A 102500-nucleotide genomic window follows, 5' to 3' on the forward strand; every position below is an offset into this window, starting at 1 on the left:
TACAGTTATTTTTGCTTAATGTTTTTCTAATTTTCATGTTTTTTTTATGTTAATATACTTTTCATGTTGATTTTTGTGCTTTTTCATACATAGAAAAGACCTCTTTTGATACTGAAATGAAGGTACACAATTGTTCTCATAAAAAAGGTACGTAAGTGTTGGACCACTCCTTCAGTACAATATCTATAAAAATAAATATAACTGGAAAGGCAAAGAGATTTTATAAATAATTTCCATATTAAAACATGAATCATTTAAAAGCATGAGTTTAAAGAAACTCATAAATATTCATTAATAAGTTGTATTATACAACACAACTGGTAAAACAAAACTATTGTAAACTAAACATTTAAGGCATTATAAATAAACATTTGTTTAGCATTTTCTGATAAATAAAATGTCACTATTGATATCCGCACCTTTTGGAGTTTGCTTTTCACTGCGCAAGTGAGCTGGGAAAAGTCCTGCATATGCAAAGTGTCCATGCAGACTTTTTTGTATTGCAAAACTAATAAAACATTGTGCATATCTCACTACAATACTTTTGCATAATTCTATTTCTATTTTAAAATCAAGTAAATTAAATGAACTTATAAGTGATTACAACGGTATTGTGTGAAAATTGGAAGAAAAAAAAGTGTCGTATGGGAGAATGTGTTTCTGTAACATTTTTAACATGAAATGTTTAGCAATGTTTGATTTACGTTAAAGTATTTTTTATTCTGTATTGTAAATGGAAAAGGTGCATTTTAACAACAACAAAAAAACTAAAAAAAAAACATTGTTTAAAAATGTATTTGATGTTTTATATTTACTGAAAATAAATTGACGCATTTTGGATAAAGCAAATGCCTATTAATACTTCTTGAAGAAACTCATTTAACACTGTTATTGTATAAAGTGTCTTGTCACAGTAGTGGCACCTTCACAAATCAAATTTGTACCCTTAATAAAGGTACACTATTGTATATGCAGGTTTTAAAAACCAAAGGTACATTTTGGTTTCCCATGGTACAAATCATATCCTTAAAGATCTGTTCCATAAAAAGGTACTGACCTAGTGACAAGGGTTTGTACCTTCTTTGGTACACGATTTTTTTTTTCTTTTTTTTTTTTGAGAGTGTACATCCAACCTTATTATTTAACATTAAATTTAGGTTGACAATATTTATGGCTTTAATTTTAGTTGTAGAAAAAAATAAAATAACCACATAAATCTTTAATCTTTAATATTTCCCAAATGATTTTTAACAGAGCGAGGAATTTCCTATAATATTTTTTTCTTCTGGAGAAAGTCTTATTTGTTTTGTTTCCGCTAGAATAAAAGCAGTTATTATTATTATTTTCAAGGGCAATTTTATTAGCCCCCTTAAGCAATATTTTTTTAAACCACTGTTGTACAATGACTTGCATAATTACCCAAACTTGCCAAATTAAGCCTTTAAATGTCACTGTAAACTGAACACTAGCAACTGGAAAAATATCTAAAATATTATTCACTGTCATAATGGCAAAGATAAAAGAAATCAATTATTAGAAATGAGTTATTAAAACTATTATGTTCAGAAATGTAAAACTTATTTGCGTTAAAGAGAAATTGGGGGAAAAAAATAGACAGGGGGGCTAATAATTTGGGAATTCAACTGTATATTGAAACCACAACTGACAAAACTTGAAGAAGAAAAATAGTGATGAAAATCCAAAAGAGAGAGTCTGCTTATTGTAAAAAAAAAAAAAAAAAAAAAGTATGAGCGATCTCGAACCGAAAGCAATTAAATAGCCGTTACGGGGGTCTGGTGACATGTGTTCGGTGTTGGTGAAACGCATAGCCCTTCATAAGCCTGAATAATATGTGGAAACGCTGCGGCATTTGTTGTGCTGTCGGCCTGCCATCTGATAGACACTATCCTCTTACACAGACGAGCCTCTCCGTCGCTGGACGCATTCACAACTGCTGCCAGGGCCCAATAAATCAGACACTATCAAAGAGGCCATGTAACGCTTGCCGGATTGCGGCATATGTGGAATCGGGGCCTGTCTGTCAGCGCTGGTTGAGCCAGTCAGGGGCGCGGGGTGGAGTTCAGCGGGACGTCCCGGCTCTAATGCCGACCATGTGTGGACTGCCGCACGGGGCGCTACCTGCTTTCATCCAACTGTCGGCTGTCCCGAATATGAGGGGAGCCTATATCACTTTCGAAAGGGATTTGATAAAGAGGGATGAGTTTTTAAACGCTCACATAAACAACAGGCCAAAGCGGTGGAAATTTAACATGATGATATTTTAAAAAAATAAGCATGTTTTGTCCTTTTCGACAGCAATTGTAGTGTATATTGACATACAATTCATTATTGGAAATCAATATCAAGTTGTTGATATCCAAGATTTTTAATATTTACATTTAAAACAAAATGCTGCTTGTTCAAACTACTTATTAAAAATAAGCTGGGGGCAATTTGATTGTTTTATGCTCACTCCACTTAAATTTGTAAAAACAATTAATTGAACATAATAGATTTTGAAATAGTGTGGAACCCAGCGTTTTTACGGTGTAGTCTGAAAGAACAAAAGTTATCCTGTGATTTTATTTATTTATTTATTTTTTTTTAATATATTTTCCGATCACTGATTTTTTTCAACACATTTTATAGTTTTATGAATAATTTCTTTTCTCTTTGTTATGACGGAATTACATATTTTCCTTTTTCTTTCTCAAGACACTATTGAGCTTCAAGTGCATTTTAAAGGCTTAACTACACTCAAAAATATTTGTTTGCTGTTTGTTTAAACTACTTATTATAAATGAGCTAAACAACATAATTCTTCAGTTTTTCTGGAGACAAATTAATAGTTTTTTTGTTCAACCCACTTAAATTATTAGTCATATATAAGTCATAAGTTAACTTAATTCCATAATGTTGTCCAAACACAAACTGATTGCATGGAACCCAGCATTTTTTAATTTTGTTATTTATTTGGCAGTATATATATATATATATATATATATATATATATATATATATATATATATATATATATATATATATATATATATGAGACAGAATTATTAGCCCCCCTATTATTTTTTTATTTCTTTTTTTAAATATTTCCTAAATGATGTTTAACAGAGCAAGGAAATTTTCACAGTATATTATTTTTTTCTGTTTCGGCTAGAATAAAAGCAGTTTTAAATTTTTTTAAAACATTCTAAGGACAAAATTATTCGCCCCTTTAAGCTATTTTTCTTCGATAGTCTACAGAACAAACCATCATCATACAATAACTTGCCTAATTCCCCTAACCTGCCTAGTTAACCTAATTAACCTAGTTAATCCATTAAATGTCACTTTAAGCTGTATAGAAGTGTCTTGAAAAATATCTAGTAAAATATTTTTTACTGTCATCATGGCAAAGATAAAATAAATCAGTTATTAGAGATGAGTTATTAAAACTATTATGTTTAGAAAAGTGTTAAAAAATCTCTCTGTTAAACAGAAATTGGGGAAAAAATAAACAGGGGGGCTAATTATTCTGACTATATATATATATATATATATATATATATATATATATATATATATATATATATATATATATATATATATATATATATATATATATATATACTGGCATAAGGTTAATTATGGCAAGATATTGGGCTACTGTGTTTCAGCCAATTGAAATATATATATATATTATTTTATTTATTTATTTTTTTTATTCCAGACAATCTAAAATAAATATTTTTGTTTTATTTTGAAGAAAAAAAATATTGTAGTAATCACTGAAGATTTCCTTATAAAAAGTCAAATTAACAGGAGGGCAAATAATTGTGCCTTCAGTTTTATATATTTTTTTCTTACAATATAATATTTTTAACTTTTCAGTACTTTTCTAATTTTCAATATTTTGTATACTTTTCATCTTTCTTTTTTGTTCTTTTTCATACATACTCTACAACCTTGTTATATCATTACATTCATTACACCCATGTCATTATACAGATTTGTGTCCTGATATGTCACAAAAACACTAAACACAAACACACACACATTTATATGTTACTCAGAAAACTTGTTTCTAAAGGTGCCGCTGACTTGAAATTTTCACCGGATGTTAGTAACAACCAAAGAAATCTATTGATGCAAAATAACCTAATTGTTTACAAATTAAGCTATGTGTAATAAAATTAAATGACAGAGGGAACATGTGAAGAAAGGGAGGTGTATAAGGCATGGAAAACCCAGACAGCCGCTGAAATCTCTCGGTAGTTATTCAGCAACATATTTTAGATAGCACATTAGTGAGGTTATATTTATAGAGTAAATCGTTGTATTTTTTTCTTATTTATGAGCCGTCATCAGCAGTTAATGCAGTCTCAGATGTACTAGTTGTTGAAATGCTCATTTGTATGAAGTGAGACACACATTTGACCATGTCAGAAAGTTTGAGACGACCCTCGCTGTCAGCTGCGGTTTTAATTTCCTCAGAAACCTACTCTAGCATTGCAGACTCTCTCATCTCTCTATCTCTCTCTCTCTCTCTCTCTCTCTCTCCTGCTGCTTTGTATTTAAGCTTTGCGATCCTTCTTTCCTCTCTATGAAGCTTCAGAAATGGGTTTCAGCAACTGTGTTTCTGTTCAAGAATAATAACAACAATAATAATAAAATAATAATAATAACAACAATAGTAGTAGTAGTAGTAGTATAATAGTAATAATAATAGTATAAATATTAATAATATTAATGAGAATAATAATAATAACTGTGTTATTAGTGTTTTTAGATTACTTTAACCAGTTACAGTACATTAGCTGCATTTTTGCAATAAAATACTCAATAATAATAATAATGAAAATAATAATAATAACAATAATGCAATAATAATAGTATTAATAATAATAACAATAGTAGTAGTATTACTAATAATAATAATAATAATTATATCAATAACTGTGTTATTGATGTTAGATTACTTTTATTGATATTAGATTACTTTTACCAATTGGATTAGCTTCATTTTGCAAAAAAGTACTCAATAATAATAATAATAATAATAATAATAACTGTGTTATTAGTGTTATTAGATTACTTTAACCAGTTATATAGCTGCATTTTTGCATTAAAATACCCAATAATAATAGTAATAATAATAGTAATAGTAGTAGTAGTAGTAGTATTTATAATAGTAGTAGTAGTAATAATAATAGTAGTAGTAGTAGTAGTATTAATAATAATAATAATTATATTTATAGTAATTACTGTGTTATTATTGTTATTAAATTAATTCAACCAGTTACATTAGCTGTATTTTGCATTAAAATACTTAATAATGATAATAATAATATTATTATTATGACTATTATTATTATTCTTAAGTATTTCAAAGCACAAACGTAGCTAATGTAAATAGTTAAATTAAAAAAAAGTGAATAATAAAACATTTGCTATTCTTAGTTAATTACAACAATAATATTTTTATATAATTTAATATTAATGTAACTCAGGGGTGACCAACCATGTTCCTGGAGATCCTGCAGGTTTCAGCTGCAACCCATATCAAACACACCTGCCTGTAATTATCAAGTGCTGTTCAGATCCTAATTAATTGGTTCAGGTGTGTTTGATCAGGGTTGGAGCTGAACTCTCCAGGAAGGTAGATCTCCAGGAACAGGGTTGAGCACCCCTGATGTAACCGAACTAAAAATGAAAACCAACAAGGACTGGTAAAATACAATCTGTACCTACAAAACAGCGAGACACTCTGATATTTCACTTAGTTCGAGAACTGATATAGAACAGTATGCTAATGCTCATGACAAGTGACCGCTATTATCCAGCCTGTGTGCTGTGTTATTTGTGCAGATGCGTGTCTGTGTCCTCCGTCCAGCTGAAGGTGACAGAGACTCCAGCTCATCGATCGCTGTCTGGCCTCCTCTCTGTTATCAAAAACTAACATCATTATCTGCTGACCTCTGACCTTTTCTGACGGACACAGGTGACAGCAGTGCTTACATCAGCGCCGCGAGGTGAGAGGGTCATTATTATCACATTATTCTCATCCTCTATCAGCTGCTGCGCTCTGTGTCTGATCAAACTCGTATCTCTGGAAAACAAAAAACAGAGAACCAAACTGAGCTCTTGTTTTGTTAGAGAGAAGAGAATTTGTGGCTCTTGTTGCTGTGAGATTTACATAATAATAATAATTTAGGGATAAAAATTTAAGAATGAAGCCCATACAGGAAGTTGATATCACAGATTAAAGTAATTTAGCTGTTGTATAAGACTGAAGGGCTTTATCCCGCTCATTAAACTGTATACTTGCGACGAAATATAAACACTAGACACTAAACATAGTTCTGAGCTGAAATATTTAATTAAGGGTGCTTTCACACACAGGGCCAGAGCAAGCTGAACTGCCACTCTAGGCAAAGGACGGTCACGCCATCCTCAACCCTTTAGTGAAAACCGGGGGGGTTGGGGGCATCGCGGTCGCCGCCCTCTCTATTCTGCTGCCATAGACGCGGATATAACTGAGGGCGCGGGTGGTGAGGGTAGTGTCGGGGACACCGCTCTCTCTATTCTGCTGCGCTAGACGTGGATATAACTGAGGGCGCAGGTGGTGAGGGTAGTGTCAGGGATGCCACTTTCTCTATTCTGCCGCCCCAGACGCGGAAATAACTGAGGGCGCGGGTGGTGAGGGTAGTGTCAGGGACAACGCTCTCTCTATTCTGCCGCACTAGACGTGGATATAATTGAGGGCGCAGGTGGTGAGGGTAGTGTCAGGGACGCCGCTCTCTCTATTCTGCCACCCCAGATGCGGATATAACTGACGGCCCGGGTGGTGAGGGTAATGTCGGGAACGCCGCTCTCTCTATTCTGCCACCCCAGACGCGGATATAACTGAGGGCGTGGGTGGTGAGGGTAGTGTCGGGGACGCCGCTCTCTCTATTCTGCTGCACTAGACGCAGATATAACTGAGGGCCCGGGTGGTGAGGGTAGTGTCGGGGACACCGCTCTCTCTATTCTGCCGCACTAGACGTGGATATAATTGAGGGCCCGGGTGGTGAGGGTGGTGTCGGGGACATCGCTCTCTCTATTCTGCCGCACCAGACGTGGATATAATTGAGGGCCCGGGTGGTGAGGGTAGTGTCGGGGACGCCGCTCTCTCTATTCTGCTGCCCCAGACGCGGATATAATTGAGGGCGCGGGTGGTGAGGGTAGTGTCTGGGATGCCGCTCTCTCTATTCTGCCGCACCAGACACAGATATAACTGAGGGCGCAGTTGGTGAGGCTATTGTCGGGGACACCGCTCGTTCTATTCTGCTCACTAGACGCGGATATAACTGAGGACCCGGGTGGTGAGGGTAGTGTTGGGGACGCCGCCCTCTCTATTCTGTCGCCCTAGGCAGCCGCCTAGGTCACCTCTATGGATGGCTATATATTTCATAGCAATATTCTAGCAACCACTCAAACTATTGGCCAGCACCACCCTGGAATCTCAGCAACATATTGTAAGTTGCATGAGTAAAAATAAATGCTTTCCTGGGAATAGATTTTTTTTATGGTAGCTTTTAGTCACCACCAAAATTCTATAATTAACTTTTAGCATTTACCCAAACAATTGCATGGCAACACCCTGGCAACTATAGAGGTTCCATAACAAACCTTGACATTCACCCTAAAATTTCTGTCACACCACGTTAGCAACCATCCTTGGGTGTTTTCACAAGCTTTGGAGACGTAACGCAAATTCCGCCTTTTAAATAATAGGTCACCTGAGCCACGCCATGCGTTCAAAATTGCCTAAATGATTTCAAAGTTAGGAAGGGAACACAATCGTCAATCGCAGATTGCTAAAGCTAAGCTGTAGAAATACTTTGAAACTAAATTGCAAGTAAGAGAGATGACTTTAATGTTTTTTTCTTTAATCATTACAAGTTTAAATGTTGGAATGTTTGAAAAGAATAGACATACATATAACTGGGAACAGAACACAGCCAGGAACTATACTTATAACTACAGTTCTAGAGGTGTAGTTGCAAGCCTACAAGTTTACAATGCAGTTTGAGAAATGAACAAACTATGTTAGTAACAACGCAACTTGCAACCTTAGTTGGCTAACCATTGTTTTCAGAAACACACCCCTGAAAGGTCCATAGCAATACACCCTAGATTTGTCATAGCAATACCCTGGCAACCACACAAACAATTGCCCAGCAACACCCTGGCAACCAACCTAAAAACTCAGCAACAAACCTTATGTCGCATGAGTAAAAATGAATGCTTCCCAGGAATGCATTATTACCAGACCAATTTGACGAGTAAACATAACTATTTCACGTTTTGTCAGTTTAGTGGCTACAACTCTAGTTCAGTCAAAGAAAGTGTGGCACTCAACTCAGCCCCTAAACCCAACCATCATTGGGGGATGAACAAATTGTACTAAATGAGATCATACAAATTCATAGAATTAGTCACTAAATAAATCAAAAAGTAATGAATTCCCGTGAGAAATAAATTAAAAAGTTACCAATTCCCATGAGATTGTGTTGCTATCTCTGGTAAAAAAAAAACAAAAAAAGATTTTTTTAAACGTATTTATTGTTTACTGCAATCCGTTTAACTCTTTGTCGCATCATGATCACAGTCATTTAGTGACTAATACAGTCGTACAAATATGTATGATTTTAAAAAAATAGGCATGGCACCCTACCCAGCCCCTAAACCCAACCGTCATTGGGAGATAAACAAATTGTACTAAATTGTACGAATGAGATTGTACGAATTCATACGATTTAGCCACAAAATAAATCAAAAAGTTACAAATTCCTGTGAGATCGTGTTGTTATTTCCGGTAAAAAATAAATGAAATTAAACATTTATTGTTTACCACAGTTCATTTACCTCTTTGTCACATCATGATCGCAGTGATTTAGTGGCTAATTCTTACAAAATCATACGAGTTCAGTCATACAAAAATTAATGATTTTAATAAAAGGAGGCGTGGCACCCAACCCCGCCTCTAAACAAATTGTACTAAATTGTATGACTGGGATCATACGAATTCATAAAAATTAGCCACTAAATAAATAAAAAATTAACGAATTCCCGTGACAAATAATTAAAAAGTTACAAATACCCGTGAGATTGTGTTGTTATTTCTGGTAAAAAAAAAAAAAAAAAAAGATTTTTTTGAAACGTATTTATTGTTTACTGCAGTCCGTTTAACTCTTTGTCGCATCTTGATCACAGTCATTTAGTGGCTAATACAGTCCTACAAAAATGTGTGAATTTAAAAAAGTAGGCATGGCACCGTACCCAGCCCCTAAACCCAACTGTCATTGGGAGATGAACAAATGGTATTAAATTGTATGAATGAGATTGTACGAATTCATACGAAGTAGACACATAATAAATCAAAAAGTTACAAATTCCTGTGAGATCGTGTTGTTATTTCCGGTAAAAAATAAATTAAACATATTTATTGTTTACCGCAGTTCGTTTACCTCTTTGTTGCATCGTGATCAAAGTGATTTAGTGGCTAATTCTTACAAATTCGTTCAATCGTACAAAAATTTTGATTTTAAAAAAGGAGGCGTGGCACTCAACCCCGCCCCTAAACAAATTGTACTAAATTGTATGAATGAGATCGTACAAATTCATACAAATTAGCCACTAAATAAATCAAAAAGTAACGAAGTCCTATGAGATTGTGTTGTTATTTTAGGTAAAAAAATAAATAAATAAAAGTATTTATTGTTTACTGCAGTCCGTTTACCTTTTTGCCACATCATGATCGCAGTACAATTGAAACATCTGAGAGGACAAAGGAGTAAATAATTAGTAAATGGACTAAACATATAAATAAATAAACGGCCCTCTTCACGCTGCAGCTGCACTAAATTGCCAGATTGATTAAGTTCTTTGTTGTCCGGAGTGAATGAAAGTGTTCTCTCAGGGGAAAGGCTTACAAGACAACATGTCAAAGGCAAGCTTTCGCCTCTCACACACAAACACACACACAGACACACTCCAGAAATGCAGAACAGCTCCGGGCCGTGATTCCTCGAGGGTCTTGGCGTTTCAGCTCTGGGTTATTGGCTCTCTGCTCCACTTCATGTAAATGACTCGTGGTGTAATTGAAAAAAGAAACTCTCAGGCGTGTTTGCCCACTTAATCCTTTTAAGATCATTATGAGCGTAGTCAATTGGCTTGACCCAGCTGCAGCGGGACGGGGAACAATGGGGTTTGTCTTCGGAGCGGGTCGATCTCCAGACCCAGCGGGCCAGAGGTTAATGAATGATTATTTCTCACTTTGTAATCTAGCTGGATCCGTGTCTGACTGCAGGGCTCTCAGTCCCTGGAGGACGTTTTGGGGGGAACGGAACAAGCACAGTCAGGCGTATGGGGACACATTAGACACACACACTGGTGATTACAGTTTTACGTGTGTTTGGGCTTACACTAGTGTAGGAACATTTGCGGTCAGTAAGTTTTCTTTTAAAAAGGAGTCGCTTATTCAGTGTCAAAGTATTGGCACAAAATGTTTCTATATGAAATAAAAAGCTGTACGTTTGATTCATGTTTTAACATTGATCTCTTTTCAGTTTTATGCAGACTGATAAGACTCCTAAAGGACTTCAATACATCATTGAATATTGAGCTAGACATTTGACAACCTAGGCTCATTCTGGAAACGTAGTCCCGCGGACGTTTCTGGAGACCGTGAAATACATCCTGGGACGTACGTATTTATGCAGTTTGTACGTATTTGTGCAGGCTCCTGTGCGCACTTTTTCTCGTCTTGATTACCTCACGCGAGCACGCCCGTGCTGTTCTTGCGCAAAAAACCGCTGGAGGCCGCTGTCGAGCGACCGTCTGTCCGACTTGCTGAATGACTGAACGATTGACTGGGCGGCAGGCCAATCGGTCGACCCGGCCACCCTCCTCCTCATTCTTCCCTAAACCCAAGCGACGATTTATAAAAGCAGAAAAAGAAAATTCAGTAAAAGAAAAGCCCTCGTCCGATTTTGAACGCATTTTCGGATTTCACCGCAGTCTCACCCCGTAACGAATTTGTTCGCTTTATTTTTTGGATTCTGTTTTTTATCTTACGTGATTTCTGAAACCACTCTTCCCCGGACTTGAACCCGGTCGTCGAACGCAGCCTGCTCTTCCGGGCCTCCGCTCCGCCGACGTAACACGACAAGCTAACCGGACAAACTGGTTGCGGCAAGAAAGCCCTCCACACAGAGGAGGTGAGCCGTCAGCCCAGCCGGCTTGCGCGAAGAAGAGCGCTGTATCACTGCCCCATAGCGTTCGCTTGAAAAAACGATGCGGCCATACATACCTCCGGCCATGTAAATCGCGGCCTCCAGAAACGTCCGCGGGGCTACGTTTTCAGAATGGGTTGACATTTGATCCATTTGAATATATCAGAGCTTGTTAATAACTTATTTGAAACAGTGCCAGTAGAATAATTTAGATTGTATCACTTTATTTAAACTACCTACTTAAAAAAACTTTATATATGTATACAGCAGGGGGAAACAAGTATGGAACACGTTGCACTTTTCTCAGAAAACATTTTTCTAAAGGTGCTGTTGACTTAAAAATTTCCCCAGATGTTGATAGCAACCAAAAAAATCACATATGCAAAGAAAACAAATCTAGTTACAGTAGTTTACAATGTTTGAAAGGAATAGGCCATAGGGGGGATAACTGGGAATAGAACACAGCCAGGAACTATGCTTCTAACTATAGAGGTGTAGTTGCAAGCGTACAAGTTTGTGATGAAGTTTGCGAATTTAAGCTGTAACGATGGATTTGGAGTCTGGCAAATTAACAAACTATGTTTGTAATGAGGCTACTTGCGACCTTAGTTGGTTGACAATGGTTTTCTAAAACGCACCCCTGAAAGGTCTATAGCAACACCCTGATAAGACTCCTAAAAGACTTCAATATATTAGGCAAGACATTTGATCCACTTTAATATGTTACAACATTTTAATAACTTATTTAAAACATTACCAGTAGGATAATTTTGGTTTTATCACTTCATTTAATTTACTTACTTAATAAAACTTTATATACAGGTATTGACAAGTATTGAACACGTCGCCATTTTCTCAGAACACATTTTTTTTAAGGGGCTGTTGACTTAAAAATGTCCCCAGATGTTGATAGCAACCAATCATAAATGCAAAGAAAACAAATCTAATTAGTTTACAATGTTTGAAAGGAATAGGGCACAGGGGGGACAACTTGGAATAGAACACAACCTGGAACTATGCTTCGAACTGTAGAGGTGTAGTTGCAAGCGTACAAGTTTGTGATGCAGTTTGTGAATTTTCGTTGGAACGATGGATTTGAGAAATGGCAAATCAACTTGCAACCTTAGTTGGCTGACGGTTGTTTTCTAAAACGCACCCCTAGAAGGTCCATAGCAACACCCTGATAAGACTCCTAAAAGACAGGCTAGACATTTGATCCATTTTAATATATAACAACATGTTAATTACTTATGTGAAACAGTACCAGTAGAATTATTTTGATATCACTTTATTTAATTTACCTACTTAAAAAAAAAAAACTTTATATACAGGTATTGACAAGTATTGAACATGTCGCCATTTTCTCAGAAAACATCTTTCTAAAGGTGCTTTTGACTTAAAAATTTCCCCAAAGTTGTGCTTGGTGCCAAGGGAAACCACATTAACCATAGACCATATTTCCTATATTTTCTGTTTGTTTTTAATAAAGAGACTGATTGATTATATATTGTGCAAAAGATGTAGGTCAACAAAGTGCTAGGATTTTTGAACAGGGCACACTTTTGTGGTTTCCCAAATATGTAGCCCTGGACACATATTCCAAATGAGCCTGTGTTGAAAATATCTTAAATTGGGATCTGAAGATAAATGCAGGTTCTCAAGGAATTGTAATAATAGAGTGAGTAATTAATAACATAATTTTAATTTCTGTGTGAACTAACCCTCTAAGAGCAGCAAGTGTTTTAACTAATCCTGCAGACGTGGAAGTGCATGTTCTGAGACTGGAGAGAGCTTGTGATTCACAGCCAGAGATGAGGAAATCAGACTTCCAGAAGTGTCAGGAATATCTCCATCTGAAATAACATTGACGCATTGTGTCTGCTAGGCGCTCAATGACTAATATCTTCCGAGGTTATTGCGTGCAGCACTTTCTTCTCCAGAAAGCGCTGCAGAATAGAGCGTCCCGGGCCATTGTTTGGCGCTGCGCTGTTTGATGTTGCAGGGGCTTCCTGGACACTTCCTGTATGAGCGTTTTGTTTGGCTGCTAAAGAACTTGTGAGATGAAAGAGGGCCGCTGCGTCCCGCTCACACAATGGGTTCAGGACGGCTGGTGAATGATTGGACTGTGGACAAGGCTAATGCCTTCCGCTCGCCTGATGAATATCAGTGTGTACAGATTTATGCCCTCAAAACTATAAACAAACACTGAGGGTCCAGAAAAAAAATGCCTGCATTGAAACCTATATTGAAATATGATTAAATAAATGAATAAATTATATATATATAAATATAAATATATATATATATATATATATATATATATATATATATATATATATATATATATATATATATATATATATATATATATATATATATATATATTTATATGTGTGTGTGTATATATATATATATATATATATATATATATATATATATATATATATATATATATATATATATATATATATATATATAATGTGTGTGTGTGTGTGTGTCCGTGTGTGTGTCCGTGTTTGTTTCTATTATTAATATTTGTTATTATATTTGTGCATACACAATACATTAGATTAATCAGTACCTAAGTAACTAACAATAACACTCCAATAATTAGTAGCCTACATACTGTACACATGTTAGGAAAAAAATATTAAATATAAATTTAAAATTAGATAAATTTGTGGTTTTTAAATGAATTTACACATACTATCTTTCTATTTTTAAAGATGTTCGGTGACTAAAATATTATTTTATTAAATATATATATATATATATATATATATATATATATATATATATATATAACATTTGTATATATGAAGAAAACAATAATAATTAATTTATGTTATAATGATTATGATAATGTTAAAAATTATCGTTTGAACTGTTGCTTCCAGTATTAATTTGTAATATTGGTTACAACATTTATGTAGTTTGTAAATAGTAATATTAGTTGTTACAGAAAATAATATTAGTAGTAGTATTTCATATATCAAAACAATTAGTGCTAAAAATATATCAAAATGCCTTGTATGACATTATTAGTTTGGAAATACTAATGCATATATTACATATACATACATAAAATAATAATACATTTTTTTATTATTATAAATAATAATAATTATTATTATTATTATTAGTATGATTACTGTTGCTATTGACAATAGCTTTTCATGACTATATTATTAAAATGCTATTTCGTAATTAATTTACTTCATAAATAAGTTTTGTAGGTATTTTTATTTGTATGGTCCAATAATATTAATAATAATAACAATAATAATAATAATAATTAAATACTATAAAAAACATTTAAATAGATAATTATAATACATTTATAATAATAAATAATAATAATAATTCTATCATTGTTTATTATAATTGTATTATAATTATTTATTTGAATGTTTATTAAAATATTATTATATTTGTGCTCATACAATACATATATTATATAATACATAATATTTAATTGTTACTATTACTATTATTATTATTGATAATTTTGGAAATCTTTCCAGTAATTGACTTGTCAACTGACAGACAGAAAACTGACACTGACCCGTGCACCATCACAGCCCCACATAAACACTTGTTGATTTATCGATCTGCTCTCTTCACCCAGAAAGAGTCGCCGTCTCCTGTCTTTATTTTCACACTTTCATTCTGTCATACTCCTCCACAAAGTCTCCTCCTCTGCTTCAGGTGTCTTTGCGAACTCTCTTAAGCCAAAATAACTCTTCATTTCTGTCCATTGGTGGAGTATTGGTCATTTGCCACATGCCTCTTAGTTTACAGTCAATCACAATTCAACAATCACAATGATACTGAATCAGACTCAAACCTCATTGAACTACAACAAAACAAGCACTCTGTGGAAGCGAATGTACAGTTGAAGTCAAATGATTAGCCTTCCTGTTAATTGCTTTTACTTTTTCAAATATGTCCCAAATGGTTTAACAGAGCAAAGAATTAATATTAAAATAATATATAAATTATTATTTTTTCTTCTGGAGAAAGTCTTATTTGCTTTATTTTGGCTAGAATAAAAGAAGTTTTTAATTTTTTAAAACTATTTTAGGTCAAAATTATTCCCGATTGTCAACAGAACAAACCATTGTTATATGATTTGGCTAATTTCCATAACCTGACTAGTTAACCAAATTATGCCTTTAAATGTCACTTTAAGCTTTATACTACAAAGAACGACAATGAAATGAATTATTAGAAATGAGTTATTAAATGCTGTTTAAAATATGTTGAAAAAAATCTTGTCTCTGTCAAACAACACTTGGGAAATATTTTTTTAAAAATAATGAAAAGTTCTAAAAATTCTAATCATTTTTCTTCCCCGATTATCGCCTGTTTTCTATCTAAATCTGCTTTGACAAAGTTTGCATTGCTTAAAGGACTCAAGAAATCAAAATATAAACCATCTTCACGTTTCTCCCATGGATTTTTTGCCCACAGTATCTGTACCAAATTATTCGGCCATTAAATGTTAACATAAACCAAACACATGACTGAAAAAAAAAGCGAGCTGAAAGTCAGTTTTCTGCTAGATTAAGTTGGGTTATGTGCAGTAGTTTCATGCAGAACACAAAACATCTGAAAGACTTTAAAGTGATTGACAAAGCGTGTAAAATTCAGTCCCATGCAGCAGAAGCCAAGCCTGCCAAACTCTTCAGATTGAGTCTTAAACGTCTTCTTCAGCGAGCGTATACTGTACTCTACTGTACTGTACGTCTGACACTGAGATGATCTAATCATGAGAACTACTTACAGCAGAAGAATTATCGGCATTGTTTTGAGAATAACAAGCCATGTGAGTGCAGCAGGAAACACTATAAATCTTTAAAATAATAAAATAATAAAATATTTATAATTAATAACTACAGTATATTATTTTGCATGATGCTAATTTATTGACAATTTTTTTATTTATTCTTCTAATTTCTTATTTTCTTCTTTCTCACAATTTTAGATAATGATACTTGTATGGATATAATTATTACTATTAATTATTATTATTATTAAAATATAAACTGCATGACTAGATTATTATGTTATATGCTGAATTAGTTTGTTTCTAGATGTTATTAAACTCTTACTAATTTTAATGACATCATTATTAAAGTACTAAGATACTAGCATATATAACTTTATTACCAAGGATGAATGTTAAGTCACATTTCATTTTTTTTATTATATTCTTTACATTTCTTATTTTCTTATATATATATATATATATATACAATTAGAAATATATAAAAATGTATATTGAAAAATTTATTAAAAGTAAATAAATATGTAAAATAAAGATTGCATGACTAGGAATTTATTATACAGTTATTTATATTATTATTATATTATTATTAATAAATATTTTATTGATTTAATTTTGACTATATTTTGTTACATGTTGAATTTACTGAGTATTGTTTTCATTTCTTTGTTTTTAGTAGTTATTATACGACATAATTATTAGCCCCCCTGAATTATTCGCCCCCGTTTAATTTTTTCCCCAATTTCTGTTTAACGGAGAGCAATTTTTTCAACACATTTCTAAACATAACAGTTTTAATAACTCATCATCTCTAATAACTGATTTATTTTTTCTTTGCCATGATGACAGTAAATAATATTTGACTAGATATTTTTCAAGACACTTCAATACAGCTTAAAGTGACATTTAAAGGCTTAACTAGGTTAATTAGGTTAACTAGGCATGTTAGGGGAATTAGGCAAGTCGTTGCTCTGTTAAACATCAAGGAAATATTAAAAAAAGAAAAAAACTAATTTAAAGGGGGGCTAATAATTCTGAATTCAACTGTATATATATATATATATATATATATATATATATATATATATATATATATATATATATATATATATATAGTTTTCAAATAAAAATTATTGATTTACTTAATTACTATGAATTAATAATAATAATAAGTGTTTTAAAATATAATTTGATATCATTTAATCTTCTTCCAATAAAGTCTTATAAGTGAATGAACACTTTTTTTGTAAATAAAAAGATTACTATTAATAATAATAGTACTAAAAATATTTATACTTTTACTTAAATTAATAACATTGTTAATAAAGTATGTAGAAATGCAACATTTAATTGCATCATTATTTTATTTACTTTTCAGTAAACTTAATTTCTTTGAATGAATTTTATTGCAATTTTTTATATTTATATAATTATTTTTTTCAAACGTCTTTGTATTTTTTAATAACATGATTACTATTAATAATAATAATACTATGTTAAAAAAAACTATTTGAGATCATTTGAGTCTTAACAAAGTCTTGTCAGCGCATGTACTATACATCAGACATATTGATCCGATCAAATCAAAAGTACTTTAAAGCAGCAGAATTATCGCCGTTGTGTTTTGCAGATAGCAGGCGGTGTGTGTGTGTGTGTGTGTGTGTGTGTGTGTGTGTGTGATCATCTGACTGCAGCAGGAAACAGTATAAATCCTGCTTTCGCCGCTGCACTACTGTAATAGAGCAGCATTTAGGAAAAGCGGCGTCTGCTTGGCAACTCCAGCAACTCTCTCACGCTAAAGGATGTGCTGAGAGCCAGATCCTGTGTCTTTACTAATCACAGAAAAAGCATTTCACGCTCTGTCATTTCCTCTGCTGGAGCTTCTCTCGCCGGACCCCCGAGTAAATATAACCCGTCTGACAGAAATCCAGCGGCTGGAGAAATGATGTGTGCTCGTGCGATTCGGATAAATCTGCTCACCGTCACATCAATCTGTCCGGTGCAGCGCAAAGGCCTATTTCTGAGATCCTGCCTGACAAACACAGGCTGGGCTCTTTTATTCGTTGATATACAAGTGTTATGAAAATACATTAATGAATACTGGATGCTGATTGGCCAATCGTGGCATTCTGTGATCATGTATTATTCTGACGTTATCCATAATAGACACAAATACTGTATATTTGGTAAATATTTTTTGAACATCTGTGATGGCTTGGTGGACATTTAATGTTAGTTTAATTAATTATTTTATCTATCTATCTATCTATCTATCTATCTATCTATCTATCTATCTATCTATCTATCTATCTATCTATCTATCTATCTATCTATCTATCTATCCATCCATCCATCCATCCATCCATCCATCCATCCATCCATCCATCCATCCATCCATCCATCTATAGGCATTATTAGCATTATATATCACATCATTGTGTACCTCAATTTAAATTCTATTATTTGCAGTGATTTAATTAATTAAATATTTTTTTAATTAATTTTTTATTTAAAAGTATTATTACAATTTTATCATTCTCATAGTTATAAAATTATTAATTGTTATTATTACTATTATTTTATTATGATTATTGTGATTATGAATACAATTATTACTATTAATAACACTGTACTTTATCTTATTACTATTTTAATATTATTCATATATTTGTTTGTTTTCAGTTATACTGTTATTTATATAATAACATTATTAAACTACATTCAGAATTAGATTTTATTATTATTATTATTGAGAAAAAAAATTTGCTAATGAATGATAACTATGGTACTTTGCATGATGATTATGCTAATTTAATAAAATATATATTTATTCAAATTTCTTGTTTCATTATTATATATATATATATATATATATATATATATATATATATATATATATATATATATACACACACACAACAGTTCTGTCTGGTTCTCGAATCTGATTGGCTGATAGCCGTGATATATTTAAGTAATATCAGCACCCATACAGCCTCTTTACCCTTTGTGTATTACTCCGCCCACATACAGCCAGCAAAAAGCAAACAATACAGATCTTAAGTTTAAAAGATGCTTGCACAGCTGTTTAACTGTTAGCTTATGATTTGAATCTAATGCGGAAGAAAGTAGTTTCTCATACAAAAGGGTTTTTGTGACACTGCTATGTTTGATTTTGTTTTTATATACACAACTATGCCGTCAAATTGTTGTATTAACGCAATATCACACTCGTAGCAGGCCTGTGGCCTCGTGCCAACTCATGCCTCCCACCAGTGCCGATATACAGCCATCTCTTGTGATATTGCTCATATATATATATATATATATATATATATATATATATATATATATATATATATATATATATATATATATGTGTGTGTGTGTGTGTGTGTGTGTGTATATATATATATACACACATACATACATATATACTGTATATATATATATATATATATATATATATATATATATATATATATATATATATATATATATATATATGAGCAATATCACACGAGATGGCTGTATATAGGCTATATATATATATATATATATATATATATATATATATATATATATATTCTTCTGGAGAAACTTTTTTTTATTTCGGCTAGAATAAAATTAGTTTTTAATCTTTTAAACACCATTTTAGGGACAAAATTATTAGCCCTTTTAAGCTGTATTTTTTTTACAGATCAAACCATCATTATACAATAACTTACCTAATCACCCTAACCTGCCTAGTTACCCTAATTAATGTCACTTTAAGCTGTACAGAAGTGTCTTGAAAATATTATTTACAGTCATCATGACAAAGATAAAATAAATCCATTTTTAAAAATGAGATATTAAAACTAATATACATTCTTCTCTCCAGTTTGTCTGTATGTCTAATAATATTTTTTCTTCTGGAGAAAGTCTTATTTGTTTTATTTCGACTAGAATAAAAGCAGTTTTTTTTTTTAAAAAAACATTTTAATGTCAAAATTATTAGCCCCTTTAAGCCCATTTTTTCTTTTATAGTCTACAGAACAAACCATCATTATACAATAACTTCCCTAATTACCCTAGTTAACCTGATTAACCCAGTTAAGCCTTTACTTTAAACTTTAAAAATCTTCTTTCTGTTAAACAGAAATAGGGGAAAAAATAAACAGGGGGGCTAATAATTCTAATTGTATTTTTATGTATTATTATTATACTATGATGGTTTATAATAATATTATTAATAAAATGTAAAATATATATATATATATATATATATATATATATATATATATATATATATATATATATATATATATATATATCCTTACTGATTTTGCAATTAATAATTCAAAATTTCGTTCTTATTTTTTTAAATTCTATAAATAAATGAATTACTATTGCTAATAATACTATTTTTTAAATATAAGTTATAAACTATATTGTTACATGCTAAATTTGTTATTTGTTTGTCTTTACACTGTAAAAAAATCGTGTTTCCTTAATTTTTTAAGCTGAATCAAATTAACCTTATGAGTCCAATGAACGTATATTATGTGTAACTGACTTAAAAATGATTCCATACCTTATAAAATTAAGTTAGAACATGTTTAACTTAGTTTAATAAGCTACAATGAACTAAAACAGAATAGCATTTGCTAAAGTTACTTCTATTAAATAAAAATTTAAATTACTCATAAAAGCACACTGCAAATATCCATTTACTCATTTTCCTTCGTCTTAGTCACTTTATTCATCAGGGGTCGCTACAGAGGAATGAACCACTAACTTATCCAGCATGTGTTTTACACAGCGGATGCCCTTTCAGCTGCAACCCAATACTGGGAAACACCCATCCACTCTCGCATTCAAACACACACATACACACTACATGTGTTTGGACCGTGGGGAAACTGGAGCACCCGGAGGAAACCCAAACCAACATGAGGAGAACATGCAAATCCACACAGAAATGCCAACTGGCCCAGCTGGGACTTAAACCAGCAACCTTCTTGCTGTGAGGCTACAGTGCTAACTACTGTGTTGCCTACACTGCAAATAAGCATTATTCATTTTTTTAGATATGTGTGACTATTTCCAGAGTGCAGCGAGTGTAAATTTAGCCATTCTCAGACGCTTCAGTCTATTCTGTTATTGGTCTGAGGAGCCGCAGAGGAAGAGCAAACGTGTCTCTCAACACCACACAGGAAGTCCCGGCTCCTCTGACGTCAATCAGGGACACTCTCAATGCCGATTGGCTGAACCTTACTCTCCAGGGTGCCAGGGGCCGATGCTGATGCCAGCGGGACGGGAAGCTGCAGTAGGTGGAGTGTTGAAGTTGCCCAAAGCTGACGGGCACCACGCACTCAAGGCCAACAAACGTGCCCGTGTTCCAGAGCCTACATCCGGTCTGGAAACAAACGCTACCTTTCTCAGCCACTTCCTCCTTTTTACATGCCATTAATATTTTCAGTGGGAAAAGGTAAATAAAAGCCCTTTTTGAATCCCTGGCTTTTGAGGATGTTAGTCATTCACACTGATGCAAATAGAGCTGAAAAATCACACTCAAGTAAAAGTATTATATGACAAAATAATGTAGTGCAAGTAGATAAAATAACTGTTCTAAATGCTACTGAAAGTATGATTAATCAGTACCTTTTACCTGAAAATAGTATCAAATTAAAAATGATAAAATATGTAGTTTTTTTTTATTTTATTTTAAAGGAACACTCCACCTTTTTTTTTAAAGCTTCCCTATAGGTAAACGTTTGAGTTTTACCATCTCTGGCAGGAGCACTTTTAGCTTAGCTTAGCATAAATCATTAAATCGGATTGGACCATTAGCAATTCTGTAACAGCGAAGTGACGCTGACAGGGGAGTTGAGGATCTAACCGCATGTTTGTTTAGCAGAGAGATGGTCAGGTAAGCAATGGCCAACACAGGGGCAAACAGATGTACACAGGCAATCCAGAGTCAAAGTCAAATAAACAGGCAGATGATCAAAAGGCAGGCAGCAGGCAACGTAAACAAACAAAACAAAGCAAGGTTCAAAAACACAGAAGGCAAACTCCACACAGAAATGCCAACTGGCCCAGCTACGACTCGAACCAGCAACCTTCTTGGTTTGAGGCGACAGTGCTAACCACTTAGCCACTGTTTCATCTACACTGCAAATAAGCATTATTAATTTTTCAGATATGTGACTATTTCCACAGTGCAGTGAGTGTAAACAGTTTTTAAAGCTTCCCTATAGGTAAACGTTTGAGTTTTACCATTTTGAATCTATTCAGCCGATCTCTGGTGGGAGCACTTTTAGCTTAGCTTAGCATAAATCATGAAATCAGACCATTAGCATCTTTGTAGCAGTGAAGTGACGCTGACAAGGGAGTTGAGGATGTAAACGCAGGTTTATTTAGCAGAGAGATGGTCAGGCAAGCAATGGTCAACACAGGGGCAAACAGATGTACTCAGGCAATCCAGAGTCAAAGTCAACCAAACAATGATTTATGCTAAGCTAAGCTTAAAGTGGTCCCACCAGACCCAGGAATTGGTATTACTTGCCAAAAAAAAATGTAGTGCGAGTAAAATATCTGTTCTAAACACTAGACAAAGTATGATTAAAAAGTATCTTTTAAAAGTACTCAAGATTAGTTTTACAATGTAGGACTGCAAAATATACAGTACCGTTTCAGCTTCAATATCGCAATGTGATCATTCACAATAGGATTTGCGATGTTGAAAACATACATTAATTCATTTCCTTTTCCGCTTAGTCCCTTTAGTAATCCAGGGTCGCCAATGAACCGCCAACTTATCCATCACATGTTTTAAGCAGTGGATGCTATTGACTCTTTTAATATCATTTGGAGGTGTCCATGTCGCTGAGCAACGTGTGTGAAAAAATGAAAAGACTCGTGCAGCCGCCTTTGCTTCTCTCCTGAACTTGAAAATATGATTGACAGGATGGTAGAAATGCTGGATTATTATCGTCTAGGAGGTCAAATCGAGATTTTTACGATTAATCGTGCAGCTCTAATCTATATACACTCATTCACACACATACACTACCGTCAATTTTAGCATACCCAATTCCCCTAAAGCGCAGGTCTTTCAACTTGTGGGGGAAACGTAAAACCAGGGAAAACATGCAAACTCCACACAGAAATGCCAACTGACCCAGCCAAGGCTCGAACCAGTAACCTTCTTGCTGTGAGGCGACAGCACTTCCTACTACGCCATCGCATCACCCTGATGTTGAAAACAAACCTTTTGCAATTAATAATGATTGATTTTCTTTAATTATTTTAACAACGAAGACTACGCAGTATTATTTTGCATTTGAATATTTAATTACTGTTTAATTATATTTAAAAAGAATATTTAATTACTGCTATTAAACTTATAGAAAACAATAAAACATTGTGTATTTAATTTGTGTTTATTTCTTTATTGCATTTTTTCTATGCTTGTAGATTGTTTACTATAACTTAAACAATCTAAAACGATAAATTATTTCCAAGTAGAGATGTTCAAGTCAACTGGTGAAATTGTATTCATATCGCCTGGTAAATGCATTAAAAATGGCAAAACTTAACTTAACTTGTTGCCTCATATATATAGTCCCACCTGGACCAAAAAGCTAAGTGTGAACACACCAAACGGACAACAGAAGCCTGAAACTAGAACGTTTTGTAGATTCTGTGCCTGTTTGAGAGAATTTATCTTTTCACACATGCAGGTGACAGTTTCTGTATTACCATTGCAGAAAGGGAAAGCAGAACTAGTGCTGCACACATAACAAACCTTAAACAAAGCAGCGTTTACAGTGTATCCGGAAAGTATTCATAGCGCTTGACTTTTTCTACATTTTTTTAATGTTACAGCCTTATTCCAAAATGGATTAAATTCATTTATGTCATACCTTTACCCATGTAGCATAAGGGTAACATATCTAAATTGCACAGCATGTTAGCTTGCAAATTTTGCTTGTTTCCCCATCAGACCCCCAGGCTCTCCATCCCCTCCTCATCACTGCCAACATGCCCGTCTACGTCACTGCTGTGTCTATGTGTGCGTGTGTGGTGGGCAAGGGTTCGAGAGGGGATGTAGAGAGTCATGTTGGTCCTTCAGATGTGCTGGTGTCCCGGGGCTCACACCAGGTGTTCACACTGGCGCTAATGAAAGAGAAAAGAGCAAGCGAGACGGAGGGAGCGCAGCCAAACTCAATGAGCGCCGTCTCTGCTTCGGCATTAACATCTCTATTAAACGCTAGCCAACATCTGCTACCGCTGAACAGGCAAACACTGTTCACTTACTCAGCCTGCCCTGCAGTGAGCGATCTGCCATGTGTGTGTGTTGGTGTGTTGCTATTGACTGAAAGGCAACCCGTGAGCCATTTGTCTCTTTTGCCTGCAAGAAAAAGATAGGGAATTTGAAAGAATGGCAGTGCATGATGGGATTGCCTACTACATTTTATTATAGTATATTGTAAACAAATATATGTTAATGAACAATTTCTGTATTTTGTGATTCACAAGAGTTGTGAATTACATTATGACAGCTTGATCTCTGCTTTGTCGACCTTTAATGTTGAAAATTCAACTCTACACTTTAACAAAGAGACTTTTATTCATATTTTATTAATTTGAAATAATAATATAAGCAATAATATATAGAGAAACAAGTCTGTAAAATTAGAGAAAATGTCATTTTAAGGTTCTCGTAGCGTAATATACAACACCAACTCAGACAATGTATCACTTTAAATGACTAAAAATGTTAATAAAAGTCACTTTTTTTTAAGTTTTCAAGGTTAAATGCTGTTGTAAAAAAGATCAAGGTACCATAATACAATTCAAAAGCATAAATAAATGGGAAAAATGAAAACATGAATCACAAAATATGGAAAACTGCTAATTTACGGATATTTTTTACACTGAATGTACACAATAAATCTATTTTTTATTAACTTTCTTAAGTTCTTTATTAAAGCCTAATTCTAATGGCTTTTCTGCTCCCATTTTAGAAGAGAAGCACACTTAATTGCACTGAATGTGTGAATAAAGTTAATATAATTAAAAAACAAACCTTTAACAGGTTGTACACTATTATTAAAGCAATTAAAATGAGCATACCTTCATAGCAAATCATGAAAGTATTTTTTATAATTATTACTTAGAAGTAGCCTACATTGTAAAGATAATAAATGTTTTAGCAATATGTTGTGCTTTAAAGAAGTGAACCAATTTTAATATGTTAATATGATTAGTAATTAAAGGGTTAAATTTTTTAAATTTATTTTAAAAATTAAAACCTGCATTTGGATCCTACCTTCTGTTGTGAGTGTCATCTCCCCGGCGTTACAGTACCACATGTCTTTGAAATTGTGGGGGAAACCTGAGCACCCGGAGGAAACCCACTCAAATGCAGGGAGAACATGCAAACTCCACACAGAAACGCCAACTGAGCCAGCCGAGGCTTAACCCAGCAACCTTCTTGCTGTCAGGCGACAGTACTACCTACTGCGCCACTGCGTCGCCTCATTTTATTATAGTGTTTTTTTATATGTGGTTTGCCAAATTAAAATAGCTTGCCAGGTTGTTTCTTTATGGCCATTTCAGACATAATAATCTACTATTTGTAAAAACCTCAGCTGATGAATGACGTCACCCAGTGAGTGCCTAATTAATACGAGAATACCACTCATTTAACATGGTTTTTTATTACTGTCGTGCAGGAAAAGTTTGCAAATTAAGATGCAGGATCGGTGCCCTCATTAGGACGCTCTTCGTCGCATAAGCAGTTGAGCATGAGTGCGTGAGCGCGAGTAAGAGAGACAGAGAAAGATGACGGAAGAGAGCATCCCAGACTGGGACTTCATCCATCATTGGAATCAGCATGTGCTGTAATTACTGTGTCAAATAGATGGGAAGATGCCTTTGAGGAGGATGGTGTGCGTGTGTGTTCATGTGTGTGTGTGCATCTCCCTCCTGATCATTTTCCTCTCCCGAGTCACTTCCTCCTGCACTGTCATCTGTCATGCCTACATATGCTGTCACTGAGTGCTGGCAGCTCTGGCCAATCCCTCCACTGCAGAACCAGCGGGAGTTCATACGCGCCGAAGGTTATATATCACATCAGTCGATGAGAAGGCTATACGTTAGGGAAGACTGATGCGATTAGGTTGGGACAGCTATTCCACAACACAGCTGTAACCTTTTATCGGCACACAAATATTGTCAGTGCACACTGCGCTGAGCTGAGATCTGAAGCAAACAGTGGAAGTTGTTTAAAAGTGTTAGTCAGAACTGTCGCCTACTGGATAGAACACCACTTTCATACTCACTGAGCCAAAATGTGGTCCGATACGGCCTTAGGCTTGACCTGAAGTTGATGGAACTTTTATGTCAGTATGTTGATGTATTTTTAATTGAAACTGATCATTGAGTAAGGGGTGGGGCTTTCTATCTGTGCATCATTCCCTTTTAGCAAACTAACGGTAAGTGGGGTATGCGCTGTAAATATATCTGTTAATTCACAGTTTTTAAATTAGCAGTTTTTATATTTTGTTTTAAAACTAGATTTGAACCATCTAGAAATTGCTAGCAAATAAACAGTAACATAAAAACTACACTAGCAACTATCCAGAACAACACAGCCCTACTGAAAACAATCAGCCTAAACCAGCCTAGGCTGGTTGGCTGGTTTTAGCTGGTCGACCAGGCTAGTTTTAGAGGGGTTTTGGCCATTTCCAGGCTGGTTTCCAGCCATTTTCAGCCTGGTCTTAGCTGGTCAGCTTGACCAGCCTGGTTTAAGCTGGACATAGCTGGTTTTGGCTGGGCTCCCAGCCTGGCTAGGCTAATCAAGCTGGTTTTAGCTGGATTTAGCTGGTCATTTTCCAGCCTGACCAGCTAAGCCCAGGCTGGAAATGGCTGGAAACCAGCCTGGAAATGGCCAAAACCCCTCTAAAACCAGCCTGGTCGATCAGCTAAAACCAGCCAACCAGCCTAGGCTGGTTTAAGCTGGATTTTTCAGCAGGGAGCAACATGCTAAAATTGGCAATAGTGCAACAGCATGCTAAAACTAACCATCTGGAATACACTTGTAACAGCACAGCGACTTGCCAAAAGTACTGTACATTAGCAATTCTCTAAAACACTCTAGCAACGACATACCAGGATACTGGAACTACACTAGCAACAATCCAGAACAGCATAGCAACATTCTAAATTTAGATTTGCAACCATAATGACATGCTAAAATTAGACTTGCATCCATCTACTGTAAAGTAGAACACCCTAGCAACATGCTAAAATTAACAACAGTGCAACTTGCTAAAACAAACACTCTAGAACACCCAACTTGCTAAAATGGCATTAGTAATTCTCTAAAACACTCTATAACAGTATAGCAACATGCTAAAATTAGCAACAGTACAATTTGCTACAATAATCTAGAATACACAACCTGCTAATATGGCATATGTAATTGTCTAAAACACTCTAAAACACCATGGCAACATGCTAAAATTAGATTAACACCCCACTAGAACACCCTAGCAACATGCTAAAATTAGCAACGGTACAACTTGCTAAAACAAACAATCTAGAACACCCTTGTAACAGCACTGCAACTGGCTAAATGACATTAGTAATTGTCTAAAGTACTCTTAAATATCATAGCAACATGTTAAAATTAGAGTTGCACCCATCTAGAACACCATAGCAACATGCTAAAATTAGCAACTGTGCAGCTTTCTATAACAAACAATCTAGAACACCCTTGCAACTTGCTAAAATGGCATTAGTAATTGTCTAAAACACTCTAGAACACAAGAGCGGCATTCTAAAATTAGTTTAGCACCCATCTAGAACACCCTAGCTACATGCTAAAATTAGCAGCAGTACAACAGCACTGCAACTTGCTAAATGACACTACTGTCAAAAACACTGTAGAACACCATAGCAACATGCTATAATTAGACATACACCGATCAAGAACCAACTAGCAACATGCTAAAATTAGCAACAGTACAACTTGCTAAAGCTAATAATCTAGAACACCCCGGCAGCAGCTCTGCAATAGGCTAAAGTTGCATTAGTAATTGTTTAAAACACTCTAGAACACATTAGCAACATGCTATAATTAGACATACGCTAATCAAGAACCCACTAGCAACATGCTAAAGTTAGCAACAGTACAACTTGCTAAAGCTAATAATCTAGAACACCCCTGCAGCAGCTCTGCAATAGGCTAAAGTTGCATTAGTAATTGTTTAAAACACTCTAGAACACATTAGCAACATGCTAAAATTAGCAACAGTACAGCTTGCTCAAACAAACAATCTAGAATATCCTTGCAACTTGCTAAAATGGCATTAGTAATTCTCTAAATCACTCTAGAACACCATAGCAACATGCTAAAATTAGATTAACACCCATCTAGAACGCCCTAGCAACATGCTAAAATTAGCAACAGTACAACTTGCTAAAGTTAATAATCTAGAGCACACCTGCAGCAGCCCTGCAACATGATAAATGACATTAGTAATTGTCTAAAACACTCTAGAATACCATAGCAACATGCTAAAATTAGATTAGCACCCATCTAGAACGCCCTAGCAACATGCAAAACTTAGCAACAGTACAACTTGCTAAAGCTTATAATCTAAAACACCCTTGCAGCAGCTCTGCAATAGACTAAAATTGCATTATTAATTGTTTAAAACACTCTAAAACATCATAGCAACATGCTAAAATTAGATTATCACCTATCTAGAACGCCCTAGCAACATGCTAAAATTAGCAACAGTGCAACTTGCTGAAACTAATAATCTAGAGCAGTAGTTCTCAAACTTTTTTCATCAAGTACCACCTCAGGAAAAAATTGTCTCTCCAAGTACCACCAAAATGAGCAGTATTGAAATACAGTCGCGTAGTAGGCCGATTACCTCAGATTTTTACCGATTTCTGGCAGATTACCTCAGAAATATAGGCTATGTCATATATGGCATATTATATACATCATTTTTGATAAATTGTGAAATGTGTGTAGCATGTACATGACATATTTAATTTCTCCGCGTACCACTAGAAGGAAGCCTGCGTACCACTAGTGGTACACGTACCACAGTTTGAGAACCACTGATCTAGAGCACACCTGCAGCAGCCCTGCAACATGATAAATGGCATTAGTAATTTTCTAACACTCTAGAACATAATAGCAACATGGTAAAGTTAGATTAGCACTCATCTAGAACACCATAGCAACATTCTAAAATGATCAACAGTACAACTGGCTAAAACTAACAATCTAGAACAGGGGTGTCCAAACTCATTCCTACAGGGCCGATGTCCTACAGACTTTAGCTCCAACTTGCCTCAACACACCTGCAAGGATATTTCTAAAAAGCCTAGTAAGAGCTTGTTTAGCTAGCCAAGATCTGTCTGATCGGGGTTTGAACTTGAAACTAAGCTTTGTAGGACACCGGCCTTCCAGGACCGAGTTTGAGGACCCCTGATCTAGAACACACATGCAGCAGCACTGCAACTTCCTAAAATGACAGTAGTAACTGTCTAAAATGAAATTAGTAATTGTGTAAAACTTTTCTATATTTTCTTTTCATAAAATATTAGTTTAATAAAAGTCCCTTTTACGGTGTTTACATACAGTAAAATCCATAAAAGTAAGTGGCATTGGTGTTGATTCCCCATCCTCAACAGATCCAGGAACTCATGTGTTCACGGAGTGTATAAAAGCGCTGATGTGTGTAAGACATGTTTGTCCTCCCTCACAGGAGCCGAACGGAGAGATGAGGAGAGTCCCGGGGCCATATGGCTCAGCTGGAGGTACCACGAGTGCCCAGGCAGAACCATGAGGTGGAAACGCTTTACTCGCTCTACTGGTTCAGCATGCTATCAAAGAGCCGCTGAACCTGTAAAACTCCCCCAACCCCGTCATCGGCTAAGGTACTGGAGCTGCCTGTGGGACTGGAAAAAAAAATGGCAAAAGCATTTGACCCAGCGCTGGCCACTGTATCCTCCATCCGGATGAGGAGGACGTCTAGTAAAAATACAACAAAGAAGGCTGAGAGACAGCAAGGGGGAACACTGAGGTGGTTTGTGTGGGTTCATGAAAAAGTAAAAAATGGGCTGCATGTAATCAAGAGACGTCAATGTTTGTGAGGATCAATACATCTTTGGCTGGGTCTGATGGGTGTCGGATGATGGGACAGGTAAAAGAAAAGAGCAAGGTTGCTTTTTAAATATATTCTTTTGCATGAAAAAGTGTATGAAATTATCAGTTTTAAAGTCTGCATGAACCAGAAGCTGCAACTTTTTTTGTGGTATTGTGATGCTGTTGCTAAAGAAACTAAATATAATCGAAGAGAATTAAATATGACAGCTGTTGGCATGGGTCATTTATTTTTTTTGGTAACACTTTATTTTGATGATCCATTTGAGTATTAGCAGACTGTCTGCTTAATATCTGTTGATACTGCTATAAGAACTGACTATAGAAAACTTTGCAAGTACATATATGTCCCATAAATGACAAAACACATATGTCCCATATATGCCAGAACCATATATATCCACATATATGCCAGACACATATATGTCCACATATATGCCAGAAACCAATATGTCCACTTATATGCCAGAAACCTATATGTCCACATATATGCCAGAAACCAATATGTCCACATATATGCCAGAAACCTTTATGTCCCATATATGCCAGACACATACATGTCCACATATGTCTTACACATATATGCTACACATATATGTCCACATATATGCCAGAAACCTATATGTCCACATATATGCCAGAAACCTATATGTCCAAATATATGCCAGAGACCTATATGTCCACATATATGCCAGAAACACGTCCACATATATGCCAGAAACCTATGTCCACATAAATGCCAGAAACCTATATGTCCACATATATGCCAGAAACCTATATGTCCAAATATATGCCACAGACCTATATGTCCACATATATGCCAGAGACCTATATGTCCAAATATATGCCAGAGACCTATATGTCCACATATATGCCAGAAACATATATGTCCAAATATATGCCAGAGACCTATATGTCCACATATATGCCAGAAACCTATATGTCCACATATATGCCAGAAACCTATATGTCCACATTTATGCCAGAAACATATATGTCCACATATATGCCAGAAACACGTCCACATATATGCCAGAAACCTATGTCCACATAAATGCCAGAAACCTATATGTCCACATTTATGCCAGAAACATAAATGTCCACATATATGCCAGAAACATGTCCACATATATGCCAGAAACCTATATGTCCTCATATATGCCAGAAACATATATGTCCACATATATGCCAGAAACCTATATGTCCTCATATATGCCAGAAACCTATATGTCCACATATATGCCAAAAACATATATACCCCCTGGCTGTACAAGACTGATCTTGGTAAGTCAGTAAATACAACTTTAGGAAAAAAGAAGTATACTTAAGTAAAGGTCAAATATAAAAGTTTACTTTATTTGCTAAGTAATTAAGCCCAAGATACACTGCAGAGACAAAAGCTACACACTTTGTGGATAAAAAAGATAAAGATAAAAGAAAAATAAATGTTCATTATTAGCTTGTACAGTTGTAAAGTTTAAATAATTATTGTTTCTTACTGTCATTAAAAGAAACAAATTAACACCATGACTCCTTGTGTTGGTGTCAGTCTTAACATGGTAGATGCGGCTCATTGTGGATACGTACCTATCTACATATTTGGAGATTGCAAAATATTCACCCCAGAGGTATGTCTGGCTCCATTTCATCTGTAAACAAAAGCTATGGGATGGTATTATGCTGCTGACAGCTTCTGTTCCTTTTTGCGCAACTGCTGACCGCTTACCTCCATATGGAAGACTATTTCGGTGTTCCCATTTTCCCAGCGACGAGATGATCCCAAGGTTTCCATATCCTGGACCAGGCCGTATCCTGAGCAGCTGCTTTGGTGGTCATGGAGGAGTGGAGAGCATGAGACTGATGCTCCAGGGACAGACGAGTCTTCGTTGAGGCCAGCTTCCAGCTTCCGCTGCTGAGACTGCAGCTCTGCACAAGACTTTTGGTCAGCGGAAAAACTTAAATGGTCGTGTTCAAATGGGTATGGTTTCTCTCAAGGTTTTTTTTCTTCACTTTCGCCAATCGGTGAAGTTTTTTTCCCTCTCCGCTGTCACCTCTAGCTTGCATGGTTTGGGATGGGTAAACCACACTGAACTGAGCTAAACTGAACTGAACATGAACACTAAAAATACTGAACTACACTGTTCCAATTTACTATGACCATTTATGTGAAGCTGCTTAGACACAATCCACATTGTGAAAGCGCTATACAAATAAAGGTGAACTGAATTGATCTTCTGTTTGACATCCCTTACAAACTTATGAGACAAAAAGAGCTGGATCTCAGTGAATATTTGCCTCACAGACATGAGAAATGCATGCATCTGCATAAAGCTAGAAATATTGAAAACGAGCCAACTCTATTTGCCAACAAGCGTTGTGGTGTTTTGCAAACTATATAAAATAGAGTTAAGCTCTTTCCCGTCTGTCCTCATTATCTCTAACCAGGTGGTTGTTTTGGAATTTGTTGCAAGTGTGACACGGTCTAATAGTTGAGACCAGCAAATGGCCATCTAAAACCAGCTAGCAAAACAGCTCCAAGATTGTAGTCCTTTAAAATGCGTTTCATAATTTTCCATTCACGAACACATAATCTCATGCGATCGCGTTTAGGTGAGCTACACTAACAGGTTTTGTGCTTTGAGCGCTGTTGCAGCCGCAGGTCTATTAGGAAGTGGCAGCTCTCATGGGCTATTAGGAGTGTGTAACATTCTGTGCCATATGCTAGCTGGTTGTTTAGGAACAGAAAACGAGCCGCTGTGTGGCTGAATGTAACAAACATTTTGGCAGTTAATTACCACCTTGACATCCATAACCGAGCCTGGACGCCAAAGACAAAGAGACGAGACAAGCCCTTGTGAGACCAATAAAGACAGAAAAAAATTATAGTTTTGCATTTTGCCTGAAATTTATAACCTTTACCATATTTGTTTCAAAAAATTCTAATTATAAACAAAAATCTCCTATTCATTGCAAATAAGGTTGGGTCTCGTTTGGAGTTATTCCGATACCAGTGCTAAATCGCAACTTTTAAAACGTTGCCAAAACAGTGCCTGAACTCCTTTTGAGCCACAAAATTATGGTGGATGACTCTAGAAAAATCTTTTATTTTTAATGAATAATGGTTGTTTTTGTAAATGTTACTTTTATGAATCAAATCAAACTAAATAGAAATGTTTCTATATTTGGTCCCACTTTATATTAAGTGGTCTTAAATGTGTTACTTAATGTGTTCATAATTTATTGCAGAACCCTACTTTTGCTCTAGAGGTGAGATAGGGTAGGGTTCGAGACAGATTTGGTTGTATGGGGAGGTTTAAGTGTAGGTTAAGGTGTTAATTAAAGATGTAATATGCAGGTACTTTTGTATAATGTCATTTGTATAATGTAAAACACATGCTTGCGCCATAAGTATATTGTAACAAATGATTATTTCAGTGTAAGTGTAATGTTCACAGATTCCAAGGAAATTATTTCCATTTCTTATTTCCTGTTTTTACCAGGAATGAACATGCATTTTCAAAGAGATCAGATCACAGATTTACATTTTATGTTAGCATGTGTTCAGTAGTCATGGAAGTTTCGGATAATTTTACTGACTCGGATCTTTGAGTCTCGTTCATCGAGATGAATGAATCTTTTTTCGAATCATTTAGTTCAATTTGCCAAAATATTATTAAAATGTTACGAATTGCTTCCAAACACATCTACAACTAGCCCATAAGGTTGATCACACGACAAATAAGTCATAAATAGAATACTATAAGATGGAGAAAATAATAATTCAATGTCCAATTCTTTTGTCTATGAAGGTATTATTATCTCTTTGCTCAGCTCAGCTCTTCATGTCTTCAAATGTCAGTGGTTCGTTCACGTTACACTAAGTCACATATAAACTTAACCAATGTACACAGTCTGAGTCGATAGGAGCCATGATAATTAGTTCACCTTTCGAGTCTTCTAGTTCTTAAGTCGTTCGTTCATCATGTGACAGAATAACTCAAACCCGAGGACTCGAGAGATGAATAGTTAAATTCTTTTTCTTTTCTTTTTTTTTAAATGACTCAAAAGACTTGAAATGAACGATACCATCTGCACAAATGTGCGCACGCGAGAGGACTTGTAGTTCCCGACTTGAGTCATATTGAAGATTCGTTCAAAATGAACGAATTGTTCATGAACGACCCATCAATAGTGTTCAGGTGAGTCGCCCTCATGAGACCAATAAAGGTAAAATGTTTCAAATTTTGCTTAAATTTTACAACATTTACCATATATTGATAAAAAAAAGAAAAATAAAATCTGTTAATTCTGATGCATTTTCCATTGAAATAAGTGGCATGCATGAAAGTGCACAGCTATTCTGATCACAGCACCAATTCCACTCAGGTAATTGGTTTGCGCGCTCAGTTTCCAAACCTGAACTGTACGCTTGGAGTAACGCCTCAGGTCAGATCTTTATTACGAGAGCAGAATGAAACGTGCCTTTCTTCCCTTCCTCCACTGCAGACACACAAAGCTCAGAGAAGGCGGAGGGTTATTTTAAGCAGCCTCTGGCGGAGTGGCGTGCGGCGGGTAATCAGCATGCAGGGAGAGGTAATTTAAAGATGTCTCGTCGCTGACAAGAATTAAATTGTATTTTGATTTTCTCATTAGCCTAATCTCAAGTGGGCCTCGTTATTGTGTAATTTCCCGGCGTTGACACGACATCTTGTTTTGGGAGCTGACAGCCGTATGCTGTCGGTGGAGGCGGAGGGGTGTTCAGGACACTGATTGGTCCCTCCCTGTGAGCCGATCTGAGCGGAGTTGTTTTATATCGACACCTGGGGCGTGGCTGGGGAGGGGGACGTGACTGGCATGGGCCGCTAAGATGCATCTTTCAATGTCACTTTGTTTTTGAGATGCCATCACTTTTACAACCCAGTAAATTAGCTTTTCAGGGTCCTGGCGTTTCTCTCTGGGAGGCTGTCGGATTTTCCGTCATTTCGCTCACTCTGACACCGGCTTCATATCCCAGTGCTGCCGGTCTCCTGTGTGTCCTTTGAATTTGAGACTGGCGACCTCTAATAGAGCAGATCCGTTCAACCAGTGCTTTTGCCGTCTTCATTATAGTTTTTGTTAACATTGAATCAAAATGCTTGTTTTGTGGTGATATTGCATCGGTCATTTGAAATAATATTAGAATGATTTTTCTGAGTGGCACAGTGGCTTGTTGAGGCACTGTCGCCTCACAGCAAGAAGGTAGCTGGTTCAAGTCCCAGCTGGGCTGGTTGGCATTTCATTGTGGAGTTTGCATGTCCTCCCAGCGTTGGCGTGGGTTTCCTCTGGGTTCTCTGGTTTTCCCCACAGTCCAGACAAGCGCTACAAGTGAATTGGATAAACTAAATTGGCCGTAGTGTATGAGTGTGTGTGTGAATGCTAGAGTGTATGGGTGTTTCCAGTACTGGGTTGCGGCTGGAAGGGCATCTGCTGCTTAAAACATATGCCGGAATAGTTGGCAGTTCATTCCGCTGTGGCAACACTTGATAAATAAAGAACTAAGCCAAAGGAAAATGAATGTATGATATTTTCAGATGATTTACTGGCGTGAGTGAATCTATTAATTAATAGATCCCAATTAATACCCATTGAACAAAAACTACATTTTAAATATTCACTATTTAAATAAAATATTAGTGCAGCAAACATTTCATACTGACTTAAAATATTTATTTTAAATTGTAGTAATACAAAATATTGTGTTTTGTGTAGTAGTTATTTTAATACATAAAATGAACTAAATAAAAACAAATAAAAAAATTAACAAATATAATAATTTAAATAAAATTTAAATAAAAAATAATAATAATAATAAGCCAGAATGAAAGACCCTCGCAATACTGGCCTAGAAATCAGCAACTTTTCATTTTCAGTCAGTTTTAGTGCACAAGAGTCATGCTTTAAATAGGATCATTATCTACACTCTTTGGTCATTTTTGAGTGAGATTCTTATGGTCTTATCCAATTTAACGACTAAGGTAAGCTTAAAAAAAAAAAAAAGCTAAAAGTGCTCTCACCAGACTTTGAGATCGGCTGAATGGATTCAAAAAATAGTAAAAGTTAATTTAAAACTAATTTATTACAAATTGTGTTAAAAAAATAACCAATTGTGTTGTGTATTTACTTTAAGCAAATCAAAGTGTTATGTTACTTTTTAATCTGGGCTGGGCTTGCTTTGTTATAAAAGTACAATGTGAAGTAAATAAACCTCAGGCTGAACAAAACAGCAGAGTTCAGACAATTCTTGTAAAAGTGCTGTTCTCGCATTCACTGGAATTATAGGAATTATTGTTTTTATTGGTTTTAAGGGATACTGAATCTGTCAGTTAATAAATAAGAAAACAAAGTTACTTGCATTACTTTTCTGAAAAAAATTATCTTAGATAATTTATCGGAAATAAAAAAAAATATTTTCCATTAGTTACTTTGAAAAAGTAGTTACTTAAAAAAAGTAATCTGATTATATAACTTGCCTTACTTGTAACACATTAGCTCCAACACTGTTTATGTTGTTCATGTGTTCTAAACACTGTCATTGTTATACACTGAGAAGAATTTTACAATTAATTGTTACTGTTATAGTTATCATGCTTGGTGTGTTACCTTTAGGATAATTCCTAGGATTTTAGAAGTTTCCAAAGTCCTTTTAAGGCAAGTAATTTAACTCGGCGGCTATCTTTGAAACAGCTCTAGGCGTAAGCTTACATTACATATTTGGAATCACCAATAAAATTTAAACAATATCTGTCTCACAAGTTTAGTTTCTTAACGTTCGATTCAAACAAAATCATTGCCTGAGCACTCAAAATGAACGAGATCACAACACTAACCTTATTTATGGCCGTTCTACATATTATAATCCTCAGGATAATGCTTCGTCTGATCACACTGCTCTTCTAAAGTAATCCACTACTTGGTCTTGATGGCGAATCTCCTCCAGAAATGACACCGACTCTTTGTTTACAAGTTTGTGGGCGTTTGAGTAGTTGTTGTCATGTGAGGACGTTTGACAGGACAGACTGTCCCTCGCATTTGTTTCATACAAATTACAAAAGAAAAACTACTTTTGTTTTCAAGTTGGTTTGTTTAAAAAATTTTAAGCTTTATGGGGATATATTTCTTATGTCTGTGAAGCAAGTATTTGCTGAGATTCCAGTGTTTGTTGTCTTCAAAAAATGTCCTAAAAGCACACATCTTGTCCGAGCTTCTCCCCCAGAGAAACGTCAGTCTATATTGATCGTATCGTATTGACCGTTACACTTTTCCCCATTCAAAGCTATACTGTATGAGTGAGATGTCTTGTGTTTTCTATAGTCATTTCCCGTTTCAAGAATCCTGGCTCTGAACTTTTCCACGTAAAAAAAATCCAGCCCAGCATCAACAATTTTTACCTTAACAGAGTAGAAAAAGCGAACTGCACACAATTTAGCAATTACGTTTTTAAAAATACAATTTAGAATTTTTATGAAACAAGGCCCATCAGCATTTCTGCTCAAATCGGAGTGTATCTATTGCATAGTTTCACCCAGAATTATCTCTGACGCATTTTTATAGCCTGTCACCTTTTTGACAGCGGAGATAAATCATCTTCCCTAATATCCTGGATTTTCTCCCTGGTTTTGCTTTCTGTTGCCAGTCTTTAGCAAGCCAAATGTGAACAATGTGACCCTAAGTCTGCTCCCTACACCTGTTGTGCTGAATCCTGAGCTGAGACAGGTATAATGGGCTTCATTTCAAAGCAAAGACAAAAGATCTGTTACGAAACCTGCCTGTGTAGACAGTGTTTTCTGAAACAACAGAGCAAATGGTAGACAGGAATATTACTCTACCTTCTGTTACATCTTATTTTGTTGAAACTCAAAACGTAAAATAACATGTATCCTTTTTGGATTTAATCCCAGAATGCACTGTTAAAAATATTCCTAAATTAGCAGTTTTCCGTATTTTGTGATTCATGTATTTATTTCTTATTTTTCGCAGATTATTTACGCTTTTGAATTGCATAATGGGACTTTGATCTTTCCTCAAACTGTTTAATCTTGAAAAGATGACTTTTATGAACATTTTTAAGATTAAGGTGATATACTGTCTGGGTTGGTGTTTTATATTACACAACAAAAACCTTGTAATAAACTGCCAGTGTGCTTTCTATTAATTTTGACTTATTTCTCCACATATTACTTCTTGTGTAGGATTTAGTTTAAAAACTATTTTTATTCAGAAATTGCTAGTCAATTATTTACAAAGAAAGACGTAATTGCATTACTCAAATTTAAAAGTATACTAAAACTAATTATTGAAATGCATTTTTCTACACTACAGTACACAGTGTGTGTTTTATTTACAACTTTGGAAAAACTTTTCAAATATTTGGAGTCAATAATATTAATTGGTTGGTTTAATTTGGTTTGGTTTGATTTAGTTTGGTTTGATTTGGTTGGTTGGGTTTGGTTTGATTCATGTTGCGTTGATTTGGATTGGTTTGGTTCAGGTTGGTTGGATTGGTTAAGGTTGGTTGGGTTTGGTTAAGGTTGGTTGGGTTAGGTTGGTTTGGTTCAGGTTGGTTGGTTTGGTTTGGGTTTGGTTCATGTTGGTTGGGTTGGGTTGGGTTTGGTTGGTTGGTTTGGTTCAGGTTGGTTGGTTGGTTTATTTCAGGTTGGTTTGGGTTGGGTTTGGTTCAAGTTGGTTTGGGTTAGGTTAAGTTGGTTGGGTTTGGTTTGATTGGGTTGGTTTGGATTAGGTTGATTTGGTTTGGTCTGGCTTGGTTCAGGTTGGTTTGATTTGGTTGAGTTTAATTGGTTGTCTGATTTAAGTGACAACAATATTATTAGCTCCCTTAATTTTGATATATTATTATTGTTTGGCTAAAGCACAAAGTACTGTTGTCCAATGATTTGCCTATTTAACCAAATTTGTCTATTTAACCCTTCAAATGGCATTTTATGCTGAATACTAGTATCTAACCAAATAACTAGTATAAAGTATTATGTACTGTCATCATGACAAAGACAAAAAGAGATTAGTTATTTGAAATATAACTAAAATGTTTAAAATATGTTGAACAAATCTTTTCTCTAATAAACAGTACTTGGGAAATATTTCAAAAAGATTACAAATTTCACAAGAGAACTTTAATTTTGACTTCAACTCTATATATCTACAGTATACATCTTTTTCTGTATCTTGATGTTATTCAATGTTGTTAAAATAAATGCAGCCTTTGTGAGAAGAGAAACTAATTTCTGTGTTTCATCACCATGAAGTGAAGTCAACTACTCTTGGTGAAGAATTATTATATTTAAAGGTAAACCTTCATCCAAACACTTGTAGATTTTCAGCCTGCCCATTTAACCTTTATGTGTTTATCCTGTGTGATAATAATCTACCTTGGAACTGTATAGTGTATTACATAAGATCTTTGTCCTACTCACAGGAAACATTGACTTTGAACACTTTTACGGTTATTGTGTTGCGGTAACTCTGATATAATTTGGAGAGGCACTCTTGAGGTCTATTAGCTCCAGTCAGAATTACGTAAAAGCCTAAAACAAACAAAGGCTCATCAATAAAACAATACCGCTACATAAACAATAGACAGGCTTCAGCGCTCAGACGCAACACTGCATAACCTTGGTTCCCACACCTTAAAACCAGACACGTCATCAAACTATAGGAAAGGGTTTTATGTCGCTCAGTCTTTCGCATCATGACAGCTTCCTGTTTGAATAAGCAAAGGGCTAATTTCCCAGAGTTCCTGCGGTGTCTGTGATTTTTGCGACACACGCACGGACAATCATTTCTTAGCCTCATTTGTCACATTGGCACATCCTGGCCTTTGATTAAGCCAGGTACTCGTTGGTTTGTTTAAGCTAGAGAAGCAGAGGAAATGATGCCTTTTCTTTTACAGTTCTACTGAAAAAAAAAAAAAAACAGTTTTGTGTTAAAAAATCTAATAAAAACACCCAGCAAAACATTTTTTAACTAAATGACTAGAATAAGAAACATCTATAAATAAAAACTAATTTCTGATACTCAAAAGTCTATATTACAGAATTTGTCATGAATGATCATTCATGTAGTAAGAGTTGGTATAACTGAGAAACAAAAGTTATTACAATTGTACATTGTAAAAGTGACTTACAAAAGTGAGTAAACTCAGTGTCTATTAATTATTAGTAAATTAACTTGTTGAACAGTTCTACTGAAAAAAAATTGCATTAAAAAACCCAATAAAAACACCAAGCAAAACATTTTTACCTAAATGATTAAAATAAGAAACATCTATTAATAAAAACCAATTCCTGAGACTCAAGGTCTTTATTACAGAATTTGTCATGAATGATCATTCATGTAGTAAGAGTTGGTATAACTGAAAACCAATAGTTATTACAACTGTACATTGTAAAAGTGACTTACAAAAGTGAGTAAAGTCATTGTCTATTACTTATTAGTAAATTAACTTGTACGTTGTACAGTTCTACTGAACAAAAAACAATGTTTTATCAAAGAAAAATTCTGGATTGGGTTACACTATGGCACCTGTTACAATTAAGTTACTTTTAGGGTGCTTTCACACTTGGGTTACTTGTCTGGTCCGAACCCTAGTTCGATTGTCCCTTGCCATCTTCTCGGCAGGTTGGTGTTCACATTGTCTTTTTTCCTTCTGAACCTGGTACGCTTGTGTCATCAAGCTGCTGTTGTATGTACAGCTGTTGCTAGGTAATGGCCACGAAGGCCAAGGTGCCAAAATGGAGACGCACATCACGGTCATTCTGCTTTTACTGAATCTTTTGGTTTTAATAACATACAGAGAGCCACTTATGTCTATATGTCGCAATAAAATTTAAATTGTTCAGAACATGAAGCCTGGTTTATACCCGAGGCGTCTGCTAGTTCGCTTGAGTGTGCGTGGCGAATGTGACGTCATCGCAGAGTTTACGAAGGTTCACTTTGGGTGCGCGCGACATAATTTCGGCAGGTGAAGCGCATGGTTTTTTAGAGACTTGAGCGAACAGTGTGCATGGCACTGCGTTTGATTTGAGTTGAATATGAATCACTTTAAAGAGATTTTGTTTGGAACAGGTACAACTGCGCAGACATCTTTATGATCCCTGATCATAGAGATAACCAGATGACCAATAATTCTTGGCTAGAAATTGCAACAGCCGTGGCAAAGGAGGAAAGATTTTATTAAAAGGTTTGGAAAAACCTGAGGGATAAGTTTGATAAAGCCAAAAGAGGTCATGGCAAAAGTGGAGACCCAGGTACACAATTACAGAAATTTGTTTTTCCACCATTCATAGGTTGTACACTGATGTATATGTTACAATTTTGAATTTAAAACAATAGTTACAAAACTATAATTAAGGAACAAATTATTATATTGATAACTGGAAAAGGAATAATTGAACCTATTGGTTTACAATATACTCATGGCCTGTTTTTCTAGGCTTTATTGGTGATAATGGTCAGGAATTTTGGAACATTATTGCCTTATAAGCATAAGTAGAGGACAGAAACTAGCTAGTAGGTTAGCTAGATAGTAATGTGTGAATTGTGGAGTTGGCTAAATGTAAAAAAACATCTGTATTTTAAGTAAGTGTACTTTTTTTTTTTGCTTTTATTCTTGCTAAATAAAAACTATAGTTGTGCAGCAACCCATGTTCTCCTGTCATTAATATTTTAATAAACTCTAAAAGGTAGAACTGTCCGAGATATGAACAAAAGCAAGTGATGCATAAAGGTTTAATTTAAAAAAATAAAAAAATCTTGAATTGGTTATAAAAACCCTTAGAATCATTAAAATACTTTATAAAAACAATAAAAATAATTTGTTTAAAAATATTGAATGATATTAATGATATGACAAAGAAATTACTACGTCTCAGTTTATTCTTCTGACTTTACAGTAAATCTTTTTTGACCGACCCCTGTTTAAAGAATAACACAATGGCGTCACAAAGTCAACAGAGGTGCGTGATGCGGCGCCAGGCAAAATATAAATCCAGCTTAACACAATATCCGCAGAAGTCATTTTTGGAGAAAATCATGGTTTGGGGTTGTGTTCAGTATGGGACGTGTGAGAGATCTGCAGAGTGGATGGCAACATCAACAGCCTGAGGTATCAAGACATTTGTGCTGCCCATTACATTACAAACCACAGGAGGGGGCAAATTCTTCAGCAGGATAGCGCTCCTTCTCATACTTCAGCCTCCACATCAAAGTTCCTGAAAGCAAAGAAGGTCAAGGTGCTCCAGGATTGGCCAGCCCAGTCACCGGTTATAAACATTATTGAGCATATCTAGGGTAAGATGAATCCAAAGAATCTTGATGAACTTTGAGAGTCCAGCAGAACGCTTTCTTTGCCAGGTGACTTTATTAATAAGTTAATGAGTCATTGCAGAGATGTATGAATGCAGTCCTCCAAGCTCATAGGAGTCATACACAATATTCATTCTGTTTCTACCCCATCATGACTTTATATTCTGTACTGGACATTATTTCTGTTAAGTGACACGAGTTTTGTCTAAGCAAAGTCAAACCCTACTATCCTAATTAAATAATTAAAATCAAGGCATAATAATATTTTATTTTGGTAAAATAAGCTTAATCTAGAAGCCTTTGCCTTTCATATAAGCCACTCCTGATCCCAAATGATCAACTAGATCTATATTCTGATGTCAAACAAACCTGAGTGCTGACCAAAAGTGCTAGTGTGAAAGAATCCTTAATGAAGGAGAAATAAAAAACATTTGCATGTTTAATTATATTTCAGGATGTCTGCTAGAAGAAAATATAACGTCAAGAGATTGATGCTTTGTCACTGATGAATACAAATGTGTTCTGCGCACAAGTTTAATGGTTTGAATGTCAAATTTGGCACATCCTGGCCTTTGATTATGCCAGCTTTTCATTGGTGTGTTTTAGCAGCAGAGCGGAGGAAATGCTGCCTCGCTGTCTCTTTCTCTCACACTGTCTTTCTTTTACAGTGTCAGAGGGCAGATGACCGGCTCTTTGTTATTATGACAAGTTCAGCAGCTTCTGAAAAAACCCCTCCAGTCGTGTTTCAGCAAGTGATTGAGGTGTCTGTTAAAAATAGCGAGAAAGACCTTGGCCCGACGTCTCTGCTGCTGCTTCGCGGAGATTTGTTTTCCTGCTACCGTTTCATCTGTCTGTTGACATCCATTAGCATAAGAATTAGCCTGCATTTAGGAGACAGGACGGAACATCTGTGTTGATGTGAATTAATTGAAATCCTGAATGCTTGCAGCAGTGCTAATTCGCTGCCTTACTAACAGCATAAGGTAGAAAAAAAACAGTTTTTGCTATTTAGAGATGTCTGTTCTTTTCCGCTAATTAAGAAACAAACAAAGAACGGATGCTGCAGAATTCTTATCGGCTAATTTGCCGCTGCAGTGCTGTGTTGCATATTAAGCATCTTCGTTTGCACACTTGTATCTGCACACTTAGCAATCCTGAAGGTCAAAAAGTCGCCGATCCCATAATGCACTGTAAATGCCAAAGCCGGTGTGTGCCTGAGGTTGGCGTAGCGGTGTGATCTCATTTATATGGGGCTTAATGGGCATGTGGGTGTCAGCTAACGGGATCTGACTCTTACCTACATGTGCATTAGGCAGCCACTGATCTGTAGCGCCTCTCGGTCGGGGTAAACTCTGCTTTACGCTGTGATCTATTGCCACGTTTAACTGCGGTGATCTATCGCACGGAACTGGCAGTAACGGATGAGCCGGCCGAGCTGGAAAAACTCCCTCATTTGTCTCTGTCGCGGCCGCTGAAGGAAAGGAGACGCTAATGCAGGCCGACGGCACAGAGAAGGGATATAATTATGTCTGTGTGCCTCCCCAAGTGCTCGCTGGGTACCCAGCCGTATTAGACGTAATAAAGGCGAGCTTTACCGCGCTGCTCTCCAAATCCCTTCAGGAGCCACAGGAGGCAGACTGTGCTGTGCCTGCATTCCAGATCCTCTCTGGATATAATGCCAAGGGTTAGGATTTCCCTTGTATGCGGGGTTTTAGGAGTCAATTAAAAATGATATTATGTGTTATTAATATATTATATATTATATATATTAGATATTATATTCAATATAAGTAATACATTATTAATATATTCATTCATTCATTCATTCATTTTTTTGTCTTAGTTCCTTTTTTTATTAATCTGGGGTCACCACAGCGGAATGAACCGCCAACCTATCCAGCATGTTTTTACGCAGCGGATGTCCTTCCAGCAGCAACCCATCACTGGGAAACATCCATACAAAATCCATACAATCCTATCCAGTATATGTTGTTACGCAGCGGATGCCCTTCCAGCTGCAACCCATCACTGGGAAACATCCATACAAGCTCAAACACTATGGTCGATTTTAGCCTACCCAATTCACTTGTACCGCATGTCTTTGGACTGTGGGGGAAACTGGAGCACCTGGAGGAAACCCATGTGAACACGGGGAGAACATGCAGACTCCATACAGAAATGCCAACTGAGGCTCGAACCAGCAACCTTTTCGCTATAAGGTGAACGTGCTACCCACTGCGCCACCACGTCTCCTTATTAATATATTATGATTTTTTAAAAATCTTTTATTTTAAGTTGTTGCACTAAAATAACTAAAGCCTACATTTTAACCCTTGCTTATTTTTCAAATGGACTACCCTTTCGTTATGTTTGTGGCTGTTTTTTCATTGAATTTCATTATATGTTCTTCCCATGTTTGCGTGGGGTTTCCTCCGGGTGCTCCGGTTTCCCCCACAAGTTCAAAGACAAGTGCTGTAGGTGAATTGAGTAGGCTAAATTGGCCATAGTGCATGTGTGTGATTGAGTGGTATGGGTGTTTCCCAGTAATGGGTTGCAGCTGGAAGGTTGTACGCTGCATAAAATATATGCTGAATAAGTTGGCGGTTCATTCTGCTGTGGCGGCCCCTGACTAACAAAGCCAAATTTATTAATGGTTTTCTTAATAATAAGGACGTCAATTTGATGTCAAGGTTTAAGATGTTGGCTCGACGTTGGATTTTGGTTACTTTCCAGCACAACCAAAAATCAACCAAATATAAATGTAATTTGACATTTTATTGCAAAGGTAAAATAACATTGTCCATAGATGCCAGCTAGAGATTAAATTTTGGTCATCGGACATCACAACCTAAATCTAACCTAATATTAAGGTCTTATGGCGTTCTGTGCTTTGTGGGATGTGTCAATTCTGACTTTAGATCTCAAAATCTGACTTTATTTCTTGATATTGCTTACATCTCACAATTTTGAGAACAAAGAAAGTTGCAATAACCATATTTTATTATTATATATTTTTTTTTTATTTGGTGGAAACAAGCTTCTTTATTAACAAAATGGGCCTTTTCCCTATGTGATTATTAACGACAAAAGTCCTGCATTGTTCCCCCTACTGCTGAATTTCACCCCACACTCCATATTTTGGTTTAAATGCACATCCGTTTCTGCTTATGAACTTTCCTTTGACTTTATTTGGTAGGACAGCATCTGCCAAGAGCATGGATGCAAATGATGTGTAAATTTAAAACATAATTACCAGAAACCTGAGGGTTAATATTCTCTGACTAGTCCATTGAGAAACGCCATCATATGGTTTATGCGGGATATGAATCAACACACAATTCTCCCTAGTATTGAGGCTGGGAAACGCATGCAGGTCTGTAAATCTGTACACAACAAACACTTGAGCGAGAAGAAGAAAAACACTAGTACACACAAACACTTTTCCTTATGTGATCCTTGAATATTTCACTGTAGAGTCTCTCCAAAAGGCTCCGTTCATCAATATTTTCTAATGCAGTTTTTGTTTTTTACTATTAGCCTTACAAATTAGGTAACTAAACACATTAGAGCAGTGGTTCCCAACCTTTTTCTTAGGGGCCCCCCCCATGAACATATACAAACATTGGAGCACCCCCACCATATAAATACACACGCACGCACACACATATGTACTGTGTATATATATATATATATATATATATATATATATATATATATATATATATTTTAGAGTACTACATGTAGGCTTTGACATACTGTCTAATCTTTTTCTTCACCGCTAAAGAATCATTGCATTTACGTTTCTCTGCCATTTTTGTTTTGATTTTGCCTTTACGAGAAGTTGGACAACCACATTAATTATTTAAAGTTATTTATTTTAATTATTTTTACTATTATGTTGGAATTTTAAGCATGTGTTTTGATTTTTTTTTTTTTTTTGGTACTTAAAAATACATATATAATAGTAGGGCTGCTCGATATTGGGAAAAATCATAATCACAATTATTTTGGTCATAATTGTAATCACGATTATTCAAAACGAGTATCAGAAAAAATACAATAAAATTATTAGCGCTCCTGAGAATTTTTTTTTATAAATATTTCCCAAATTATGTTTAACAGAACAAGGAATTTTAACAGTATTTCCTCTAATATTTTTCTTCTAGGCTTATTTGTTTTATTTTAGCTAGAATAAAATCAAGTTTAAATATTTTGAAAGCTATTTTAAGGTCAATATTATTAGCCCCCTTAAGCAATAAATATTTTTGATGACTTGCCTAATTACCCTAATTAAGCCTTTGAACTGCACTTTAATCTGAATGGTTGTATTTTGAAAAATATCTAGTAAAATATTATGTGCTGTCATCACAGCAAAGATAAAATAAATCAGTAATTAGAAATGATATATCAAAACTATTATGTTCAGAAAAAAAAACTTCTTTCTATGAAACAGAAATTGGGCAGGAAAAGTTAATATTCAGCTAATATTCAGGAGGGCTAATAATTCTGACTTCAAGTGTATACATACAGTTATTTTCCAGCCTGCAAAGGAAAGAGAAATAAATACAATTAAATAAAAATATTAAACAAACTGCTTTAAGCATCTTCACTGTAAGAAAAACACTTTAGCTACAAAAATCCTTCAGAGAAACATTTTCTCGTTATGTTTGATTAATGATAAAACAGGCGGCAGCAGGAATATTTCGCGCTGTCTCTTTAATGGTTTCTCTTTCACGTCTTTTGATTCTCAACTCGTTTGTTTATTACACAAATGGGGGCTAATATAAATAATCACGAAACACCGCGTTTTGACACCTATTTGACCATTAAAGCGCTCACGTTAATGACTTTAGATGTCTGCGCTCCTCTGCTCGTCTCAGTGTGCGAATGAGAGCGAATGCTGACTGGCCGCATGCTTCTGGCTGCGTGTGCGTGCTGCACACACACATTCGCGCTTTTAAGAGCAACGCGTGCACACCTGGAAAGGTGGCGGTATATGATGCATATAATCGTTTATCTTGATTAATGCTTTTTTATAATCGTTTGAAATCGAAATCGGATTTTCGATTAATTGTACAGCCCTATATAATAGTGGAGCATTTTTATGCCTTTTTCTACCTCAATACTTATCCTCTCCCGCGCCCCCCTTGTGAACTCTGGCGCCCCCCTTAGGGGGGCGCGGACCCCAGGTTGGGAACCACTGCATTAGAGAATGTCTTAGTTTACATCTTTTCTATCTGAAATGGATAGTTCACCCTAAAATGTTTCACATTATCATTTTTGTGTAAGTTAAAGAGCAGCAATGCAATGATTCGTGATGGAGAGAAGGTAAAGGATACGGAATGTTCTTTAATTGACTTTTTTTCCTCTTAATATCATACACTTTTCAAAGCTACGTGCCACAAACAATTGAAATAATTAATTGAAAATCAAATGTAGAATTCCATTTATACTTCTTGCATTCATACTGTATAGAACTCACTTTTCTAACAGCTGAGTAGTACGTTTAAATTCAAATTCCGTACCAACTGAGGAGTAGGCGGTATCGGACGCAGCCCAGGTCTACATGCCTAAGTGCATTGAGTTGCTGCCATGTGATTGGCTGATTAGAAGTTTGCATTAACGAGCAGTTGGACATGTGTATATAATAAATAGGCCAGTGAGTGTATAGGGCTTTTATTCCTTTTCAAACATTCCCCACGAAATATTCAACAGACCAAGTAAATGTTTTTTTTTTGTTTGTTTTTTTTTTCTGTATTGTTATTTTTTCTGTTGGAGAAAGTTTTATTTATTTTTGCCCCCTTAAGATTTTTTTTAATTGTCTGCAAAACAAATCACTGTTGTCCAATGACAGGCCTAATTGACCTAACTTGCCTAATTAACCTAGTTAAGCCTTTAAATTACACTGTAAGCTGAACAGAATCTTGCATTATAATAATAATAATTATTATTATTATTATTTTCCCAGAGATGGGTTGCGGCTGGAAGGGCATCCACTGCGCAAAAACTTGCTGGATAAGTTGGCGGTTCATTCCGCTGTGGCGACCCCGGATTAATAAAGGGACTAAGCCGACAAGAAAATGAATGAATAAATGAATAATTATTATTATTCTTATTATTATTCATTCATTTTCTTCCACTTTTTACGCAGCGGATGCCCTTCCAGCTGCAACCCATCTCTGGGAAACATCCACACATACACTCATACACTAGGGACAATTTAGCCTACCCAATTCACCTGTACCGCATGTCTTTGGACTGTGGGGAAAACTGGAGCACCCGGAGGAAACCCACGCGAATGCAGGGAGAACATGCAAACTCCACACAGAAACGCCAACTGAGTCGAGGTTCGAACCAGCGACCTTCTTGCTGTGAGGCAAAAGCACTACCTACTGCGCCACTGCGTCGCCCAATAATAATCACAATAATAATAATAATAATAATAATAATAATAATAATAATAATAATAAAATATGTACTGTCAACATGGAGACAAAATAAATTATTTAACCAAAATATGTTGTTTAAAAATGTGTTGCGAAAAATCTTCTCTCCTTTATAAGTATTTTTTAAATAATAATTTTGCCTTCATCTCTATTTTTTCCAGCAACAAAAATTGTTTTGAAACTTTAAAAGTGTATGGCAACAACACTTGATAAAATGTAACAAATCTAGAATATTAAAACTAAAACCTAAATATAACTAGTTTTATTTAATGCAACGGCCTTAAAATTTATGCTAATATGGAGCAACTTGCATTGAAGACACAAATGTATATCAATTCATGCACTCAGCATTAAAACCATTACATATTGTATTAAGCTTAAGCACACATGGTGTCGTTTACATCATTTTTAGCCCAGTCTCTGTCAGATTCTGGAAATGCTCCAGACCGAGGGTTTGAAACTCTTCAGGATAGCTGCCGTATAGCTGTCGGATCAGAGAAACCCCTTTACAGCCTTCACACAACCAAAGTGACACGGTGGGCTTTGAAGTGTCAGCTGACCACTTGTAGCACGTCTTAACACTTTGCTTTCTTTCACAGCGCAGACCCAGAGACGGAGATGAAGAGCCTGTTATGTCAATTAACCAACCCAGGCTCTCGCGTTTGGCTGCGATTCAAGGTTGCGCAGGAGGATTTGAGCTGCTCGAAGGGAAGGCTATAGTGCTGAACGCCGGAGTTATTCATGTCACCGAGTATTTCCCCAACAACTGCTGCAGACCACATGCGATCGCGCCAGACTGGGAGAGATTATTCCTTCAGTCCTGTAAATGTTGTGATGGATGAAGTCTTCCTGATTTCACATCTTTCTCTTGTGTCTGTGGTCCACTGAACGTCTTGTGCAAATACGATTGGCTATAACGAACAGGAAGACCCCGCTGTTTTATGAGGACCGGCCAGAGCATGAACACACATGTGCTGCGTCTCAATTTGCCTACTTACTGTAGGTCCAATCCTAATTCATTTCTTTTATCCCCTACCCCTTCCCATTGTCTTTTGAAACAGAGAGTGAAATGGAAGGTCTTTACCCCTAAAAAATGGCACACCACACAACAACACTCGCACACGTCATCATATGCGTTGTGAGCTCTTCATGTTTAATTGACTTGATTTTTTCAGTGTGTTCCTCTCATATAAGGTGGAAAGTAGGGCTGGCCGATATGGCAAAAAAATATCAAGATCAATTTTTTATTTTTTCAGTCGATATTGATAATTATCACGATAAATGTCAATCTTTATATCTATAAATTTTTTAAGGGTTTCCAGCCTGCCAATCCCTTTGTGCAGCTGATTTAACACATTTTGCGGAATGTTTTAACTGTCTGACAATATAAATAATAAAATAATAAACAAAATGTAAACAGCAAAGACATTACCTACAAGTTATTGGAAATTATTAGTCAACATCAAAAAAAAAAATAAGTAAAGTTGATTTATAAACTAATTTCGAGAAGAGCACGTGCTTATGATTGCTTATGGTCCCGCATTATTAAATTTACGAATCATCAGTGAGACGATTCTTAAGTCACTAAAAATACCCTAAGTTCCATATCACAGCCATCTTCGTTTTGAAGAACCCCCTTCCACCCCTACTCCTCCTCCTTGCCTAGATGGGTGGCTCGGCAGCCCAGTGGTTAGCACTGTTACCTCACAGCAAAAACGTCACTGGTTCTAGTCCTTACCAAGCCAGCTGACGTTTCTGAGTTCACACATTCTTCCCGTGCTCATGTGGATTTCCCCCGGGTTCTCCGGTTTCCTCCCACTGTCCAAAAACATGCAACTTAAGTTAATTGATTAATCCAAATCGCCACCATAGACATGCTCCTAGTTAGTAGTTATTTTTTAAGAGCAATCACATCTGTTCATTAGCTACTACAGCAGGGGAGTTCTCGAGATCTACCTGAGCTCAAACTTCCCTCTTTGCAAATGGGAGGGAGCCTCAGGCTCGAGTATCTTATGAGCTTAGGGCTCTCTCTCATGGAACAGCATGCCAAAACAATCTTTATAATCAATCTTCAGCTAAGTGTGAACTCTTGAAAACAAGTTTGGAACAAGTAAAAGGTTAGTTAATGGTGATAGGATTTTCAGTTTTGGATGAATTCTCATTTCAATAGTGAATTTAGGGTGAAATATCCTTTAATATATTTTATGTAGGGATGCTAATGATTACTTGATGATCTTTTAATGGTCAAAACTGTTTAATCAATAGACCTTATCGATGACTGATTAAGCATGGACATTTGAAGGTTTAGTTATGCTTTGCACTGTGAGACGTGTTCACGCATTACATAATTAAGTGTGTGCAGGTTACCCTACTTATGGAGTCACCCTTTTGGCATTGCATATTGCAGGATGCATAAAAAACCCTGTGCAGACTCTCATTTTATAAATCGCGCATCACGACGAGGCGTGGGGAGCCTCTCCATTCACTCAACGAGTTTCTGAGTTCTTTCATCCTTCACACCTACAAAGTATGCGGTTCAGGTAGTTGAAAAGGTAGGCTACAAATAAATAATTATTATTTATTTATTTTTATTATTCAAATTGATTTAACTCACCGATGACATAATCCATCGTGATATTTCACATCAGACATCATACAATGTCAAATTGGTCGACATCGCCCAGTCCTAGTGGCCATCTTTGAAATGGATTCAAGCATGCAAGCGCATCTCCTATCATACAATTTTATACAAGACAGTAAAATCCATACAGCTATGGATTTGGACGCTGTATGTAGCATTTACTTAAATTTTTATGTGCAGTGTGTTTTGTAGAATGTGTGCTTAAAAATAAAGCTATTTATTTTAAGCTATGCTATTTGTTATTTATCTGTATGCATTTTGTTTAAAGAAATAAGTCTTGTTATTTGCTGATATTAGCCCTGGTCGGCTAGTACTGGGCAGTAACTTTTGATTGCAAAACAATTAAAACAATTACAAAGAAAGTTTTATTTTCTTGTCCCCAACTGGAAACATTTATTCATTCATTTTTCTTCGGCTAACCATACGTTCACACAAAAAGTGGCAAGAGCGTCAAAGTAGCCAGAAGTCATTCATTTTTTAATGGGAGCCGGTGGCGATAAGCAGCGAAGAGCAGCAAGGCGGTGTGGGCATTGAGGAAAGGTGAAGTCTAGTTAACTTTATGGTAATAAGCTATGACGCGGTTCGGCGGCAAGCAATCAGAATGTAGAAGTCCACCGCTTGAGAGGAGTCCAGAGAACACAGACCTGTGAACTTTGGTTGCGACCACAGTTGTTCCCAAGGGTTTGGTTATTGCGGTCGCCGGTTTTCCAATTATTTGCAATGTTTTCTTACAGAAACATACATTAAAAAGTTACTGGCAAGTTACTGATGTGCATTCATTCATTTTCCCTTTATTAATCTGGGGTCGCCACAGCGGAATGAACTGCAAGTTTTTACGCAGTGGATACCCTTCCAGCCGCAACGCATCCCTGGGAAACATCCACACATACACTACAGGCAATTTACCCTACCCAATTCACCTGTACCGCATGTATTTGGACTGTGGGGGAAACCAGAGCACCCAGAGGAAACCCACGCGAACGCAGGGAGAACATGCAAACACCAACTGAGCCGAGGATCAAACCAGCAACCTTCTTGCTGTGAGGCGAACGTGCTAACCACTGCGCCACTGCATCGCCGACTGATGTGCATTAATGTTATTTATTTATTTTTTCTTTAAAAAAGCGGGAATCTCATGCAACAATATAAGAGTATTTTAGACATATGGACACATTGGATAATTAAATAGAGCACAGCCACACCACATGCAACTTGATCTTCCATTGTTAATTGAATTTGATAAAAAGTGCGCAACATTTTTTTCGCTAGAAAGAATGTTTTAAGCGGGAATGTAACCCTGGAGGAAACCCACGCTAACACGGGTAGAACATCCAAACTCCACACATAAATACCAACTGGCCCAGCCGGGTCTCGAACCAGCAACCTTCTTGCTGTGAGGCGACAGTGCTAACCACAGAGCTACCGTGCTGCCTGACTGGAAACAATTTAATAAAAATTAAAAACATACAAGATGTATGATCCCCATTTTAATTCAACTCATAAATAATCATAAGCTCAATGCTAACTTGTGCACTAAACTTGAAAACATCCCCAGTTTGCATCTCAGAAATCTGGTCACCATTATGAAAGAGCAAATAGTGTTTCAGAGGTCTCTCTTTCAGCTCTTATGATGCAGAAACTGTCTAGAGATGGTTTGCAAAATGAATTACTACGCAAACATACTTTCCAAAAAGTGTCAGGCCTGAGCCAAACTCTGATTAAGCTCCGACCGCAGTGTTACCTCTTCCCTATTCATAACCCTCCTCCCAACCCATTTACCTGGAGAGCGGAGCTGACCTGCAGTGATAAGGACAAGAAGCCTCATCATTAATACAAACAAACCAAGTGAGAATGAACTCGCTCGCACTCTCTTCACTGATGAAGTGCAGTTTTGGTCTGTTCGGCCCATAGGTGTTAAACGTTCACTAATATGTCCAGGATTGTGTCTCCTCAACAGGACAATGTTGCCAAACATGGAAATTACCTGTCATCTTGTGGAGATTAATGTAAGTGGCCTGAGACAAATGCATGTGAGGGGATTACACATATTGTGGATCCTTATAAGAAGCTTTTACAGCCTATAGTTTATTGCAAACTTGCAGTGCAAATACAGTGAGGCTGTCAGCACTTTGTAATAAACTACACAAAAAAGATGTATATAATCATAATAATAGTAGTATATATTTTATACAGGGGCAGGGCCGGAGTGGGACTCCATTTTAGCCCTGGAGTTTCAAGCATTAGACCAGCCCACCTCAGTTCACGACTGACTATATTAAAATAAGGTCATTTCCAATAGACTGATTTCACGCGGCCGCCATTTTCAAAAGCGAAATCGAGGCTGCGGTGGGAAGAAACACGGAAGTATCATTGGGAGTTACATAGGAATGTTGTGTAGCTGGCTATATATCTTATCAGCGAAGATAAAGTGACACAAATTTATCATTTCTCCGCCTTCCGGGTGACCCGAAGGTCCGTTCTGAATGAATGGTGAATGTAAAAAGGGATATCAGAGCTCATTTTCAGCTAAGTTAAGGGAAATGGCACTAGTTAGCTAACGTTTTCTTTCCCAAACACATGTTTTAGATGCTATTTATCAAACTCGAGATAATAAGCTGATTCTTTCATTATATTAGACTTGTCACGATACTAAATTAAAAGAAAAACCGGCAATTTCGCGCTAACATTTAAGGCAATGTTGATGGCTTTCTTAAAACAGCAATGATTTGCCATTGTGTTCACATGTTCAACAGAAATGATTGTGATTGGCCGAGAAGGTCATCAGTTTACCCACTGCTGTATACTAAGCACAAACACAGACGAGCCGAGCCATCCAAGCCGAGTGCTTGATGACTCGATTGTTCTTGACAGCTGCTTCGTGCTCCAGTCCGTGTATCTGTGTTTGCACTGGGTAAAGAGCGGTAAACTGACACGCATACATGAAGACTGAAGCGCGAAGCCGTGAAAATCAGTCTAGTTATCCGCACTCAGCAGTGCTTCCATATTAGCGGGAAATAGCCGGGTTTAAAACTTCAGTACGAGGACAACACTATTACAGACAACACAAGCGTGTGCTGCAGAGGACTGCAGTGTTTTATCATTCACCGGGTTACATGGGCTGAAGCAAGAAAGCATCCTCACGGTGTTTAACTGGTGCCCTGAACTGAAGCCTGGGAGGACACTTAAACGTATCACTAAGATTGTGATCTTGTTTGATGCTAAATTGCTTTTAATTGTTTAAAATAAACTTACTGAATGATATTGAAGCAATGTTTACACCATTTCTGCATTTTGAAATCTCAGCAACAGCTGGAGGTTTGTAGTACACAGCATGTTACTGCAATGTTTAAAGTGCTGGTCCTATACTTCCGGGTTTCTTCCCACCGCAGCCTCGCTTTGGTTCTTTAAAATGGCGGCCGCGTGAAATAAGCGTATTCAGTTTCTAATGACACTATCACGTCTTTTTCAAGAAAACAGCTGCTCTAGAACTTCAAATGTTCAACAACCTTACAGTTGTATATGTCTTAACAATAAAAATGAAAAAAATTTAAATAAAATAATTTCTTAAGTGAGGATTGAACACGGATCGACAACGTCGTAACGCAACGTGCTGACCACTGGACCACAATGGTGATGTTATGATTGTGTTGCCGGAATTATAGTTACATCATCATTACCCTGCAGGCTGCTTTTTGCTCATGGGGCTCATTCATTCATTTTCTTGTCAGCTTAGTCCCTTTATTAATCCGGGGTCGCCACAGTGGAATGAACCGCCAACTTATCCAGCAAGTTTTTACGCAGTGGATGCCCTTCCAGCCGCAACCTATCTCTAGGAGACATTGACACACACATTCACACATATACTACGGACAATTTAGCCTACCCAATTCACCTGTACCGCATGTCTTTGGACTGTGGGGGAAACTGGAGCACCCGGAGGAAACCCACGCGAAGGCAGGAAGAACATCCAAACTCCAAACAGAAACACCAACTGAGCCGAGGTTCGAACCAGCGACCTTCTTGCTGTGAGGCGACAGCACTACCTACTGCGCCACTGCCTTGCCCTGCGGAGCGGAGCTGCAGCAAAATAATGAATAAAAAGAGTGAGGCTATGGTCAAATAAATAAATACATGAAAAAGAAGTGCGACTGCTGAGAGTGCAAGCAGCTAGAAACACCGGCCCTCACGGCCAAAAAACGGACCGGCCCACCGGGAACTCTCCCAGTCCTCCCAATTGGCCAATCCGGGCCTGTACAGGGGTTGGACAATGTAACTGAACCGCCTGGTTAAGATCACAATAATTCAGTATTACAAACTTGTTTAATTTTCTTTCATCTCTTGAACATAAAAGCAGATATTTTGAAGAAAGCTGAAAACCTGTAACCATTGACTTCCATAGTAATTGTTTTACCTACTATGGATGTCAGTGGTTACAGGTTTTTGGCTTTGTTCAAAATATCTTTTTTATATTCAACAGAAGAAAGAAACTCAAGCCGGTTCAAAACAAGTAAATATTGAGTAAACTTTCATTTTTGGGTGAACTATCCCTTTAATGATTGTTACCCAGCCCAGCTGACGCAAAAACATCACTGGCACTACAGAGGCATGAGACAAGAGACGTGTCCACTTGTCCCCTGAAGCAATCGAGTGTTGGTATCTTGGCTGTGGTCTGATCTGGAGCATTTTGGCACATTTCCTCCCCCAGAGATGGTGTTTCTGTGATGGTGTGTGTGTGTGTGAAGGACCTGGCTGGGCTGCCTGTGAGAGAGCTGGAGGCGCTTTACCTTTGTTACCCTCTGCTGGAACACATGAGCGTGTCGTGTGTCATGTTTCATAATTCATGTGTGTCCTTCTCGTTCTCACCGGATGTCCCTCTTTGGCGGATTGCCGTCTTCTGTCTGTATATGACACGGTGACAGATACGAATTACAGACTTACCATGGGATGTCCTCAGTGGTGCATTCCTCACTTAATGTTGAGCTCTCAATGAAACCTCTGCGCAGTCATTCAATATCGTGCTGCGTCATTCATTTCTTAACAGTCTTCTGTGTACTTATCTAGGACCAAATAAGGACAGAAACTATTGCAGGCTCTCAAGAATGTCACATTTAATACTACTTTAGAAATGTATAATGCACTATAGTGTTTTTAAGCCATAATACAACAAATTACTTCAGTTAATTCTTTGTGGTAATTATGTAGATGCTTTGGTAACACAACAACTCTAGTAATACAAACAAAATAACCCAATATAGTAGTTTTCTACAACTATATGGTATTTTATACTGCAATACACCAGTTTACAGTATAAATTAAGTATACTATATTGTGTCCCTGCTGAAAAATCCAGCTTAAACCAGCCTAAGCTGGTTGGCTGGTTTTAGCTGGTCGACCAGGCTGGTTTTAGAGGGGTTTTGGCCACTTCCAGGCTGGTTTCCAGCCATTTCCAGCCTGGTCTTAGCTGGTCAGGCTGGGAGATGACCAGCTAAAACCAGCTTGACCAGCCTAGCCAAGCTGGGAGTCCAGCCAAAACCAGCTATATCCAGCTTAAACCAGGCTGGTCAAGCTGGTTTTAGCTGGATTTGGCTGGTGATTTTCCAGCCTGACCAGCTAAGACCAGGCTGGAAATGGCTGGAAACCAGCCTGGAAATGGCCAAAACCCCTCTAAAACCAGCCTGGTCGACCAGCTAAAACCAGCCAACCAGCCTAGGCTGGTTTAAGCTGGATTTTTTTGTAGGGGTATAACAGGTTGTAGGTTCACTATAGCTAATACAATTATATGCTGTAGCATTCATTAATGAACACTTGTAAATACTATAATAAAACACTTTAGTATAGTATGGTACAAAATCAATACATTTACAATAAATTTTATAGTATTTTTTCATGTGGGTGCTTATGTTCCTGTTAGCATTTAGTAGCATAGACTGTATTAAATTAGCTAAACATTTATAAACTGCCTAACGTCAAGTCACGTCATGAAGTGTATTTCCTTTAAGCTGCTTACTAATAAATATTTAAAGTTCAAGTGCAAGATGAAAAGACATGATTGTACTTTTAATTTTACTTACCAAATTTTGACGTTGGAGTGACCATTTTTTATCTTTCACTTCTCTTGTCGCCATCTTGAGACTGCAAGTTATTGGCGGAAGTTTTTTCCCCTGGTTGTGCTTCGGCGCTGCTTACGCGGATGAATCATCAAGTCAGAGCGGAATCCTCGGCTCGAATCTGAATTGAAATGTCTGTGAAGGCGTATGGGTGGAAATGTCATCTGAACAAGTAAGCAACTTGCACTTATGTTATAAGCAAATGTAATAGTTAATGATTTAACATATAAGTGATGTGTACAGATGATTTCCCAGATCTTATTAAAGAGTTTTTTTTTTCTCGTAGCGCATTATTTACCTCTAAGCCTTCATATTTTGAGAATTCATCATTAGTTAAAGCTGTAACAAATAACAAGCCGTAGATGACTACAAAATAACCTACACAACCGAGTCTTCTTTCTGTTTACAGATGTAACCTCGCAAAGCGGAATGACGTCAAATTGACATTTCCCGCGAAATCGTACCCGTGAGCTGAAATTGCAAATCATTAACTTATACTGAAACACTTGCATATGGTTAGGGATACAGTTTTGAACATTGATGTGTGATGTAGTCCTACTGAATAACAGTTTGTTCATGTTTAAAACAAAAAAGAGTTACTGTATATAGGTATAATGTGTTGTAGCTTAACCAGTTAGACATTTTTAAAGTCAAATGATGGTGAGAAAGTTGTGAAAGTTTGTTCAACATAGCATTTACTTTTCCATGGAAGACTTTTGTTTCAATTGTAGACCAATTTAATGTGGTCATGTCATTAACCCATAAACATTTCCTGTTTGTTATCAAACTATTTCATAACTGTAATAAGAGGCAATAAAATCATAGCCTTATGTTGAAACAGCTATTATAACATTATTTATCATTATGTGGTACTTTATGGATTCTCGGAAGCTATAGAAATTGATAGAAAATGTTTTTCATATTAATGATTTTCAATATTAAATTGAAAGATGCACTCTATTTTGTATTTTTACTGGTATATTTTATATGTTTTGAAAGTAACTTCAAAGTGAAATAATTTGTAATCTGATTACTTTTTACATTAATTAATTAGTAATGTAATCAGATTACAATGTTCCAGTAGTAATCGATTACTTTTTTTAAAGTAACTTACCCTAACACTGCTCTCCAGCACTACTTCTTTTTGTTCACAGCTCATGTGTTGTGATTTGCGATAACCCGTCTCTCTCTTGTTCTTTTTCTTTTTTTCACAGTCATGGCACTTGCTGAAAGCGCTCGGCTTTTCCGTTTCATCTTGGATGATGTGCTCTCTCGTCTCTCCGTGAAGACATTCCTGACGGCCGAGGTAACGCAGATTTACCCTCTGCACCGCAAATGTGTTTAGAAAAGATATGATATACGGGGCCCAGCGTTTTATGACTGGAGCTGTTCATTACATTCCTGAAGTGGCAGCATATCTCAGCCAATACTGGTCTCCTTCACCTCCCAACCTGACCTACGTGTGTCCTCCCAGATCAACAGTCAATTACGCTCTCTCTCGCTCAACTTTCTCCCTCCGAGAAGAAAGGAAGGTTTTCGGTTCGGCCGCGGTGCCACTGCCTGGCTAATTAGAACCAGGGTCTGTTAAAACCAGAGCTTTAGTAAAACATGCAGTAAAACCCTGAAGGCGAACCATAAACTAGCCCATTTCTTTCATTCTTTCTGAGAGGACTCGGCCCGAAACCTGGGCGTAAACTTTTACGAGGACCCCTGGGGTCACCAGTAAACCCGTTAATAGAGATGAGATATGAGGGCTCCCAATGGCCTCCCATTTCGTTAGCTTTTTTCTGTTTTTTTGTGTGTGTGTGTTTTGTATTCTTAAGGAGGGTTAAGTGCTCGGGTTCCAGCTCAGGGTCTCTTCGAGGAGCAGCAGAAAACAAAAACAAAAGAAGCGCAACTCAGACTCTTATTTTACTGCTCCATTTAGAGTATTTAGTTTCGATGTAACAAATTTAGGATTTTGGGTCTCATTTTCTATTGGTTATTATGTTTAAATATTGTGTACTTACATAAAAAAGATTAAATTTTATATATAATATTCTTATTTTGCATAATTTATTGCAAAAAAGAAAAAGTTTGTTGATCCTGAGGTGGGATATTGGTTAAGGTTAAGGACAGGTTTAGTTTAAGGGCTGGTTAAGTCAGTAGTTTTCAAAATTGGGTCCTGGGACTCCCAGGGGGGCACAAGAGAGTGCTGGGGGGTCCTTGGAAATGTTTAGATGAAAGGCAATAAGTATATAAAAATAAAATAAAATAAAACAATAAATAAAAAAATATAAATACAAACAAGGAATATGTAATTGAATTAATACAATAAACCAAAACAGGGGTGAAGCAGTGGCGCAGTTGGTAGTGCTGTTGCCTCACAGCAAGAAGGTCGCTGGGTCGCTGGTTCAATCCTTGGCTCAGTTGGCGTTTCAGCAACCCAAGCTCATTCTGGAAACGTAGCCCCATGGACGTTTCTGGAGGCCACGATTTACGTGGCCAGAGGTACGTATGACCGTGTTTAGTTTTTCTCGAGCGAACGCTGCGGGGCGGTGTGGTGCCGCTCTGCTCCTCCTCTTCGCGCTCGCCGGCTGATGGCTCGCCTCCGAATGGAAGGCTTTCCCGCTGCTACCAGTTTATCTGCTTAGCTCTCAGCGTTACGTCAGCGGAGCGGAGGCCCGGAGGAGGAGGAGCCGGCCGCGGGGACGACCGGGATCGGGTCCGGGGAAGAGCGGTTCCAGAAATCAGGTAAGATGAAAAACAGAATCCAAAAAATAAGGGCGATAATGCGGCGGGATCCGAAAACTCGGTCGAAATCAAAGACGAGGGCTTTTGCTTTTTTTTTTTCATTGAAATAACGCCACAGGTAGTTGGTAGATCTCTTTTTTATATGTTAAGTATCTTTTTTTTTGTTTTACAGTGATCATTCAGAATTCATTTTAGTCTACTGATTCACTGCTCTAGAAAAGAAAAATTGTGCTGAAACTGCTCAAAATAATCATATATATAGTTATAGTTATGTACTTTTGATAGATTTAGTACATTTCATTAAACAGCCAATCAATTAAAACATTATATATTGCTAAATGTGAAATAATTACTAAATGAATAATGACTGAATAATTACTAAATGAATAAACATGAAAATGGCATTAAAGGAACATGTTTTTACATACAAAATATTACATATTAACAAATATACAAGTATTAAAAAATAAAAAATAAAATTGCCAATTTACCAAATGGTTGACCATGTTTTACTGTTTTAAATAATGGCTCACACACACAGCATTGTTGGTTTACAAAAAAATAAAATAAAAATCAAACAAACATCCTGTTGTACTACTACACTTGATATAGTTTTTATTGTAAAAATAACAAGAAAACATGTTAAATGGGAATCTGAAATATTCTTACTTTAAAAAATAAAGGTGATTTAGTATTCAAAAATGTTTTATTTTGAGTATTTTTTAGATTTAGATTTTTCATAAAATGGTAATACTACATTTTTCATGTAGTATATGTATTACGTCTGATACTTTTACCATAAACCAACATATCAACCATTTGGTAGAGGCTGATATTTTAGAAATGATGGAAAGTGTTGAAAAAAAATGCATTGAGTGTGAAATGCAATCCAAATTTAGTAGTTAAAGGGATATATATATATATATATATATATATATATATATATATATATATATATATATATATATATATATATATATATATATATAAAACTAAGGTATTTTAAGTGTTGAATGAATTTGATATATTTTTCAAGAGTATTTATTTAGAACTAATGAGACAGTAATCACAATGGCTAAACGTGTATGTATATATGGCTATATATATATAGTCCTTATAATTTAAATTTATTGTCAGTCCATCTGAGACAAATTTAGCAGTCTTTCCCAGAGCAAATGTTTACAGAGCATCTGATACTTTTTCATTTCTAGATATCATTAAGCAAACATACACGTTTAGCCATTGTGATTAATGTCTCATTAGTTCTAAATAAATACTCTTGAAAAATATATCAAATTCATTCAACACTTAAAATGCCTTAGTTTTATATATATATATATATATATATATATATATATATATATATATATTTTTTTTTTTTTTTTTTTTTTTTTTTTAAATACAGGTTAGTACAATTATCTATTCTTTTTTTTTCTCTATAATTTAAATTTTTTTTTAATTATAGCTAAAAATATGATATATAATAATTAAATTTAGTGGCATGGAAAATCCAAACCTAACTTTATGGAAACTCAAAACATATGTGTTTTAGTAACGTGCAATCTCAAAACCTAAATGGGTTTTGTCATGAAAACTCAAAACTAATTTTTTTAGTAACATGGAATCATAAAACAATTTCGGTAACACTTTACAATAAGGTTCATTAGTTAATGCATTTACTAACACGAACTAATCATTAACATCACATGTACACCATTTATTAATCATAATTGAACATTTACTAATGCATTATTAACATTCAAGTCCATGCTTGTTAACATTAGTTAATGTGCCATGAGTTAACAAACTAACAATGAACTACTGTATTTTCATTACGTAACGTTAACTAACATGAACAAATACAGTAGTAAATGCATTGTTTATTGTTTGTTCATGTTAGTTAATGCATTAGTTAACATTAATTAATGAACCTTATTGTAAAGTGTTACCGCAATTTCAGTGTCATGGAAACTCCAAATATATATTTTTTAGAAACATGAAACTCAAAACCTATTTTTTTGTGTGTCATGGAAAGTCAAAACCTATTTTTTAGCAACATGGACTCTCAAAACTTGTTGTAAAAGCTCATGTTGCTTTAAAAGCAACAGTGTCTTTAGTACTCAATTTGTCTCTAATTTGTATTTGGCTAAATTTTGACAGCACACACACACACACAAACACCCGTTTGGGCCTGAGGGTGAATTTAAGGCCCCGATCGCCCACCCAATCTATTAGCACAGGAATGATGATGCCGTTGAAAAAGCTGACAAAACAATTCGTTAATATTACAAATGATAATGATTTTTCGGCGGTCATGTTGCCCGCGGGCAACAAAAACACACCCGGACGTCACGTCGCAAGGTTTATATGTCAGCGTTAGCATTGTCACAAGGGCAGCGCGCTTCATATTTCGTAACTTTCTCAGGTTACCACGTAGCCTAGCCTTCAGACCACCCTCGATTAATCTTCCCCCTTGTAGCGCCTTTATAATTCGCCATTACAAAAGCCATTAAAGCACAGTCTGATTCAACCCCCGGAGGATATTTTAGCTGAGAGATCGAGAGGCTCCTCGGGGCCCCTGGTGGCCCTTTGCACCTCGGACGAGCCCCGAGTCAAGCGGACAGGTCCTTAAAGCTGGGTGAAAAGATCAGGCAAAAGAAAACAAGCATGATTAATGAGAGAAAACGAGGGCCCTTTGCTTTCTTTCATCTGCTCTGATTCTGGCGAGCCATTAACCCACAGGACAACTGTCCACGGGCCGCAGCGCTGAGAAATGAGCTCCCTGTGCTCGGTTCAGGCAAATGTTTATGCCTCACAAATGAAGGTGGAACTGAGGGACGTTCAAGAGGTGGAAGGTAAAAACAAAGCTCAACTGACCGCTTGGAAGCAGCGCTGTCATTAGTAACGCTCGCGCGGCGGCTAGGCTAATCACTAAATCTCTTTCCACGAGTTCTGAAATGTGAAATGGCTTCATTTGTGGGCCATTTGAAATGAACCGTGAGGTTACAGATCATGTAGTCTACAAAATAATCACAAATCAGTGTTTTTTTAGAAGTAGGGAATCACTCTGAGGGGAGTTCACTGGACAAACTGGAGTGCTGATGTACACTCAGTAAATTGTGTTTGCTGTTTGTTCACTACTTATTGAAAATGAGCTGAAATAAAAAAAAAAATGTTTTGTTTTTTGGGAGGGGCAACTTAATTAAAATAAAAAAACAGGTTCACTTTAGGGCTGCTCGATTATGGGAAAAATCATAATCAAGATTATTTTGGTCATAATTGTAATCGATTATTCAAAATGATTATAAGTTGAAGTCAAAATTATTCATCCTCCTGTGAATTTATTTTTATATATAAATATTTCCCAAATGATGTTTAATAGAGGTTTTTTTTTACAGTATTTCCTATAAATTTTTCTACTTCTGGAGAAAGGCATATTTGTTTTATTTCAGCTAGAATAAAAACAGGTTTGAATATTTTGAAACCTATAATAGCTCGATATTAGTAGCCCCTTTAAGCAATATATATGTTTGATTGTGTGCAGAAGAAATTACTGTTATACAATGACTTATCTATTTACCCAAATTAAGCCTTTGAATGTCACTGAATACTAGTATCTTGAAGAATATCTATAAATATAATGTGTAAAATATAATGTGCTGTCATCATAGCAAAGATAAAAGTAATCAGTTTTTAGAAATGAGTTATTAAATCTGTTATGTTTAAACTGTGCTTTAAGCATCTTCACTGTATTTTTGATTTTATTATTGATTAATAATAAAAACAGTCGGCAGCAGCAGGAATATCGCAAGCTGTCTTTTTAAGAATAGTGCGGCTCTGATATGGTTTCTCTTTCACGTGTCTTTTGATTCTCAACTTGTTTGTTTATTACACAAATGGGGGTTAATATGAATAATCAATAAACTCCGCGCTCTGACACAAATGTGCATGTATTTGACCATTAAATCGCTAACATTAAGATCGCGTTTAGATGTGTGTGTGCTCTGCTGTCCGAGGCCAGACACGGCACGTGCGCACACACAACAGCACGTGCTCTTTTGCGCTTTTAAAATTATGAATGATGCGCATCCCGTGCTGCAAAAGTGACATTACAGCACATGCTTTTAGTCATTTTCATGTGGAACTGAGCTTTGCAGAGGCAAAGAGTTTTCACACGTGTACAACTGGAAAGGGGGCGGTATGTGATGGAATAATCGTTTATCTCGATTAATGGTTTTTCATAATCGTTAAAAGCCAAAATCGAAATCGGATTTTCGATTAATTGCACAGCCCTAGTTAACTTAATTCCTTCATGTTGTCCCAACACAAATCGATTGTGAGGAACCCAGCATTTTTTACAGTGTATTGTACATTCAGAAAAAAACAGAGTTATTCTGCTTGTTCAAACTACTTAATGAGCTGATTCAATGCAATTCTTGAGATTTTTTGAACAACTTGATTGTTTTATGTTCAATCCACTTTAATTGGTACAACAACATCAAGTTTTACCTCAATCTGTTTGTGTTGGGACAACATGAAGGAATTTTGTGCACACAAAAAATAAAACGTTTATATATTTTAAAGTCATGTAATTCACAGAGGCGGTTCATTCCTCTGTGGCGACCCTGGATTAATGAAGGGACTAAGCCGACAAGAAAATGAATGAATGAATTCACAGAACGATGCAGGTAGTTATTAAAATTAAACAACACTTTGAGGGAAAGCATTCCTGCAACACTTCTAGTTTAAAACATTATTATAATATATAATTTTGACACGATTACCAGTGATCGTTCTTCATAAGATCGCTGGATCTCATTCACAATAACCATGGACTACAAATCCGCCATTTCTGGATTACATATTCATACATGCACTCCGTTCACACTTACACATGCTTCCTCATTTAGACTGCTTACACTCGCACCACCTGAGGATTGTCAACGACTGATTACGCACACTATTTAAGCAACACGCTCACTCATTCACATGGCCGAGTCTTGTTATCTGTATAGTAACACTAAAATGCATATATATATATATATATATATATATATATATATATATATATATATATATATATATATTTATATATACTAAAAGACTGTGCAGAAAACAAGTGCAACTGTTTTGGCACTTAAGCTTTTAGCTTAAGCATCATAAATTCCCAAGTTAAAATCCATTTAAAATATCTCCTCTTCTTATTGTTTAAACCCCATGTCGAGGACAGAAATAAAAAGCACACATCGGGGCGTAAATATTGGCTCTGTTCTAAGAGTCTGTGAGTGGGTACGGTTCGCAGCAAGTCCAGCCGTCCGCACCTGGACGGGTGAAAGGGAATATGAGCTGAACTCTGCATCTCTGAAGCTGAAGAGAGAGGAGTTGGGGGTCAGGAGAGAGAGAGAGAAAAGGTCACTCGCACAGACACTTTCACACAGTAATGTGTTTCAAAGCTGTTCCCTCGGCAGGGGTAAGAAACACTCGATCACTTTATATCAGTGGAAATCCTGAGGCCTGGCGCTCACCCTGCACTTTTCACATCGCTGAAAGACGTTATGTAGCGATGGCCCAAATGTGATTTAAAAGAGTCTGACCATTTTATATTTCAGCTTTTGCAAATGTAGCTATGACAAATGGCTCGCTGATCTTAAAAAATGGCCTTCATAAATACGAATTTGGGCTGTCAGGCTCAGCGCAACTTCTTTTTTTTTTTTTCTTGGACCAAACTATGAAATCTTGATTCGATCTACAATGCATCAGAATTCATTAGATCGCATTATATGATATTTTTAAAAATGATACATATATATATATATATATATATATATATATATATATATATATATATATATATATATATATATAAATAATTATTTTTTTTAGATATTCACTGTCACATTTCTTTAGATTAAAATATTAGAGATATTTACTGTAAATGGTGCAGATGTATATTTCATTTACACACACACACACACACACACACACAAAGAAAACACACACATTAGGTTTTTATTTTTCACTGTGACTTCTCGTACTGATTTTTAACAGAATTGTTTGGTCATGCTTTATTTTTTTTTAGAATTTATGCAATTAACAAACCATTAACTAAGACTTTTAACTCAATAATCTAAAAATAATTTGCTGCTAATTAATAATTATTAAGTTAGTATTTGGGTTTAGGTATTGAGTAGGATTAAGGATGGAAAATTAGATCACACTTTATAATAAACAATAAGTTTGTTTGTAATAGGCAGGTAATAAGCCAGTAGTAAATGGTTTGAATCGTTAAACTAAAGTGTTTCATTTTTTACATTTAAAAATATTTAATTCTGTATGATTTATGAATCGTTTTTCTCATGGGGAGTGTTACATTTTCACAAAAATACAAATCTAAAAATACAGGTTACACTTTAATCAAGGTGTCCTTTTTACACATTCAATGTACTTACTATAGTAATTACAGTTAATTATGCACAAGTACATGTAACTAACTATAGTAAGTTCATGTAAATAATTAATATTACTCTGTAGTCAAATAAATAGTAACAATAGTTATACAACCATACAATAAATAGTTATATGTAACAAATACACCTTAAAATGACCCTATGACAACCTTGAATAATTAATAAATCCAAAATAGCAACATATTATGTTTGATCGATATCTCTGGCGGTAAAACTGCTCTAAATAAACAGCAATAAGGTCACAATTCAAGTCAGTGTTGGTTATTGGTGTAACAATGCACTGTTGTATCAAAAAAAAATTATATATAGACTCAAACAATTGCATTTGCTGTTTGCTCGAGCTACTTATTTTAAATGAGCTGAAACAAAGCAATTCTTGCGGATTTAGGTTCAATCCACCTAAATTTGTATTAAATTTCACTAATCAGTGAACTTAATTCCTTCATATTGTCCCAACACAAATCAGTTGTCTGGAACCCAGCGTTTTTTTTACAGTGTTGAAGACCTGATGATGAGTTTCAGTAGCGTAAAACTATTACTCAATAAATCAAATAAAGTCCATTCTCATAAAGCTTAAAACGTCTCCTAAGGGGACACAAGACTTTAAATGCTTGCAAGAGTGAATAAATTGAGAAACAACTGAAAATGGATTGAGGAAATGGATGAGCTAACGAATTTACACCAAAACTAATTTAAATCACCAAATTACACATAGTTTTAGTAGTATGTTTATTTGAATGCTTTTTTGGTATATTAAGAATATAGGAGCTGAAAACCAAAGACTTGGCATTCAAAAAAATAAATAAAAATGTACTTAAAGTTTACAGTCAAAATCAAGTCTCTATCCAAATAATATTACTCTCTAAATCATACTGCACATAATTAATATATATATATATATATATATATATATATATATATATATATATATATATATATAAAGGTATTAGGTACACCTTATTAGTACCGTGTTGGATCTACTTTTGCCTTCAGGGCTGCTTTAATCCTTCATGGCATAGATTTAACAAGGTCCTTGAAATATTCCTCAGATATTTTGCTCCATATTGACATGATAGCATCACGCAGTTGCTGCAGATTTGTCTGCTGCAAATCCATGATGCGAACTCACATCCCAAAGGTGCTCAATTGGATTGAGTCTGGTGACTGTGGAGGCCATTTGAGGACAGTGAACTCATTGTCATGTTTAAGAAACCAGTTTGAGATGATTCATGCTTTATGACATGGTGCGTTATCCTGCTGGAAGTAGCCATCAGAAGATGGCTACACTGTGGTCATAAAGGGATGGACATGGTCAACTGCAATACTCAGGTAGACTGTGGCGTTGACACGATGCTCAATTGGTACAAATGGGCCCAAGAAGTGTGCCAAGAAAATATTTCCCACACCATTACACCACCACCACCAGCCTGAACTATTGATTCAAGGCAGGATAGATCTATGCTTTCATATTGTTGACACCAAATTCTGACCTGACCATTCAAATGTCGCAGCAGAAATTGAGACTCATCAGACCAGGCAACATTTTTCAATCTTCTAATGTCCAATTTTGGTGAGCCTGTGTGAATTGTAGCCTCAATTTCCTGTTCTTAGCTGACAGGTGTGGTCTTCTGCTGCTGTAGCCCATTCTCCTCAAGTTTGGATGTGTTGTGTGTTCAGAGATGCTATTCTGCAGACCTCGGTTGTGACGAGTGGTTATTTGAGTTACTCTTACCTTTCCATAAGTTCCAACCAGTCTGGCCATTCTCTTCTGACCTCTGGCATCAACAAGGCATTTGCGCCCACATCTCCGCTCCTCCTCTTTGCACTCGCCGGCCGACGGCTCGCCTCCTAATGGAGGGCTTTCCCGATGCAACCAGTTTGTCGGGGACGACGACCGGGATCGAGTCCGGGGAACAGCGGTTCCAGAAATCAGGTAAGATGAAAAACAGAATCCGAAAAATAAGGGCGAGAATGCGGCAGGATCCGAAAACGCGGTCGAAATCGAAGACGAAGGCTTTTGCATTATTTTTTCTGGACGGCTTTTGCAAACCGTCGCTTGGGTTTAGGGAAGGAGGAGGAGGAGGAGGAAGAGAAGGACGGCCGGGTTGGCCGATCCGGCGGCTTTTCGCACGAGAACAGCGCAGGCGCGAACGGCGCACGCTCCCGAGAGGCGCCCGAGACGCAAAAAAACGCGCACAAAGGCCTCTCGCGGATCCGCGAAAACAAAAACCGCTCGAATACATACCTCCCGGGACGTATCTCGCGGTCCGCAGAAACGTCCGCGGGGCTACGTTTCCACAATGAGCCTGGGTTGATTTTATGTATTGTCAGAAAAGTGGATAATTGTACAAATTCATACAGTTCAATTCATACAACAACGTATGACTTTTAAAAAGGGGGCATGTCTCCAATCCCCTCTCCTAAACCCATCCGTCATTGGGGGATGATGAAATTATACTGAGATGATCAAATTATAAAATTAATCAGAATTAGCATTACTTTGAAAAGTTAAAAATTGGTGTGAGATTGCTTTGAATATTTCAGTATTGATGCATGTCTAGTCAGTGCTGCAGCTTCAGTTTTGCTTATAACTTCAGTTTTGCTCTTCACCAATAGTCTCAGTGCAGAAAACAAAAATATATATTACCTAATATTAACAGTCTTTTTAATTAGAGCATTATTGACTAACTATTGGGTGTTTTACTGCAAACAGAAGCCCTTTGAGTCTCCAGCGATTGTAACATCAAAACTGAACTGAATCTAGAAAAGAACAGGCAAAAGAAAACAAAACATCTAAATATTGGCAGGCCAGAAAGCCTGGAGATAGCAATACGCACTCAATCATGTTCTCCAAGTGTCCAATAGCACCTCAGTGTAACGTGAACATGAGCATTGAGTGTTCAGCTCGGCCTTTATGGTCCAAATCGATGAAAGCTATTCTCTAACGGGCCGGCGGAGTCAAAAAATCAGCCATTTCCTCCAGGATGTGCTCTCTTTTTTGCACTCTTTCCATTTGGAGGAAATGTCAGGCGGGTGTTTCTGAAGCGGCTGCTAACAGCTCGGCTGGACGACTGCGGTACTGACACACTGCGCCTCTGTCGATGGCATTTGGTTTGTTTTTACACAACACTGACTCTCGCTGAACTACCGGCGCACTCTTTATAATGTCAGCACGAGGCCTGGGGTCAGTCCGTGTTTATAGCTACTGTGAGAGGGCAAGATATAAACTATGTCTGCTCGCCAGACAGAAATGACAACAAAATCAATGGAACAAACAGCAAGAGTGAGATTTTTAACTGCAGCGAAGTTACCATGATGGGTTTTCAGGCTTATTTCTAGTGTAACAGTGTATAAATATGGAAAAGTCTTCACCACAATAGTATGGGGTCCATCAGATCCTTCAGAGGTGCACCAAGCTTGGTGAATTTTTACGAACTCATCCAGGAGCTGCCTCTAGATGAGGGTTGTTACTTGAGCCAGGGGCTGAGCTAGGGGGTAGCCAGGGCTCAAGGCCCCTCACTGGCCACCCTGCTTGCAAATTTCAAATTTTAAAGAGACAAATGTCTCCCAAATTATGAATAATATCTAGGGCTGGGCAATAAAATCGGTATCGATATTTATTGACTGAACACCATTGTTAATATTGATAAAAAAGATTTGCTCTGTAGTTTCGGTATGAATCGCTATAGTTTTATAAAATTTGGGTGCACCGAGATTCATGTAAGTAGAACTGACTGATCTGCTTCACACTTTGTATGGAACTTACACATTTCAGTAATAACAGCAGATTAAGGCCCAATTCCAATTCTATTTTTGTACCCTACCCCTTCCCCTTGGTCCTTAAAACGGAGTGTGAAGAGGAAGGGCTTCAAAATTTACCCCTAAGAAATGGAACAGCACTACATCACCCTCATATGTCATCGCAATCACATGCTTCATATGAGATCAGACGATTTCGCAATCTGCTGTAGGTTTTCCAGTTGTGTTATCTTTTGGTATTTATCTTCAAGAAATCATTGAAGGCATATATTATGCTATCAAAACGATCAAATGCGGCAGTAGGATCATTACTATACTGTGCATTTACACCGTGGCCATATTCATCTATGAAAACACGCCAAAAACAACATTAGTATTATAGCAGACTTCATGTCAGAACACATGCAAAAATGAGTGCCGTATAGCAGTAGTGAAAAGATTGTAAATAAAAAAGTAAAGTAAGTAAAATGTAAGCATGTCACAAGAGTGGCTTTTTGGTTTCTTTTCTTGTGCATCCCAGCCACAGTCTCCCTATCTGATATAATGACTAATATAGTCAACTTCAACTTGTAATGTTGCAGTGTGTATTTGAATGCTGGTTGTTTTCTGTACTTGAAAGCTCAGATTTGATTATAATAGTTTCTTTTATTTACAGAAATTGAGGTTTACTGATTATTATTGACGTATTTACATATTTACGCGTTACCATTGCACACACCTTTGTAACATTTTATTTATCAAGTTTAAGAGTTTCTTTAACACTTGTGTTTATTTTATGAAGAGATCAGATATTTTGTCTAAATATTTTTGTTTTTGACTATTCAAAGTATTTCCCTTGGTAATGTTGGTAAATTAAAATAAAGTGGGTAAATAACCAAAAAAATAATAATCCTAATATTCCTAAATGGATTGTTAAAAATATTCAATAATTATCGAATTATATGAAACATGATATTGTGAATGTTTTTTTTTTTTTTTGTTTTTTTTGCAATGTTGCCTAGCCCTAATCATATCTATACAACAATGTTTTTAACTGTTGTGAAATGCAGTTTTTCAAAACTGAGAGACAAGGAGTGCCCCTGTGACAGCAAGCTTGGCCCCGTTAAATTTAGAAACTTGGAAAAATGAAACAATAAGGGTGCTTTCACACCTGTGAATCGATTCAGTTGTTCCGAAACAGAGATTACAAATGTTACATTGTTGCTCTTTGCTCTTGGAGCGGTTGCTTTCAAACTGCAAAGTTTCTAATCAGACCAAAAGAGCTAAAACAAGTCACATGTTAGTAAACTCTCCTCACATTGGTCAGAGTTTCAGGGTTTATTTTGCAGCGTCCCGCTCAGCTGTCAGGAGAGGTGGTGGTTTGGTGGTGATTGACAAGGTGCGCGCGCGCGACATGTCTGAGGAGAGATGCGGTGGGGAGGGGTGAGAAGGGTGCGCGACGATGAATATTTGAGGACCAGGAGGGAGATGCGAGATTACCGGGAGATCATCACTCGTTTGCGGGTATCTGGAGACTCGCGAAACTTCCCGCCCTACTCATAATTCTCTCTTCATATAGCCGTATGGCTATTATTTATCCATAAAAGACTGTGATATAACCACGCTCGGATCGGTCGCTTTCTCACTGCAATCGAACCGCTCCAGGTTTCGTTTCAATCGAGCCGAGACCACCTCACTCAGAGCGGTCTCGGAGCGATTACTTTGGCGAGGAACAGAGCGCGATTGCCCTGTTCACATATGCCAAACGAACCGCGCTAACTGGGCAAACGAGACACGTTCCGAAACAAAAGTGTAGGTGTGAAAGCACCCTAAAAGTCCTCTGAAGTGCACATTTTTATTTGATGTTTGACATAATCTCAACCAAACACAAAGATAGGGTGGGACATAGTGTAGCTCCTCCCTTTTTTTTAAAAAAGCCAATAGCCTTTTGTTTTATCACCGCACTGACAGTGAGAGTGGTTAAGTTCAAGTGCATCAAATGAAAAGCAAATGAGAAGGAGGCGGAGCTTGTCAGATACTAGAGAACATTTGATTGGTTATGAGTTGACGAAAAACTGAAGTTTGAGGTGACTTAAATTAAACCGTTGATCCATTTTGATCCAAACTGCAAGCTTTACATGTTTGTATCATCATCTTCTAAATTGTTTTGGAGCACACTAGCTTATAGAGATATCTTAAAAACTCACATTTGATATCATGCAATTTTATCAGTCCACAATTAAAGTGACATGCAGAAGGAGCTGCTGAGGTGCAGCTGTGGAGAACAGAGCTGGTTAATTATTCAGGAGTGTGTGATTAAAGGGAGGAACCGCTGGTCTTTTTATTAAAGCAGGGGTAATTACTGCAGAGCCTCGTTTCAGGCCTACAAAGAGCCGTAACATGGTTAGAGACCGTTCCTAAAGCAAATAACCTGACGTGGAAGCATATTTGAGCAAAGACGGTTGGTACTGTACCAGCCTCAGTTGTCATGATGAAGATAAAGACCAGTTGTGATGTATTTGTTTATGTTAAGTTGTCATAACAAACAATGTCATCCTTGCATTTAAAATGACATGAGCAATTTTTAACTGACACTGTTGTCATAAGCATGCATAAAATCTCCTTCACATTCATGACATGTGCCATGTTGTGGTTATAGAGGTCTTTCAAGAGTTCACACTTAGCTGATGATTGAAAATAAAGCGTATTTGGCATGCTGTCCCGGAAGAGAGCCCTGAGCTCAGAATATCCTTGAGCCAGGGGCTCCCTTCCGTTAGAAGGGTGAGAGATAGTCTGAGTTCAGGTAGGACTCGAGAACTCCCCTGCTTGTGAACGTGCTGAGATATAGCTGGCTAAGAGTTTTTCTTAAGATGCTATTTTGGAATATTCAATTTACTTATGTTGTATGTCTTTGTACGGTGGGAGGAAACCTGGGGAAAACTCACACGAGCACGAAGAGACCATGCAAACTACACACAGAAATGCCAACCGGCCTGGTGAGGGGCCGAACCAGCGACGATCTTGCTGTGAGGCAACAGTGCTAACCACTGGGCCACCGTGCAGTCATATCAGGATAAGGGGAGGAGTAGGGTTGGAAGGGGGATTCTTTAAGACAAAGATGACTGGAGTGGAAAACTCTGGCTATTTATAGTGTGTCAGTATTCATCTGATTGGTGCAATATATTGAGCTGATGCGGTACCAGTCGCGTTCAATCATAATCAGGGTTCAACGCTTAGGATTTTTTTACTGGTCTGATCAGGCCAATGATTCAGATTTTTACTTGCCCTGGCAAATTTTTCGCTGGCCCAAAAAGAGAAGTTAATAGCTATTTTGAGCCACATCTTTTAAATTATGTGTCAAAAACAATGCCTGTGAATCTTGAATTTAAATATTTTTAAAAATTGCATAAAATGTATAATGAGCAAAATTCAAAGTGTTATGCAAACAAAAAGAGCAGTATGGAAAATGTGCAGGTACTGTATTGTCATACTGACAGCAAACTATGCAAAAGATCACAGGTCATGTTGTTCCCTCGTAAATCTCTGCTTCCAAGACGTTAGAAACGTCTTTTCTTTTATCCTTATAATTTGATTTGATTGTTATCAGGTTACCGGGAAAAAAAACATGCTCAAAACAACATATCAGGTAAGAGGAACTGGAAAGCAATATGGTTTTTACGACATCACAGAGAAGGTAGCATCTAAAGACTTAAAGCACAAACTTAGAATGCACACAACTGACAAATTATTGCATGCAAGTGAAGCTTTAGTGACAAGGTGTCAGGGTTCTGCCACTCTGGTCTTGTAAATTCTTGTTTTGGTGGCAGAGTCTGGACACTAGCTCTGTCTTGTCCTGTTTCTGTCATTGTGTGTGTCTCTGTTTGCGCCGTGCAGAGCGTGCGCGATCCCGCTTAATGTGGCCGCGTGGGCTCTGCGTGCTTCGGACGCACGCGCTCTTGTACTCGGGTTTGTGTTTTATTCTGTCGGCGTCACGCTGTTTCATTCTTAGCGTCTTCGTCTAGTTGGTTTCAGTTTTGGTTGACGCTGAGATGAAACATGCGCGTTGCATATGTGTGAGCGCACGGTAAGGTGTTTATCTATCTTGTACTCGTGTCTTGCGTCTATTTGTGTGGTCCAAGCACATGGCTATGTGTTTACATTGTGGCCGCATGCTTCAGTCTTGTCCTGTTATTGCGAACGCGTGGTTAATTAGTTCTCTCATTGGCTACGTGTTCTTGTCCTGTTTTATGTGAGCACATGGCTTGTGTTGTCTCCCGTCTATTGTCTAGTCCCACCCTCCTTTTTAACCTTTTATTAGTATATTAGTTTCACATGTTTAACACCTGTTTGTTCACCTGTGTATTAATTTAATTCTACTTTATATTCCCCTCATGTCTGTTGTCCTGTGCCAGTTCGTCGTCGTTTATACCCCTGTCCTGTCGGGTTTCCAGCTCTGATCCCTCCCAGCCTGCCCAGTCCAGTTTGTGTGTGTATTTATTTGTTTTGTTAATGTTTTCCCCCTTGGGGTAGTTTATTTTGCTGTTTAGTTTTATTTTTACTATTAATAAATACCCATTTCTTGCATTTGAGTCCTCGCTCCTTTTTCCCCAACCCAAGCCATGACACAAGGCAGCACTGTCCTGACTGGGCCCTGTCTACTGTCCCAAACTTCTCACACGTGGCCCCGGGCCATCGGGCAGTCCTTATTGTTGAACCCTGATAAGCACTTAATCCTCTTGAAATTAGTTTTTAAATAAACCACACTTTGAACACCCCTTCAAGTAAAGTGTTACCTTAATATTTTATTTTGTTGTTCTTGTTTTACAACGTTTTGAACTACTAACATCTACACAACTTAATACACAAGCAAACTTAAGGTTATTGCGCACTGAATCCAAAATTTCTTAATTGAAAAGGTCTATTACTTATGTCTATTACAATGTCTTACTATTGGAATCGTAGATTTTTTTTTTACTCTTATGGATATTCAAAGTTTCATTTTTTATATATAGAGATGATGTAGACAGCATATAAATGACAGCTCATCTAAACTGTTTAAATGTCTCCAACTTGGTTTCACTGATCACACAGCGTCTGGATGTGTTTTGATATTCCATCTTTCACTTCTTTCGTTTAGCGCTGGCCCCCTTCTCGTGCGGATCTCATATGCTCTAATGAGTGTGTCAGGCTGCTCGCGAGTGTGTGTGAAGCGTTTTGTCATCACCCCGCGCGTATGAAATGTGTCCGCGCTGATCTTCCTGTCCGTTTGCAGTCTCTACATCACCAGAAAAGAAAAGCAGGAGTTGCTACCAGATGGTTAAACAAACACATCACCCAACTGCACATAACTCAGGCCCAGTTAGTGCGCGCTGTCAAGGGTCCGAGGGGGGAATCGGCGGAACGTTCTCCTCCTCTTTCCCTCTCTCTATCGTTTCTTCCCATTACACACTTCGAGGGAATGAAAACAGGATGGGAAAGATGGAGTGGGATCCATCGCTGTGTGTATTTAATTGTAATCAGCGAGCGCATTTGTCCATGTTGGCGGTGTGTGGAGCGAGGAGTCCGTCTGGGACGTGTGGAGATAAAGGGCTTGATGGGGAAAGTGGAGTGTGTGTTGAGAGATGGAGGACTGGGCTCTTGGTTAAGCGTGTGTTGGGGAGTCATTGAAGACCCGCGGGGCAGAGGTTAAGAGTTTGGAGGTCAGGAGATCACTGCGTTTTCTACTCTCCCTTTGCCTCATCTCGCTCTAAAAGCTCTCAGCGGCGTCCTTATGAGAGTCATTTGTTACTCCCGGTTCATCTGAGCTCACACTGTTTATAATGAAATACACATATTAATAACAGTGTTGGGAAAGCTACTTTAAAACTGTGGGGTTCTTTACAAGATATTACTCTTTATTTCATGTTTTCATACATTAAAAAAGTTAGGCTACATAAAACTATTGTAATTTGTTATACACAAGGGTTAACTATTAAATATCGGCCAAAAATGGAATATTTAAATATTGGTTGTATTTCCCAACAGGGGAATCCACTAATATAAAGAAGACTTCGCAATCAAAAAATGTCACTATAATCGAAGGAAATGGTGCAAAAACAGCCACCAAAATAACCAAAAGGTAGTCAATTTAAACAACACACAGGGGGTTAATTATTAAATATTGGGTGATATTGGAATATTGGCTGTATTTCTTAACCGGAAAAACTACAAACAATCACGAATGCATGATTATATGATGGCATAGCTTTGCGATCAACAAATGTCATTATAATGGTGGTCAATGGGGCAAAAACAGCCACCAACATCATGAAACGGTAGTCATTTTGAACAATACGCAAGTGTAAATTAATGAATATTGGCCAATATCGGAATATTGGTTGTATTTCCCAATAGGCAAAACCACCAACAATCAGGAATGCATGATTGTATGGTGTCATGGGTTTGCTATCAAAAAATGACAATATAATTGAAGTCAATGGGGCAAAAACAGCCACCAACATAACGAATAGGTTTTAATTTGAGCAATACACAAGGGGCTTATTATTGAAATCTGGCCAATACAGGAATATCGGTTGTATTTCCCAACAAGGAAAACCACAAACAATCAAGAACGCATAATTATATGATGCCATAGATTTGCAATCAAAAAATGTTGTTAATATGGAAGTCAGTGGGGCAAACACAGCCACCAACACAATGAAATGGTATTCAATTTGAGCAATAAAGAAGGATTAATTATTGAATATTGGCCAATATCGGAATATCAGTTGTACTACCCAACAGGGAAAATCACCAGCAATCAAGAATGCATGATTTTTTGACGTTATGGCTTTGCATTAAAAAAATGCCAACCCAAGCTCATTCTGGAAACGTAGCCCTGCGGACGTTTCTGGAGACCTCGATTTACGTGGCCGGAGGTACGTAAAGGCCGTGTTTGTTTGTTTTCGACGGCTCGCCTCCAAGTGGAGGGCTTTCCCGATGCAATCAGTTTGTCCGCTTAGCTCACAGCGTTGCGTCGGCGGAGCGGAGGCCCCGGAGGAGGAGCCAGAGCCAGCCGCGGTGGACGACGACCGGGATCGAGTCCGGGGAACAGCAGGTTCCGGAAATCAGGTAAGATGAAAAACGGAATCCGAAAAATAAGGGCGAGAACGTGGCGGGATCCGAAATCGAAGACGAGGGCTTTTGCTTTTCTTTTTTTTTTTCTGGACGGCTTTTGTGAACCGTCGCTCAGGTTAGGGGAAGGAGGAGGAGGAAGAGGAGGGCGGCCGAGTCGGCCGATCGAGCGGTTTTTCGCGTGAGAATGGCGCGGACGCGAACGCCGCGCGCTCCTGAGAGGTGCCCGAGACGCGAAAAAGCGCGCATAGCGGCCTCTCGCGAATCCGCGAAAACAAAAAAACGCTCAAATATGTACCTCCCGGGACGTAAATCGCGGTCCGCAGAAACGTCCGCAGGGCTACGTTTCCACAATGAGCCCGGGTTAAAAAATGCTGTTATGATAGATGTCAATGGGGGTAAAAACAACCACCAACATAACAAAAGTGCATTCAGTTTGAGCAATAAACAAGAGTTAATTATTGAATATCGTCCAATAGTGGAATATTGGTTGTATTTCCCAACAGAAACAACCACAAACAACAAGAATGCATGATTATATGATGCCATGGCTTTCCAATAAAAAAATCATTAAAATGAAAGTCAATGGGGCAAAAACAGAACAACTAAACCAAAAAGTAGTCAATTTGAACAATGCACAAGGGTTAATTATTGAACATTGGCCGATATTGGAAAATCAGTAATTCCCAACAGGGAAAACAACAAACAAGATGTATGATTGTATCTGTCATGGGTTTGCTATCAAAGAAATCTCATTACAATTGAAGTCAATGGGTCAAAAACAGCCACCAACATAACAAAAGGGTAGTCCAATTGAGCAATACACAAGGAGCTTATTATTGAATACTGGCCAATATCGGAATATCGGTTGTATTTCCCAACAGGGAAAACCACCAACAATCAAGAATGCATTATTATATTACGTTATGGCTTTGCAATGAAAAAAATCTGTTATAATGGAAGTAAATGGGGTAAAAACATCCACGAACATAATGAAAAGGTAGTCAATTTGAACAAAATGCAAGGGTTCATTATTAACTATTGGCCAATATCGGAATATCAGTTGTATTTCCCAACAGGGAAAACCACTATCAATCAAGAATGCATGATTATATGATGTCATGGCTTTGCAATCAAAAAATTTCATTATAATGACGGTCAATGGGGTAAAAACAGCCACCAACATAAGGAAAAGGTAGTCAATTTAAACAATACACAAGGGTTGATTACTTAACATTGGCCAATATCAAATTATCGGATGTATTTCCCAACAGGGAAAACCACCAACAATCAAGAATACATGATTATATGATGTCATGGCTTTGCAATAAAAAAACATTGTTATAGTGGAAGTCAATGGGGCAAAATCAGCAACCAACACAATGAAAGGGTGATCAATTAACAATTGTTATGTAACTGGCATGTCATGTGATCAATTAGGCATGTAAACCTATTGTACTTGAGCTTTAAAATCCCATAACATGGGCAATTCACTGGCACTTGTTGCATCACAAGCAAATGCTGAAGATATTGTGAAGACCATGCGTTTACAGTAATGTTGAAGAATGTCAGAAATGCGTTGTGTTACCTACTCATGCCTTTTCTCTTTTAACAGGCTTGCTGAAGTGGACGAGTGATAATGATTATGGCATGCATGTCTCCACACCTCAACGCAGGCAGCTGGGAGGACGCCAACGCTAGCCATGCTCGTTACACTGGGCTTCTCGGTATGTGTAAAAGACGGCTGAAGTTCAAACGCAGCCCAGCGCTGTCACTCCTACAGGTGCTGAAATGTGATTGGCAGAGGAGGATCCGGGGGGAGGGAGCAGAGGTAAACCAGATGTGTGTCAGAGAGAAATGCAGAAGCGGTTTCTCCTGTTGTCTTTGGTTTGGAAGATATTACGCTCGTTCAGCAGATGAGTGAAGGGCTTTTCGTTTTTGAGAGCGCTGCAGTGTGATAAGAGCAATCCATGACGGACAAAGCACAGGCAGCATTTAAGGGGAAAAAGCATATGCTTATGGTTTTATTTAATATCTACATTATGAACTTCAGGGATTCAATATGGCACAACTATCGTGGCTGTTCTCTGTCAGTGACTGTGATTGAGCTTCACTTTTAGAATCAAATAATAATCTGAATTTTTGTTTTGTTTTTCAGTGCCGTAATTTAAGATTAACGATATATTTATTTATTTATTTATTTATATACTTACTCACTTCATTTGGCTTAGTCCCTTATTTATGCCCTTCCAGACACGTTTAATTTAATTTATTTTATAATTATTCATTCATCTGTGCATTTTTTTTGTCTTTAAGTGACTGAATTTATTATTATTATTTATTTTTTATTTATTTATCTATCTGAGCCTAATATGTTTATTTTGCATGAATTATTTTATTTTATGTTTATGTTATTATGTTATGTTATATTATGTTATATTTATTTATTTATTTATTTATTTATTTATTTTATTCACTTCCTTTAGCTTAGTTGTTGATTTATGCCCATCCAGCACCATATTTATTTATTTATTTATGTATTTATTTGTTTGTTTGTTGGTTTGTTTTATTTATTTATTTATTTGTTTATTTTATTAACTTCCTTTGGCTTAGTCCCTGATTTATGCCCTTCCAGCCACATATTAATTAATTAATTATATTAATTATACAAATAAATAAACTATTTATTTATTTATCTATGTATTTATTTTTTTGTTTTATTTATTTATTTATTTATTCATTCTTTTTTTTATTCACTTCCTTTGGCTTAGTTGCTGATTTATGCCCATCCAGCAACATATTTTATTTATTTATTTATTTATTTATTTATTTATTTATTTATTATTTTTTCATTTATTTATCTATGTATTTATTTGTTTGTTTGCTTTATTTATTTATTTACTTATTTATTTGTTTATTTTATTAATTCCCTTTGGCTTAGTCCCTGATTTATGCCCTTCCAGCCACATATTTATTTTTTATATATATATTTGTTTATTTATTTATTTATTTTCATGAGTGAAGAAATTCATGTGGTGCCGTCAACCATTCAACATTGCACTGTGATTTTCTGTGGCTCATTAAATTAAATTTACAACTCAGAGATTGGTTCAGAAAGATTGGTTCTCTGGACCCTTATGCGAAGATAGCAGCTATTTGGAATGCTAACAGATAACATGTATAAACTTTATCCATTCAAAAACCACCATCATTGCCTGCTAACTGTCAGTCTCCATTGGTTGTGTTTCAATGCAGATTATCAGTGAACGAACAGCTCAGAAAAGATGCCGTTGTGACGCCAGACACAAACTGACAGAGTTACAGTGATAAAGCAGGAACTCTCGCTCATGAAGAATGAACTAAAACAGGTGAAAAGGAGTAAAACATCAATCTGTTTACACCACAGCACTGACTCAGCACATATTATTTTCAAAAATCTCTGAAAATGTCAATCACTCATGCCAAACACAGAACTAAGCCTTCGCTATGCATATCTAAATTATTTCAATCTGACAAAAAGGGAGTTTTGCTTCTGATGAACACAAAATTTAAACATTGAGTCAAAGCTGATGTTCCTTGTACTTCACTTGGAATTTCTCTGACAGATTTTTTTTAATATGTGTTGCTAAATCTGAGTAGATATTTACATTTATTTCAACTTGTTTTTTTTTTTGCCTTTTTTTTTATTCCTTTTGAATTTGTATAACTCGCTTCCTCAAGATCTAAGGGGTAGTGATAGTCTTCACACATTTAAATCCCGTCTAAAGACCCATTTTTTTAAGCAGGCTTTTTTTAACAATTTTTTATTATGGTTTTTATTATGTTCTTTTTTATTCGCTATTGTGTTTTAGCCATTTTGGTCAATGATTGTTTTAGTAATATTTGATTTGTTTTAGCATGGCTGTTGATGCTTATTGGAAGGCGATCTTGGGTGTCTTGAAAGGCACCATTTACAAATAAAATGAATTACTATTATTAATTAAATGATTAAGTTGATCTGTTCGATTTGTGTTGGAACAGTATGAAGAAGTTAGGTGGCACCCAGCATTTCTTACAGTGTGGAAAATTCCACCAATCAGAGAGTTGCACATCTATATATACATCATGTATATGCATTCATTCATTTTCTTTTCAGCTTAATCTTTTTATTAATCTGGGGTCGCCACAGCGGAATGAATGTTTTATGCAGCGGATGTCCTATCGGCCACAACCCATCACTGGGAAACATCCATACACACTCATTCACACACATACACTATATATGTATATATATATAGTCAGGATAATTAGCCCCTTTTGGATTTTTTTTTACACTTTTTCAGTATTTCCTAAATTATGTTTAACAGAGCAAAGAAATTTTCACAGTATGTCTGATAATATTTTTTCTTCTGGAGAAAGTCTTATTTGTTTTATTTCAGCAAGAATAAAAGCAGATTTTAATTTTTTAAAAGCCATTTTAAGGTCAAAATTATTAGCCCCTTTGAGTTATATATATATATTTTCAATAGTCTACAGAGCAAACCATCGTTATACGATAACTTATATATATATATATATGGCTAAATTGCAGCCTGGCTTTCCAAATTTTAGAGCAATTTTCAAAACACTTTTACAACTCACACTCTCTCTATCTCTCTATATGTGGTCTTCTTTTGATCAAGAAAGAAGTATGTAATTTATCTCATGCTAAAAAGCTTGTTTTTGTTGTCAGTGAGTGAAGAATTATCTGACAGTGATTTTATCTCTCGCTGTCATGAAGTTAAAAGCTTATTTTTGTTGGACTACAAGTTTGCGTTCAGTTTGGCTCCAGGCTGTTTAGCTCATTCACTCACTTGTTCGCAATCTATGTGTGTGTGTGAATGTGAATAAGACTTCACATATTTTCATTGCAGACAATTTTATGAAAATATCCAACACTATCTCACTTGTAACTTTTCGATTTAGTGGCTAATTCGCATGAATCTGTATGATCTCATTTGTATTTTTTAGTACAATTTGCTCATCCCCAAAAATGGAGGTGAAGTTTAGTGCTGTGGTTGGGCATCATTCTTTCTTAAATATATTAAGAATATTATATTATGAATTATAAAATATATTATATTATAAAATATTATATTATATAAATATTATTTGTATGAATAAGCCACTACACTGAAAAAACGTAGAATAGTTACAGTACGTGCTCTTGCCTTCTTCTGAAGTATTATTTACAATTGTTAATCAACACAATTCTTTGTTTTGTTTTTTTTTTTGCAACTTACTTGATTTCAGTTCAGTCCACTTCAGTTAGTTAAAATTAATAAGCTAACTTAATTCGTTCATGGTTGCCCCAACACAAATCGACTGTGTGGAACCCAGACTTTTTTACCGTGTATGATAGCAGTTCTCTTTTCCATTTTGCAAGTAGTGTTCCCCTTTTTATGTGTGACATTAATGATCAATCTGCAGGTTATTTAGTGCAATAATACACTCTTAAGTTTGCAATCTCTTGAGTTTTTCAGTTTAAAAGTAAATCAGGATTAAATGGCGAGAGTTCCAGTGGGGACGAATGTTTTCAGTGTTTTGGTTCAGATGTTTTATGAAATGAATGCATATTCCCTATAATAATAATAACAAATATTCAAAAATGATAGAAAATGGGAACATTTTGCATTGTTGGATTGTTTTTAAAATATTTGATGGAGCTGAAATTTAAAATGAAAATGCCGTTTAATATTTTTTGCAAAAATAAAGGACAAAATAAGTTTGCAGTTAACATTAACAAGCTCATAGTCTGATATATTTGGTCACACTTTATTTTGATGGTTGGTTTGTTGAATTTAAATGCATCTACATGCCAACTACTCCTCAGTAGATTAAGTAGACTGTTAGGTTGGGGTTGCCATGTACTTGCAAAGTTTCTTATAGTCAGTTAAAAGTCTGTTTAGCAGCAGTATCAACAGATATCAAGCAGACAGTCTACTTATAATCAAATGGACCATCAAAATTAAGTGTTACCATATATTTAAAACAAACTAAATTAAGCCAGTACATATAGCAAATATTGTATTGTATATACCCTACTGACAGGGTAAAGAGTAACAATGTAAAACTTTTGTTTAAAGTAAAGTTATATTGGAGGCTTGATACAAAATAACACCTGATTTTGATAGACCACTCTGGTAAATTAGTATCCAGCAAGCATTTGTTTTTTTCAAAAGATGTCTAATAGATGTCTTATAGTGTCACGAATGGGGGAGAATCACAGAAAACGCAAAAATCCATGTACAGCAATTTATTAACAAAAAGACAAAGGTATCCAAAAAGACAGATTTCCAAGAGTCAAAGGTTTTCAAATCTTGCACAGAACTATAAGCAAAATACAAAAACTAGATGACCAGAGGAAGGAACTGGCAGAAATCCAAAAACGGGTAAATACAAGGACAGGGTAGGAGTGCTAACAAAAACAAACACAAACAGGAATCCAAGAATAATCATAATACAAAAAAAAAAACTAGATAACCAAACAAACATACCAAACGTGAGGAACTAACAAAATCCTAAGGAAACTAAAACAGAGAACAAGAGAGTTTATAAAGACACGACTAAATTAACAAACACGAAAGAGCTGTAACATAACACAATCAGTAATACAAAGGATTATGGGAAATGAAGTGAAACTACAAACAAGTGCCCTCAAGTGTCCAAACTAGGGTACTGCAACAGGTGTGACATAGATAACATAGTTGTCTGAGCTAAAACAAGGCTAAATTTGATCTGTCAGTGAAAATCTAATAGACGTCCAAGGATAGGCCAAAACTAGACTATTCATTCTTTTTCTTTTTGGCATAATCCCTTTATTAATCTGGAGTCGCCACCACAGAATGAACCGCTAATTTATCCAGCATATGTTTTACAAAGTGGATGACCTTTCAGCCACAACCCATCATTGGAAATTATCCATACACATTCATTCACACTCATAAACTACGCACAATTGACCTTATTCTTAAATGCGGAAGTGCGCCTGTTTTCGCGATTGTCTTAGAACTTCCGATTCAGTCGCCTATGGGAGAAATGACTAGGAATAATAAACGGCAGAAAATGGCCAAACTACTTGCTCAACAAACAAATGTTTGCATGACTACACAGACCAAGTAGCATATTATAATAAGAAAATATTAAATTGCAACATCAAGCAGCGTAACGAGCAGTTGTTAACGTCAAAAAATGAATGGAAGTGAATGTGACCGGAAGTCGCGAGACAAAAAGATTCAAATGGCAGCGCCCGCTCGACAGCTGAGAATAAGGTGAATTAGCTTACCCAATTCACCTGTTATACTGGAGTTGTTTCACCTTGATACAGAATAACACCTGGTTTTGATAGACCACTCTTGTCAATGAGTACTCAGCAAGCATTTTTTTTTTTTTTCAAAAGATGTCTAATAGATATCTAATAGACGTCTAAACATAGTTGTCTTAGCTAAAACAAGGCTAAATTTGGTCTGTCCGTGAAAATAGTAGACGTCTAAGAATAGGCCAAAACTAGACTATTCATTCATTGATTTTATTTTCGGCATAATCCCTTTATTAATCTATGGTCGCCACTACAGAATGAACCGCCAACTTATCCAGCATATGTTTTTATCAGCGGATGCCCTTCCTATCGCAACCCATCAATGAAAATGATCTATACACACTCATTCACACTCATTCACTACAGACAATTAGCTTACCCAATTCACCTGTTATACTGGAGTTGTTTCACCTTGATACAGAACAACACCTGATTTTGATAGGCCACTCTTGTGAATTAGTACCCAGCAAGCATTTGTTTTTTCAAAAGATGTCTAACAGATGTCTAATAGACGTCTAAACATAGTTGTCTTAGCTAAAACAAGGCTAAATTTGGTCTGTCCGTGAAAATAGTAGACGTCTAAGAATAAGCCAAAACTAGACTATTCATTCATTGATTTTATTTTCGGCATAATCCCTTTATTAATCTATGGCCGCCACTACAGAATGAACCGCCAACTTATCCAGCATATGTTTTTATCAGCGGATGCCCTTCCAGCTGCAACCCATCAATGAAAATGATCTATACACACTCATTCACACTCATTCACTACAGACAATTAGCTTACCCAATTCACCTGTTATACTGGAGTTGTTTCACCTTGATACAGAATAACACCTGATTTTGATAGACCACTCTTGTGAATTAGTACCCAGCAAGCATTTTTTTTTTCAAAAGATGTCTAACAGATGTCTAGTTGACGTCTAAACATAGTTGTCTTAGCTAAAACAAGGCTAAATTTGGTCTTTCCGTGAAAATAATAGACGTCTAAGAATAGGCCAAAACTAGACTATTCATTCATTGATTTTATTTTCGGCGTAATCCCTTTATTAATCTATTGTCGCCACTACAGAATGATCCGCCAACTTATCCAGCATATGTTTTTATCAGCGGATGCTCTTCCAGCTGCAACCCATCATTGGAAAACATCCATACACACTCATTCACACTCATACACTACAGACAATTAGCTTACCCAATTCACCTGTTACACTGGAGTTGTTCCACCTTGATACAATATAGCACCTGATTTTGATAGGCCACTCTTGTGAATTAGTACCCAGCAAGCATTTTTTTTTTCAAAAGATGTCTAACAGATGTCTAATAGACGTCTAAACATAGTTGTCTTAGCTAAAACAAGGCTAAATTTGGTCTTTCCGTGAAAATAATAGACGTCCAAGAAAAGGCCAAAACTAGACTATTCATTCATTGATTTTATTTTCGGTGTAATCCCTTTATTTATCTGTGGTCACCACTACAGAATGAACCGCCATCTTATCCAGCATATGTTTTTATCAGCGGATGCCCTTCCAGCTGGAACCCATCATTGGAAAACATCCATACACACTCATTCACACTCATTCACTACAGACAATTAGCTTACCCAATTCACCTGTTACACTGGAGTTGTTCCACCTTGATACAATATAGCACCTGATTTTGATAGACCACTCTTGTGAATTAGTACTCAGCAAGCATTTTTTTTTCAAAAGATGTCTAATAGATATCTAATAGACGTCTAAACATAGTTGTCTTAGCTAAAACAAGGCTAAATTTGGTCTGTCTGTGAAAATAATAGACGTCTAAGAATAAGCCAAAACTAGACTATTCATTCATTGATTTTATTTTCGGCGTAATCCCTATATTAATCGGTGGTCGCCTCTACAGAATGAACCGCCAACTTATCCAACATATGTTTTTAGCAGCGGATGCCCTTCCTGCCGCAACCCATCAATGAAAATTATCCATACACACTCATTCACACTCATACACTACAGAAAACTAGCTTACCCAATTCACCTGTTATACTGGAGTTGTTTCACCTTGATACAGAACAACACCTGATTTTGATAGGCCACTCTTGTGAATTAGTCCCCAGCAAGCATTTGTTTTTTCAAAAGATGTCTAATAGATATCTAATAGACGTCTAAACATAGTTGTCTTAGCTAAAACAAGGCTAAATTTGGTCTGTCTGTGAAAATAATAGACGTCTAAGAATAAGCCAAAACTAGACTATTCATTCATTGATTTTATTTTCGGCGTAATCCCTTTATTAATCTATGGTCGCCACTACAGAATGAACCGCCAACTTATCCAGCATATGTTTTTATCAGCGGATGCTCTTCCAGCCGCAACCCCTCATTGGAAAACATCCATACACACTCATTCACACTCATACACTACAGACAATTAGCTTACTCAATTCACCTGTTACACTGGAGTTGTTCCACCTTGATACAATATAGCACCTGATTTTGATAGGCCACTCTTGTGAGTTAATAACCACAGAAAAAAACATATATTTCTGCTAAAAACATCTTTTAAAACTAGGTTTTTATGAAAAAGGCTACTTTTAAGCGCCCTCACTCCTAAGTTAACTTAATTATTTCTATCTCACAAATGCAATCCATTGTGTGGAACCCAGCAATTATTACAGAGTATGTGTGTGCATTTGTTTCAGGCAAAAGCTGTACTCATCCCGTCTCTCTCTCTCTCTTTCTCTCCGTCTTTCAGCAGGTCCAGAGACTGACAGTGAGACAGTAAGCGGAGATGAGGTGGTGAGAGCGAGTCGTGTGGGGAATTGAGTCGCATTGATCTGTCCTCTCCTCTGTCCCCGAGCCCATAAAAACCATTAACCTTTCTGCCACAGACACGCTAAAGCTACAGCCCAGTATCTAACGGAGGTTAATTAAAACTAAATGCAGGGAAGGGGGTTCGAGAGGTGGCCGATCTCAGGGGAGAGTCACCCAGACTTCTAAATGAGCTCCGCTGCACACACTTCACTTTGACACACACACAATGTCGCCATTGTCCCCATGTTATATGACATGGACGCTAATATTCCTCAGGGTCTTTTCCCAAAGATTAATATAGTCCTTGGCTGTTGCCTGGTAAATTATGACCCCCGTATCGCAGTGAAGGACTTGTTATTGAGTTATTAATAGCGTACTGGTGGGGATTCTAGCGGAGCACATAGATTGTGTCGTGTCAGAGCAGAGGTGAGTTTATTTATATAGTGCATTTTAAACACAATTGTAAATGTTTTACTTAATGGGTTTTGAAATTATCCGTAACAGATGTTTATTGAGGTTTAAGTTTTTTTTGTTGTTGTTGTTCTTCCAAAGCAATACCAAGATTGAAGAAGTGCTGAAATTGGATCTAAAAAAGATTAAAAGATTATTCATTCATTCATTCATTCATTTTCATCTGCTTTTCCAGGGCCGGGTCTTGGGGACAGCAGTCTCAAGAGAGAACCCCAGACTTCCTTCTCCCTATACACTTCCTTCAGCTCCTCAGCTCCTCAGTGGGATCCTGAGGCGTTCCTAGGCCAGCCCAGAGACATAGTCCCTCCAGCGTGTCCTGGGTCTTCCCTGAGTCCTCCTCCTGGTGGAACATGCTTAGAACACCTCCCTTGTAGGCGTCCAGGAGGCATCCGAAACAGATGCCTAGATCGGTACATTGACCCCATTACTGCTGCCACTGCACCAATCCGCCTGTTAATCTCACACTCCATCCTTCCCTCACTCGTGAACAAAACCCCGAGATACCTAAACAATTCCACCTGGAGTAAGGACTTTCCTCCAACCTGGAGATGGCAAAACACCTTTTTCTGTTGGAGCACCATGGCATCAGACTTGGAGGTGTTGATTTTTTAAAATATGGCCGGCAGCTAGCTCTCTGCAACTCTCACATGGTCGCCCACTGAAGCTAAGCAGGGCTGTGCCCGGTCAGTGCCTGGATGGGAGACCACATGGGAAAGCTAGGTTGCTGCCGGAAGTGGTGTTAGTGAGGCCAGCAGGGGGCGCCCAACCTGCGGTCTGTGTGGGTCCTAATGCCCCAGTATAGTGACGGGGACGCTATACTGCTCAGTGAGCGCCGTCTTTCGGATGAGACGTTAAACCGAGGTCCCGACTCTCTGTGGTCGTTAAAAATCCCAGGATGTCCTTCGAAAAGAGTAGGAGGTTTAACCCTGGCATCCAGGCCAAATCTGCCCACTGGCCTTTGTCCATCATGGCCTCCTAACCATCCCCATATTCCAATTGGCTTCATCGCTGTCTCCTCTCCACCAATCAGCTGGTGTGTGGTGTGCGGTCTGGCGCAAAATGGCTGCCGTCGCGTCATCCAGGTGGATGCTGCACACTGGTGGTGGATGAGGAGATTCCCCCATTGTGTGTAAAGCGCTTTGAGTGCCCAGAAAAGCGCTATATAAATGTAAGGAATTATTATTAATTATTATTAAAATAGAAAAAGTAAAAATAACCCTTCAAAATATGTTCCACACAGGGCCGGAGCAAGCTGAACTGCCGCTCTAGGCAGAGGACGATAACGCCACCCTCAACCCCAATGTGAAAACGAAAGTGACCGGTTATGAAAATGAAGTGAGGTGTCGCGGACCTCTATTCTGCCGCCATATGCGCTGATATAACTGAGGACGCGCGGGTGCAGAGGGAGGGAGGTGTCGCCGACGCTGCCCTCTTTATTCTGCCGCCCTATGCGCAGAAATAACTGAGGACGCACGGGTGTCGTGGACCTCTAATCCTACGGCTACGTGTGGATTTAACTGAGGACACGCGGGTGCTGATGGAGGTGTCGCTGACGCTGCCCTCTCTATTCTGTCGCCTATGCGCGAACATATCTGAGGACACGGGTGGTGAGGGAGATGTCGCGGACATAACAAAGGACACGGGTGGTTTAGGGGGTGTTGCGAACGCCGCCCTCTCTATACTACCGCCCTAGGCGGCCGCCTAGGTCGCCTCTATGGACGCGCCGGCCCTGTTTCCACAAAAACCATTCCAAGTAAACAGAAGTTGCACCAATAAACACACATCTACATTAGGCCATTCATACACTGTAAAAAATGCTGGCTTCCATACAATTCCTTCATGTTGTCCTAACAAAAAACGATTGAGTCAACTTAATAATTATTTACAAATTAAGTGGATTGAACAGTAAAAAATTCAATTGTCCAGCCAAAAAAAACTTAAGAATTTTGTTGTTTCAACTCATTTTAAGTAGTTTGATTACTTTTTTAAATTTATTATTAATAACTTAATATAATAACATAGATTTTTTTTGTGTAGGCAACCTACATCCATGCCCAAGATGAAGATGGCTATTTAATGTGAAATATGAAATAGATGTAAAATAATAAGATTACAAAATGTTGTAATAATTTTAGTGGTTTTCAATCATTCATTAGTTTGTTCATTTATTGATTTGATTTATTTTTTCATTTTAATTAAAATAAACTAGTATACATTTTTAAACCTTTGATCAACCAGAACAGCCTCAAAATTCTCAGCAAAATGGACAGCCATGCAGCACATTTTCAAAAATAAAGATTATTAGTTATAATAAAGTTATACGTCGTTGAGTTATCTTCCCTTTGCAGAATAACAGTTTTACAATCTTCCAAATAAAATGTTGTCATTTTGAATTCGAATGAAGATTTCTTTCAGATGGAGCAGGATTTTTAACCCTGATCAGTTTGCGCAAAGGGAACAGAAGTGAGCGATTTTGAGGACAAATATTTATCTAAATGTTCTGCTGAAATAAGACACCAGAGGAATGTTGGTTAGCGTATATTATCATAATCAAGAACTGATCTAAAAAAAAAAAAGTTGCAAGAAAATTTCTTTTAAAAAAATCTAAAAACTGAAACAAAAAACGATCACCTTTTATTATGATTCCACAATCTAAATTCAGATTTTTTTAAAACCCTGGTCTTTTATTGATTGATTTTTTTATTAAATAATACTTTGTAATATTTAAATAACATGTCGAAGGTTCACTCATTAGGATTTTTTTGGATTTTGATTCAAAATTAATTCAATAAAATAAACACAAATAGATTTTTCCAATAATAATAATAATAATAATAATATATATATATATATATATATATATATATATATATATATATATATATATATATATATATATATATATATATATATATATATATATATATATTGTGCAAGAAGCTGCAGAGGCTTTTCACTCAATATGTTTTAGTTGGTGATTATGACCTGTACCAGATGTTTATACACTACCTGACAAAAGTCTTGTCATCAATCCCTGTTGTAAGAGCAACAAATAATAACTTGCCTTCTTGTTGATCATTTGGAAAAGTGGCACAAGGCAGATTTTTTTTTTCCAGATGAATCTTCTGTTGAACTGAATCCCAATCATCACAAATACTGCAGAAGACCTATTGGAACCCAGATGGACCCAAGATTCTCACACAAATCAGTCAAGTTTGGTGAAGGAAAAACCATGGTTTGGGGTTACATTGGGGTTACATTCAGTATGGGGGCGTGCAAGAGATCTGCAGAGTGGATGGCAACATCAACAGCCTGAGGTATCAAGACATGTGTGCTGCCCATTACATTATAAACCACAGTCGAGAGGGCAAATTCTTCAACAGGATAGCGCTCCTTCTCATACTTCAGCCTCCACATCAAAGTTCCTGAAAGCAAAGAAGGTCAAGGTGCTCCAGGATTGTCCAGCCCAGTCATCAGAAATGAACATTATTGAGCATGTCTGGGGTAAGATGAAGGAGGAGGTACTGAAGATGAATCTAAAGAGTCTTGATGAGCTCTGGGAGTCCTGCAAGAACACTTTCTTTGCCATTCCAGATGACTTTATTAATGAGTTATGAGCAATGAGTTTTGAGTCATTACAGAGATGTATGGATGCAGTCCTCCAAGCTCATAGGAGTCACACACAATATTATTTCTTTTTCCACTGCAGCATGACTTTATATTCTATACTGTACATTATTTCTGTCTAGTGACGAGACGTTTGTCTAAGCACTGACCTTACTGTCCTAATTAAATCATTAAAAATCAAGGCATGATCATATTTTATTTTGGTAAAATAAGTGTAATCTAGAGGCATTTGCCTCTCATATAAGCCTCTTTTGATATCAAATGATCAACTAGGAGTCAAGATATTATTTGTTTGTCCTAAAACTTGGATAGGCGACAAGACTTTTGTCAGGTAGTGTAGACTTTCAATCAAAATACAGGTCTATTGTTCTCTTTACTTTTTACCGTTTGCTTTGTTTGAATAAAACAGACTTCCAATTCAACATTGAACTCAAGTCAAACAAATAATGCTTGAAGAGTAAATTATTCAAAAGTTTTGCAGGAAAAGCTTTTCTGCAGTTTCTGATTAGACTATCATAGTAATTCGATTGTTGAGGCACATTTATGAATCCTGTCAACTCTGGAAAAGCACAAAACAAAGACAATTCAATCTACAGCGTGCCAATTCATTCCGCTCGTGACTCAAATCTCTGATTATTATACATTTTTAATGAATTTCTTATTGAGGAACTAAAATTACGCCTCGAATAATGACATTTCGAAATTCGTAACCGTAATATAAAGCTGGCTCCGCAGCATAGCAGTGAATTGGATTACTGTAATGCTCTGTAATGACGTACAATATGAGTTCCTCACCGTTTTGTGCTGGATAAACAGATAATGTTGCCGCAGCTCACGGGAACAGGACACACTTCAAGTTTATTGCCGTCTATTGAACATGTTATTGCTTTTCTCCCTGTAGAGTTTCTGTCCCAAGTGAGAGTGGAGACTTGTGTGTGTGTGTATCTGTAATTAAAGCACCGCCGCTGATTCAGCCACTCAAAGAGCAGAGCACAAGAGATCAGCAGCTCAAGTGGAGACGAGGATTAAAGGTGGAAAGTTCAATTCAACTGATCATCATGTTATGATAGTATTAGCACTGGATTGTTTATATATATATATATATATATATATATATATATATATATATATATATATATATATATATATATATATATATATATATATATATATATATATCCATCTATCCATCTATCTATCTATCCATGTTTTCATTGGTGTAACCCATCAAATTCAGGTTTATTAGGAAACATAAATTACATTTAAAAACGTTTCTATTTCTTTTAAATTTAATTGTTATCCTTTTTATAGCTTAAATGTATTGTTATCAAACCTGAGCAAACAATTGAGCATTAATAAAAAGTATATTTTACAATATACTACTGAGTATAATCCTGATTAAAAACCCGGATTGATTTCTGATCATTGGATAAAATAACCAGACAAAAAGATTGCCAAATTTTAAGTGAAATGTTTACTTGCAGGTTAATGTTCTTAATCTCTAATGTTTTGCTTTAGATTTATTTTGAGAATTTTAAAACATTTTTTTTATTTTACAAAATCAACAAAATAATAATAATAACAATAATTTATTTTGGCCTTAATTCTAAAGGTAAAAACGCTGGTAAGTTAAAAAAAAAAATTCTGAACAAGGTACATTGAATGTATTTTGTGAGTTTTTTTTTTCATTTTATTTTGAATAAATAATAGAGAAAACAAAAGGTACATAAACACTATATATATATATACAGAAATTGTATTTATTTTTTAACCTATTGAATTAACAAAACAGCAACAAAGTGACATTAATAAATAAATAAACAAATTATTTAATTATTTAATTAATTAAATTGGTAAATAAATACAAATAATAGATAAAACAAAGAATAAATAAAAAAACTATAAATATCAATACAATAAACAAAAAAGAACCTATATTTATTTTTTAAACAAACTGAATTATCTAAACAGGCACAAAGGGAAAAAAAATAAATAAATAAATGCAAATAATTGATAAAAAAGAATAAATAAAGCAAACAATAAATATAAATAATACTATAAACAAAAAAAAGGAAAGAAATTATATGTATTTTTTAACAAGTTGAATTAACAAAACAGCAACAAAGGGAAATAAATAAATACAAATAAAAGATAAATCAAAGAATTAATAAAACAATAAATATAAATAATAATCCAATAAACAAAAAAGAAAGAAATTATTTAGATTTTTAGAAAACAAAATTTACAAAACCGGAACAAAGGAAAAAAAAAAAAAAATATATATATATATACATATATATATATATATAAAGAATAAAGAAAACTAAAATAAAACAATTAAAGGAATGTAAATAAATAAATAAATAAAAAAAATTATATTAAACAACATTTAAGATGATGTTCTTCTTTTATAGAGATGCAGGGAGATGTTCAAGCTTCTGCCAGAAAAGAGCAAGCAGATGAGACTGAAAAAAAAGACGGTAAGAAGTGTGAGGTTGAAACATGTGATTGTTCCTCCTCCACCGGCTGCATGGTGTCCTGCTTGTCAGAGAGCAGCACTACTGATGTATTCAGTATTGTGTTACTGACAGAACCCGCTTTGTTTGTGATGAATGACTGTGCCAGCAGTCCTGACGGCTCTGCTGTTCAATACATATAGATACAATACTGGCTGCCTCCGTGACACGCTGATGGGCTTTTGTCCCCGTTCCTTTCCATACCGTTTAATCTCGGCCACCGTATTGTGGAGATCAGACCAGGCTTTTCTTTTTTTTCTCGCTGGCTGAGCAAAGAGTTTATTAACACACACAACGGCGCAGTATCTGCAGATTTAGGTGGAGTTAAAAGACCTTTTCCTGTTGATAGGAAGGCTGTAGAGTTGGTGTTTTTTATCTTCTGAACGTCACTGGATTGTGAAATGTGTTTGTTTAGAGGAGTAAAACAAAAGAGCCATCAGGCTATTGGAGTAAGGCGGCCTAAAAAGACCTTTTTACTTCTCTTACTCTATATTCATCATGTTATCTGGGATTTGTTTTAACATTTTATAATACTTTTGTTATATGTGTTTAGTGCTGGGTAAAAATGAATGATGAAATGTTTGTTTTGTCATATATATATCGAGTTGAAGTCAAAATTTTTAGCCCTCCTGAATTATTAGCCCCCTGTCTATTTTCCCCAATTTCAAGTGAGGGTAACTAGACAATTCCTTCCAATCCAAAACAAATATTGCTTAAAGGGGCTAATAATATTGGCCTTAAAATGGTTTATTAAAAAAATTATAATAAAAACTGCTTTTGTTCTAGATTAAATCAAACAAATAAGACTTAATTCAGAAGAAAAAATATTATAGAAAATACTGTGAAAAATTTCCTGAATCTGTTAAAAATCATTAAACATCATCAAATATTTCATATTCCCTAAATGATGTTTAACAGAGCAAGGACTTTTTCACATTATTTCCCATATTTTTTTTCTTCCGGAGAAAGTCTTATTTGTTTTATTTCGTCTAGAACAAAAGCAGTTTTTTTTTTTTTTATAAACCATTTTAATATATAGTTGAAGTCAGAATTATTAGCCCCCCTTTAAATTTTCTTTCTTTTTTAAATATTGCCCAAATGATGTTTAACAAAGCAAGGAAATTTTCACAGTACGTCTTATAATATTTTTTTTTCCTCTGGCGAAAGTCTAACTTGTTATATTTCGGCTAGAATAAAAGCAGTTTTCAATTTTTTAAACACCATTTTTAGGGTCAAATTATTAGCCACTTTAAACTATATATTTTCAAATAGTCTACAGATCAAACCATCATTATACAATAACTTACCTAATTACCCTAACCTGCCCAGTTAACCTAATTAACCTAGTTAAGTCTTTAAATGTCCCTTTAAGCTGTATAGAAGTGTCTTGAAAAATATCTAGTCAAATATTATGTACTGTCATCATGACAAAGATAAAATAAATCAGTTATTAGAAATTAGTTATTAAAACTATTATGTTTAGAAATGTGCTGAAGAAATCTGCTCTTTGTTAAACAGAAATTAGGGAAAAATAAACAGGGGGCGAATAATTCTGGGGGCTAATAATTATATATTTATATACACACACACTTACAGTGCATCTGGAAAGTATTCATAGCGCTTCACTTTTTCCACATTTTTTATGTTAGAGTCTTATTCCAAAATGGATTAAATTCAATTATTTCCTCAAAATTCTACACACAACACCCCATAATGACAATGTGAAAAAAGAGTTTTTTGAAATTGTTGAAAATTTAAAAAAAAAGAAACCTTGAAAAAATCACATGTACATCAGTATTCACAGCCTTTGCTCAATAGTTTGTTGATGCATCTTTGGGAGCAATTACAGCCTCAAGTCTTTTTGAATATGATGCCTCAAGCTTGGCACACCTGTCTTTGGGAATTTTGGCTCATTCCTCTTTGCAGTACCTCTCAAACTCAATCAGGTTGGATGGGAAGCGACGGTGTACAGCTGTTTTCAGATCTCTTCAGAGATGTTCAATAGGATTTAGGTCTGGGCTCGGGCTGGGCCACTCAAGGAAATTCACTGAGTTGTGAAACCACTCCATTGAAATTTTTTATCTGTGTGCTTTGGGTCATTGTCCTGCTGTAAGATGAACCGTCGCCCCAGTCTGAGGTCAAGAGCATTCTGAAGCAGGTTTTCATTCAGGATGTCTCTGTACATTGCTGCATTAATTTTTCCCTCTATTCTGAGTAGTCTTCCAGTTCCTGCTGCTAAAAACATCCCCTATGCTTCACTGTAGAGATGATATTAGCCTGGTGATGAGCGGTGCCTGGTTTTCTCCAAACGTAACACCTGAAATTCACTCCAAATAGTTTAATTTTAGTCTTATCAGATCAGAGAATTTTGTTTCTTATGGTCTGAGAGTCCTTCAGATGCCTTTTGGCAAATTCCAAATGGGGAGTGGCTTCTGTCTGGCCACTCTACCATACAGGCCTGATTGGTGGATTGCTGCACAAAAGTTTGTCCTTCTGTAAGGTTCTCCTCTCTCCACAGAAGAATGTTGGAGCTCAGAAAGAGTGACCATCAGGTTATTAATCACCTCCCTGACCGAAGCCCTTCTCCCGCGATCATTTAGCTTAGATAGCCGGCCAGCTCTAGGAAGTGACACTGTGCTCACTGGAACTTTCAGAGCAAAATATTTTTTTCTGTAACAGAAAAAGTCCCAGCCTTGTGCCTTGAGACAATCCTGTCTAGGAGGTCTTCAGCCAATTTCTTTGTCTTCATGCTTGGTTTGTGCATTGACATGCACTGTCAACCCTAGGACCTTATATAGACAGGTGTATGCCTTTTCAAATCATGTCCAATCAACTGAATTTACCACAGGTGAACTCCAATTAAGATGCTGTAACATCTCAGAAATGATCAGTGGAAACAGAATGTACCTGAGCTCAATTTAGAGCTTTATGGCAAAGGCTGTGAATACTTCTGCACATGTGATTTTTCAGGTTTTTTATTTTGAATAATTTTGCAACAATTTCAAGAAAATCTTTTTTTTTTTTACATTGTCATTATGGTGTAAATGTAATAATAAATGTAATATCTATGTAGCAAATGTTGTTCTATGTATGTGTGTCACGTATACGTAATACATATTTTTAATATACAAACATATGTTATGTCAAAACAACCTTTTATATTAGATGTAATTAATCTTTGCCCAACACATTTTTTTTATTAATTTTTATTTATTTATTGAGTTTTACATTTACAATTTAAAGCAAAACGTAACCCCTCACTTTCCCTTCCAAAAAAATGCAAGTATCAAATAAACTTGAAAAAGCCTTCTAGATTAGAGCTGACAGTAATGCCTATAAAGTGGCCTATATTTGTTTAGCGCATACATTATCATTTAGCATAAAAGGCTTGAGAACATTCAAAGAGAAAAAATATATATGGAAAAGAGCATTGTAAAAAAATAAATATGCAAAATTGATGGTAAAAAAACAGCAGCTGCCCAAAATTACCCATAACAACATGGTAGGCACATAAATGTTATTTCTAAATTTAATAGTAAATTATTATTATTATTATTTTTTGGTAAAAGTTGTTGAAATTAAAGTAATGCAATAAACATTATTTCTCAACAGATGTAACAACACTCTAATGTTCATAAAATAAAAAGAAGCATCGTAATTTCAACGAAAAACGTAAAAAGTAAAGTGTCATTCAGGCAAAGGGAATTTACAGTTATTCACCGTATATATTAGGGAAACTTACTGTTAAATAGGTTATGAAATTTACTGTAGCATTTTTTACTTTTTTCCCTAAAAATAAAATGATAAAATGACAATAGGTCATATTAACTTGTTTCAAAAACATTCCAGATTTCCAGAGTTGACAGTGAGGGAGTATTTTGGTGTTATTTAAGTCTATGCTAGAAACAGATGCTGTTTGTGTGTGCTTCGCCACGGTCATTGTCTTTATTGTAACAGCTGTTCTTCAGTATGAGGCATAAAACCAAACCCTACAGTTTTAAATAAATATTTGAGATTAAACTGGCAGTTTTTTTATTTAATTACAGATGTGAAATGTGCACTCTGCACAAACGTTTAAATAAAATATATACAGTATATTAAAACATTATGATAACCTCCTTTCAAAAGTTTGAGCTAATTTTTTTTGCACTTTTTTTGTTAGAAAAGTTATTTTATCTTATAACACAGTAAAAAATCATAAATATTGCAAATGAAAAATTATATATATATATATATATATATATATATATATATATATATATATATATATATATATATATATTCATGTAAAAGTATTCAGTGTTATGTAATCATATGATAATAATAATAACAATAAAAACAAATAATAATAATAATAAATAATATTACGGACATTAATACAAACAACAATACTACTACTACTACTACTAATAATAATAGTAATAATAACAATAACAATATAGTAGAAAATAATAATAATAATAATTAAAATAATAATAATAATAGAAAATACAAATAATAACAATATAAACAGTGATGATAATAATAATAACAATAGTAAAAATTAATAATAATAATAATCATTTAAATAATTAGTTAAATGAATAATAAAATTATAAAATATAATATATAATAAATTATAGTAATAATAAAAAATAATAATATTGACAAAAAAAACAACAATAATAATTTTAATAATAATGATAATAGAAAATAATAATAATAATTAAATTAATTATAATACTAATAATAAAAATAATAATAATGATAACAATAAAAACAACAATAATAATAACAAATATTTTAATATTATTATAAAAAGTAATAGTAATAATAATTATCATTATAATATTATACTAAATTAATTATATATTTTTCATTATTATCAAAGTTCAGAACAGCTGCGCTTGCTAAATAAATAAAAAAATAAAAATAAAACTGACTCACTTACTCCAAACACGTTTCCCTCAGAAACCCCCCCAAATTATTATGCAGTAAAAACAAATGCATTATTAGAGTTCAGTATTGTTCTGTTTCAGTGTAATTGCTAGTGTTTGCTGAATCACATTTTTTTGTGCTACTGAGATATGTAAAAACTCAAATCATGCATACTGCTGAGAAGAGGCGTACTCGAAAGTATATTTTACATTTTTACTTGGGAAATGCTGAAACACCTAAAAAACATTCTCTTGAAATAACTAGGCATGTTAACAATCAACCGCAAACATCCAGAACACACAAAAAGAAGTGCACTTAAGCATATTCACAAATCATGGTGGCATTTTGCACGAGAGAACACGTGAGGACTGACTTTAAATGTTTGTTTGATTCATGTATGATTAGATGTAATAGAATGAGCTGATTTGAAATAGATCAGTGGTTCTCCTGTGCCTATCCACTTGAGGAGCCTGCATGTAGCCTTGTTTTCTGACAAATTTACTAGAGAGGTTTAGTTCCTCCTTAACAACTGTCATCTCCTCTTATTTATCTTTTTTCTCCACCAAAAAACAAATCCAGAGTGCTTAAAAGGATAAAGAAAGCGCAACAAAACACACATGCTTCAAAACGTGCAGCAATAAATATCAGTGGTAAGTTAGCAGCTGCCGTCAGCAGAGCGATTGGGTGAATTTGTGTTTCTGCGTTACCTCCCTTTCCATTACCTGAGAGCGGATGGTGTACAGCTGAAGGCTAATTCTGTGTGTTTGGTGACCCCGGACCCCTGGGATATACACACACAGACTCATACACAGACACAGGGACGGCTGCTTGTGAATGGGCTTGAGTGTGAGCCTATTTCTGATATTTATGGGCAACGGGGACACTGTAAGTTATAGCAGGACTGAGGGCCTAGACCTTTCCCAGTTTTTCCCTCGGCATTTTTTCCGATTACATATCTCTCTCCCTCTCAGCTTTCTTGTTATTCCTTTTTTTTTTCTTCCTTTTTTGGACCGTCGGAAAAATTAAGCAGGAGAACAAATATTTAATATTATTTCAGTTGTGTTAACATTTATTATTGTCACATGATCCCCCAATGAGGTGCTTTCGGTAGCTGGATTAGTTTGAGAAACATTTTGAATGGCGATTATCTTTAAACTGTAGAGGTAAAATGTTAGCTCATATTACAACTCTCGCGTATCTCTCAAATCTTAACTAAAGACATAATAATAGATAATAATAGACTTAATAATACACTCAATAAATACACAATTCAGCTTCTGCAAGGAAGGAAAACCTGTACATAAAACAGCAAAGTAGTGTGGCTCAGTGATTAGAACTGTTGCCTCGCAGCAAAAAGGTCACTGGTTCGAGTCCCGACTGGGCTAGTTGGCATTTTTGTGTGGAGTTTGCATGTTCTTCATGTCCGCTTGGGTTTCTTCTAGGTCAGGGGTGTCCAAACCCCTGGGGGCCGGATTTTACTCCAAACAAAAGTGAATCAAGACACCCCTGCCTCTTCATGTGATTATGCAAAACGGATGGGTAAGAGGAAATCGAAGGGTTAAAGCAAGGGTCCCCAAACTTGATCCTGGAGAGCCAGTTTCCAGCAGAGTTTATCTCCAGACATAATCAAACACACCTCAACAACCTAATCAAGGTCTTACTTGGTATACTTGAAACTTCCGGGCAGGTGTGTTGAAGGAAGTAGGAGCTAAACTCTGCTGGTACATCAGCCCTCCTGGACCAAGATTGGTGACCCCTGAGCTAAGGGTTAGAATTGAGATTGGACCTAAATCAGGGGTCACCAATCTTTGTCCAGGAGGGCTGGTGTACGTGGAAGAATTTAGCTCCAACTTCCCTTAACACACCTTTCTGGACTTTTCAAATATCCCTAGCAAGACCTTGATAAGCTTGTTCAGGTGTTTCATAAGGGTTGGAGCTAAACTCTGCTGGACACCAGCCCTCCAGGAACAAGTTTGATGACCACTGGCCTAAATCATGGGCTGTTTTTTGCTGGGGTAATAAAAACCTTTAACTAAACAAGTGTTGACTAATTAGGAACTATGGACACTTAATTGTTCTGATGACAGAACTAAACCTAAAACAGAACATGTGAAAATACATTCCCTTTTTGAAAAGGAAGGATACCATAGCAGAGATGATTAAGGCAGGAGCCAGGGAGGAGGGGAGCGCAGAAACAGCCAGGTGGAGATTCAGAGTCCAACCAAGAGGATGACCTGCTGTGGAGTTGTTGGAAGAGGGATCCTTGGAGGACACTTGGCTGTCAATCCTAGAAGAATAACTGATGGAAACAAAGTTGATGAAGGAGATGATACGGTGTGACAGGCAGAGCTGGAGGCTCACAGGACAAAGGTGTAGACAGTGGAACCAAGTGGAAAAACCAAAGCGACTGAGGTCCAAGGTGGGCAGACAATTAAGAAGACTTTAACTTTAGCCAATGTCAAAAAACTAGTGCTGACAAAAACCAACTGTTGTCGCCTTGTGTTGGCTGTATCTTTGCTTAGTTCCGCCACTTTAGTTTTTGTTCTCATGTTCTAGAGTGTAGTTGAACTGTCAATCAGAGAACTCTCTTTCACTGATGCCCTACATCGATTCTACATGCTGAATTGGGCAAACTCCTTCTGACATGAGCCTGATGAGAGGTGACTTGTGGAGCACACTAAACAAACTAGCCTGACAGATGCTTACCGATAGCCTGATACTGCCCAATAGCCAACCGTTGATTTGGTGTGTCCTGGCCTTCATGGAGTCAGATGTTGGACAACTGTGTCAAGACTAACCAAGGTGGAGTATCAGGGATTCTGGTGGGATTTGAAAACTTATCCCTGTGTAACAGCATGATTGTGGAGCCAGGGTGAAGCAGTAAATTTGAAGGTCTAACATGGAGCCCAATAGAAACACAATGTAAAACCAGTTCATGCTTCTGGTCAGACTCTGGCTCTGGGGTGATTGTTGTTTCACCTTCTCAGGGAAAGCA

The 102500-nt window shown here is 36.3% G+C and overlaps 2 long non-coding RNA genes across 4 annotated transcripts; one reads left to right on the top strand and one right to left on the bottom strand.

Moving 5' to 3' along the window:
• Nucleotides 1-46518: 46518 nt before the first annotated feature.
• On the bottom strand, nt 46519-57984 carry LOC141377669 (uncharacterized). Its single transcript, XR_012390174.1, has 3 exons — nt 57760-57984; nt 56252-56745; nt 46519-47857 (listed from the first exon to the last, which is right to left on the bottom strand). It is a non-coding gene; the product is annotated as an uncharacterized lncRNA (long non-coding RNA).
• Nucleotides 57928-88588, top strand: LOC137487508 (uncharacterized). Of its 3 annotated transcripts, XR_011006112.2 has the most exons (6): nt 57928-57967; nt 58205-58261; nt 59010-59101; nt 79462-79573; nt 81102-81214; nt 87916-88588. It is a non-coding gene; the product is annotated as an uncharacterized lncRNA (long non-coding RNA). The 3 variants fall into 3 exon arrangements; XR_012390161.1 differs by lacking the exon at nt 58205-58261; XR_012390162.1 differs by lacking the exon at nt 58205-58261 and having other exon boundaries at nt 87919-88588.
• The last annotated feature ends 13912 nt before the right edge of the window (nt 88589-102500 follow it).

This window comes from Danio rerio, chromosome 14 (genome assembly GCF_049306965.1).
Source record: "Danio rerio strain Tuebingen ecotype United States chromosome 14, GRCz12tu, whole genome shotgun sequence".
NCBI lineage: Eukaryota > Metazoa > Chordata > Actinopteri > Cypriniformes > Danionidae > Danio > Danio rerio.